This window comes from Squalius cephalus (genome assembly GCF_949319135.1).
Source record: "Squalius cephalus genome assembly, chromosome: 12".
Taxonomy (NCBI): Eukaryota; Metazoa; Chordata; class Actinopteri; order Cypriniformes; family Leuciscidae; genus Squalius; species Squalius cephalus.
Window position 1 is genome coordinate 3,742,349 of NC_137133.1, and position 144,179 is coordinate 3,886,527.

General features: G+C 37.5%; 7 protein-coding genes across 10 annotated transcripts; 3 read left to right on the forward strand and 4 right to left on the reverse strand.

Moving 5' to 3' along the window:
• Nucleotides 1-2,526: 2,526 nt before the first annotated feature.
• gpr63 (G protein-coupled receptor 63) lies at nt 2,527-10,714 on the reverse strand. The gene is made up of 2 exons (XM_079887611.1): nt 10,226-10,714; nt 2,527-5,599 (listed from the first exon to the last, which is right to left on the reverse strand). The coding sequence occupies exon 2, from the start codon at nt 5,511-5,513 to the stop codon at nt 4,278-4,280; it is 1,236 nt and encodes a 411-aa protein (XP_079743737.1). The 5' UTR covers nt 5,514-5,599; nt 10,226-10,714; the 3' UTR covers nt 2,527-4,277.
• A 1,314-nt stretch (nt 10,715-12,028) lies between these two features.
• Nucleotides 12,029-17,064, reverse strand: ndufaf4 (NADH:ubiquinone oxidoreductase complex assembly factor 4). Its single transcript, XM_079887631.1, has 3 exons — nt 16,830-17,064; nt 15,712-15,806; nt 12,029-12,682 (listed from the first exon to the last, which is right to left on the reverse strand). The coding sequence occupies exons 1-3, from the start codon at nt 16,963-16,965 to the stop codon at nt 12,365-12,367; spliced, it is 549 nt and encodes a 182-aa protein (XP_079743757.1). The 5' UTR covers nt 16,966-17,064; the 3' UTR covers nt 12,029-12,364.
• A 19,681-nt stretch (nt 17,065-36,745) lies between these two features.
• kcnf1a (potassium voltage-gated channel, subfamily F, member 1a) lies at nt 36,746-39,811 on the reverse strand. Of its 2 annotated transcripts, XM_079887239.1 has the most exons (3): nt 39,681-39,811; nt 39,233-39,428; nt 36,746-38,845 (listed from the first exon to the last, which is right to left on the reverse strand). In XM_079887239.1, exon 3 carries the CDS (start codon nt 38,838-38,840, stop codon nt 37,362-37,364), a length of 1,479 nt encoding a protein of 492 aa, XP_079743365.1. In that variant the 5' UTR covers nt 38,841-38,845; nt 39,233-39,428; nt 39,681-39,811; the 3' UTR covers nt 36,746-37,361. The 2 variants fall into 2 exon arrangements, with proteins under 2 accessions (XP_079743365.1, XP_079743366.1); XM_079887240.1 differs by lacking the exon at nt 39,233-39,428 and having other exon boundaries at nt 36,767-38,845; nt 39,681-39,807.
• Nucleotides 39,812-48,535: 8,724 nt separating this feature from the next.
• drc1 (dynein regulatory complex subunit 1 homolog (Chlamydomonas)) lies at nt 48,536-60,325 on the reverse strand. 2 transcript variants are annotated; one of them, XM_079887425.1, is made up of 17 exons: nt 60,297-60,325; nt 55,420-55,571; nt 55,209-55,293; nt 54,843-54,955; nt 54,530-54,713; nt 54,074-54,211; nt 53,822-53,908; nt 53,565-53,687; nt 53,284-53,423; nt 52,052-52,186; nt 51,655-51,973; nt 49,813-49,902; nt 49,468-49,563; nt 49,253-49,368; nt 49,016-49,168; nt 48,806-48,908; nt 48,536-48,724 (listed from the first exon to the last, which is right to left on the reverse strand). In XM_079887425.1, the coding sequence occupies exons 2-17, from the start codon at nt 55,548-55,550 to the stop codon at nt 48,668-48,670; spliced, it is 2,070 nt and encodes a 689-aa protein (XP_079743551.1). In that variant the 5' UTR covers nt 55,551-55,571; nt 60,297-60,325; the 3' UTR covers nt 48,536-48,667. The 2 variants fall into 2 exon arrangements, with proteins under 2 accessions (XP_079743551.1, XP_079743552.1); XM_079887426.1 differs by lacking the exon at nt 60,297-60,325 and having other exon boundaries at nt 48,648-48,719; nt 55,420-55,625.
• A 2,250-nt stretch (nt 60,326-62,575) lies between these two features.
• Nucleotides 62,576-73,789, forward strand: paplnb (papilin b, proteoglycan-like sulfated glycoprotein). 2 transcript variants are annotated; one of them, XM_079888993.1, is made up of 14 exons: nt 62,576-62,676; nt 62,749-62,802; nt 64,180-64,289; nt 64,372-64,432; nt 64,520-64,622; nt 66,389-66,519; nt 66,595-66,692; nt 68,013-68,214; nt 69,236-69,412; nt 69,493-69,643; nt 71,033-71,113; nt 71,239-71,380; nt 72,866-72,932; nt 73,050-73,789. In XM_079888993.1, exons 2-14 carry the CDS (start codon nt 62,749-62,751, stop codon nt 73,329-73,331), a joined length of 1,659 nt encoding a protein of 552 aa, XP_079745119.1. In that variant the 5' UTR covers nt 62,576-62,676; the 3' UTR covers nt 73,332-73,789. The 2 variants fall into 2 exon arrangements, with proteins under 2 accessions (XP_079745119.1, XP_079745120.1); XM_079888994.1 differs by having other exon boundaries at nt 62,592-62,660; nt 73,050-73,738.
• A 452-nt stretch (nt 73,790-74,241) lies between these two features.
• erh (ERH mRNA splicing and mitosis factor) lies at nt 74,242-75,964 on the forward strand. Its single transcript, XM_079889016.1, has 4 exons — nt 74,242-74,366; nt 74,974-75,061; nt 75,156-75,276; nt 75,372-75,964. The coding sequence occupies exons 1-4, from the start codon at nt 74,364-74,366 to the stop codon at nt 75,472-75,474; spliced, it is 315 nt and encodes a 104-aa protein (XP_079745142.1). The 5' UTR covers nt 74,242-74,363; the 3' UTR covers nt 75,475-75,964.
• Nucleotides 75,965-79,579: 3,615 nt separating this feature from the next.
• Nucleotides 79,580-96,269, forward strand: smek1 (SMEK homolog 1, suppressor of mek1 (Dictyostelium)). The gene is made up of 15 exons (XM_079888261.1): nt 79,580-80,618; nt 80,710-80,765; nt 82,004-82,102; nt 82,408-83,025; nt 88,606-88,683; nt 88,766-88,882; nt 89,112-89,228; nt 90,389-90,520; nt 90,627-90,729; nt 90,877-91,035; nt 92,462-92,631; nt 92,737-92,879; nt 93,496-93,686; nt 93,803-94,014; nt 94,105-96,269. The coding sequence occupies exons 1-15, from the start codon at nt 80,477-80,479 to the stop codon at nt 94,222-94,224; spliced, it is 2,457 nt and encodes an 818-aa protein (XP_079744387.1). The 5' UTR covers nt 79,580-80,476; the 3' UTR covers nt 94,225-96,269.
• The last annotated feature ends 47,910 nt before the right edge of the window (nt 96,270-144,179 follow it).

Consider the following 144,179-nt stretch of genomic DNA (forward strand, 5'->3'; position numbering starts at 1 on the left):
GATCTGTCTAAATTCATGTGCTATAACCCTGTTCAGGCCTGAGGCATGCTGGGACCATACTTAGGATATTCCAGGTATAGAAAATGGATTGATGGACAAACAAATTCACAGAAGGACTCATATTTCGGATTCTATAAATACAACAACAAACAGCGAGCCTCATAATTATGATTTCACACCCGCCCACATTCCTGCAACCTGATTAAAATGTGCCGTCGTGTAAATGGATATTTTCTCGCAGAATGGATTAACACTGCACTACATCTAATGGGTTTCAATTATGAATATACACTGATTATTCTGAAAGCACATCAAGTACTTTTACAGTGAAATATTACATTTGATTGTTTACTTGATAATTGTAACCAGAAATACATGTTTATGTCACTGATTTCAGACTGAAGAAAATTGGTTTACTCAAATAGGGTATGGTATATTTTGAGGTCTGATATGATCTGTGAAATGGATTTTCATATGCTGGGTTTGATACTGGGTCTGAAATTGTGTTACAGCAGCTTTGCAGGATTACTTGCACGGTTGGTCCAGATGGCTATTATTGTACACACTGTAAAAAGTGAACAATTGGATCAACTTAAAAACCTAAAGAACACCTAAAAAAATTAAGTTTTCTCAACTTAAATTATCACGTTTTTCATGATAAAACATGATAATTTAAGTTGAGAAAACTTAATTTCTTTAGGTGTTACCAATTGAAGTAATTTTTTTAAGTTGATCCAACTATTCACTTTTTACAGTGCATGTGCACAATTTGCACTCCTTTACATTTTTGTACTTTTGCCCTTTTCTTTGCAGTGTCCAGAGACCGGTTTCTTATACACTTTTGCTTCTTGTTGCCATGGGAATGGCAGGGAGATGATGTATAACTTAGTTTTTTGAGAACAACAACAGAAGTTGAGAGTGAGAGTGCGAACATAGTTAAATATACCTGATAAGAAAAATAATAAGACCCTCTCCCAATGAACACACAAATACACTTCTAAACCTATATTGTGCTCTTGCTGTGTGTGCATGTGTGTGCATGTTATAAATTGAGCTTTAGAGTGTTATATATAACACTCTAAAGCTCAATTTATAACATGCACACACATGCACACACAGCAAGAGCACAATATATGAAGAAGCATATTCATAAAATGTACTAGAATGAAAATGATATTATAAACTGGCCCAGTGAAATCCCTGTTCCAGAGACACTCGGAAATGAACGGATATTAACATTAATCACTTTGCCCTCTCAGGCAGAAATGTCAAAAGTTGATTAACTTCAAGACTTACAGAGATAAAAATGATATAGGTTAAGCTTATTAATCTATTGTTTTTCATATTCCCTTTTTCTTTTTCTGTTCTGCGCCTAACAACTACAGGCCCAATCACTCCCTGTGCCAATGCATTGAGGAAGTCAACAGTTGGATGTGCCAAAACCTTCTTCAGTTAAACAAAGACAAAACTGAGGTCATTGCGTTTGGAAACAAAGATGAAGTTCTCAATGTGAATGCATACCTTGAGTCTAGGGGTCAAACAACTAAAAAGTCAAGTCAGGAATCTTGGTGTGACCTTAGTTTCAGTAGTCATGTCAAAGCAATAACTAAATCAGCATACTATCATCTGAAAAATATTGCAAGAGTGAGATGCTTTGTTTCATACAAGGGTGGATTATTGTAATGGACTCATCACTGGCCTTCCCAAAAAGACCACACAGAACGCTGAGCAGAACCAGAACATATTAACACATCACACCAGTCCTCAAGTCTTTACACTGGCTCCCAGTTACATTTAGGATTGCTTTTAAAGTGTTATTACTTGTTTATAAATCACTCAGTGGCCTATAGGACCGCAGTACATTGCAGATATGATCACTGAATATAAAGAGCATTCATATTTTCGCATGAGATCAGGTTGGTATTTATTTTCATTATTAAGCAACTGCTTTATATTTTTGTTCTGTGTGATAAAGTGAAAAATGTGGTTTCAAAAAATTAAACTAAAATAAACAAAATATTAGCAAATATATTATGAGGTTCACAAATAGAAACAGGTGAACAACCTGGCCACGTCCGGCCACTACTCGCAGTTGTAAGTGGTTGACATTTCTTGAATTTGAAGTGAGTTGACAAAAAAAAAAAAAAAAAAAATACAGATTTGTTGTTCAAATTGACAAATTAAAATTTGATGCAACCCTGATGCAAATGTAGTTTTTAATAATTCATATAATTCTATAGTTGGAATTAACCATGTATGTTACTAACTATACTATTTCCAGAAACAGATGATTAAAACCAGAGATTTATAATATAATGACATAGACATATGAAGCATGGGAGATATTTCCTACTAAAATATATATTTTTTTCTAAATTCTTAAAGACAGGTATAAAAATATGGACAATAACCACTGTAATGTAATAATTTTCCCAATATTACATTTTGCAACAACTGCATATTTTTTTGCAACAAATTCTATTTTTTAAAATGTTTTGTCAACTATCATTTATAAATCGTTTAAATGTGTGTGTGAGATGGGGTGATCCTAATTATTTAATTATTATGTTACTGATATTTCAAGATCACAAAACACCCCTGAGAAACCATGTTAAATGCCAATGTTATAGTAGCTTCTCCAAAAAACAAAAACTCCCACGAGAGAGTGTGTCAACTCTAAGTAACACAAGCTGGTTGCCAAGTAATACATACTGTTGCTAAGTAATAGAGTTCCACACATTGGGTCTGATGAGCTTCTAAAGCCCACAGCATCCTCATTAGCGGTGGCTGGAGAAATAATCAACCCCACGAGGGACACTAGCGAAGGAACATTACCTTTCAGACTCACAAAGCTTCAGGGTTTACCCTTAGAAAGAAATCATCATCTGAATGAAGCGGCACACTACAAAGGCTCACACTGACCTTGTTCCAGTCTCAGCTGATAGAGGGATGAAACAGATCCTCAGACCCTGCCGTTTGACATTTTAAAAAGATATAATAAACATATCTGTGGTTGGTTGGTTGTTGTTGTTTTTGTTTATTGACTTTTAACGCCATGTCAACAACAAGCAGTTGGTCAGCTGTTGTTCATATGATATATACTGTACACAAATACTGACAGGGTTCTCCCACTTTTGACCAATAATCTTCTTGACATTTCCATTCATTCATGACACCAAGGGGGGAAAAAACCCTTCACGATTACACTCACAACAAGCAATAACTAGAATGGAATATCCATGAATTACAATTTGATTCATTTCCATGATTTTATTCACCTCCAGAAATGGAAATCACAATTTAAAAAAAAAAATCACATAAAAATCATGTACTGTATTTCCACAGAGTCTTATCAGATTGGAACACGCTGAATATAGTCACCTTTGTCAAATGCCTTTTTTCCACACTGAAATAAAATTAGGTATGCACGCTATATCGGCCACCATATCGGTATCAGACGATATATGTTCCTTTTTAATGTTATCGGTCCAATAAGAAAATTTGACATATCTTAAAGCTGATAAATAACTAATTATCTTATTTTATCCATGGCATATGCAATTTGATTCTTAATATGCAAGTATGTTGTCCAATGACTTGTTTGAATTATTTAGGCAGCTTATTTATTCTTAAGGCAATTTATTTATTTATTTTGTAAAGTTGGCCAATTTTAAAACTTTTAAACTGTACTGTATATGTTTGATTTATGTTAAAGTGCTTGGGACATGGCTTTTAATGGTGAGACTTTTGTTTTTTTTTGTAATCAGGCTCTCAAAAACTATAAAAATTTGGATTTGGATTTAGATTTATCGGCCAATATATCCGTTATCGGCTTTCAAATTTAAAGAACTGTCAGTTATCGTTATCGGCCAACATTTTCATAATCTGAGCATCCCTAAAAAAAAAAAAAAGAATAGCTGAACAATCAATAATAAAATTAAATATGTTAACGTGTAAACCGGATCACAAAGCCAGGAAAAAAACAAATACAGCACACAAAATATAACATTCAATGGCATTAAACAGAAGATTGCACATTTTCACCAAATATAGCAGCACCTGACTGATATGTACTGAACAAACTTCTAGTAAATTCTAAACCCTATAAAAAAAACATTGTGCAATTAAAGTAGTTTAACTGTACAGGCTTCTCATCAGTACAATCTTTTACAGCTAAAACATCCTGCAGTTTTAAGAAAGACCAAACAGATCACAGCTTGATAAGATTGTACCATACGAATTACAAAAGACGCTTCAGGGTTAAAAGAGGTCCTCCGCTACACCACGGAGCGGTGGTCCCCGCACACATACACGGCACTGGGGCGGATCCGTCTCCTCGTGTGGCCGGGCAACTGCGGCAGGAACTTGAAGTACTTGGGCATCAGGTCAAGGCAGGCGTCGCGAAACTTCTTGATACGCCAGTAGTAGATCAGAGGATTCAGAGCTGATTTGAGGTAGCAAATCCACAGCAGCCACGTGCTGATCTCAAAAAAGTTCTGCCTGTAGTAGAAGGGGCGACTGAATGTGGACAGCAGGCTGTAGGTGGCGAACGGAGCCCAGCATGCGGTGAACACCGAGAACAGGATGAGGATGGTGGTGAAGGCACGTGTTTTGAAGCTCATGTCGACGTTCATCTGAAAGGGTCTCTGGAGGCTCATCAGACCCAGTTTGCTGGCCTGGCTGAGGCACACCGAGTCCGGGTGGGAGTGGATGCGGAGCGCGTTGTGGCGGAGTGTGCTCAAGATGCCCATGAACGTGTACAGCATCACCAGGAACGGTACAAAGAAGAACACCAGCATTATCAGCATCATGTAGGCATGGTAGCCCCGGTCCGCCGTGTACCCGAAAACACACTGCGGTGCTCTGGGGGGAATGTCCAGGGCCGGATGGCCGACGGAAAGAGGGAACGAGAAGCAGAAAGACAGAGACCACGAGACTGCGATTAACACTTTGGCCCTGCGCGGACTTAGCTTGTCCTGCTTCTGCACGATGATTAGGAAACGGTCCACGCTGATGATCAGCAAAATCGCTACTCCCTCCATCACGAACATCCAGAAGAACATGGCTGACACGCGGCAGAACACCTCTCCGAAGATCCAGTGCGTGGTCACCATTGTGACCAGGGCAAAAGGCATGTTGAGGACCGCTAGCATCATGTCGGCAAAGGCGAGACTGGCCAGTAAGATGTTAATAGCGGAGCGCATGGCGGCTCTCTGGTAAACCATGGCGCAGACCACCATGTTTCCGAGGAAGGCCAGCAGCAGCACGCAGATGATGACCGACCCGAAGAACACCTGAAGGGGCAGGTTCAGGCCCTGAACGGGGTCCGGCCCGACAGCGGGAGGCGTCGTGTATCCCGATAGAGTCCGGAGCTCCAGCGAGCTGTTGGCTTTTGCAGAGGAGTTCTCCATGGCTCTTGTACCCGCTGGCTGGGTCAGCGCCCTCGGTGGGGGGGGCCGGGTGGCGCTGGGCGGCCCTGAAGCCACGAGCAGACTAGTGGAGGAATAAAGCATTCTTCTTTTTGCAGTTACATGGTAAAGAGAGCAAGCTCAGCCTATCGGACAGGTCGCTAGCACACATCTCAGCATGGAGGCAGAGCCTGGGGAAGCAGAGAAAAGGAGTTAGCTGTGCAAGGATTCACAACGTCACAAACATGTAACACAATATAGAGTCACAGTAAAGTGATGCTGCCAGCTGACTGCAGGCTTATTGTGAAATAGTTATACATCCTCACACTATCCACATGGCATCCAGTCGCTTAATGGCTGACACCAGTCTACACCAGATGTGAGCGTCGCGTTAAAAGCAAATAGAATTCATTATAATCACTGACGCTGTCTACACTGAAGTACACAGATGCGAGTTTAGTTTCTGAGTCTGTCAACAACAGGACAAACGGAAGAGTTTATGTAGCTTGTTTGAGACTGTACAGATTCCACAGCTTCAGGAACAAATGGATGGTTTATTTTTCATTTCATCGCAGATCGCATCAGAGGATTATATGCTTGTTCAAATCATTTGACTAAATTGTTTTGTAAACGATGAAGAGAGAGTTTTTCAACCTAGTTGAAAAATGAAGCAGCCAACTGTGTTGGATCTGACAGAAGCTACATCGCAAACAATTTCATAATTATATATGACGATTTGATATAAATCTTTTCAAAATACTTCATTTTAATAATAATAATTAAAAAAAAACTTGTCATGCCATGTCATCTACATTTATCATTATTAATCAGTATTTCATAATAAACCATTTCAGCAGTTTACCATTTTAGCAGTGCGTCAAAACAATGGAGCAACTGACACTATTATGCTTACTTTCACGAAAATACAGCAGAAAATTAGAATTTTACTATTTCTTATAAATATTATTACTATTAGGCTACTTTTATCTGTCATACGACTCCAACTGTACAATACAAATGACAGGAGGTCTTTTTCATCTACATTTAGCATTATCAATCAGCATTTCATAATAAACAATGTTATAATTGGGGAAATTATTTGTAGATGGAAAGACCACTAAAAGTTTGAAAGTACTAGTAATAGCTCATGATGATAGTGTTTGTTTTTATAAGATACTTGTTTTGAGCATAATATAAAAATGGTGCAGAGTTCATAAGGAAACCCTGAACCCTCATACCATATATTTTCTGTTGCATGACCTTCTGCCATAGATACTGTAGTTATCAAAATGTAATAATAATAATAATAATAATAATAATAATAATAATAATAATCTACTCGATCTATATTTTGATCTGATCTGGATGTAGTCTTGGACAAAAATGGTTAGGGTTAGAGCTTTTTGCTCAAAATGTTGCTTTTTTAATGAAACTTAACATTCAAGTGTTGATAAAAAAAAAAGAATGCATAACCCTACATGAGAATAAAACAGTTTTTTTTTTTTTTGTTTTTTTTTGGTTGTTAGTTTAAAAGCAGAGGCAATGTTCTTTCTTTTGATATAATGCATGTTCATTCAATACAACAACATATGTTGGGGGCTAATGTTCATCATTTATGTCCATCATTATGTCAAGTCACCTTCATTTATATATCGCTTTTAACAATATAAATCGTTTCAAAGCAGATTAACAGTGATAATAGGAAATTAAAGTAACAGAGATCTTGTCCAAAATTATTAACAAAATCAAATATTTGGATTGAAGAAGTTTCTAAAATTTGGTTGATCTGTATGGATTTGCTTATATATTTTTACCTCTTTCACTGAAGAATATAATACAATTATTGGTTTAGTTTTAACAGCTGTCCATCAGTCTAGCTAGATGTCATTTATTTGAGCCACTGAGCTTTAATAGCAGGTTCACAAAGGTATGACATTGACATCTGAAGAATAATCACAAACCTATAAACCCAGCTAACAGGGAACGTCCTAGCTTTGGCTAACGTTCTGACAGGGTTCTCTCAAAGTTCTTCCAGTAACATTAATAGAATGTTTGTACAATTTAATCGTGCTCTCAAAAGGTTACCACAAAAACATAATTTATGCATTGTTTGTAAGGTTTTTTAAATGTTCTCATAATATTGGGATAAAAAGTTCTTAGAACAACATTCTAGAAACATCCTTTAAATATTTAGAACTAACTTAAAATTAATGAGGTTGTGTGTGCCGTTATGTATGTTAAAAGAACATCCTTGGAACATGGGAAGGTTTTGTAGCCTGCCCCAGTTACAGTTCCCTTTTCTTTTCTCTTTAATTAATGTAAAGGTTATGCAAGTGTAAGAATTAAGTACTTTCAAAACAATGTTCATGAAATCACAATATAGGCTATTGTTATTTATTACATGGCTTGGCTGAATTCCAATGTAGAATGCGGTCTGTTATTTCTTTATAACAGACCGCTGCGGAGTATAACAGACCGTTGCCATGAAAAACAGCGCGTTGCTATGGACGCGGAACGGACTATTTTCTTTGGCGGAAGCAATACAATCGTTTTTAAATCAATAAACTCCTTTTTAAATCAATAATTCGTGTCAAATTATTTATTTATTTTGTAGGTAGCCATGTAATAAGCGGGATAATGTATAGAGAGGCGGTCGTTATAGCGAATAACAAGCCCTTCAGGCTGTCAAGACCCCTCCGCTTCGCGTCGGGGTCTCGTTCAGCCTGTCGGGCTTGTTATTCGCTATAACAACCGCCTCTCTATACATTATCCCTTACTTGATGAATGTTCTCATAATGTTGCTGAAATCATTCTTTGAACAGTCTTTTAAATATCAAGTATCACAAAATTGTTGGCTTGAAAATGTCTCACGGTTGGATATAAACAACAAAATCCCCTGTGTTTAACAGCGCTCATTGTGACCATTAGTGATGACACCTGATGTTAATGAGTAAATCACTGAAGGAAAGAGGAGCACCACTGTGGTGATCAGTGTTTCCTGTAGTTGAAACCATTATTCAAATGAGCTTTTTTTCCATTCTGCAGAAGTAAGTAAGTCTTGTTTGGAATATATGGAATAACGCAAACTGTGTTGTTTTAATTTATCAATAATATTTATTCAAAACTTACAGCCAAAACAATAAACGGGTTGTGTTTTTCATTGATTGTACCATGGATAATGCAGAACATAAAGTGGAGAGTGAGACAAAGAAAAAAAACACACAGCCTTGAGACTGAGCATCCTATTATTTTATAACAGCTGTAACATACTTTGGTATTTTATATTTCTAAAACTTAAAATGAAATGTATTAATAACCAGAATAAACAATCTTGCCAAGGATAGTTATTTAGCCTAACTAAAGGCTGATTTCAGTTACCAAGCAACATACCAACTGGGCACATTCATAACGAACTATATATGCCCAAAATATGTTTTTGTTAATGGAGTTGAAAAGTTAATTGGCTTAAAGTGTACATTTTCCACTACAGGACAAAGAGAGCATTTTATCTGGCAACCTGGCAAAAGGCTCCTCTACAAAGGCTAGGTTTAAAAGATTTTTCAAGGTGCCACTTTACCCAAATGCATTATGAAAACCAATGAGAGAATAAGACACTTTTATGCTAAATATACTCACCCACCCACATGCAAGCACCCATGCATACTCGCACACACATAATTATCTTCACACACACGTCTGGTTCCCTATCTTTGTGGAGACTTCCATAGATGTAATGGTTTTTATACTGTACAAACTGTAGGCTCACCTTACACTAACCCGACCCCTAAACCCACCCATCACACAAAACTTTCTGCATTTTTACATAAAAAAAAAAACTCATTCTGTATGATTTATAAGCTTGTTTCCACAGGTTGAAGTCCCCACCGGAATAGAAAACCAAGCACACACAGACACCGGCATATCAGGTGAAATCAGATCACTATTATTTCACCACGATCTTGCAATCGGCTTGTATCGACTCAAGAGTTTCCACCTTGACCTACATTCACAGGTCTTGGCTGATGATTCTCTACCAAAGTAAACAAGAAAGAACATGTTTTTGAGATATAACATGATATCAGACCAGTCTCAAATAAAAGGTTTCTGCATTGAAAGGTCTCTATGTTGTTTAAAAGCTCTAAGTCGTCAAACTCAATTCTCACAGCAGACTATCAGTGGTACAGTATAAGCTGAAACCATAGTGACAGCAGAGGAAACTCGGGAGCGAATGACAGTCGTGTATACTGAATAGTTGTGGATCCTAGCAACAGGAATAAAATGATTAAGTGTCTCTTCATGTATGCTTGGGAAATGTATCCCTCCATTATGAAGCACAATCACTTCAAGAGGCCTCAACAGTAGTCCAAGACTGTTCGATGTTGTGAACCTAGAACATTCCTCCATTTCTAAAAGCAGCAGTTTTGAGACAGAAAAGGCCTAGCCAGGGCCAGACCAGAAGAAGAAGATACAGAATGAAAAGCTCAATGAAATCCAGATACTTTCTGGATCAAAGGCTGCAGACTTTCATCTCAGATGAATAGGTGGGAAAACAATTGCAGAGACATGACTCTTATTACACTTTGACTCCTTACAAATGGACTCTTTTTTGCACTGATGTTATATTTACCCAGAGAAAATCTTACCATTTTTTTTTGTTTGTTTTTTAATAACACATTGCTTTCAATTTAGGATCTGAACGATTCACCTTGAAAGTGGATCAACTGATTTAAAATGGAGGAAAGAGTAACATCACAATCGTATTTCAATTGTTATATAGTGCTCTCTAAACACAATCATTAATAAAGTTGGTGTTTTACCTTGATTCTCCTCTTTGGCTTGTTTGAAATAAAGGATGCCGCATCATTCACATCATTATTCGCTGAGATTCAGATTCACATCCTTCTCTCGCCAGATGTTTGAAGCTCCGACAACACAACATTTCCACATAAAATATACTTATTTACAGATGTTAAAATCTCTATTTCTTCGCGTATTGGTGTAAAACCAGACTGACACGGATTCGGTTTAAAAAGATTAACGTTAAACGTTTTTTTAAAGCATTAAAACATTTGAATTCTGCCCGTTTTAGCGTGATGAATCAATCAGAAAACCCCGGTGTAAACAGATGTCTAATCTTAATAATCTAAACAGCCCTGAGAAAACTGCTTTAGACTGCCTCGCTGTTTTCCCGAATGCAAACGCTCGTTTTAAACGGAGAGAAATGCATGATACATTTTGTACCCGCGTCTCGTTTCTCATATGCATCCCAAACACACCGTGACGCTCGCGCTGTCCGCATTCACCGCACGCTGAGAGGAAGCCAATGACATTTCAGTGCCGGGTTTGATTGACACGCCGTTGACCAATGAGAACGCAGGAGTCACCCACTGGTGTTCTCACTGTGGCCAATGACCGCAGTCGGTGCAGCTGGGTTTGGTTGCGGCGGCGGCGGGACGGGTCGGGTATCAATGGGACGGGAATTTATCTCGTTCAGCTGAATTGAGTGGTTTCGAAATATTTAACTAAATGAAATGAACAACAGACACAGAAAAGCATATGGTTCTGATTTAGTGATGAGCGAAACGAAGCCATCTGAAACTTTAACTCGAAATGCGCACACGAAAAAAAATCTGCTGCTAACTAGACATACAAAAAACTATCTTTAAGGTGGGAGGATATATTTTAATAATATGTTATGCTATGGACTCAGTTGTTTAAAAAATAAAAAGACATCCCAGATAGCAACAAAGTGTCTGCCCAGATCCGCCCCACGTCTGGTACATGTGGATTCAACGATTCAAGTCTTGGATTTATAGGCAAAAACAATTTTTTTTTTCATTCACCAATCAATTTTTAGGTTTCTGGGTTTTTTTGGGGGGGGGTTTAACCAAAATTTGTAAAAAGATTATCCTCAACTATGTTATGAGAGATATAACAGAATTTATATACCATTTTACTTGATGCAATATGTGGGTAAAACGGCCATAAATGGGGTTTCCCATTCAATACACTGTATCTGTATAGCATATTAGCATATTAATGTGTTGGGGAAACATGTAATGAAAAAAGTAGTGCAGTAATGGGAGTAATAACTGGCAACATTTTCATAATATCTAATAGGAATGAATATTGATATATAATTTCTTTCCCTATTTACTTGTGTCTCCCAAAATGTCTGATAAACATGATGTAAGTCCTGGTCTACAGTGGACATGTATGAAATAATTGCCCTGTTTTGTAATAAAGTCATATTTTGATTAGAAACCCCATAACATTTTACTGAGATGTTGATTGACGACAAACAATTTGAAAATTAGTCAGATTGAAATGATAATTATGATCATATTTCCATAAGAGTGCTAAATTTGATTACTAAATTAATGTCAGGCATTTTTATCAAAGAGAAGTTAGTGTCATCATGGCGAATACTCCAAACATTTGGTACCTCTGAAAAGCCCTGAATGTGCTCTTTACAGGACATTCAGAAATTCACTAAAATATAATGTCCACCAGGAGTGCAAAAAGTCTTAAAATCAAATATTCAAGTATGGCAGAGAGTAACTTTATAGAATGTTTCACCTTGTACAACCTTGTTGAATTCAGTTCACTGGATCAAAATGCAAGGGCAGCTGATTTATTGTCTAACAGCAAACATAATATAGCATTTCTGAGCCAATTTCTTTATCGAGAAATATAATCTGTACTGTTCTGATGCTGATACTATGATATGACATAAGATTTCCCAAAACATTTACATTAATTTATATGAATTATCTTATAACTGAAATAACCATTGGGATATGCCATGCTTAAATAAGACATTAATAAATAGACAGGCCCTTCAAAAACAAACAATATACACAACAATCAAAACGTCAAAACACTTATATTGAGGCAATTATCCATTGTGCGTTTCAGCGACGACTCGAGTCTGTACAGAACGGTGCTCACGTGTGCTAAGAATCCTTAATCTGCTTCGTCTCCTCGGATTTTGGTGGAATGATTTTGACGTCAAAGGGAAAAAAGAAATCTGTCAGCGCTTTGGCATCTTTGGGATCCAGAGAGAACTCTAGTGCCAGCTTCTCTGGAGTCCATGTTTTAGGCATGCGTTTGTGGTTGTTCAGGCCGGTTAAAGCTTCCACAAGCGACAGTTTTCCTTTGGGAACATCAGTGACATCCGAGAAACCATAGGGGTCGCCGGGCAGACTGTACTTCAGCAGCCGGCGCTGGGTCTGAGTCTTGACCACCTTCACCGGAGCGGATGCTGCTTCACCCTACAGGAGCACAGAGCACAGAGTCAGTCACACCAGCAGAGGGCAGCGCACACCACCTGAAAACCACAACCTGAGCTGCTAACAAGTGGATATATGAGATTACAGAGGCGGACTGGCCTGGGACATCAGCCGAACAGGTAAACTCATCGACTCACTAGTGCACTTTCACAGCTTCACAGGGCCCTATCATACACCTGGCACAATGCAGCACCAAGTGCAATGCAAGTGTTTTTTGCTAACGCAAATTGCTTTTAGAAACTTCGCTTCGCACACCGTTATCGGTGTCTGAAACGTCTGTCAGCGGCAGCGCAGCGCGTTTTCTCACTCGAGTATGTGGATATAGACCTTATGCACCAGAGAAACGAGGGCGCCGCCATCTTTAGAATATTGTCTTTTAACTTCCGTTTTGCGGTCGCTCTGTATATTACTATGGCATTGCTGTCCAGGAGTAATTAGCTTTTGAAGTGGATTTAATGAATGTAAAGTTAACGAAAGTTATCATGAGGATTGTAATGTTTAAAGCAGATGACTTAACATATGTCAGTTGACCGGGAAGATTTTAAAACGAGCCGTTCATTAATAAACACACAGAATCGCTGTGAAAATACAGACCGGAAGTCAAAAGACAACGAGCGCAGCGCTGAAAAGGGGCGGGGCTACATAAGGTCTATAGAGCTGGTAAGTCCCGCCCCTTCCGCTAACCCCACTGGACCTCTAGGTTGAAAAATCGTCAATGCAAGTGAATGTGAGAAAATAATTATTTTCTGGTCCCGTTTGAATTTTGCCATGAATGTGAACATGTTGTCTGTGAATTTTTAATATAATTTTTCGTGTGAAGAATGCTACAATTTAGCGGGTAGAAGTTTGATACGGTTAGACTTTGTGTGAGAGCACTTTGTGGACTACAACTCTTCGCTGCTTTCAGACGGTAATCTGAAGAACGAACAGCCCGTTTGGTTTGAATGGTGACATTTGGGTACAAAACACACAGGCATCTCGATCTGTCTCCATAGATTATCGCAGCATTAGCACCGTGATTTGACAAGTGGAGGGAAAATGTGTTATGGGGTGACGTCACATAGGCGACATGTAGTCTTTCTCGTCATGTCTTTCCCACAACTGCTAGCCAAAGAATCATACAACATACTGTCAAACTCGTAACATGAAAAATTATATAAAAAATTCACAGACAACATATGTTCACATTCATGGCACAATTCAAACGGGACCAGAAAATAATTATTTTCTCACATTAACTTGCATTGACGATTTTTCAACCTAGAGGTCCAGTGGGGTTTTACGGATGGGCGGGACTTACCAGCTCTATAGGCTAATTGTTTTTCTCAACATGAACATGAAACAATATAAACACGATAACCATATGCTGACTGACTCGAGTGTGTGTATGTTCTGTATGATAATAGGCGCAGTCTGCTTTATTAGCGTTTTTTCCGTTAAGTTTAAAAAAACTAAACTTAAAAAAATAAGGTCTTTCTCATTAAACGTCATTTAAATAAACGAATATTCTATTTTTATGAGCCCGAATATTCGAATGCAATATTTTAGAAAAATGCCCATCCCTAGTTCAGGCGCATTGTTGGCATTTTTTTTGTTATTTAAAGAGCGTGTTAGTAATAGGCGCCTATAGGCGGGTCCACAACACGCGTACACTGATGGTCTGCTTGCACGTTTTAACCTCGCGCACAAGCAGATATGTTTCCTCACTAGAGAAGTGTTCAGTTTTCCTCCATGTAAAAAGCGAATCCGCCATGGCGCGAGCACAACAGGCTTTTAAAGGGAATGGGAGATGAGACTCTGATTGGTTTATTGCACGTTACACCCAAAACACACCCATTACTCGTTAAGAGAACAGGGACAACCCTTTTAGACCATGCGCACACGCCAGAAGTGTATTGTGTTTGTAACTTAAAATTTACCTCCAGTCTTTGTGCTAAGCTAGGCTAGGCTAGCGGTGGGTGCGTCAGACAGAGTTATGGAGATGAAAAAGGTATGTATGGACTTATCTAACTCTGGGGGATACGGTGAATAAGCTAAAGTCCCAAAAAGTCGGCGTGTTCATTTAACATTGAGTTTTATGGCCGAAATAAACACCCACGAAGCACCAAATGCAGGTACTTTTCTATTTGGTCTGTGAATTTCTCAGAACAAAGCATTAGAAAAACTGGCAGAGGCCACAGATCAAACTGAAGTGGGAAGAGTGCACAAACTCAGTTGTCTAAAGCATGAGAGCACTTTACATGAAACACTTCAAACCGCTCATAAGCTTGTGGGCGGTGGATGCGAAATATTGCTGGCCTCTTCCAAGTTAATAAACACATGCATTATTAATTTTTGCTGAAATTGAATAATAATAATATTTCATATAACTTAAAGGGTTAGTTCACCTGAAAATGAAAATTAATTATCTCACCCTCAAGCCATCCTAGGTGTGTATGACTTTCTTCTTTCACAATCAGAGTTGTATTTAAAAATATCCTGGCTCTTCCAAGCTTTATAATGGGAGTGAATGGTAACTTAGAAGCCCAAAAGTATCTAAGGTACCATTCACTCCCATTATAAAGCTTGGAAAAGCCAGGATCTTTTTTTAATATAACTCTGATTGTGTTTGGCTAAAATAACAAAGTCAAATACACCTAGGATGGCTTGAGGGTGAGATAATCATGGGATAATTATCATTGTTGGGTGAACTAACCCTTTAATGGCCTGGATTTCACAGACAGGGCTTAGATTAAGCCAGATTTAGGCCTTAGTACAATTAGGACATTTAAGTAGCTTTTATAAGCGTGCCTTTAAAAAATTACTAGTGTGCATCTTGAGTCAAAAAATGATGGCAGTGACATATTTTAAGTTGCTTTCAGTTAAAACAGCTCAAACATGCATTTTATTCTGGGACTAGATTAAGTTTAGTCTGTGAAACCGGACATAAGAATCTGAATCAATGTGATACTACAGTAATACAACTGATGACTATAATTGTACTGTTGGTGAAATTATCCCAAACTTCAAACCTGAGAAACCGGATCGTCAGACTCCACATAAACGTCCTTGAGCATTGACAGCAGTGGGTCATTCTTCTGGTGAATCTCTTCTGCAATGCTGGTCACTGGCACAGAAACACATACATCAGATCACACAGAAAAATGTGTAACTTGTATTGCCAAAATTATGTGAACACCCTCTTTTAACAGGTCTGGCTGTTTTGGCACAGCTACTCAATGGACATCTCCAGATCTAAAGCAACAGAGAACAAAGTGTTGAATCTGACCTAAACTAAATAACACACGATTAAAGCCGATGTCTACATGGTTATCCTCAATGCGATCAAAGAGCTTAAGTAGACAAACAACATGTAAAGACAAGAATGCAAACGAAACAACATAATGTGCTTATTTCTCTTAAAAGAAAACTTATGTTTGCAATGGTTATAGGCTAGTTTTAATGTGATCTTTAGCAGAATGTTTTATAGTTAAATGTTAAAGTGCAATCCAAAGGCCTTTCATGATCACCCTATTGTTTCAATATATAATATTCCTATTACAAATATGAAGACATTTTTTTTATTTTTTTGCCTTGATATCCAAGGACATGCATAAACAGATTGAAAAAATATGAATACAGGCTTACCATAGTAAAATGGGGTAAAGCACGTAATTCTGTGTATTTTTTTATTGCAATGTGACTCACATTTTTTTATTTTAAATACAACTGGATAAAACAACAACAAGTGTTCTAGTTTCTCCATGTTTCAGTAGTGAAAAGAGTGGAAATATGGATATAACCGCGTCCAGTCCACTCTATTAAGGGATTGTCTTTGTATGACAAGCAATAATATTTGTTGTCACTGAAAAATAAATAATAATAATAATAATCCCCTTATCGAAAGTGGGTGTCCACAAACTTTGGTGCAGTAAGCAGGCTATTAACACAATTACATAAATAGAGTTAAGCTCATTTTGACATTAAACAACAACACCTGTTTCGAGTGGTTATATTTAACTAATTTCGGTCACGGATGTGATTTATAAGTCATCTTCTAAGAGACATTGGGCATGGTCCTTCACCCCTAAAACAGTTCTTATGACACAGGTTATATGACTGTAAGTCACTCTCTAACACAATCTCTCACCCGCTGCTCCTTCTTGTGGGAAACTGCCTGATGTTGGATGTCGCGGTGCCGCCTGAGGTTTGGCTTTGCTTATTTCTCGGAAAGCGCGATTCTCTAAATTAAAGTTTCTAATCATGCGTGTTACTCTTGAGCCCATGCTGGAAGGATCTACACACAGAGGACATTCCTCTTCTTCATTTAGCCTAACTCTACTATCAGACACAGGCCGCTCATTACTGCCCTCGACTGGGTGATTCTGCAGTTGACTCGTATGGCAAGCCGTTTTAACCTTTATTCATTTCCAGGATATGAATTGTTTATATGTGTAATTATATTTTCACTAGTGAAATGTCACCATAGGCTGCCATTCAAAATCAATTGTTGATATCAAGAACTGATTTCTTACTAGTAGAAATATATTTTTTTATATCAATAATTACATTGTTACTAGTGAAAATGCAAATTACTGATATCAATAATTCAATTGTCACTAGTTGAAATGTCTATTCTTGATATCAACATTTGAATTGCTACTAGTAACATTTTTCATTTTTGATATCTGAAAATGTATTTCTGATATCAATATTAGGCTATTTCAGATATCTAAAATGGCTACTAGTAACAATCACATATCAGAAATTAACATTGTCACTAGTGAAAATTGAATTATTGATATCAAAAAGAAACATTGTTACTAGTAGCAATTCAATTGTTGATATCAAGAATAGACATTTCAACTAGTGACAGTTTAATTCTTGATATCAAAAATAAAGGTTTTTACTAGTAAGAATTGTATTTCTGATATGTGAAACTGGAATTTCAACTAGTAAGAAATCAATTCTTGATATCAACAATTGATTTTGAATGGCAGCCTATGGTGACGTTTCACTAGTGAAAATACAATTACAGATATCAAGAATTATAGTTTTTACTAGTTGAAATTAAATTGTTGATATCAAGAATTAGCATTTTAACTAGTGAAAATTTAATTGTGGATATCAAGAATTAGCATTGTTACTAGTGGAAATGTAATTTATGATATCAAAAATTGCCATTGTTACTAGTAGACATCTAATTCCTGATATCAATAACTATCATTTTAACTAGTGAAAATTTAATTGTGGATATCAAGAATTAGCATTGTTACTAGTGGAAATGTAATCTATGATATCAAAAATTGCCATTGTTACTAGTAGACATCTAATTCCTGATATCAATAACTATCATTTTAACTAGTAAAAATTGAATTGTTGATATCAAGAATTAGTATCCTGGAAATTAATAAAAGTTAAAACGGCTTGCCATATGGTTTTGTTTCTTAAAGGTGCTGTATGTAGTTTTCAGCGACCTCTAGCGGTGATGTTTCAGATTGCAACCAATAATTTTACAAGCGCGTGCTCGAATTTATGAGCGAGCACTGTGGGTACCTTCCAGACTGAGACGCAACACACCGAAGAAAGCATCACACAACATGCTGGAAACTAAGGTAAACTCCCACTGCAACATTACAATAATAGGCTACTTTTATCAGCTTGACGTTGAACTAATTCTCCATGCTCGTACCATGATAAGTATGGAACCCTATAGTATCAACCGTGCCGAATTTTGCCACTGCAAGCACCACTTCACGTTTTCTTCACGAAATGTACATTCTAGGTTTGTAGATAAGGTTTTTCCATGATTCAAATGCCCTGCCGATGTTGAGCCGTGTTTTTTCACCCGAAGTTCATCCCATTCACGTCTGGCCTTACCAGCTTCAGCAGCTTTTTTTTTGTTTGTTTTTTATCAATATGTGGAGTTTGTGTTGGAGTCTGTGTTGTGCTGGGAGCAGGTCGTTTCTTAGTGTTATCAGACATGTCATAACCCACTAAGCAAAATGATATCCGAAAGACGTCTTTTCAATGTCTTTGTTACAAAAATCGGACGTTGAAATGACGTCCACTGAGGAGCCAGAATGAAAGTTTTTATGACGTCTTTTTTTTTACGTGTTCTGCACGTCCGATATAGACGTTCATTGAACCTTCGTACAAGGTTAAAACTAGTTCAGATGTGGCCATTGTGGACATATTTCAACATCATTTATGGTCTCATTTAGACATAATTACTTTGACTATTGCAGATGATCTTAGTGAGAATTAACAGAGGTTTAGATGTTGATATTTGTTTAATTTGAAGTGTCACCATTGTGGTGATCATTGTTTGCTTTAGTTGGGCTCTTGGTCCCCTTTCTTTATACTTTAACTTTTCTTTGACTGCTGTAACAGTGTGTTTGTGTAACACAATTGTTGTGGCAGAGAAAGCCTAGTAAAAGTTTGAGGTGTTATCAGCTCAATGTTGATGATGATATAATCATCACAAAATGGGCCTTTAATATTGTGTTTAAAGTTTTGTGTTTATATTTGGCATTAATAACCACCAACCTCGTGGAACTGCATTATTGGTGCCAAAAGCATTAAAATGATCACTTATTTGAAGGTGTATAAAAAGCATGTGCACATGATGTTTTGAGCAAATGTATCATATAGTCACACACAGACATTAAAGGGGGGGTGAAATGCTCATTTTCACTCAATCTCCTGTTAATCTTGAGTACCTATAGAGTAATATTGCATCCTTCATATCTCCAAAAAGTCTTTTGTTTTATTATATTTATTAAAGAAAGATAGGGTGTACCGAGTCTTTCCGGAAAAAAACGAGCGGCTGGGGGCGGGCCGTGTGGGCGGAGCTTAGCTGTGCTAACGCGCTGAGCTAGTGACAACACACAGAGACATTATTTGTTCAACAGTTACTCACCGTCCGGTTCCAACGCACGACCGCGAACCTTTATCATTGTGACTGCTCGATCCTTAAGCATTAGACGATCTGCAAATCTGTCGATCTGGGCTTTGTTTATAAAACAATCATCGTCGAAATGCAGGGAACAAACAGTCTTACACAACTCCGTTTATGCTCAGGAAAACAAACTCCATCCACGGGTTCCTTAACGCTGGGTTCTTTGGGAATCTGTGCAGGGTTGTCTTGCCCTGGCAACCAAAAACACACTTCTTTGGTGACATTGACTTCCCAAAAGCCGGGCAGGGCGCTTTGATGGCGAACTGCTTTCGCTCTCTTGCTCTGGTCTACGAGTGCGCGCGCGCCCGCGATCTTACCGGAGAAGTGCCTTAGGACCCATATAAGGAAATTCCGTTACATCTGACGTCACACATACCCATACTCGAAAAAAACTTTCCGAAACTTGTGACAAACCGGAAGGAGTATTTTTGGAACAAAAATACTCCTTCAAACGTACAACTTAGTTTTTGAAACTTTGTCCATGTTTAGCATGGGAATCCAACTCTTTACCAGTGTAAAAAACTCAGTATGCATGAAATAGCATTTCACCCCCCCTTTAAGATTGTGCATATGATTCACAACAATGGTGACAAAAAGTAGTCGATTGTCGAGTTCACGCGCGTGATCATAGGTAACTAAACATATGCGCGTGAACTCGACAATCGACTACTTTGGACTTCAACCGAAAACAGGATGTAAATACAGGTATGTGCGCTGGCTTAAATAACAATTTTTATCCATTTCTTTCACATCTACTGCAGTCAGATTCACTCGTGTTCACTCTGAAGGAATCACTCACATGGCTGGGCACTTGTAATGACACATCAAGGATGTTAAGAGGCTAAAAGCAGGTTTAAAACTTGCCCCATTGAAGTCAACAGGGTGCAAATTTTAAAAAGAGAATAACACGGTGTAGGCAACACCGATTTTTGTCGTTGTTCTCTGTATGACAGCAGTACAAATTTACAAAAAAATGAGCTCAATGTTAAAATTGACCGGAGTTCTCCTTTAATGCAGCCCAGGATTGGGACTATTTTTAAAGAAAGAAACTGATTTTGGTCAGCAGAGGGCACTAAACTCTAATCAAAGTTATTTAGAGGCACATACTATGCAGTATGTCCTGTGGGAAATGTGGTTTTATAAAAAGTAATTTCAATTTTTAGATTATAGCTATTATTTTACACTTTTGACATATTCTCCAACAAAATGTGTGCACATGTCTCTTATAACAGTTCTGTCTGTTATTGCTTTTATTAAAACATTACAAAACTGTTATTTCACATTATCTGTCTCTCGTTCTTGATTTGTCTTTCAGATTTCCTTCCCATTTCTCTCTGTCTACATGTCTCTCTCAGTCTCTGATGTATATGTCCTCAGAAATCCATAGTTTATCTTAATAAAATGTGCCTTTGTGCATTAGAGATTTAATTCCTGTAAGCAAGGCCTGTCTCCAGGGGAGGGTATTATGAAAATGAAAGCTTTTCATGGAGGGTATAAAGAGGATAGAAATGATCAGAGCACGCGCTTGTTCCAACTTCTGCCCACAATACCTCTCATTTCTTTGTTTATTTTATATTTACAGTATATATATTTATAAATATTTTTACTCCTAATCACAAAAATTGAGGCATTGAGGCTTGAACCGTGGTTTTAAGTCACCATCATGATGATCAGTGTTTCTTTTAGTTGGGCTCTTGACCCTTAAATCATTGACTTTAGATTTTGTTTGGCTGCTGTACCTGAGTTATAACAGCCAGATGAACAAAGAGAAAAGGTGATCTGATGGTGTTGGTTGTGTTTTAACATAATCATTATTTCACAATCATTTGACCTGAATCTCTGAACTCATATAGATCCCAATTTACTTGAGAACCCAAGTTACCAATTTAGGTTTACTTTATTAATTTTAGCAGCACTGTTCTTGCATAGCATAATATTTTGAACTTTTACAATGTAATCCAAAGATTTCTTAAGCATGTCTCATATACTTAAAATATTTTTTTTTTGTTTTGATTTAGTTTTTAGACACACAGACATCAATAATCAGCCTGGGAATCTCAACAATGGTGACAATTATAAAGCATGTTGCAGTGCATTCTGGGTGCCACCAATCAAAACTCATTCATGGCTCCCATCATACATTGCTGCATGAATAAATAATGAGCTTATGATCAGAGGTGATCTGTTTGTCACCATTGCTGAGATTCATACGCTAATTCTTGATGTCTGTGTGTGCCTACATAAAACCTTTTTTTTTTAATTGATTTGGTCATATGGATTTCATTGAAAAGGCTAAAAATATTATGCTGTACAAGGACAGAGCTGCTATAATTAATAAAGCAAACCTAACTCAGAATTTTGGCTCTATATGAGTTCAGTGATTCAGGTTAAATGACTGTGAAATAATGATTATGTTAAAACACAAACAACACCATCAGATCACCTTTTCTCGTTGTTCATCTGGCTGTTATAACTCAGATACAGCAGCCAAACAAAATCTAAAGTCAATGATTTAAGGGTCAAGAGCCCAACTAAAACACTAATCACCATAATGGTGACTCAAAACTACGGTTTTCTCCTTCAGTGATTCTGCTTGTTAACATCAGGTGTCTTCAATGTTGGCAATGAAAAAAAAAAAGTTTTGTTTTTACTCATTTAAATGGTTAACTTTTAAGGAATTAATTTGATTAATTATTACTCAATTCTAATTTGTTAAATTTAATTAATAATATTGCTTGTAATCTGTTGCCACAATTTTATTGATTAGATATAGCGTATTCATTTTTACAGTGTACATTTGACTATGAAAAAATAGCTTTATTTTCTCAATAATGAGAGTATTTCCCAATCTCAGTATCTCTCTATATACTCTGCCTCTGTGTTTTGGGTATAAAATACGTATGAGTTCCTAATGAATTTGTAATCTATAAAACAAACCTCACTTTATTATAACAACATCCAACCCGGACGTCGAGGTCACTTCCGTTATTTGGGAAAAGCCCAAATTATAATTTTTTTCTGAAGTGTTGACAACTTGGTGACGTTAAGTAATAATATTTGCAAACTGGTACTACCAACAAAATATTAGTGCATTCCTGGAACTGGGCGTCGTTACACTACATCCTTATGCATCGCTTTCTGCCAGGACTTTTACGTGCTTTTCCCAAAACACTGAAGTGACGTCGACGTCCGTGTTAGCAGTAGCATGAGCCGTCAGGCAAGTGTTATTTAAATAAACTCCTGATGTATTTACAAACTTTCCAATGCCTCGTTTTATGAGTACAAAACCTATTGGTACGACTGTAGAAGTTTGGTACCATTCTGGGCATTATTACCATCTGGCTGATATCTCCAAATAAGCTCTAACTTTAATAATGTTCAACCAAGGGAAAAAAAGCTTGTGGGGGGTGTTTGACTCGAGGTCATGGTGCAAAGGACCCTAGGTTGATTTTACTCCGAACCATCCCTTTAAGGATCTGAAGATTGGTTCAGTGTTCAATGCGGCGTGATGATTTTTATAATTCCTCTGAGAGACTGACCATTACTTGAAAAATTCTTTTTCTCCAGGCCACAAATCCTGTGCTCTTTTATAGCCAGAATAAACCTTTTAGCAGCTTTAAGACTCGCAAAGACATTCTGTGACCTTGAAGATCTCTGAAGCTGACCAATAATATTGTGGGGCAATGATCATATAACATGGTTGTTACATTAAACAATTAACCATAAAAAAAAAAAAATTATATTGGCAGGTCTAATAATAATACATGATGAAGATATGATAATGATAAATGGTTTGAGTATACTTTTAGGAGAAAAGTATGGTAATTCATTCAAGGCTATCTCTCACTATACTTAAAGGAACACGCCGACTTTTTGGGACTTTAGCTTATTCACCGTATAGTCGTATATACACCGTATATACTCCCAAAAAGTCGGCGTGTAAACACCAACATTTTCCTATTTACATGTTGTGATTTATATAGTCAGCATGTACAAATAAAAATTACTACTGGTATTTATAAAATTTATTTATATGAAAGGTTTCAAACCTAAAATTATGCCACAGTATTTCGTTTTTAATTTTCTATCATTAAGACACCATTTTAAATAGTTTTCTTAGTCTGTTCATTTGTTCGGACAGTTGCACCACCTGACATTGGGGGTTTACAGTTACAGTTGTTGCTTACACACAATTTTTTATACTATGGCTCCATTTCTCGAAACTCTACACACAAAACATGCACACAACATGCAAAACATCAGACATCTGTTGCAAAATCAAACACTTCATTCAAAACTAATTGAAGTTTTCCAGAAATGGTGTTTTTGCATAGTAACTCTACACACAAACATCAAATGATTAGCCACATTCACGCCCCCCAAAAAAAACACTATTCTCTTGTGTCTTTTGCTTGATCCATGTGCAGTGGAGTGCAGGTGTTTGTCATAGCACTCACAGAAATTTATGTACACCAATACACTGTATATACAGTATGTATGTTCAGTATTCAGTATGTATGCACAGAAATGCAAGGGAGGAGTAAATATTTTATTCTCAAAACATTGTATTTTCAGTGGATTTGACCACTAAGGGATCAGCAGTAACAGACAAAACAAATAGGCTTGTTACTCTAATGTAAAGGAAAACATTTGTTTGCATCCTGTCTCCTGTTTGGGTCTGGCCACAAAACCTCATCAACATCACAAGCAATGTTCTCTCTGGATAAACAGCGGGGGGAAATAACTCTTCTATTGGGTTTAAAAATGAACAATATGGTGGCAGGTTGAGCATCAAAAGTTGTGGATGGTTATTGAACCAATTGTGGACCAGAGCAGTCCAGTGGAAAACTTACGTTGTCCCAAATGACAACAAACCATGACTGCTCTGGTCCATTCCTCTGGTCATTGGGAACGAGGATATTGTGCAGGGTATCAAGAAAAGTGATAATGTGGGCAGTATTACAGTTTTTACCAATTGCTTACACACGTTTTCAAAACTAAGTCTCCTTTTTTCAAAACTCTACACACAATTCTCAAAACTGCACACACAAAATGCAAAATGCCTCACATCTCCTTCAAAATGCAACACTGCATTCAAAATGCCATAAACACATGTCAGAATGAAGCATTTGCATCAAATGGCAAACACATCTTTCATAATAATACATTTTTGGATATACCATGTAAACACTGCTGTTCTAAATCTAAAGCTCTTTGGTCTTTCATAGGCTTATATCTACATTTCAATACAATGTTCTACAGTGAAAGTAATCTGATGTAACAAGTACACTGTAAACACCAATGCAATGTAGAAACAGAAAATATTTATTAGGCCTAACCTTATTGTTGTTTACAGTAGCATACAACAAAACCATAAACATATGTACTGTAAACCAAAAGTATATTCTTTATAGTTTTTCTCAATTGTTTACACACATTTTCTGAAAGCATGCCTCATATTCTCAGAACTCTACACACACAATGGGCAAAACCCCTCAATTCTCCTGCAAAATGAAACTTTATTCAAAACAATGTTATTTCTTCTCAAAATGGTATTTTGTTTTCAAATGACACACACAAACCATCATATGAATAGACATTTATAAGAACCAGTTGAACACTGGTGTGCTCAGTGTAAAACACTATGATGAATGGAAAACACTTCTTCTCCATTCATCATAATGACTTAGGCCTTTTTTTGGTTCAGTGTTACACTTACTACAGACAGTACATACATAAGTGTGTTGTAAAATATTTGAGAATATTGTTTTTATACTCAGAACACACAAATACACGGTAACAAATACATTTTATTTTTCCCACAAAAACAATGTACAGTGTACATCCCAACCAACACAAAGTTGTACATACAGTACAGTGGTCTACATACAAAACAACAGAAGAATTGACTGTATACAGTTACAGTAAAAAAAATAATAATCCAATGTTGTCATCCATTGCTCCACTGAAGAGCTCACCTGTTGACCTTTCATGCTAAAGCTCTGATTGCTAACTGTAAAACTGTGTGACGGGTGTTTGCCCATGTGATGAGTCAGTGTGCATATTTGAATGGCAGTGTGTTCCTTGTGAAAACAGGAGATTTTCTGCATGAAAATTGTGCCAAAAGCAGAGAATTGTGTGTAGTGAGGTGGGGGGTCCCGGGGGGTCCCAGGAAGCCATTGTTCAAAACAGATCTTCTGACCTTTGAACTATTTAGGCCTATACTACAGTAAAGCAGTGATTGGTTAGTGATCAGTTAAGCAATTAGTGTTTGCACATGTGAGGAGTGTGTCTGTGTGACCTGGTGAATAAGTGTAGCATTTTGATTGGTTGTGTTTGGAAAAGGAAAGCAAGTCACTTCCTGATAGATCTTTGTGTTTTAGGTAGAGAATTGTGTGTAGTGTTTTGCAAAAAGTGTTTTATGCAATTGAAAACTGAGTCAAAGGCTGAGAAATAGCTTATGGTTTTGAAGATTTGGCATGTAGTTTTGCACTTTGAGTGAGAGGTTTCAAAAATCGTGTGACATGAAAAGATTTTGTGTGTAAGCAGTTGGTAAAAACTGTAAGGACCAAGAGTGGCATGATGAAGGACACCATTGTGACTAATGGCTGCACACATTGTGATGTTGTCCAGGGACATTGACAATGGCGCGGTGCCCTATAAGGTTTCTTCCCCTGCGTCTTGGTTTGCATATAGGTTAAATCCAACTTCATCAACATAGATAACACATGAACAAACAGTATGAACACACATAGAGCAGTCAATAAGGACAATATAGCTTACTTTTACGTATTCATAACCAAGTTGTTTCACTCTGTCAGAATTTCATTCAAATGGTTCTCTGTAGAGCTGCTCCATTCGAATCTGATTGCGTTTCAGAAGATTGCTTGTTGTGGATAAACTCACCCTATTTATGTTACTGAATGTTGTGTTGTCAGTGATGATGTGTTGTTGCAGTTGTCGCGAAAACACTTTTGAAACACGAAAAGTTATATAAAAAATTCACAGACAACATATGTTCACATTCATGACAAAATTCTAACGGGACCAGAAAATAATTATTTTCTCACATTCACTTGCATTGACGATTTTTCAACCTAGAGGTCCAGTGGGGTTAGCGGAAGGGGCGGGACTTACCAGCTCTATTCACTATGTGTTGTTGTTCCTGCCCTGCTGTGAACATACGTCTTCTTCCTCTGATGCAGGGTCGCCTAGCAATTCTGCAAAAACATGAAGTGAATCGATGCAGTGGATTAGGGTGCAAGGTTTCTTTCACAATGCAATGAAAAGTTTCTGTAGTGCTGTAAGCACAGTAGCATGTTGAGGGTAGGTTTCCTTACCTATTCTCATTTCGAAATGTCTGGATGACACTGGCTATCGTGTAGTGGCTTACAGTAAGTTAGACTGGACCCTCTGCCCAGTCTTCCTGAAACTCAAACCATGTTTGACCACATGGTCAACCAAAGTAATTGTTCTCCTCTGTCCTCTTCCTTGTCCTCCTCCTCTTTGTCCTCCAGATCTCATTTGTAAAGGTTCTCCTCTGTCCTCTTCCTTGTTGGACTCCCCGTCCTCGTCCTCCTCTTTGTCCTCGTCCCCCTCTTACTCTCACTCCTCTTCCTCTAACTCTTTCTCCAAAATTGGCCTCCAATTTTGTCCAAATCAAGAAAGCCATCCTAAAGCCTAAATATAGTGCTCAGGCTCTGATTTCTAAGTGAACAAATTAGCTTTAAGTGTTTTCATTTGATTCATTTCATTTGATCATTTGGTGTAGGTAATCAGTAAATGACTGAACACAAGAGCTGTTAGTTTTGAATGATGTGTCTAATGAAGAGAACTGTGTTTTTGAACTGTTAGAGTTTTGCAAAAAGTTTGTTTTTCAATTGCAAACTGAGTGTAAAGTGTAAAATGTGCAGTTTTGCAGACTTGATCTGAAGATTAGGTACATGGGTGAATAGTTTCACAGAGTGGGCCTCAAGTTCCACTTTTAGTGTGTAAGCAATTAGAAAAAACTGTAAGATAACATAAAATAATATGCATTATTTTAAATGTACTAAAATGTACTCAAACTAAATAGGTTTTATAGAATAAAGTGATATATGTCATGAATTTATCAAATTAATTTAAAAGGAAATAGTGCACTTGGACACAAAAATATGCACATCATGTCATTGACCAATATTATGATGTGTGTGTGTGTGTGTGTGTGTGTGTGTGTGTGTGTGTGTGTGTGTGTGTGTGTGTGTGTGTGTGTGTGATTGTGATTTATGAGGACAGAAATTTGTATAATGACATGGGTATTACACTGGTATTACAACGTGAACGTGGTTTATGTGGACAAGTCTAAACGTACTAGACAGTGTTTTATTAAAAATGTAAAAATGCATAAAGTTTATATATATATATATAGATAGATAGATAGATAGATAGATAGATAGATAGATAGATAGATAGATAGATAGATAGATAGATAGATAGATAGATATAGATATAGTCAAGGATGGATGGGGACAAAAATAGAATTCCGTCTGAAACACTAATCCATTAGTAAAAAAAAAAAAAAAAAAAACACCTTTAAAAGGTCACACTCACTCTTTAAGACCTCTGTGCCAAAATCTATGTGCCCATATCCTGAGAGAAATATGATCATAATTCTGCTTTATACCAGTAATTAATTATACAGAGTAATGGACCTGCTCAGCTCTGGACCCGGCTTGCTCTGCCACTCATGGCCAATTTCCTTAATTAGTCGTCCGCTGAAAATGTAAGCACAGTGTGTGAAATATATCTTCAATAAAATTGTGTCTTTTGTAGGGTCTTGCTCTGAAGGGCGGGAATGTTGTAGACAGAGTGTGCCGCCATAAGATTTAAGAGCAGGGATTTACTAGGCTTTTCAATCTCAGCTTGTCTGTGCTGTTCTAGGAATGACCTTCTGCTGTGAGTAGACTATAGTGTGACTGTCACTTCCTTTACTTTGGAGTGAGTTCTACCGGATTGAAATTCCTCACAGCAGCTGAGATGACATGGGGTGGTGAAGAATGGCTCCCTGAGAGCCACGTGTCTCATATTTTCATGCACTTAGGAGATACTGACAGCTAAACATTGCACATATTTAGTGGCCGCATTTATAAATGACCTGATGTCTTCTGTCAACAGGAAGTTGAGTATTCACCATCCAGTTTATTTATGTTCACCTTCACGCTCTAATTTTCATCTTTATTTAGCACGAGTTAGGAATATTTTAGTATAACATTATGTCTATGGTGTGACGTTAAAATCTGTTGGAGAAATGACACACAAGGTAGTATGTCACACCTGGCTGTTGTGCTGATCAGGACTAGGGTTGCAAAATTCTGGGAATTTTCAAAGATGGAAACTTTCCATGGAAATTAATGGGAATTTAAGGGAATTAACAGGAATTTATGGGAATAAACGGGAATAAACTGGGAATTTTCAAAGTTGAAGTTTGGCTCTTCATAGGGAACTTAAATATAGTTGAGGAAAGTATATTTTAGCATAATCTTGACTAAAACAAACAGATGCCATTCAAATACACTTAGATATCCATGCCATTCCTCAATCACATGCACATAGCACACTGCTTACTGCATGGCTATTGAGACCACACCCCCTACTGGCACTGTGCATGCCTCCATCACATGTACAGAAGCCCAAAGACTATTGAAGGCACACATTTGAGCATGTGGACTAAACAAAGTGAAGTAAGTTTTGATGATATTATGGGGAAATATATTTATTAAATGTTTAAATTGCAAATATCACATACAAATGTATTCATCTAGTACAGGGGTCTCCAACCTTTTTTCATTTGATAGCTACTTTTTAAAAATGAAAGTGGACGAGAGCTACTCATGTAATACAATACTTAAATCTCTTAAATAATGTCTCATAACTCTCATATTAACAACTATCCAAATTGTTTTAGACCTAAAATAGTTTTTGTAGGCCTATATGTCACCCTTAAATGTCAGAGAAAAGAACAGAATTAGAGATAAAAAAAAATAAAGAAAATTGTACTTTGCCTATTATACTATAAAAACACATAACTAGGCCTATAGTTGATTTTATAGTGCATGAAAATTTCATTTCATGATTATAGTGACCAAAATGATCACGGTTATCACAGAATCCTGTTCAAAAAGTACTAATACTACACAATAAAACCAATTCACCAAGTTTTATGTCGAAATAATCTTAGCATCAATATGCACTTTTTGTTTACATAAACATTAAAATAATAACATTAAAAATGATGGCCAGATTTTAAAGGAGTGTCTTGCAACGTTATCTACTAACAGTTCAGTTTTTTTTTTTTTATAAAAAGAATAAGTAAAAAAAAAAAGATAAATTACTGACATTTACAATATACATTAGCTTATCTTTTATTATTAATAGTAAAATTCGGTCCGATTTTCCGTGGCGTCTGTCGTTGCTATGCAACCATGCACTGCGCTCTCCACAACGACAAAGAAGTTTTAATAGCTAATGGATTTCCACCACCAAAAAACGCTTGCTGTAGCTCTGCTACAAGATTTATTTACGGAGAAGAAAAAACACCCGTAGTTTGTGTGCACCCCCATCCTTCATGTTGACTCGCTGCGCCTGGAAAAAATGAGCGCGTCGCTTCAATTATTTGAAATAACGAACTTGAGCGCGCAAAAGACGTGATATGTGAACGGCCCTTGGCGAGCTACCTCCAATCAGGCCACGAGCTACTGGTAGCTCGCGAGCGACGTGTTGGAGACCCCTGATCTAGTAAATAGCAAGCTGATAAGTTAGATGCTAAATAAGCTAGCATAACTTTATTTACCACATAAGGCAGATGCTAGCTACTAGAGATGCACCGATTACAATTTTCTTGGCCGATTCCAATTTCCGATTTTTCATTGAGTTTGACCTGCCGATACCGATTTTACCCGATTCCGATTTCATTTTTTCTAACCACTTTACAGCACCTCAAATATTTATTTTCTATCTTGTCTTTAATAGAACATTTTGCATAGAACATAGAATTTCTTTTGAACAGATAATCGCTATAAAATGGAACTATATAAATTACTCCAGGTGTGGGAAATTAAAAGTTAACTAAAATTAAACTAAAAGAAAGCTTATACTGTATATTCTGACTAGTTTACTCATTTTTTTATTTTTTTTTATAAACCATGTAGTACTTTTACCCAAACTGAATAATAAAAACAAGTTTAAATGGGTACATTTTTTCAAAGTCTCCAAAATTCCCCAGCTTAACTTCCCATGGAAATTTACCGGAAACTTTCCCCGTAAATTTTCCGCCCCTTCGCAACCCTAATCAGGACCTGGATTCAAAGCTGGTCTGGGCCAATAATTGTATTATGTATAAGTGATGAAATGAATACCTCGCTAAGAAGACATCTAGAAATATGAGCTTTTGATGCCAAGGGCCCCTCTTATCGATCCTCTAGTGAGAGACCCCATTCCTATATATGTTACATCTACATCTACAGCTCAACTTTGAAAAGATTGAGCTCCTTGTAATAATCAGTTGACCATAACATCACTGTGCAACTGGGGTCCACAACACTAACGCCAACCAGGACAGAAAGCAACTTGGGGGTTATGTTTGATGATCAATTTAGTTTGTCCACCCAACGGCCAGGTCGTGCAGGTTTGCTCTTTTCAAAATCAGGAAAATCAGACCCTTTCAGTCAGAGTATGCAACACAACTTTTTGTCCAAGTTCTTGTTATCTCAAGACTGGACTACAGCAACGCTCTACTGGCAAGTCTTCCAGTCAGCGTGACTAAGTCCTTACAGATGATCCAGAAAGCAAGTCTGCTCTTCAACCAGCCTAAGAGAATCCATGTCACACCCGTCCTGGTCTCACTCCACTGGCTCCTTGTTACGTCCAGAATCAAATTTAAGGCTTTATTGCTCGCTTTAGTGAATGTGATTTCACCAGGTACAACATTACAATCAATCAATCAATCAGATTTGAGGGACAAGTTTACAATCTATTATGTCAAGTTGGTAGTTATATTCACAAATTATTTTCCTCTGACTAGGGATAGGGTTAGGTCTAAATTTTCGGACAGTAATGTTGTTCCAGGATCAACAAAATAGGTTGAAGCAGGAACATGTCTTTGCGGTGACCCACTGGCTTTCAGAACTACCACTGGAACAGCACCTCCCTATACCTCAATTCTCTCCTACAAGTTTTGACTTCCTCCATCCAGCTAAGGTCACTGAATTAGCGACGTCTTGTTGTTCCTTTACAACAAGGCAAAATAATGTTTTCTAGTGGAATGTCCTGCCAACCTCCATCCAAACTTCTGCGGCCATCACATCTTTCAAGAAGTAGCTGAAGACACACCTCTTTCACAAGCACTTAACTCAACACCCTTAAACCAATGCACTGTACACACACACACACACACGTTGGGATTTTAAATGTTTTATGGGGGCATTCTGTTGACATAATGATTTTTATACTGTACAAACTGTATTTTATATCCCCTTAACCCTACCCTAACCCTATACCCTCCCCACAAGAACAAGGATTTGGGATATTGCCATTTTGCAATGACATTTTGTCCCTATAATGTAGGGTTTACCTGAACCACACTCTCTCACTCACACTCTCTCTCTCTCTCTCACACACACACACCCAAACCCCCCCAAAAAATGTATCTGCATTTCTTCTCTGCTCTTGCTTACTAATCTACTTGTCAAATCAACCTGGCACTATATATTACGAATATTATTGGCTCCTTGACGAATTGCTTTGTTCCTCTCTTGTAGATTGCATTCCATAAAAGCATCTGCTAAATGCATAAATGTAAATGTAATTATTTTCATGCATAAAAACACACTTATACTGTGGTAAGAATGTTTTTATATATTATAAAAGCAACATGTTGGTTTTAAACTGAAATAATTCACTTTTATATTGTCAATGTGATTATTAAAATATTATATGAAAACATAGCCTACTATTAATTAATTTGACAGTGTATATTTTTATATCCAGTTTAAGTGTGTTAGATGTATAAACCCCAAGTGAAACATTGTCAATTCAAATTTATTCCTAAAGCACTTTTCACATTAAATATTGTTCCAGTGCTGTAAGTAGCATTAACCTGCTCTAAAACACTTTATGTAAAACCTTTATTCTTTTTTTCTCAAATTTTCTGCTGACATCCTAGCACCATTTTGCAGCCCCTCGGTTGTTTAACCCTCATAAGGTCTTCGTTTCCAGTTTACAAATCTGGTCTTTGGGGTCTATATGACCCCAACAATTGATAGAGAAATTGGACAAAAAATATACATTTTTAATTATACAAATAATATATGTTTTTTTTTGTTTACTTCTCATCTATTCATTAATGCTGTGTTTTGGGGGATATGAAGTACTTTTTTACCTATTTACTGCAAAATTCCTCAACTACACCATTAGCATACATATGAAATATAGTTTTTTTATGAAAAAAAACACATTAATGATGATCAAATTTAACTATGAGCTGTTTCTGGATATTGATCTAGGCGTTAGATGCAGAATTCTGCCATCTGCTGGTTAGATGTTTTTTTGTAGCTAATATAGTTTTAGCCACAAAGTGTAATTACCATATACTTCCAGCAGAGGCCCCATTGAGATCCATTCATTTTTCTGGATGTGACTTAATGCTCTTATAATAGCTTTTTTATGAATTACATATTTAAACATTGACAAAATACTGATTTAATGTATTTTAAAAAGTTTAGAATTTTTGTTGTTGTTGTTTGAGGTCTTTTGAAGTGTCTTATTATTGCAATAATGCTATATAAATTTGCAATAATATCTTTATTGTTTGTCTCTCTGTGTGTATTTGATCTGTGTGTAGTCATGTTCTTTCCACGTTGCATTTGTGCTCTCATACCATACCTTCATTTATGTGTGAAATTTTTTAGATTTATGCAGAAATTATTGATTTTATTTCACAATTTCAGTAAAAATGCTCTCTATTGCAGTCACACCCTTTCTCTGTCTATGTGTGTATTTGTGTCTGTGTGTGTGTGGGCGCATATGTGTCTGTGATAATGTTCATTCCACATTACATTAGTGCTCTAGTACCAGGCCTTCATTTATGTGTGAGAATTTTCAGATTTATGCTGGAATTATTGATTTTATTTGTCAATTTCTATAAAAATGCTTTCTTTTGGAGTCAGACCTGTGTGTGTGTTTGTGTGCGCGAACATGTGTGTGTGCAAGTGGTCATGTTTGTTCCACATTTCATTTGTGCTCTAGTACCAGGACTTCATTGTGGTATTGAAATTTTCAGATTTATTCTGGATGTATATCTTTTTTTTGACAAATGAAAAATAAAAAACATTTTTTCATCGATTTTCCCATTCATTTCAATGTGGGGTCATATTGACCCCAAGGGACAGATTTGTGACTTTTTTTTTTACATACCTTTAGAACGACCGAATCAAGCCCAGTTTTTTTCTGTGTGTATAGATAGATAATGTAGGAAAAGTCACCAAATTTTATTCCACTGAGATGAAGGGAACCATTTTTTTTTATTAAAGAAAAGTCGCTTGGGGTCATATAGACCCCAAGGACCAATTGAGGGTTAAACCCATGAAAGGATAGTACATCTTCCTCCCCTTTTTCTTTGCTTTTCAGAGTTTCTCTCTCATCTTCCCACCATCAGTAAAGGTCAGTTTTAATCACTGTGATTATTTTACTCTAGATTTAACCACAGTCCGGAAGTCCAAAGTATGGTGAGTACTTGTAAAAGTTCCTTTTGTGAAGAAATAGCTTTATTCTAAAAGAAAATACTACAGTACTTTTTAATATCATTTTGAAATGTATTCTATTTAAATTGTTGCTATGGTGTGAAGGAAGGTAGACTCCATTTTTCCACTTATCCACTTTAAATCACAGCATGTGTTTTGGTACATTTACCCTAGGTGGATCTGAAAATTTAAACAGTCATATTTATTTTTTCATTAGATTCCAGTTATGTACATTCCATCCTCCTCAGGGAGGGGCTGCGCATAAACTACGAATAATGATTAGCTCACACCTGTTTGTCTTTTAAAAATAAACACTTGTACTTCCATAAACTTTCTAAAGGTCAAGCTCAAGCACAATGACCTTTGAAAAATAGATGTTTGGTAGGAAATTGACAATGCAATTTATTTTTTTTACTTTTTGTGTAAGTTGTAGTAGTTTGTGTGTAATGGTTGATTTTTACCTCCTAGAACTTCTAAAAGGGAAACTTATTTTTAGAAGCTGACAAGTGGTGGGCTTTAAGATTCCAAAATGTGCCTGATGTGGGCTGACTATGTGCTCGGGTTACTATATAGTGTGTAACTCAATACTGATCCATGTGCAATTGAGATTTTGGATGCCGTCAGCTGCATGGAACATATTCTTCCTTCTTAGCTGTGCTCAACGGGACAACAACACAAGTGTTTGAGAATTATAGAGGTGCATTTCGCTGTTATTTACATTGTAGACACTGATATGCGGCCTGTATTCCTCATTTTAGCAATACCGTGTTGTGTGAAGCTGATTTAGTTGTGCTGGTGGGGTCTGTGATTACTGTCTATTAGGACCGGCTGCTCTTTTTTTCTCCACCCACGTGCCAGATCTAAGCCATATCTCAGTGTCCAGCCATCAGTAGGCCTACACACACAAACACAAAAGCTTTTTCATGTTGGCAAAAACACATTCAATGCATTATTCACTCAGACAGAATGAATAACACCCACACACTAACACAGAACACACCCACATCTGTGTCCGTCCATCTCTTCCAGGGGCCAACAAATGAGTGGCTAACACCCCGAGGCAAAATTCAAACCCTCTGGTGACACATCATTCAAACTCCCACTGAGAGAGGGATGGTGGTTCACACTATTGTTTAATGGGCAAACATCTAGGGAGAGAAAAAGTACAGGTAAGTTCATAGATGTATACCTGTACAGGACAGGATCAGAGTGAACTATTTAAAGGGGTGGTTTAATGCCCATTTTTACAATATGTAAAATAAGTTTCTGTTGTCCCCAGAGTGTGTATGTGAAGTTAAAGCTCAAAATACCCCACAGATAATTTTTACAGAATGTTAAAATTGTCCCTTTTTGAAGGGTCTGTAAAAATGCATCGTTTTGTGTGTGTGTCCCTTTAAATGCAAATGAGCTGCTGCTCCCGGCACAGAAGGCGGAGCTTCAAACCCTTGTGTGTGTTAGCAGCTCTGATTACCTCACGCAGACATGCACTAAAATGTCAGAAACTGTTCTGCCTTTTATGTTTAAACTGGAGTCGGACAATGATGGAGAGACTCAAGAAGAAGTGACAACATGTAGAATGCAACAGGACATTTCTGAATGGTTAGTTTATGAATTTATATTGCTGATGTGGAGTTAACTATCTTCAATTAGCATATTCTGTCATGATAATATATAAAATCGCATGTGTGGGAACTGTTGTAAGAAGCCTATGCTATTGCATTTGTGTTACGTACTGTTTTTGCACGTGAAAAGACGGCTTGAGCAGACTCACGAATGTGCTCAACTCCAACAACTTTTCCTCTTCTCAAAATGGACTATGTGTTCCAAGGGGCGGGGTTTATGTAAATGTTAGGGTTAGTGATGTCACTAACCCGGGAGGAAGCTTGTGTAGTCCCTATGTTTGTTGTAGTCCTTAAAAACTATTTCTTTAAAAGCAAATATCTCCCGTTGCTTTGAACTTTGAGCGATGTAACTTTGCAGATGTTGTTTATGCTCAAACAGCAACATTACACACTAACTAAAGTTAGAAAAGTCAAATCATAATCAACCACCCCTTTAAAAAAGTTGATGTATTTGAAACATCAAATTGTAATAGCTACTACAAGGTTTTAGACATAGCATAGTAGCATACACATTCAGTCACCACAGTAAAAACACATATATCGTTTGCTGGTTTTGCTTAGTTTTAGTTTAGTTTGCTTAGTTTTGAACTATTGCCATTGGTCAAGCTAAGTAATAATAGTAATAATAATTTAAACAATCAGTTGATGTTGTTTAATGCCAACTGGCATTAAGTACAAATAAGTACAACCTCGCTGAGGTGAATGGTTTGATGTGGAAAGAAAAGTAAATCAGATAATCATTTTATTTTGAAGACCATTAAAACGTGTGATGTTTATGATGTTACAAAAATGTAAACAAATGTGATTGTTTTTTAATGCCTCAGAGTACACTAATTGCATTTTATTTGCGTTTACATTCATTTAATTGCATTTTTCTTCCTTCAGGCTTGTTCAGTTAAAAGACCAGTCAGATATTACTGTAATATATTGTCAGAGACAAAGAGTCTTTAATCTTTTGATGTTAATAAGATTGAAATTATTGATGATTTTTGCTCTTTTTTGGCAAATCGTTTTAGTTTGAATTATATGTTATTTACAATTATGTTCAATCCTTTTCATTTACTTCTGCATTGTTTTACTTTAATGTTCCTTTAATGTCATTGAATTAATAAAAAAGTTGTATTTACCATTAGTAACTAATCATTTAATTGATTATTTTCTGAACAGAGACTTGGAGTTGGAGGTTATAGCCTACAGGATAGATAGATAGATAGATAGATAGATAGATAGATAGATAGATAGATAGATAGATAGATAGATAGATAGATAGATAGATAGATAGATAGATATCGAGCTTAGTCCGTTCACTGTTCACATTGATTGATCTACTTTTTCTTGCGTTTGTGGGCAGGTTGGACTTTGGACACAGTTGCTGTTTCACCAAGTAAGGGGATATATGTGTCACTTTGTGAGGCGCTCATAGCAGCACTGTTACACACCGAGCTGTTGTCAGTCGAAGCCATTTTTCCAGCCTCCGAGTCCGAACACTCCTGCGCTTCCTCCTTCGCGCGTAACGCCATGAGCTCGATCTCATGTTTGGCAGCGGTTTCAAGTACGCGCTGCTTACTGTAAACAATGACGAAGTTGTTAATAATTGGGTGGATTGGCAACGCGATGGCTATTACGCCACACAGAAAACTGACAGCGGCGTTACACCTGCCCAGAGTGGTTTTAGGGTAGATGTCTCCATACCCCACAGTAGTCATAGTAATGATGGCCCACCAGAAGGATTGTGGGATGCTGGTGAACATGGTCTCTGGGTGGCTCTGCTCCATTGTGTATCCCAGAGCCGAGAACAGGAAAACCCCCACGCTCATGTACATGAGCAGCAGACCCAGCTCTTTCAAGCTGCTTTTGAGCGCGAAGGTGAGAGTTTGCAGACCGGATGAATGGCGCGCAAGTTTGAAGATGCGCGCAATGCGCATGATGCGCAACGCCTGCACTGCCTGCTGGACGTTGGCAAGCTCCATCATAGCAGTGCCCAAATGCGTAAGAATCAAAACTACGTAAAAAGGCATGATAGCTAGAATATCTACTATATTCATGAAGGAAAACACAAACTGCAATTTGTTCGAAGAGGACACAAGGCGCAAAATATATTCCACGGTGAACCAGATGATGCAAGCCGTCTCGATGGACTCAAAGGTCGGGTTTTCCACGAGGTTTCCCTCGACATCTTGCACTTGCAGCTCCGGGATGGTGCTAACACACATGACCACCGAGGAGAGCAGGATGAATGCGAACGACACAACAGCGATTACGCGCGCTGCTAAAGATGACTCTGGTTTCTCCATGAGCTTCCACAGGAACGCTTGGCACCTCTGGCCTCTAGTGACCGTTGCATCACCATCCAGGTCGTCCAGGATAGTCTTGACCTTCTCTGCTATTTCCGCCAGCTCAGTCTCCACCTCATTTAAACTACTTCTGCAGCATTCATCCAGATACTCCGTGTCGATCACCCAATAGTCCATCTCTCTCATGAAGCACATGGGACAGATTCCTCGCTTCATGTGAATCTCTCCGTAGTAGTACAGCTCTAGGATGCATTTAAAAGCCTCTGGGTCTCTATCGAAGTAAAACTCTCGCTTTAAGTCGTCGTAGTCATCGCAGAGAGCAGAAAGATCTTCTCGTGTGGAATCCGCGACTCGGTTCACCAGCTGAGCCAAACGCGTCTCGGGATATCGGTTCAGCACGTCTCCGTAGAGAAAGTGCTTGACACCACCGATGTTCACAGCAATCTCCGTCTCCTCGCTCGCCTCAGAGCCGTTACAGTCCGCGTAACGAGTCCTTGAGAACTCCCACATGTCATCTACAATCCCGTTTTAAACAAAACAAAAAAGAACCATTTTTAATGTAGAGGACCATAAGTTATAAAAAGTAACATGTCCATTAGCAACATATTCTATTAGAGACCGGTGCTAGACACTGCCACATACTTTTTTAAGCTGTGTGAATTTGTGAAAATCAGTTTCCACCGTTATTTACATTTTTATGACATTAAAACTTATAAGACAACAAAACAAAAAGGAAACTTAAATATCAAATAATTGTATGGGTAAAACATACACACACACACACACACACACACACATATATATATATATATATATATATTGTAAATCATATGTTGTATAAATGTATAACATTTAAAATGCAAATGACAACTTGCCCCGATCTGACAAGTATTATAGCCTACCCGAGAGAAGTTGCTTTCACTTGAAAATAGGGGTGTATTTCAGGTTGACTGGGACACTTTCCAGGTCATCTCATTGGCAAGAAGTATCCCACTCACCCTGAATAATTCACCCTATTCCTTGATTATCCAGTCAAAAATACGATTAGCAGTAGCGACAACTTCCACATGTGAGTGACTAGTCCCGGTTTCCCCGTACCTAAATGTAAATAGCCAAGAAAGAGGACAGAAACTAATTTTGCACACTTTAAGATGAAATAGTTTTTATTTAAAAATGTTGTAAAATGGATGTTTTATAAAATAATGCAACATATTATTCAAATATATTTAAATCATTAGCCTGTAATGATTGAGCCTGAAAAAAATCGTGTTTTTCGCATTAATAAGGTCTAGCGCGCTCCACTTTATAAATTATGTTCTAACGTAAAGGTTCGGTTGTTATTAAACTTACTTATATTTGGGGCAAAAGCTGTGAAGAAAGTCTCAAAAAGCTTCTGACTTCAACTGCATGTCCGTGAGTAGAGCTGAATAAATCCGAAAGAGCGCAACATGATTTGTGAGAGGAGCAAAAGGTGTGTGTGTGTGTGTGTGTGTGTGTGTGTGCAGAGCAGGCGTGATGGGAGGGGTGGAGAGAGTCATAATTTATGTTTTCTGATTGAAGGACCTGAAAAGCCTGCTACTCATGCAGTCATAAGGCATACACTCTCTTAAAGTGGTTAGGCTATAACTAGAGCTGTAACGATATGCGATATGAAAACGAAATCGCGACACTCAGATCCACGAACCTGTGTCGCGGTGTGAGAAGGCACACACACGACAACACACCTTCCAACTCCCAGAGTTATCCTTCCCGTCCAGATCCAATGCTACCACATCTTTAAATTACTATTGGGCAATTCCAGCGTAATGGACGTGACTTTTGCAGTCAAAACTTGAAATATAAATTATCAGAAAATTTAATAGGCCTACCAATATATTGAAACGTCTATCTATTTATCCATACTCCATCAATAAAGGAGTCCAGACATTAGAAAAATATCAGTCTACACATGCGTTTTATATTTAATATGAGGGAAATACACATGTACAATACACCGTAATGGACGTGACACAAAAATATTTCACTTTTAGGTGGCAAAATATTTTTTAGTAATTCTGTGAATTACACTGAACAAATCAAAAGTAATACTAGGCTCAATTCAATTCAATTCAATTCAATCAACTTTATTGATCCCACAAGGGGCAATTAGTTAGGAGCAGCATGTATACAACAGTACATAACATGAATCACACACCATGTTCACAACATACAACCGTCAATCAATGTGCACTTGCAAAAAAACCCAAAGAGCCCTACACAGAATTTAAAAGTTTGATCGCAGAAGGAATGAAAGATTTGGAATGGCGGTTCGTCTTACATGCAGGAAGCGCATAACGACGCCCAGAAGGCAACAGAGAAAATTCACCTGCCAAAGCATGTCCCGGAAAGGCAAGGATACTCCCTGCCTTCCGAACTATTTGTTGGTTACAGAAGACATTAAGGTCTCTCTGTTTCACACCGATAATTTTTTAACAGATTTTTACAATGTTGTTCAAGCTATTCCTGTCTTTAACTGTCAAGTTGTGGAACCAGCAGATAGAAGAAAAACTTAAAAGACTCTTTTAAGGTAGAATCTACACAAAATGACCGGCGTGACAGAAAAATAATTTAGTTTACGGAGAAGGTAAATTCTCTGTTGCCCCTGCTTCACGATGGCAGCGCTGTTTATATCAAACTTAAGATGGTCATCAAAAACAGTGCCCAAATATTTATATGATGAAACAATTTCCACCTTTACGTTATGTATGATGCTCTCGGAAACAGTATCTCTATTTCGCCCAAAGTCAATAATTAATTCTTTGGTTTTAGATACATTTAAATCAAGGCAATGGTTATCACACCATGAGATAAAGTCAGTCAGAGCATTCCCATGGTCAGATACTGGACCTTGGAATAGTGATAACAACGCAGTATCATCGGAAAATTTCACCAAATAGCTGTTCTCCTGGGCGCTTCTGCAGCCATTTGTGTACATGATAAAAAAAAGGGGTGAAAGAACACACCCTTGAGGTAATCCTAGAGAGCAATAGGGGATCTGATAAATGGCCATTTACAAATACCCTCTGCTCTCTAACAGTTAAAAAATCTAAACACCATAAGACAAGTTGGTGAGGCAAGTTAAAATCACACAGCAGCTTATCTATTAAAATATATGGTTGCACTGTATTAAAAGCTGAAGAAAAGTCTGCAAACAGAAGCCTAGCATGGGATTTTGGTTTGTCTAAATGCTTATACTATTCAAGATAAAAAGCTTTGCATCCTCTACTCCCCTCCCCGATCGATAAGCAAATTGCAGGGGGTCAAGTCTACCCTCTATAGATGATAGCACCACATTCTTAACGATTTTTTTCAAATACCTTCATAATTAGTGATGTTTAGGCGACAGGCCTAAATCGTTTAATTGCCCTGGTTTGCTAATCTTTTTAGGAACTGGGATCACTTTGGAAGATTTCCAAAGAGTGGGAACCACACTGCTCTCCAGTGACATCTGAAAGATGTGCTGGAGGACACTGCTCAGCTGGTCGGCACAATAACGCAGTGTCCGCCTACAGATAAGATCAGGTCCAGGGGCTTTCCTAATATTAACCTTATTCAGATGGTCCCTGACACACTCTTGACTGATGGTGACATCATTTTGAGACATTAAAGATTCTCCCAGACAAGAAATATTTTTAGGAAGGTCAAATTTTTCAAAACAAGAATAGAAATTATTAAAAGCATTCGGGAGATCAGCGTCATTTATCCCCTTAATTGTTATAGGTTTCCTGCTGTCTCCGCTTCCCTGAGTAACTGAGGACATTGCTTTGATCCCCCTCCAAGCTGCACGAAGGTCCCCACTACTATACTTGTGCTCCATCTTATAGTACCCACCGGATGAAGAAGGGTTGGCTCTCCACAGAACATAAAATATTTATTTTATTTTATTTTTCGTGTTCGCATTTACGAGGAAAAAACAATGTTACGGACTTGAAAGTTCTGAAAGCGGCACTAAAAGACTGCTTTAAAACTTTCACAGAGACCTCAAACAGGCATTTACAGGCAAACACCTCTCCCCCCACACGCTCACTGGTAAGACGGCGTTCACTCAGTCCCGCTGTAGGCCAGGTGTTGTAGCCTAATCATTAAAGAAAACGATTTAGTTTCATATTTAGGCTTTAGAAAGCCTTTCTTTAAAGTGAATTTCGTTTTGTATTAATTGTATCTTACTTTTAATCAATGTTTAATCAACCAATTACCTGGATTTAATAAATAAGAAAAATATAGCAGGCAATATAATCAGGACATGGAGGTGCCGGCGCGTGAACTGGAACTCGTCTCATAAATGAACCGATCGAAACTCAGCGTATAAGCTACTTGCCTCACAGACCTGAGAAATATATATAGAAAGCTTGAAATGTGTACTTTTAAACAAAATGAAAGCTCAACAAACTAAACAAAACAAAACTCTCTGCTTACGTATGTAATCCGTATGAAATGTGCATTTCTCTGGAGCGTTCATACTGCGAAGATCGCAAGTCAGCATCGTCAACTTTATCTTTGCAGCCGACACTGACACAGAAAACACTTTTTTAAAAATTAATAAACAATTGAAATGTCTCCTTGCTATATTTGACATTTTCAGAATCATTACTTTTGCCGTTTTTTTTTGTGACAGCTTTTAGGTGCGTTATTGGCAGCGCCACCCTTACATGTTACATGAACGCGTCACCACCGCATCAGCACCGAAAACATAGAGTATTTTTAGATAATAATTGCACAACCAATTCGATATTCTATAATTAAATACTCAGTGACTCATCAACCAAATATTAAAATCTGTGATTGAAATTATCTCCACAATGGAGTTTAGTTCTGTTTAATTTTCAACAGTATTTTGTTACACAGAAAACAGAAGTGTTATTGCTTTGGCTGTTTATACTTAGGTACATTGTTAATAATTTGCATAGTTGATATTGTTCTTTGGTGTTCAGTTTATACACACTGTAAAAAAGCCAACTTACTGAAAGTTCTCCAAATAAACATAAAACAGTAAAATGAACTAAGATATTTTTATTGGAAGTGTTCATGCATCATACTAAGTTGATTCAACAAATTCGTGACTTAAATGATGAAAACGTACAATGTTTTGTTGTTCAAACTAAATCGTTTTAGTTTTCATTGAAGTCCGCGTTTTTTGTTAGCGCGTGCGCAGTTTGAACCCTGAACGCATGCGCAGTGTGAGACTCGGCGGTTAGCTCTCTGTCTGCAGCTGGTGAGAAGCATAGACGGATGAGAAGTCGGTAGCAAAGTGCTGCCTTCAATTCAGCGTTTCTGCACAATCACTGGTATGTATTAATCATTTTTATAATCGACTGTATGTTATTTGTCATATATGATGTTTTGTGCTCTTCCCAAACTGATGGCCTGATGTAATTCACCATCACTGTTACAGGCCGCTGTTACATCACTACCAACTCTGACCAACTAATACTGGAAGAGGCCAATGCTGATGTTATCCTGCCTATTCAATCCAGCGTTTCCAAAGAGTCACAGGTATGTATTAACGACACACTGACGGGAATATTGCTCTTTGTGTTGTTTACTGTTACCACCGGCGCTCTCTGGAAGACTACATTACCCATCATTGCCTAGAACTACAGCAAACTACGGCAGCTCAAATAGCTCAAAATACACAGCACGTTTAGGTTTTTTTTTTTTTTTTTTTTTTCTCTCGTGGTGACTCTCCCTGCATTCAGAATGGCATAATGTTATGTATTTTAAAAATAATATTTTTTTATTGTGAATAAAATTTTTATTTTAAAGTAATTCATTATTTTTTTAAGTAATAATTGATGTGCTATGTTAGACATTTTTGAAGTAGAAATCCGTTTTGAAAGTTTAAAACACTGTTAATTACAATTACTAGGTTAGCTGAAAGAAATATTGTTAAAAAAAGGTACAAACTAAGACTTGATTTGGCCTTTAGGGACTTGAACATGTCTGGTATTTATCATTTTTATAATCAACTGTATGTTTTGTCATATCAAATGAGATGTTTACTCATTATGTATTTACACTAGTTGAGGAGTTCAGAGAGAGATGGCCTGCCACCTGCACTTTTTCTAAAGGATGAGGTAAACCATTTAATAGCAACTGTTAATATTATTATTATTTTAATTATTATTTCTAAAGATTATTATTAATTATTATTTCTTTAGAACATTTTAGGAATACTTATAGTAGTAAAACTTTGTGGTGATTCCAACTGACTTGTTTTTTACAGATCTCCATGGAGTTTTCGTGTATCTATAACGTCGACCATGAGAATTTACTTTGAATGAACACATATAGAGAGGAAAATAGTAAGTAAATAACTTTATAATATCAGTTATCAATATCATAAACTTAATTATGACATCAGTCTGTTTTTCATGCAGTTGTCAATTGGGAAACTGTACATGATTTATTGACAAATTTTATGATTTTACTTTTTTGATTCCACTGTATGTAAAAGAGCAATCTGTACATTCTTTAAAAAAAATCTTTGTTATGGACCAAGTCATATGGATTTGGAATTACATGAGGAAGAGTAAAATATGACAGAATTATCATTTTGGGTGTGCTGTATACATTTAACTCCCAAAGCAGATCCCTATGTTAAATTATTAAGAGTTAAGGTCATAGTGCATCTGCAGATTAAAATAATATATATATTTTTTTCCTTTCTTTTTAGGTGAGTGACATTACCACACGTCAGAAAACAGATCTTGAGGGATTGCCACTTTTCCAGCATGAAAACTCTACAAGTTTACCCAGGAAAATTACCATTTTCATTTTCATTTCTGGTAAATTACCATTTTCATTTTCATTTCTTGGTCATTTTTTAATCTATTTATGTTTTACATGTATTCAGGTTATTTACACAACAACATAAATAATAATAATGTTGTTGTTGTTATTATTTTTAAATGTACACTTCAATTAATACCCTTATCTCATGAATTATTCTCCCAGGATACTGATCCTTTAGACCACGGCATCAAAGATGTAGAGATCGGAATCCTTACTGTGGCCGAAGATGCCGCTGTTACATCACTACCAACTCCGACCAACTAATACTGGAACAGGCCATTGTTCTTGAGGACATTACAGATCTACCAGCAGTATATGCTTGTTCGGACTCATGAATGCACTGAATATGGATTGATGATGACTGACTTTTCATTTTTGGGTGAACTGAAACTTCAGGCTAATGTTCTTTAACATGCATTGGTAAGTACCATGCACTGAGTTAACAAATTCAAGACTTGCTACGATAATGTCATTGTTGTGCATCAGACACAAACTGTTTAAATAAAAAAGTTATCTGACTCGTGTTATGGTCTGTCTCTTATTTAATTAAACTATTTAAATAATATATAATAAATCAATATAGGCCTATAAGATAATAGGCCCATTTGTGTTCAGCCAACTAAAAATACTTTGTTCTGTTATTCATTAGCTAAACATGACTATTTATGTTGAAGCAACTTATGATTTTAACGTAATCTTTTTAGTTGCGTGGACTTCAGTCCCTGTTTGTGGAGTTTACTCAAAAAAGAGCTTGCGATAAGTTGCCTTATTTTTTTAAGTTGACCCAACTTTTTTTTTTTTACAGTGCAGGTTTTTCAAATGTTATTTAATAAAAATAAAAATAACAGCCCAAGTTAACTGATAGAAGTACATTTCAAAATACTAGGTCTTCGACATCTTATGGCATTTACACTTTGTTAAACTTTTTGCACTTATAAATTTGTTTTATATACTATTTTGATTTGAGAGAAATGTTAATTCCCCAACAAGTAATATTTTCTAAAACACTGCTTTCTCCACTCAATACAAATAAGTGCACGCTAGAAAATATTTTAGAAATTTCTGCGTGTCCTTTGTGTCAACAGCATTCCCCCAGTTGTATACGCACACTTCACCTCGATCTTATGTTAAAATATCTCCCTCTAGTTTCGAAAAGTTGACACTGCAAGGCAGCAAGTTGTGCCACGTGATAAAATTGGGAAAAGACTGACTATAGCTTTTGCAGTCCATACGCCGCTCACATGTCCAGTGTTAAAATGTTTTATTTCATCCCAAAACGTCAACATAAAATCTGAACTGCAGTGTTGAGAATATATAATTTCAGTATGGATAACAAATAGGATAGGTTTTAAGTTATTACAGTAAACCCTGCGTCATGTTCTTCAACTGGAGAAAAATATGCACTTGTTTTCAAAGTGATTTCAAACAAAAGATGGATCACTTTAGCCACTGAAAAATTTGGAAGATAGACAGATACATTGTATGTACATACATATATGGATCAGGCTGAACTCACAGTGAACTGTCTATATTGATCGATTTTATTTCCTAAGTAGTTTATTATTTTGAAGTTGATAAAGAATCACTCTCTAGTTGTTCTTGCATTTTTAGATTGGTCTTTGGACACGGTTGCTGTATCACCGAGTAACAAGGATACATCTGTTACTTCGTTTCGTGGTCACACCAGCTCTATCTCACACCGAATGGTTGCTAGAAGACTGTGGTGTCATTTCTCCAGCCTCCTGACACCCTGCGCTTCATCCTCCGCACGTAACGCGGAGTTCGATCTCTTGCTTGGCAATGATTTCAAGTCCATGCTGATTTATAGCGCCGAAAGTCTTAATGATCATTTGAAGTGACAACATAATAGCTAAGATGCCAAACATAACACTAACAGCGGCGATACACTTGCCTTGTGTGGTTTTAGGGTAAATGTCTCCATAACCCACTGTGGACATGGAATTTACCGCCCACCAGAAGGAAAGTGGGATGCTGGTGAACATAGATTCCGGGTGGCTCTATTGTGTATCCCAACGCCGAGAACAGGAAAACCACGTTCATGTATACGAGAAGCAGATTCATCTCTATCAGGCTGCCTTTAAGCGCTATTGCGAGAGTTCGCAGACCAGATGAATGAAGCGCAAGTTTGAAGACGCGCACAATACGCATGACGCGCAACACCCGCGCTGCTGCTGAACATTGCCCAGCTCCATCATGGCAGTGTCCAGAATCAACACTAAGTAAAAAGGCATGATGGTTAGAACGTCTATTATATTCATGAAGGAAATCATAAAACGCAATTTGTTCGAAGAGGACACGAATCGCAAAATATATTTCACCGTAAACCAGCTGATGCAAGCCGTCTCGATGGAGTGAAGGATCGGGTGTTCCACCAGGTTACCCTCGGCATCGTGCACTTGAAGCTCGTGCACGTCCGCAGGGACGCTTGCCTTGGCACCACCGATGTTCACAGCAATCTCCGTCTCCTCGTTACAGTCCGCGTAACGAGTCCTCGGGAACTTAAACATTTCAACTGATAATCCAGAGTTAAAACAAAATGACAGAACTGTAGGTTATGAAAAGCAACATGCCAGTGACTAGTAAAAATTAGTGGATAATTTTCAGCGTAACGTTAGGTGTAATTTTGATTTTACCTCTTTTAATTAAAGGCTTTTCAGCTAAATTTAAACCATGAAACGATTATGAAGTACAAAATTATTTAGGCAAAAATGTAAAAAAATAAATAAATAAAAAACTTAAAAAAAAATATCACAGCTATTGTTTAGGCAAACAAAAAACCTTTAAAATGTATAGGCTAATGTTTCAAACCCACGTGAACCTGTCATTAATGAACACCAGGCTACTTTTGACTAATGTCAACTTGACATTAATGAACAATACTGAAGGCAATCATTTCAGATAAAATTTTGATATCTGGTCTGAATGTGAATGTTCAAATATAAAGGCAGTTTTGATAAAACTTACATATGTTATCTGTTAAGAAAGCCTCGAAAAGTGTCAACGAAGTCGATTATGTGCTGCTTTTCAACAGTTCTACAGCGCTCGCGTCTTTTGAAATCCAAGTTTCATATAAAACATATAGGGTAATGTGTAGAAAGATGTGTGAAGATGACCCCCTCAAGAACAATGTTCGTTTACTTTGAAATTGTAAAATATTTAGATAAATTTAGCAAGCACAGGATGATGATACATCAGCCAATGTGTTATTAAAGAAATAAAAACAAAATAAAACGAACATTTGCACATTTAGTTGCTATAACACAAAATGTAAAATTATACAAATTATTCCACTGGAATCACAGAAAAATTAATGTAATCAATTCATGTCTCAAAATAAACATCTCCAGATTCTTGTGTTGAAAATGATTTATTTCTTACTCATACCTTGGGGAAAAAAAATCAGTGTTTAAAAAAAACACACAAAAAAAACCCTATGCATCTGATGGAAAATATGCATTTCAGCACTACAATTTACATGTTCAAGCTCAAGTCATGGGGAACTGCCTCATTCTGGTGGTCTGGGTCTCTGTCTCAGCACTAGCCTATCAGGAGAAATCAAGTTAGATGATTTGAAGCTAACAGCCAAACTGAAACTTAACATCATGTAACACACACTCAGTCACCTTGGAGGATGTATAAAGATGCAGGAGCTGTCTGAGCTCAGTATTCTGTTGTTGTACATCCTGTGTTTCCACCAGAAGCTCAGCCCTTTCAGTCAGTGCAGTGCTGAGGATAAAACATCCTTATTATTACTAATACAGGTTTAAGTCAAATTCAAGGTTTTGATTTGGGTGCTATATGCTGTAATGATTGACTATGAAATGCACACTTACTGGTGCTTGTTGAGAGCTGTATCTATAGCACTCCAGAGCTTGAGTTTGGACTCTGGCATGACATTAGCTATGCTTTCCCAGTATGCTTCATCCTCTGAGTCATCTCTCATTTCCAACCCCAAAAAACTGCTCTTCTGCGAGGCCTGGACATCACTGGACACATAATAGCATACAGCAGATTTCAGGGAACATGTGTGATGACAGAAACTTTTAGGTTTGAAATGCAAGTGCACTGACTATGGCCTGCAGTATTGGGCAGTAAAGTCTTTCAGAGCCACTAGTAGGTCATTAGGATGGATGAGGTCAGAGGGTTCTTCAACTGATTCTCCCTGCGCACTGGTTGTCTCCTCTTCCTAACAAAAAGACAAAGGAGAAGTGGAACATGTTTAGGTCTGTTTCCAGAGTGGAAACACAGTGAGAGGTTGAACTCAGGTGATGGGATCCACTTTTACCTCCATCTGTTCCCTCTGCTCTCCGCCATGTTGTTTGTAATTCATAAAGAACTCAGCCATTTTATACACATCCACTTCACTCTCAATCCCTATTGCCTGTGTGCAGAAAAGACAGAAGAAATCAACTCAGACTGTTTTTTGTCTAACTGAGTGGTTCTCTACTTTTTTGACTCCAAGGCCTCCATACGAAGGCCCTCCTATCTAAGATGTACCTCTGGTGCTTCTGCTGCTCACAAATATAGTGTTAGTTTGATTTTGTGATTATTATTATTTTTAGCATTTTAAATAAGATTACGTTAATATAGCTAAATTAAAATAATTTATTACAGGTATAATTGTACTTACCGAGAAAATGGCATCTAGCTTTATAAGGGACTGTTCATTCTTCTCCAGATGAGACAACAGCTTTAGCAGTTTACTCTCTACGAGAAACCCCTGAGAGAAAAAGAGAAATGATAAGATATCGCAATAGTTTATACATAAAAACGCATACATACAATGGTGATTTTTGAAATAGAGGATTTTGAAAAGAAAAACATGTTTGTTGTAGTTTTAAAGGATATATTATAATCACTTTAAATCATTTATGATGTCTCCTTACTTATTTTTCTTAACTTTTAAGAGTTGAAAAGTTAAATCAACAAGAATTTCTCTATTATGGGCCTGTTCCTTACCAGAATATTTTATTTCCCTTCTATTATAGATTTATAGTGTTTTTAATTGTTAAAATTAGGAGTTTCTACTTTTAAAGGGATATTCACCCAAAACTGAAAATTAGCCCATGATTTACTCACCCTGAAGTCATCTTAGGTGTGTATGACATTCTTCTTTCAGACGAATACAATCGGAGTTATATTAAAAATTGTCCTGGCTCTTCCAAGCTTTATAATGGGAGTGAATGGGTTTATGTCTTTGGAAGTCCATCAAAGCGCATCCATCCCTGATTAAAGTGCTCCACTCGGCCCAGGGGGGTTAATAAAGGCCTTCTGAAGTGAAGCGATGCGTTCTTATGAAAAATATCCATATTTAAAACTTTATCGACTAAAATAACTAGCTTCCGGCAGACGGCCTACGCAAGTCGTCTTACGCCAAAAGAGTAACACTTGACGATGTATGACGTAGGATGTAGGAGTAGCGTAAGCTTTGGCGCCTCTCGTGGTTCAAACAAACAGGGCTGGGCAACCGCGTCCGTCATTACGTTGTGCGTCAAGTTCAAGGGTTACTCTTTTGGCGTAAACGTACGGCCGTTTGCCGGAAACTAGTTATATTAGTTGATAAAGTTTTAAATATGGATATTTTTCTTACACAAGCACTTTTATCATGAATGGATGTACTTTGATGGACTTCCAAAGACATATACCCATTCACTCCCATTATAAAGCTTGGAAGAGCCAGGACATTTTTTAATATAACTCTGATTGTCTTCGTCTGAAAGAAGAATGTCATATACACTTAGGATGGCTTCAGGATGAGTAAATCATGGGCTAATTTTCATTTTTGGGTGAACTATCCCTTTAAGAACTAAAACCTTTTGTACACGAGTCTTAAACAACATTGGAACCGATTGACTTCACAATATGGACAAGACATAATAAATATTATAACATTATGTTTAAACATAAAATATCTTCTTTTGTGTTCCATACAAGAATGAAAGTCATTCAGGTTTGGAATTACACATGAGGGTGACCAAATCAAAATCACCATGAAATTAAAATGGATCATTCTTATTTCGTTATGGAATATTGCAGTATTTATTATGAATGAACAACATTATTTCTTATTTAATTCATATGCGCATAATCTTTAATCAAAAATAACTTCCCCTCCCTCTTGCAACAACATCTTCTCTTATCGGATAACGTGTTTACTGGTGCGAGGGCGGGACAACCTGTCACTCACATGACATCACAGCAATAGCAAACCACAACCATCCAACGATCCAATCAACTCCCCATGGACAAAATCAAGTCCCGCCCTACATTTGTTCTTGCTCAAGAAGCCGTTTCACTCTGATATATAGGGAAGACAAGACTGTCGCAACTTGTGCTTCATGCCAACTTTGAGGCCATGATAAGACCCTGTATTGTAGGATATCCAATATGTGTTTTAACACAGACATTTTTCAAGATTTCAAGACAGCCAAAAGTGTCTTAACTAAGGAATCAGCCACAAACACACACTCACCATTTCATCACATAGCAGCTCCAGAATTCTCTTCACTGTTCTTCTGTTAACTCCAGTGTTCTCCAGGCCCTCAGATTGTCCTCTTGTTTCACCTTGCAGGATATCTGCAGCGGTCTGTGAGTCCGTCCTGAAGGTCTGCTGTTTGATCGGGCCGGAGCGCTCCATGAAGGGGGCCAGAGGAGACACCCAAGCCAGACCCAACTGCTGCTCGTGAATAATTCGGTCAGTCTCTAGTGCCCTGTGTGCCAGGGCCTTAACCTCATCTTCATACATCAACCACAGCTTCTCAAAATGCTCGGCATCGAGCGCTGCAAAGTGCCTGTCCACACACACAAACACAAGGAACGTCCAGGGACTGTCCGAACGTGTTTCTAGATTATGATGTAAGTTTGCTCACCTTGCTTTCTTCTGCATGTCTCTGTACTGCTGTTTCATGTGGGCGTAGTCATTGCTCACTGATTGGTTTTCTGCTTTTGACTGCTTCTCCTGATTGCCGCATTTAGTCTTTAGGTTGTTAAGAACATCCTGCATTCTGAAAAATTCAGATAAGTTCTAAATACAAGTCAAGAATACTACTCATCAGTATTCTCGACTGTTTTCCTGCAATAGGGTGAGATTACCAGAATCACAGTTATTATGGACCTAATTTTTCATTCTATCAAAAAGTGTTTTGAAGTAACCTATGCTTTGGGTGGTATGTTTTATTCAAGTCAAAACTAAAATAAAATTTGACTGAATCTACCTTACTACATAAGGAAAGTCATTTTTAAAGGGTTAGATCAGGGTTTCACTTTTTACAGTGTCGCTTTATCTTTAAGTATTTGGTAATGATTCTTGCTGAGCTCATTTATTTATTGCACAAGAATGTAAGGCATTACAGTGAAACCTAAATGGGCAGATAATGGGGTTTTGCTGTATTAAAAAAAATATTAGGGCTGTCAAACGATTAATCGCGATTAATCGCATCCAAAATAAAAGTTTGTGTTTACATAATATATGTGTGTGTACGGTGTATAATTATTTTCTATATATAAATACACACACATGCACATATATTTAAGAAAAATGTGCTATTTATATATAAAATATTTATATATAATATAAATTATATATAATATAAATATATATACACAGTATATACATGCAAATATTTCTTAAATATATACATGCATGTGTGTGTATTTATATATAGAAAATAATTATACACCGTACACACACATATATTATGTAAAAACAAACTTTTATTTTGGATGCGATTAATCGTTTGACAACCCTAAAAAATATACATTTATTTGATGAAAAATACAGTGAAATCAGTAATATTTTGACATTTGATTTCAATTTAAAATGAAAAGACAGACTGTTCCGGTGTTCAGCGTCACATGATCCTTCAGAAATCACTCTAATATGCTGATTTGGTGCTCAAGAAACATTTCTTATTATTATCAATGTTGAAAACAGTTGTGCTGCTTAAACTATGATACTTTTTAAGATTCTTTGAAAAATAGAACAGCATTTATTTGGCATATTTTTTTGCAATGATGTAAATGTCTTTACTGTCACTAAAGTGAACAGTGACGTCACTTTAAAAAAAAGTGTACTAAGATTAACCTGTAAAACTTTCAATACCTAATGATTTTCCTCTTCAATAGGGATTTTAAAATGGTGTTCTCTTCCTCTCTTTTCTTTAGCGTCTCAAATTTGTAATGAAGCGTTTCTTCTTTCATATGGCAGATGAACTTCACCTCTTGTACATTCTTCCTTATATTCTGCACACACACAGATACACACATAATCAGTGTTTTATTTGTACCTATAGCATTACTGTATCTAGTATAGTTACATCTAAGCAGTATATACAGTAACATTCTTATTCTCGTAGTTATTCTTGTCATTAAATCCATATTCACCTGTACTTCTGTATCCCAACTGATTTTGTTTATGTTGTATTCTTCAGCTGTCTGAACCCTTAGTTTCTGCAGCAAGTCCTCATACTCCTCAAGGAGACTTAAACCTTTCATCATGTTCCTCAGCTGCAGAAAAATATGCATCTGTTGTCTAAAAGGTTTCAATCAAAGGTATTTACATTCATATTGGTTTCAATCAATAGAACGGATCCCTGATTTACTCCCTTGTGCATGTGTGTGTTACATGTTACATGCTGTACCTCTTTCTCACTACGTTCCTTCATCTGATGCTCCCATTTCTGCCTGTGTTTGGTTAGCAACGTTCTCCTCTCCTCATCAAACGAGTTCTTTAATGTTCACAGAAAAGAAATGGTATATGACTGAAAATAGTATGCATTCATATTTATTCCATTATGCATATTGCTCGACATATCAGAAGAAAATTATGAAGGATGGAATAAAGATTTGTATCTGCAAAAATGGCCTCCAGCCTGCAGGGGGCAGTACTACACCTCAATCAGCTGCAGGTCCTCCCGGTTTGACTTTTTTAGACTTGAGGCCTGTTCTTCTATCCTCTCGGTCAGCAGGTCTATGTCATTAGCCTGTCTTTTCAGGTCCTTCACATAGCGATCATCACTTGCCTTCAGCTCCTACACACAAACACTCTTAATTTTGAGTCTATATGAAGAGTTCAGATGCAAAAGCCTCTAAGTGCCATCTGAAATTTTCTTCTAGAATGATCATTTTTATAAAGCTCGTATATTTAAGTTCAGTAATTTCACTTAAATGACAATTAGTAGGAAATTTGCATTGCCATTTAATTGAAATTATTGACCTTAAATATACAAGCTTGATAAAAATGATCATTCTAGAAGAAAATTTCAGATGGCACTTAGAGGCTTTTGCATCTTAACTCTTCATATGTTTCTTGATGCATTTGTTGCATGTTGAAGTGTGTGTGTGTTCACCTGCTGTAGCTCACTGATCAGTTTATTCTTGTCCGCTACAATCTGCTCACAGAGTTGTTGCTGGTTGTTCAGAGCATCTCTCAGATCTAGCGGGGTCTGTTTCATTTTAGCATCTGTCCATTTGCGAGTGATCTCCTCAAACTTTTCCTGACTTGATTTGGCCTCGTTTTCCAAAATTTCTCTCCTTCACAAAATCAAATGATTTTTATTGTGAATACAAATGGCTTATTGTCATATTGTTTGTTTCTCCCAGTGTAAAACATTTTAGTAATATTGTCTATGGAAACAAAAAAAAGTGTTTAATTGCATGTACCTCAGTCGACATGCCTCCTCTTGTTCTTTTCTCCTGTCGGACTCTCTGGCGTCTGCTGCTACCTGAATGTTGGTCACCATTTCTATACCATCACTTGTTAATTTTGCCGTGTGCTGCAAAAAGAGGAGAGGACAGTATCCTGAAAACTGATCTAACTTACCTCTTACATTATGTGCAATATGCAGTACAGTACAGTAATTCAAATCTACAATACTCTTAATTATTAAGATATTTCTTAATTATCATCCCAGTTAGGCTATTGCATTTTTGTATGATAATGCTAATTATCTGAACAGACCATCATTAAACAGAATATTGCAATATATATAATACTATTTTGTCCTTATATTAAATATATATATTGACCCTTTCCCTTTGCTCCACTTCCTTCTGACTTTTCCGTGTTTCTTTAATATCCAACTTTCCATGGGAATCTTCACCAAGCTGTTGGCTGCAAAAAAATAATAATACAATGTGTCATTAAACCAGAATAAGTGACTTAAATGTCTGAGAAGTATATGTTTATTACTAACTATTGAAAATAGTTGAGCAACTGAATAATGAGATGAATGTCTACCGTGTTTCGGCCTCATATCGTGCGGCTATGCGGAGGCGACGGGCTGTTATTCTCTCCTCTTGGTTTGTTGACTCAACAGATGGCCCAGGTTCGTCTGCCTCATCCCCTGCGAAAAGTTCGGATTGGTGCATGTTCACCTGTTTTAATAACCACTAGAAAGGAAAATTAAACCATGAAGAGAGGGTGAAAGAGAGAAGACGAATGGTGAATGGTGCCAGCATTGTTTACAGTAGCGTTGCTATGATACAGCGGAAGTGGCTGCAACACATTTATTGTCCGCACATGTTAAACCATTTTATTTTCTCATTGCACTAAAACAAAATCAAGTGCAGTTGAGTAAAAATTAACATGTTCTATTCCAAAAATATGGGAGAAATATATCTGGGAGAATATATATACATTTCTACACCCCTACACCCTACGCCTACTTTTTGATATTTTTTCATCATTTAGGAATATTTATTTTATTATTGTGAATATTTATAATTTATAATATTTTTATTAATTATTTTTGTTGTATATATAGTTATTTGTATTTTAACCCTTTCACGCATAGTGGTCACTACAGTGGACAGCTATTAAAAAAGCATTTTCTTGAATTTGCACGGGTTTTTATGGCAAAGTTGCACATCAGCCTCTTCATTGGACCCTGGTGCATCATCCTATAAATTGCAACCAAGTGGCAAGCCTTTGTGTTTCGATTTTTTCCCCCTCCAAACCAAGATGGCCAAGGGTCAGTCAGACATGCCAAGTTGCTCCGGAATATCCACCGATTCCTTCTATCCTAGGAGACTCTTGTAGGTAAAAAAATATTGCAGCATCAAGCAATATCTAATGAGTCATATCACAGTAAAATTTTCCAAGTTTTGATTTTAGATTGAGAGAAAACTCTGATTAATCACATGTCCACTGTAGTGGACGTCATGCATCAATTGCTATATTTCAGCTACAATTCATAATTATAATGTGAATATTGTTTTTGAAACTTAAAACTTAAAAACTTAATCTGCAGTGACTTTTTTTACTGTAAATAAATGTATTTGTATTATTAGAATGTAATTTTCATTGACATTGAAAAAAGTCATGTGATTACATAATGTATGACACTTGTAATGCGTTTCTTTACTCGTTACATCAAAAAGTAATCTGATTGGGTAATGCATGTTACTTGTAGTTAATTACTTGTTAGATCAAAAAGTAATCTGATTAGGTAATGCATGTTACTTGTAACACATTACTTTACTTGTAACATCAAAAAAGTAATCTGAATGTGTTATGCATGTTACTTGTAATGCGTTACCCCCAACACTGATCATTTCAGATGAGAAAAAACGTATCACTAGGTTTTCTCAGAGGAGGGCTATGATAGAAATGTGCATGTCCATCTTGAACATAATCAGAATGATGAGCTAATAAGGGTAAATCTCCATACTCTGGTACACTGGAGGGAGCATCTGAGTGGTTTCCACAGTTGTACTTTGACAGGCTGTAGAAAACTCTGATGGAATCACGTCCTCATGTTCTGATATCAAAGATATGCGAAGTGCAACTTGTATGAAGTTGTATGAAGCCTTTGCAATATTTTGCATTTATATTTTTTGTATATATTTTATAATTTTCACATGATTTGATATAATTGCATTGATTAGTTTGTTAAATTCACATACTTTATCTGTTTGATTATTGTCTTATATTTAATACAGTATATCTTCAGTTTAAACCATAACCGCATGCTGTCCACTCAAGTGGACATCTGAAGATCTCTTTGAAAAATTTGTAAAAAAATAAAATAAAAATCAATTCTTGTTTTTCATGCCCTAAGAGCAATAAAAACACATAGGAAAAAAAATCCTGACTGAGGTTATCATAATTCATGCATGAAAGGGTTAAATATATTCTATATTTTTTACTGATCTTTTTTTTTTTTTGGTGTGCCATTTGTGTATTTTAAAAATTATTTTATATAATCAAATTTGTGAAATACGAAAGAAATACCAAACTGTTACTTTCTGGTTAACGGTGAGTATATAAACGATTCAAAAAGAGCAGAATGCACGATTGAAGATACTGTTAATGAACTCAGGAGAAATGAACACTACACAGCCAACATAACTTCAATGCAAGACAAAGAACGGAGGAGAGCTCGGGGTTTAAATACACTAATTTATTTCTAATAAGCTAATTCACTTAAACAGAACAGGTGTGTACTTAATAAGAAACCATGGAAACAGGCAAACAGGAACAGGGAAAACCAAGTATGTTTACATGACAAAAACGATGTACTAAAACAGAAAAGTTTTATCTTTGTACAGATGACAGTATCAAAATGATCCCCATTCACATGAACTATTTAAAAGGGTGTATTTTCATTCCATTCCAGTAGTTGGCAATGTCACTTTGTAAAGAAACATAGGCTATATAATAGACTAAACCAGAGAATGTCTAATAGGAAGTGCATGCTGTCACCATTTTCACAGATTCACGTTTTTGTAGTTTACACGGAGACACAATCCCCGTTTTCAGGAACCGTTAATTGTCATAACGTTATTGTCATGTAAATGAATGGTCTAAATGCATAAAGTTTTCAGTTTTTAGTGGAAAACGGTGTCATGCACTCTAAAAAATGCTGGGTTGTTTTAACCCAATTTTGGGTCAAATATGGACAAACCCAGCCGTTGGGTTACATTTTTATAATGCATTTTTAATCCAACGTATGGGTTTGTCCATATTTGACCCAAAATTGGGTTAAAACAACCCAGCATTTTTTAGAGTGTGTAAACAGCCCCTAAAACACAAGGAAACTAAAGACAGAAATAACCCTGATACATTACATTGTGTTGTACATTGTTCTGTTGTATTTTATCGCCCCGCAATAATATTTTGTAATATTTCTTCAAAGTTTGAATATACTAGTTTGAATATTTGTTATTGTATTTTTAATATGTGGGCCTATAAAATATTTTGGATAAAAAAAAAATATTTATGCTAAACTTTTTCTTCTTCTTCTTTTTGCCAAACAGAAAGAACAACAGAAAGAATTGCAGGGTCATAACTCATGACAAAAGTACTACATGTCAGAAGCACTTTTTTAGCAGCAGTGATGATTGTGTAACAAGTTGAATGTGGCGATAATTTAGGAAAGCTCTCTTGGTGGCTTTCTCTCTCTCTGTCGCTTCTTCCTCACCGCAATCTCTGATGCCTGATATCTTTTGACATGGCTGGACTAGCTAGCTTTATTTGTGCACCTGACTATAGACCTTATTCAGAGCAGCGCCATGACACACAGGTACGAAAGTGAGACTGTGAGGGATAGTTTTGATGTGTTTTCAATGGCATTCCCTACAAAAAGCTGTATGTAAAAGCTTGTCTGGGGTTTTTGTCTACTAAAATTTCTTAGAAAGATATTTTTGTAGTGTTTCATGAGGAGAACAATCCAAAAACGCATTAAATGACAGTACAACACACTAAAGAGATGTATCCCTCACATTAAAATAAAGCGCTGCTGTGAATAAGGTCAGTGCCATCAGATTAAAAGACTATGGCAACAGACTTAATCTAATGTGACCTCTCTTTTTATAGCGGCACACTGCACAGTTCTCTCACTCTACAAATGTGCATTTTGCACATTCATTAGAATAGAAATGTCTTATATTAGAGTAGATCTATATATATAGTGTCTATTCTGAGAGGACCATATACTGACAGCGCACTGGATAAGCAGCCACATCGTCTAGAGTTAAAGTATTGGCATGGTAATCACCTTGGTGATTACGATGGCTTAGCGAGACTTCTGCCTTTGCTTGACTGATCGCATTAAGAGTTTTATGAGCAGACATCATTCAACTTGATGATGCACATGGACCAAAGTTCATCTGTCTTTACAGTGTAATGCGAATTTATGTGTGTGCATCGATGCATTAACGTCTTAGAAAGGGGATTACACACACACACACACACACACACACACACACACAAACAAACACAAAAAGCAGAATGTCCTTTAGATCTCACAACCCCAAAATGTGTCTGGTCTGTCACAGACAACAGGAATAAAACATAACTCAATGCATATAATAAAATGCAGCTATTCATATAGTTTGGGTACCAAAATAAAGGGAGGAGAAAACACTTTCCATAACTGATGTTCTTGATGATATTAAAGGAAGTTAATTTATCCAATCAAACTCTATATTTTTGTCACATAAGGCTAACATATTAGTACAATATTATGTGTAATTACGTGTAAAGTTTTTGTCTAGTAAATCACATTTCTGCTGTTATTGGACAGTGCTATTTTGGTGTTATTCATATACTATGTATTAATATTTTGAATTAGCTAATAATAATATAATTATTAGTTTATATTTTCACTTTAGTTTTAGTCATGTTAATGTGCTTTTGTCATTTTTACTAAGTTTTACTAGTGATTTCTATTACACTTATTTATTTTTATTTAGTTGTAGCTTTTAGTACCACAACTTCAACTTATTTTATTTAAATTACCATCAACAACTGTAATTTCCATGTTTTCATTTTTCAAGTTTTTCATCTAACATTTAGATTTTATGTAAGCTTTAATTCACTTGACGAAAATGATTTTTAAACCAAAACGAGTTTTAGTAGTTAACAATAACAGCACTAATATTGCATCTGTTATGATGGTGCAAGGAGATGAACCCAAATGCAGACAGTATGCAAGTGAACTACGTTTATTACAGAAAAACAGGGAAAACAAAACCCACGAGGGGGCAAAACAAGACAGGACCGACTATATAAGACTAACAAGACTGGACTAAGACTCAGACAGAAAACTGAACAATAAACTAACAGCTAAGACAGGATCAAACTCTTCACAAGACTTTCAACAGGTTACTCACGATTGGTTTCACATAAAGAATGACAATGAACCAGCACAGGACAGCAAACACAAGGGGATTAAATAGGGAGAAACTAATGATAACAACAGGTGACACAGATTAATTAATAATGACTAAACAAGGGTAACAAGGGGGCGGGGTTACGTGACGAGACAACGCAAGCACACAGCCCAAACAAATGGCCATGTGCTTACACATAAAACATGGGTCTGTCATGATCCTGCCTCAAGACCAGGGAAAATTAAAGACTAGATGGCAGGATCATGACAGCATCACCACTTGCTGTCCGATGTAGATGTATATAGAAGAAGAAACGGGAGAGTAGCAGGCAGAAAAAGAAAGAGCTTAAACAAGGAGGGGATTAAACAAACTGGATTTAACAAATCAGTCAGGGAGACACGTGAGAGAGGATTGCAGTCTGTGTTGGTCCGTGTTTCTGGATCAATTTTCCTCTCATTAGTTTTATGAATTTTGTTTGGGACTGAAGCAAGACAGCAGTATGACACAACAGCAGGAGAAGTTGGAGACTCTGATGAGGAGTATGGAGGTCCTGCTTAGAGAGGTGGAGCAGCTCCGTGAGCACTGCGGTCATTACAACCTGGAGCTGAGTCGCCACATCACGGAGCTCCGCTTGGAGAACCGGACACTGACTGAGAAGTACAACGCCCTTGACGAGGAGCTGCAGGAGGCCTTGGAGACCGTCAAGGACCTCCAGGACACCAAATACGCTTTGGATGCCAAAGAAAGGCAGGCAGAGAAGCTCAACCGACAGCTCTGATGGAACAGTAGACATGCAGTGTCATGCATTTTTTAATATGGTTTTCAGGGTAATCAACATGGCTTGCTTAGTTGTCTCTGCATTTTAAAATTGAGATGCAAGAAAAGATTTTAACATCCACAAAAATTACTTTTACAGATCTTCAAATGTTATAGGCACCTAAGCAATGCAGCTTTGTTGATTCAAGTATCCAAGGGTTTTCTTCTAAGTAGTTTACGTGGTCTCTGGATCTTACTGTAGCTGTTGGGGTGTAAGTGAAGCAATTGTGTAGGTAAATGACTCCTTCACAGTGACAACCACCATCTGTCATTTTGGTTGCTGAAAAGTGAAATGGACTAAAATAGCACCTTTGATGATAGCGTGTCACAGACCGCTTCCACCCCTATGATTTCATACTATACGTTTAGTGGCACCATTCACCACCATCACCATAAAGCTCCTCCCTCCCGCACGCAATGGGTTGTGGGCAATATTAGCCGTTAGAGTGTGCATTGATCTGCACGGAAATAGTAGACCATCCGGGTATCTTTGGAATACTCATTTCAACATACTACGATTTGGGACGTACTAATTTTCGCATACTATCCGTCCTAAATAAATCGCATTATAAGGCAAAACTAATCACACATGCATATAGGAATGTACATATATTAAAAAGGATATTTCTATCCTAGATTACACCCAAAGGATGTTTGTGTGTGTGTGTGTGTGTGTGTGTGTGTGATGTCTCGTAGCAGGAGAAAGTTTTCGTTATCTCTTTGGTGCATCTCTTTGGAGCACACCACAGGGGAAAACAAGCACGTTAGTTTTAGGTCCTGGAATGTCTCTGAGAGGATCGCAGGGTTGTAAATGATGTCAAAAGGCAACCTAAACCCAGACCTGGTGAATCCATGCCGGTAATTTAGATGCTCAAGATGTTAAAGGAGGAGGTTAAAAGCTTTAGTAAGCTTAGCAAAGAATGTTTTTAGAAGAAATGTGCTTAGACAACACAGAGAGTCCGAATTTGTTAATTCAGACCAAACGAACAAATGATTCAATAGCCCAGTCGCTACAGTTAGAACATTGAAAAAAGCCTGACTGTGAGATCTGTCACACATCACACAATTATGCTTTCATAATCATGCTGTCTCTTGCTTTCATAATAATTTTTTGGGGCTCTGGTCCCATTATAGACAGTGGCAGTTCTTGCAAGTCTAGTATCTTTCTGTAAAGCTGATTTGAAACATGTATTGTGAAAATGTACACTTGACCTCTGACCTTTCTTCCAAAGCACTGCAAAATTATAAAATGATAATGGAACTAGTTTAAATAAACATATATTGTGTAGAACTCAAACTGTGTTTTTCATCTTTACCAAACAGTTATGAATGATGAAGTGTGATCACGATCTCAGACTAAATCAGATTTGTGTAGTAGTCAGGCATGATATTGTCTCCCAATTAGGGGTTAATTGTAACTTGATATGAGTAGTGTGTATTGGTACGTTTATGTACGTGTGCACAAAGGAAGAGATGTTCAGTCTTGAGTGAATGGACATCAGTGTCACGACTGTCTCGCTGTGACTGGGTGAACTTGCCATTTTCGAAGTAAGACAGTGAGAAGGTAAGTGACTATTCATTAAAGATGTTTCAGTGTTTTGTGAATTTGTGGTCAACAAAAATTCTTATGTTGAAGATGATGGTCCACTCTCTTCTCGGGATCTTGTGCTTGACCTCTGCAGTTTTCTGTGTGAGTAAAACAACATTAACATGAAACACATGCGCTCAAGAATTAATATGATTGCAGAAATGACTGTCCAGTCAGAGTTTAGCTCTTAAGTAAATGTTTTCCCAGCTAACAAAAGTTCATGGATTTGTAATATTTCTAAATTTTTAATATATCGTTATTTAAAATGTTATGCTAATTTTGGTACATTCTCCTACTAAACATATATCATTCTTTGAATGCTTATTTGTAATATTCCAAGAAATGTAATGTCAACATTTATCAAGTAAATACTTTTTTTTTTTTTTTCTGAAAATGTTTCAGGTAAAAACAACATCATAAAGACATTTCAAGAACATTTCTCTCAACAACATGAGAACGCATATCAAATATTAGTAATATGTTATTAATAAATGTTATTTAAAGAACGTTTTATCTTAACATTTACATTACAAAACATTAGTGAAAGTTGTGGGAATGTTCCCTGTTGGCTGGAATGTCAGAGGAGAGAATCAGATCAAGTAAATTTATGTTCTTTTCACCTAGAATGTGTAAGGGATCCATATAAAATGGTTTTGTCTATATGCATTGTAAACCCAAATAAGTTGGCAAAACTCAAAAAATTTAAGGCAGTCAGTTGCCTCAAATTTTTTAAGTTAAGAAATTCAAAGTTTAAGTAAGCAGAACTGGCAGATTTTTATTTTATACTTATACATTTTAATTGTTATTAACTTGAAATGTTTGAGGACACTAATTCATACATTTAACTTAAAACCTCCATGTAATCTCAATGTGAACACTTTTATTAGTATAAACTTAACTAGCTTTAACAAGCTAGTTTGCTATACTAATTTGTTAACATGTTAACAATAGTATATTATAAAGTAGCACTTGCTGTATGAGTGCAGTATATAAAGGTTTTATTTGCTCTCAAATCAAACTGCATGCACTTCATATCCTAAAACCAACATTAACAGAAATTCTTCTAAATTAGCATAACAAAACATTAATCACTACTAAATCTCCCACTTAACATTAATCTTGCACAAAAAAACAAACAAACATTATAATACACTTAATTTTAGCATTTACTCTCCCTTTTGAGTGCCATCGGCAAAGCATGCTGGGAAATAGACATCCCAGCCGTTTCAGTTAAACTTAAGTTCATCTAAATTAAAAGAAATTATTTTATACAACTCAAAACAACGAAACAGCGCAGTTTACTTAAAATATATCAGTTCTGTGAACTTGAAAGAAAAAGAAAGAGCTAAATACTCATAAAAGTTTGACTAAACTAATTAGTTTAATTTAAGTTTGCCCTACTCAAACCAATTAATTATTTTGAGCGTTAGGGTTTACAGTGATTTGTCCCCACCATGACAGATAGTGTGTTTGCTGTAGGTGAGGCAGCCGTCTGATGATTACTGGGATCAGTATGGTCCGTACGGAGCCTGCAGCCGCACATGTGGCACCGGAGTAGCTGTGAGAACCAGGGTCTGCAACACCATGAGGTGGGTGAACACCTGTGTGTTTAGTACATTTGAAACCCTTTTCTTTAGAGCTTTCATAACCCATCTATCTTTTATTATTAAGGACGGATGGTGGACACAATTGCGTGGGACCATCCAAGTCCTACAAACTCTGTAACACACAGGTAAACAACTTAACACACAATCAAATGCACACACACTATGTTTAATACAACTGTTTTAGAGCGCTATAACGTTTGTCCTCTGTAAAGGAATGCCCTGTTGGAGCTCGAGATTTCCGTGAAGAACAGTGTTCTCATTTTGACCGAATGGAGTTCCAGGGAAAACGTTACACCTGGCAGCCATATTATGGAGGTATAAGACACAAGGCGAAATGTAAAATTTCATTTTATTGATTATACAGTTTTTTGTATGAGGACGTTCCGTTAGGAAGTTTATTTGTATATTTGAGCTCTAACAGCTAATGTTTTTAAGGTAGGTAGCTGAATTAAATATATAAAATTAAATAAAGTTATGGTTAATTTACTAAAAACATACATTTTCTCATCCAAATGACTTTTTTTTTTCTCATTTTGAGCATAAACCTCTGTCAATTTGGTTAAATTTACACTTAAAACAAGAAAAAAATTGTTGTTGATTCAACAACTGTTTGACTGTTAAATGTAGTATTAGCTATTACATTTAGATCTCTTTTTATGAAAAATAAGCCTAAATAAGAAAATGATTTGTTGTCTAATATGTTATTTTCACATAGACTTAAAGGTGCTCTACGCGTTTTTTTAGGCCAAAACATTTTTTGTCACATACAGCAAACATCTCCTCACTATCCGCTAGCTGCCTGTCTCCTGAATACACTGTAAAAAACGTGGTCTCTGTAGACAGCCCAGGCTCCACAAACGGCAACAAAAACAAACTGGCCCAGCCTGGACCACGAAACATAACAAACTGTTCCAGCCAATAACCGGCAAGAATGATTTGGGGGTGGGGTTTGGGGGGTTAGTGTGCGGATGAGGAGGAGGGAGGGTCGAGCTAGCCTCCGTTTTGTTCGACAATACTTTGAACGTCAACAAGAAGTGACGTCACCCAACATCACTTAGAGCACCTTTAAATTGGAGCTTTCATTTGTTAAAGGGTACATAACATGCACAGTTTCACCTAATCTCATGTTAATCTTGAGTACCTATAGAGTAGTAGTGCATCCTTAATATCTCAAAAAAGTGTTTCGTTTTATTATATTTATAAATAAAAAATTCAGCTTTCCGATTCTCTCCGGAAAAAGCCGAGATCCTGGAGGCGGAGCTATAGAGTCAAGCGGTAGTACTTGATTTCCAGCAAAAGACAGAAATCTGATCCAGTTGTACTTACATGAATGGGGTCTTTTATCACTGGGATCGCTCCACGTTTTAATAGCAAACGATTTGCAAATCCAGCGTCGACCTGAGCCTTGTTAATAAAACATTCGTCACTGAAATGGCCAGAACACACAACCGCACTTCCTACACTCCGTTGCTGCCCCGGAAAAACAAATGGCATCCACTGTTCCTGTAACACTGAGTTCTTTGGAAAGCTGGTGGACACGGTAAGCTTTCCCTCACATCCAAAAACACACTATTTTGGAGACATTCTTGAACAAATCCTATGCAGCGCTGCCGATGATTTCCTGTTGAAGCGCGTTGATGTGCGCGGTCTCGCTCTCCTCTGGTCGACGTGCGCGCGGGCGAGCTTTTCCGAGAGAAATGCTCATATAAGGAGTTCCACTTTGATCTACGTCATTAGATCCACGTTCGAAAAGAACCCAGCCGAAACTTGTACCAACCCGGAAGTAAGATTTTAGGCACAGAAATTCTCCGTTATTCGTCCAAAATATTTTTTTAAAACTTTGCCCATGTTTAACATGAGAATCCATCTCTTTAACACTGTAAACAACTCTGAATACATGAAACACCATGGTACCCCCCCTTTAAATGACAGTGAGGGAAATACTTTTACACACAAAGTAAGTCTTAAAAATATAATTAGATGTAATGTATGGTTGAGTCAGAAAGTTCTGGATGCTTTCATATTTTGTTATGGTGTAATAAGATGTGGCTAGTCACATGACCTGTTGTGTTTTGGTCTAGCTTCAAACCCATGTGAGCTGGTGTGTGTGCCCAGTGGAGAGAGCTTCTACTACCGTCACAGACCTACTGTGGTGGACGGCACACCGTGCTACGTGGGCCGCAGAGACGTCTGTGTGGAGGGTGTCTGCAGAGTACGTGTACACTGACTACAGCTCAAAACCACACACACAAACACTTCATCCTAACACTCTTATCTCTGCTGAAAGGCGGTGAGCCATGGGGAGATTGTGGCTTTTGAGGATGACTCTCGTCCTGTCACCTCTAGACATCGCCCTGGGGCCGCTACCCATCTGGACACCTACAAGTAATTTGTGTTTTTTTTTGTGTGTGTGTATGTGTGATTTGTTTGTGCATCTATAATGAAATGTATACAGGGGTTGGACAATGAAACTGCAGCACTGACCAATATAGTGTTGGAGGTTTCACTCCTATGCGCGGCCTGGTGGCCAATCTTCACTGATTATCCATCAGTAAGAGCAGAGTGTGAAGGTTTAATTCAGGCAATAGGTCAAACACAGGCAGGCAGTCCGTACGTACAAACAAACAAACAAACAAAACAAAACAGGCAGGGGTCAGAGGCAAAAGAGTAGTGATGAGTCGTTCATGAACAATCCGTTCATTGCGTCTGTCACGTGAAAAATGAACGAAAGACTCGGAAGGTAAAGTAATTATTTATGTTCCCTGTAAATTATTTTTGACTGCATTATAATGATTTCTTAATTCAGAATATGATCAAGATTGCGTAGGTGGATGTGTTCGGGGAATTTGCCTGTTAAAAGTATAACATTTAAAGCCCCTTAAATGAACGAAAAGACTCAAAAAAAGATTCGTTCATTTTGATGAACGAGATCGAACGAGAGAGTCAGTAAAATGAGCCGAACTTCCCATCACTACAAAAGAGTAATCCAGGTAACAGGGCAAGAACTCCAAAAAACCAAGAGACATGAAACCAGGGAGAATGCTCAGAAATGCAGTGTGACACAAACAAAACTTTGCAGTGAGTGAACATGGTATAAATAGGCTGAAACTAGCAGGGTAATGAGACACAGGTGAAAGCAATCAGTGATGATGAGTCCGGGCAGTGAGTTCTGGGAAATGTAGTTTGTGAGAGTGAAAATAGTCTGGTGTGGAGTGCCCTCTGGTGGCTCTCAAGGGCACTCCAGCTGGTGACCGTTATAGCTATGGTATCTTCAGCACATTACCTCATACGAACCACATCCAACAGGAATAACTCGGATTGTATCCAAAAAACACAAAACCACAGCTACCCAACTCACTCCAGAATTAAATGCGCATCTTGACTCTTCTGTTGCCACCAAAACTGTTCTGCACAGTCACCAGATCGAAATATTTTTGAGCCACTGTGATATATTTTGGAGGAAAAGCCAGTCAGAAAGCCTTTGCCTCCACCAGCATCACATATAGTGACCTGACCTGGCCACTATTTTGGAAGAGGAATGGCTCAGAATTCCCCCTGGCCACTGTGCAGGACTTTTATATGTCATTTTCATTGTTTGTATCATGTGTGTTCCAGTCTGTGAATTAGTGGTGAGGATTTTTCAGCGAGTCTCTCGGATAGGTAGGGTATCTTTATAGTCACTATCTTTATATATTGTGTTTGTAGGTACACATACGACACCTATTCAGAGTGTTCTCTTCCCTGTGGTGGGGGCACGCAGACCCGTACTGTGTACTGTATTAATGAGAGAACATCAGCAATGGTGGATGAATCTCACTGCAGTGCACAAGGCCTAAGGAAACCAACCTCCCAGGTGGCCTGCAACCAGCACGCTTGTGCCGAGTACAGTGTTGGTCCTTTTGGTGATGTATGTAATTATTCCATTAATATTTATGTATACAGTACAGGTCAAAAGTTTGGACACATTACTATTTTTAATGTTTTTGAAAGAAGTTTCTTCTGCTCATCAAGCCTGCATTTATTTGATCAAAAATACAGAAAAAAAATGTAATATTGTGATATATTATTACAATTTAAAATAATTGGTTTTCAATTTATTATACTTTAAATTGTCATTTATTTCTGTGATGCAAAGCTGAATTTTCAGGATCATTACTCCAGTCTATCACATGATCCTTTAGAAATCACTCTAATATGATGATTCATTATCAAAGTTGGAAACAGTTCTGATGCTTAATATTTTTTCATAACCTGTGATACTTTTTTAGGATACTTTGATGAATAAAAAGTAAACAAATTAAAAAAAGAAGCAAATGTTTTAAAAATAGAAATCTTTTGTAACAACAATATACACTACTGGTCAGTAATTTTTTTCTTTCTTTTTTTTGAAATAAATCAATACTTTTATTCAGCAAGGATGTGTTAAATTGATAAAAAGTGATAGTAAAGAAGATTTATATTATTAGAAAATATATATTTTTTTTTTTTTGAATAAATGCAGTTCTTTTTAACCTTTTATTCATCAAATATATTAGGCAGCAGAACTGTTTCCAACACTCATAATAAATCAGAATATTAGAATGATTTCTAAAGGATCATGTGATAGACTGGATGCCACATGTGACACTGAAGACTGGAGTAATGATCCTGAAAATTCAGCTTTGCATCACAGGAATAAATTATTTTTTAAAGCATATTCAAATAGAAAACTATTATTTTAAGTTGTAATAATATTTCACAATATTACTGCTTTTTTTCTGTATTTTTGATCAAATAAACGCAGCCTTGATAAGCATTAGAGACTTCTTTCAAAAATATAAAAAAAAACCGTAATGTTTTTGACCTGTACATGCTCAGAAGATTTTTTTGCAGGTGTTGCTCTTTTATTTTTAACATTGATGAAAGTGCTTTTCTGTTGTTTCTTCCAGTGTTCAGTGACGTGTGGTGAGGGCCAGCAGACGCGGGAGCTGTTCTGCGTCGGTGGCAGAGGAGAGCGTCTCCCTGAGCACCACTGCAGGGGTTTGACACGTCCACATGACACCAGATCCTGTCAGAGACCAGCTTGTCACCAAGTTTTTAGATACTACACCAATGATTTTAGCTTGGTGAGAAAAGGAAGGAGAGGAAGGAAATAAAGGAGAAAGCCAAACAGATCTAAGTATGTTCCTCTCTCTGTCTCCTTCAGTGCACTCGTAGCTGTGGAACCGGTACTCGCGAGCGCAGAGTGGTATGCATGGATTTGGATCAGAATCAATATGCAGATGATAGATGTGCTTCTCTCAGCAGACCTCATGCTTTGGAGAATTGCAACATACAGGCCTGCCCTGGAGCACAACGTGAGTTCATTCATGGTCATTGACGGTGTGTTATGTGCTATGAAAGATTTAGTATTTTCAGTCATCAGATTCATCTACATTGTGACTTAGATTTAATCAACTGAAAACAGTGTCTGTAAAGGTGTGAACCAAATGGCCCATACAGACATATGGCCCATAGAAACTGATGGGTGTGATTGGGTAGACAAGTGTAGATCGATCTCCTGTGAGAGGTCCTAACAGTTCTCCTGTGTTTGTAGCCCTTTTGTCTTCATGCATAAAGTTCAGTCACACAGACAGAACTTTGGGTTAAAGGGTTAGTTCACCCAAAAATGAAAATTCTGTCAGTAATTACTCACCCTCATGTTGTTCCAACCCCGTAAGACTTTCGTTCATCTTCGGAACACAAATTAAGATATTTTTGATGAAATCTGAGTGCTGGATCACTCCTCCTGCAGGCTTATGGACACTATAACTTGCTGGCCCAGAAAATGTATTAAAGACATCGTTAATATAGTCCAAGTGACTCCAGTGGCTCAATCTTAAGTTTATAAAGCGACGAGAATACTTTTTGTGCACAAAAACAAACAAAAATAACGACTTTATTCCACTTTTCATTTCCTTCTCTCTGGACCTCGAGTTTTTTTTACGTAGTGTAATAGCGTAGCGCGTCTGTGTTTCACGTCACCACGTATCACACATGACCAGAGTCGGCCAATAGTGAGCCTACGTGTATATATACATATATGGGACCGTACCACTCACCACGTAGGCTCACTATTGGCCGACGCTGGTCATGTGTGTTATGTGGTGACGTGCAACACAGACGCGCTACGCTTAAACACTACCTGAAAAGACTCGAGGTCCAGAGAGAAGGAAATGAAAAGTGGAATAAAGTCGTTATTTTTGTTAGTTTTTGCGCACAAAAAGTATTCTCGTCGCTTTATAAACTTAAGATCGAGCCACTGGAGTCACTTGGACTATATTAACGATCTCTTTAATACATTTTCTGGGCCAGCAAGTTATAGTGTCCATAAGCCTGCAGGAGGAGTGATCCAGCACTCAGATTTCATCAAAAATATCTTAATTTGTGTTCCGAAGATGAACGAAAGTCTTACGGGGTTGGAACAACATGAGGGTGCGTAATTACTGACAGAATTTTCATTTTTGGGTGAACTAACCCTTTAAGATTGTTGAAGGGCGACATGCTAACATCACGGCTGAAGGACTGCTACACTACAAACCTTCAATAAATTCTTCTCCCCACAAGAACTCTGGTCAAGCTTACTTATTTTATGTATTGGAGAAATCTAATGCATTGGCGAGCCACCCAAACCACTGCTCAGCCAAATACACCAAAATCTAACAGCTATGAGGCACTCATTCTGCACTTGTGTTGCTTTGGTTCAGTGGTGCCCAGCGTGCAGGACCCTGGTGCTTACGAGAGCTCCTTGCATGGATTTGTGCCGTACACCCATGATGCAACCTCAGGTTAAAAAGCTGTCACAAATATGTTGATGATTCAAAAGCAGTTTTAAATTCCTGTTTCCATTACTCATGTGTTTATTTCTATTGTGTATGTGCTGATTCTTGCTCTACATTTGCTTTGTGGACAGTTCGCAGACCAAGCGATCCATACCCTTCTGTGACTGGTCCCCATTGTGCCCAGTCGTATTACGGCTGCTGTCCTGATGGTCACACTGCTGCCTCTGGGCCTCGTGGAGAAGGCTGTGCCCACGATGACTGTCACAGGTCCAGGTACATACAGTAATACATAACTAAATAGTCATATAATCTGCCCACACATCAATACACTTGCATAACTGATATTTTATAGTATTATTTTAAAAACAGTAATAGTTTAAAAATCTTGTTTCCACTAAGATCACTATAATATATACAGTACAGGTCAAAAGTTTGGACACATTACTATTTTTAATGTTTTTGAAAGAAGTTTCTTCTGCTCATCAAGCCTGCATTTATTTGATCAAAAATACATAAAAAAATGTAATATTGTGATATATTATTACAATTTTAAATAATTGGTTTTCAATTTATTATACTTTAAATTATCATTTATTTCTGTGATGCAAAGCTGAATTTTCAGGATCATTACTCCAGTCTATCACATGATCCTTTAGAAATCACTCTAATATGATGATTCATTATCAAAGTTGGAAACAGTTCTGATGCTTAATATTTTTTCATAACCTGTGATACTTTTTTAGGATACTTTGATGAATAAAAAGTAAAAAAATAAAAATAAAAAAAAAGAAGCAAATTTTTTAAAAATAGAAATCTTTTGTAACAACAATATACACTACTGGTCAGTAATTTTTTTCTTTCTTTTTTTGAAATAAATCAATACTTTTATTCAGCAAGGATGTGTTAAATTGATAAACAGTGATAGTAAAGAAGATTTATATTATTAGAAAATATGTTTTTATTTTGAATAAATGCAGTTCTTTTTAACCTTTTATTCATCAAATATATCAGGCAGCAGAACTGTTTCCAACACTCATAATAAATCAGAATTTTAGAATGATTTCTAAAGGATCATGTGAATAGACTGGATGTCACATGTGACACTGAAGACTGGAGTAATGATCCTGAAAATTCAGCTTTGCATCACAGGAATAAATTATTCTTTAAAGTATATTCAAATAGAAAACTATTATTTTAAGTTGTAATAATATTTCACAATATTACTGTTTTTTTCTGTATTTTGATCAAATAAACGCAGCCTTGATAAGCATTAGAGACTTCTTTCAAAAATATAAAATTATATTAAAATTAAAAAAAGTATTTTTTTTTTTTTTTTTTAATAATAGTACTAGTTACTATAAAATAAATCACTGACAGTCTATTTTAAAAGGATAGTCCCTTAAAAAAATGATGGTTCTGTCATAGTTTACTCACTCTCATGCCATTCCAAACCTGTATGAGTTTCTTTCTTCCGTGAAGCAGAAGATTGAGAAGAACCAAACCGTTTTGGTTCCCATTGACATCTATTGAATTTGTCAATGGGAACCAAAACGGTTGGGTAACAAATATTCTTCAAAATATCTTCTATTATGTTCCACAGAAGAAGAAAAAAACAGTCATGCATGTTTGAAATGTAAATGATGAAAGAATCATTTTAATAAGGTCCATTCAATATAATGAAGACATTAAAACCTAAACTGACTATTTATATCCTATTTCACAGCATTATCTATGTTATGTTTGTCTGTGTGATAATAGATATGGCTGCTGTCTGGATGGAGTAACAGCGGCTCATGGTTTTGGAAGAGCAGGATGTCCTGATAGGGTATAATAGCTCATTTCATTTTCACACTCAATTTTCCTTTATGCTTCATCTATCATCATATCATTTTATTTAATTGTATGAACTATCTTTCCAACACATTATCTCCTTTGTTTTTAGGACTACAGTTCAGTCCGTCAACCCTCTGCGAGTGAGTGCTCTTTGGGACGAGATGTTGGGTCCTGTTATGAATGGACATCTCGTTTCTACTTTGATCATTCCTCTGGCTCTTGCTCGCATTTCTGGTTTGGGGGTTGCCGAGGAAATGGCAATAACTTTGTAACCAAAGAGGAATGTGAGCGGACATGTAATGGTTCAGGCAGAGGCCTTGCCCCGAGAGAACCAACATCCAGGAGAGGGATCAGCGGGGTCAGAGGCTATAGAATGAGATCCCGTGCATAAAGGGTTAAAAGAAGGGTCATTGCAATCCCCCAACAAACAAATCCAACTTAGAAACATGTAGACAAAACAACAGTTTATTCAAATGTGCACACAGCATTTTTGCGCTGGCTAATTTGAAAGGCATCTTGGGTTTATATTGACATTTATTGACATTAAATATTGAGTGCCCCTTCAAGCTTTTTATTGTAGTTTAAGATAAACACATTCTCTTTAAAGTTTTAAGCATCAAAAACAGCATGTCATTTTTTTATACATATTTCATACTCAACTGTTTAATCAATTTCATGAAAATAAATGTGCTGTTTAGAATTAAGCTAAAATCATTTTCCTTTTCTTTATGTTTCTATATACTTTGTACTTCAATTGTATACTCTTGCTAAGCCATTAAAGTGCTAACACAAACTGAGAACACTGATTGTTTATGATTCCACTCAAGAACTTTGAATCTCTTGTAGCCTACAGCATTTGAGACGATCTTGCATGCAGATTTCTGTTTTTATTTTATTCGTTTATTGAACAGGGACAGTGCACATTACAGTAATATGCCAGGGTTAGCCTATTTGTTTTAGCTATTTTTTCATCTGTAGTTCCTGGACAGAATGATACAAAGTCGCCATGAAAACAAATATCAAATGTAAAGTCAAAATGAAGAAAATGGTGGTATAAATATACACAAAAAACAAATAAACAAATAAAAAACAGACATAAAAAGGATGAACATTATATTAGGCTACATCTAACACAAAACAATACGATATTGTTGCAAAAAAAAAACAAAGCCATTATTTGCTGATGATTACAATACAATTTTAAACCCTCATAACCATCGAATTTGAACATTTTGGAGTTAAAATAAATTCTCTTTTGTGTAATCGTGATACACGCTTTTATTTTGAAAAGCCAAATCTTCACCGCCACAACCGGAAGTGAACGTTCGTTGCACATTTATGCTCTTTCTGTTGCTGCTCTCAGTGAATAACCATCAGTGGTTAGCACATCATTCATCGCGACGTTTAGATACCAGGAGCAGATATGGTATGTATTTCAGTTCTATATTTTGTATTATGGTATAGATTGTTGTCGTTTGTCTTGTTAGAAAACCGTGTTTTATCGCGTGCCTTGACACGCTAAAGATGAACGCGGGCTGCTAGCAGCGGTGTAGCAAGGCAACGTCGAATATTCAGGAAACTGGATATTCCACTGGAATATTTCTACATTCTCTAAGCACTTTGTTTAAAGTGTGAATTTAAACAAACTAATTTTTAAGTTCACCCGTGGTAGTATCTTTCTTAGTAAGACGCATCTAGACTGTTTTGTTTTGGGGGAGGGTTGGAGTCCAACAGCTGGTGTTTTCAGAGTCTTATTCCAGAGTTTCCGTGTGAATATTTGAGCGAGTTATATTTAATGTTACTCAGTTCATATGCCAAACGAGAATATCAGATTAAGATGTCATCCTTTCAATATAAATGTGATATATTAATCTCATTGTCAGATGTAGAATAGTACTAGCAAGTTATTAGCAGTAGAGGGCTCCACATAATTAGGATAATTTTACGGTCTTTCTAATTAACTTTTTATGCATTTTTATGATTTAACATGTATAATTTATTTAAACTTGTTTATGTTTCTTCCTGATGTTCAGTCTCACACTATTCTGCTGGTGCAGCCCACCAAGAGACCAGAAGGCAGAACATATGCAGACTATGAGTCTGTCAACGAATGCATGGAGGGTAGGATGTTTAGTCATTTTAATTGGACTAGAAATTGTCATGAACTATTCTAATGCATTTAATTCATAATATTTACCCTCCTCCAAAAAAAAAGGAGTCTGTAAGATGTATGAAGAGCATCTGAAGAGGATGAATCCCAACAGTCCCTCCATCACGTATGACATAAGCCAGTTATTCGACTTTGTTGATGATCTTGCTGACCTCAGCTGTCTTGTGTAAGTAATCACACTTTTTACACAATAATGCATAACTAACACATGAGCTCTCACCAATCATGTCCATTTCTCTCACTCTCTGGTCGTTTAAACAGGTACAGGGCAGACACACAAACCTACCAGCCCTACAACAAAGACTGGATCAAAGAAAAGATCTACGTGCTGCTGAGGCGTCAAGCCCAGCAGGCGGGAAAATAAGGAGTGTAAAAGGCCGAATTATTTCTAAAGCTAGTCCCCAACTGTATCAGAACTACGCTACATCACAATAGAAACATAGGGGAACCAAGTGGTGAAGTGATGCCGCTTAGTTCAGATTTTGTTGAATGCATGTCTATTCAGTCAGTATGTCAAAAAATAGATTGAAAATATTTTGCATTTTAAATCGAATTTTTGTAACCGGAGTTAGGGACTTGGGATATTTATCAAGACTAGAGGGTAAAATCAGGGGGGGAGGAAACAATCCCTCTCAATTGATGTATTTTCTTGTGTTTTTTATTGTGTTTTTTTTTTTTTTTAATTCAGTAAAGTATAAAACTTACACATTTCAGATTTTTGAGATAGTTCTGAGTCATCTTGTATCCAAACTTGTCCTCAGTACTGTTAAAGGTTTTGTTGACCCTCTCTGTTTTGTGTATGGATCCAGTATAGTCACCACTGGAACATAATAAAAAATTTCTCACAAAAACTTAATGTCATTACTGTTGTTTTTTTCCATTTCTGAAGAATCATGTGACAAAAGACTGGAAAAATTCAGCTTTTATTTTAAATCGTAATAAAAGAATCACAATATTGCTGTTTTACTGCATTTTGAACAAATGAATGTCAAAGGAGAACTCTGGTCAATTTTAACATTGAGCTCATTTTTTTGTAAATTTGGAGTGCTGTCAGTACAGAGAATGACAAAAATCGGTGTTGCCTACACCATGTTATCCTCTTTTTAAAATTTGCACCCTGTTGACTTCAATGGGGCAAGTTTTAAACCTGCTTTTAGCCTCTTAACATCCTTGATGTGTCATTACAAGTGCCCAGCCATGTGAGTGATTCCTTCAGAGTGAACACGAGTGAATCTGACTGCAGTAGATGTGAAAGATATGAATAAAAATGATGTTATTTCAGCCAGCGCTCATACCTGTATTTACATCCTGTTTTCGGTCGAAGTCCAAAGTAGTCGATTGCCGAGTTCACGCGCGTGATCATAGGTAACTAAACCTATGCGTGTGAACTCGACAATCGATTACTGTGGACTTCGACCGAAAACAGGATGTAAATACAGGTATGAGCGCTGGCTGAAATAACATCATTTTTATTAATATCTTTCACATCTACTGCAGTCAGATTCACTCGTGTTCACTCTGAAGGAATCACTCACATGGCTGGGCACTTGTAATGACACATCAAGGATGTTAAGAGGCTAAAAGCTGGTTTAAAACTTGCCCCATTGAAGTCAACAGGGTGCAAATTTTAAAAAGAGGATAACACGGTGTAGGCAACACCGATTTTTGTCATTGTTCTCTGTACTGACAGCACTCCAAATGTACAAAAAAATGAGCTCAATGTTAAAATTGACCGGAGTTCTCCTTTAAGGGTAAAGCGACTGCTCATCTTTATATAGCTATCTTCTGGAACAAAAGCATGACCGTCCATCCTGTTTTTATTTTTACTCACTGTTATACTGGGATAATTGTTCAAATAAGAAATTGCTTAACAAGTTCCTCTGTGAAATACGCAAGTTCTGCTACAATTCCCGCACATCTGCCCCGCTTTACATGTACAAAAGCTTTTATGAGTTCTTTGCGGTCTATAAGCAACCTTTTCTATTGATCTATTTTGCCTTAATTTAATGTTTCAAGAATCTAAACAACCTTTGTAAAGAAGCGTTACAGTTAGTTGCCAATACCTATTGGAGTGACATTTGTGATCATGCTTGGTGCTGTATTGAAAACCCCACATGGTTTCATTCTGTTCTGTTGGTTACATGATCCACTGTGTATTTGCATTGTTCTTGGAAAGTTAGCAAAGTAACTTTTGAGGAAGCACATACATTTTGTTTATGGCAGTTACTGGTTAACCAAGGAAACAGCTGAGTACAAGACTTCAAAGTAGTATAGGAACACAGTAATGCTAGATACAAGTATAAGATAAAGCTGCAACAGTTTCTATTTTGCTACAGATTTGCAATCTGGACAGTCCGGCTTGATCTTTGTGATGATAGTAATGATGTGCTCTGGTTTCAGGCCAACTCTTGCATTGGGAAAATGTAGATTAACTGTAGTGTTATCATATATTACTATAGCTGGCAATTCTGGCCCTTATGTGCTTTTATATTTACATTAATTTGATAAAAAAAAAAAAAAAAAAGTTTCTTAAGCAGTATTCAATAAAATAAAATAAATTGTCATATACTTAGGGGTCAGAAAAAATAAACGTTTTCCTTACCTTGGCCCATAGTCCTGTTTGTAGCCTACTATACTATTGATATAAAGGTCTCATCAAGTTTATGCTTTCAAACATTTTTGAGTTCATTCAGATTAGAGAGACACCACAACAGTGGTTTCTGAGTGAATGTTGAATTGTTTACTTCCGAAACCATCCAACCTGATCTCATGAGAAAATGTATCTATTTTATGAGGTGGACATTTTGTATGAATTAGTATGATGTGTGATTAACATGTAAACATAACATTTTTCGAAGAAAAAAAAGGGAAGTATGAAGGTCCACACCCCTAATATTAACCATCAGTTGTTGATTGGGTGAGGCAGATATGAATGTGAAGTTGTGAATTGTGAGAAAGGGGCAGGAGAAGTCTGTCGTTTCACTGGCTGATCGAGTTATGACATTTAGATTAAAAAAATAAACAAAACTAAAAAAGTAAAAATGAAACATGCATGGATGAATTGTTAACAATAAGATAATAAAAATAAGATGCATTTATAAAACAGGGCGAATTTTAATTTAATGCTGACTGTAACCGGGTCAATGACGTGACGGGTCATGTTTTTTGTCCAAAGGCCTTAATAATAATAATAAAAAAAACAAATATATAACATCCAAAGTATGTAAGGTAGTACAGCTTGATCTCTTTTACTGAATCCAAAAGGTTTTAATTATATTTTACTACATATAAAGGTATTTTAAAGATTTTGAAGTGTCAAAAGGTCATTTGGTAAAACCGTAAATATTTAAATGGAATAATATTGTTTTTAATAACTAAAGGAACTACAATAATACAAATATAAAGCAGATAAGGCTCTTTTTTTGTACATTTCCCCTTTTCTCCTTTCCCTGTGCGATGTTTTACTTGAATATGTTGGAGTGTTTAGAGTAGTCCAATAAATGATTACATTTATGAGATCAGTGATAATGTTTTTTAATATTTCTTCTGTGGTACACACTATATACTATCTCAACATCAATGTCAAATCAGTTTTTAACTTTCAAATCAGTGGTTAAACCGAATGACTTTTTTGGTGACATTTTTTCCATCTTGTAAAAAATGACAAAAAACAGTGTTAATTGATTGTACAAACCACAAAATCTTAAACTAAAAAAAACTAAGTAAACTAAAAAAATGGTTTCAAATATAGTTATATCTCCATTATATTTTTTTTACACTTTTAAAAACCTTATTCGTCAATGACCCAACCTTTTCTGGTCATTTTCCAAATGCTAACACCTAGTTAATCACCTAGCAACCACCCACAACACCCTAGCAACCAGTCTGACCTATTATCAACAACTTAGCAATGTCCTGGCAGCTTGAGACACCATAGCATTGTTAGTGAGTTTTTTTAGCAACACTAAACATATAGTTTGTAATTCATTTTACAGTTATATAATCTACAAGCTGGTGGAGCAACCTAGTTATGGCAGTAAGAACACATTTGCTATGATAGGGAGTTGGCCATACTCCAAAGCATAGCTTGGACTTTAATGCCAGCATGGGATGGCCTGTTTTTCCAACAGAGGCTTCTCTTGTTACTTATAATGGCTGTAAATGAAACTACAATGTATTTCGGTCTCAGAGACAACTGTAAGCATCTGCATTTAATTTTACTGTATGAATGACAAAACATATGAAGTTCATTATCTTTACGCGCGCTCCAGCAGTCATTCGCTCAAGGAGCTGCGCATGTTCGCGCTTACTTTCACTCTCATTCACATTCCTCTCCATGTCCCTTCTTCCCTTTCACCAGCAGCGAGTGTTTGATGTTACGAAACACCCGTGTGTCTGCGCTGGTCATTTTGGCGTACTGTGTCTTTAAACTGTGGCGGCGGCCCTGCGCCTGCAGCACAGGAAACCCCGTAGCGACTTTCTGAGGGGACCCAAGATGGCCGAATCTTCACAGTGGGGCTAATAATTACTTTTCGTCACGTCGCTGCTATTTCACGGTGCTCGACGGTCGCGCTGGCCATTCGCCATCCCGGAAAGCGAAACGCACGAGTCTATTCGATTAGTTGCATTGGGGAATGTTTATCTCTGTGTGAAAAGAGACTGGCTGGTCCATCCGCGGCCCTTAGCCAGAATATGGCGGAATACTTGGAGAAAATATAGCTTAGCTTATTATGAACGCGCCGCTTTACACACGACTCTTCCCGCATTTTCACCTATCGCGCGCGAGTATAATTATCAAATAGCGTAATCGGTACGTCTTTGGAGTTAATTCGCGCACGCTTCGAACGTTTATGTGTCAAAAATGACTCGCGCGAGGAGATAGCCTGCTAGCTGAGGCGCTAGCTACGCTAACCCCGTTTGACTGAATTAGTCGCAGCGTTAGCCTAGCTAGCTTAAAGTAAGGGGGCACGGAGAAAAATAAACACATTCTGCATTCGTGCTCCGGCTGCATACTTTTAAAACAAACCTCTCACCGTTTCATCCCCTTTTAGAAACGGAAGTGCTTTTTGTTGTTACGTTTATAAAGATTTCAAAATATTGAGTATGTTGTGGAGAGTCTCGGCTGCACACAGCAGCTAGCTGACCATTGCTAGACTGGTCAGAATCATTTTTCTGGAAAGCACAAGTTTAACGTTACTGTTGTAGACCCCACAACAACATACTGCATCAGCTTCGAGACAGCTTGCCATTGACAGCCATACATTTCAGCTTGAAGTTGACAGCAGATTCTGTTGCATCTTGCAAGGCAAGGACGTTGAGATTTATTGAATTAAAGGCGAAAGCCTGTTTGAGAATTGCTTGCAAGGATGACTGACACTCGTAGACGAGTAAAAGTGTACACTCTGAATGAGGATCGCCAGTGGGATGATCGGGGGACGGGACATGTGTCATCCGCCTACGTGGAGAGACTGAAAGGCATGTCTCTCCTGGTGCGCGCCGAAAGTGATGGTAGGTTTCAAAACACTAACGTTACAAAAATGATGTACATGGTCACTTTTGATTGAGACTGCAATTAAGATGTGCCCGTTCTTTAAAACAGGATCACTGCTGCTGGAGTCAAAAATAAACCCTAACACCGCCTATCAGAAACAGCAGGTGCGTTTGAAATGACATGATCTTATTGACAACATAATTCATGAATATGTGCTGTAAATGTCTTGGTTAAAACTAGTCAAGTTTACATTTGTCTTATAAAGATGCGAGACAGCACAGGTGAATAAAATTAATAAATATCACATGCCATACTTCCCCAGTTGAGGATTCACAGTACAACAACCCTGTTAAGCATATGATATAAAAAGTCAGACATAGGAAATAATAGTCAGAAACAATGTCAGAACAGAAATCTAGTAAGAAAAGTTTATTGAAATATTAGACAATTAAAAAAAAAAAAAAGTGTTTTTTGTGTTGTACATCATATTTAATGCATCAGGCTTTTTATGGCCCAAATAAAAAATGGAGCTCACACCCGAGAAAGAAAATAATAATTTTATTCAGGTGTCCAAACTGACCATAATCATGCAATAATAGTTCTTAGTAAGAAGAAAATAAAATGAAATGCTTCGTTTTATGACCCAAGCTCTGTACTTTTAATTGTATGGGGGCAAAACATGTAATGCAGTGCAATACAACAAAGTAATGATTGAGAGATGTACAAACAAATGTTCCTCAAAAGCCTGTTGTATCATACATAGATGGATAATAAAGTAAACCTGAGTAGCTTTTAGAGGCCTTAGAAATCCATGTATCAACTATGATGGTTTAAATGTTATTTTGTTAATTACTCATTCACATGTACTAATTTGCATGAACTTCCAAAACTTTTCTTTGACAAGAGTTAAAGGTTTTCACAGAGGGTTTTTTTTTTATCACTCCATGAATAAAAAAAGTCAACAGACAGAATTTTTTTAATGCATAAAATATTAAATAAATCAGGCGACTGATATATAAAGCCCTCTGTAAAAACCTCCAGAATATAGACCTGTTAAGTTGTATGTAAGTGATTACTGAAGTTGGGATTTCTGACTCGGCGCATTTACTCATTTTGAGAAAACATTAAAATCTACAGACACAAATCCATAACGTGTAACAAAATAAATATTTAAAAATATACTTTGGATGTTTTCTATCTACTAGTCAGAAAGAAGACATGTTGTGGAAGCAAAATAGCTCAAAATTGACAAGTGTCGTGAAAAAAAAAGTGCTTTAGCCTGTAGTGTCTTGCCTTAAACTGTAGATCCCTGTATGTAAGTACTTGCAGAATATCACTTCCTTGTGTCAGTAACCTGTTTTTGGGGGCTTTTGTTGATAGTATTTGCATTTTTCTTTTGAAGGACACGTTAATAGTGTGGTCTGAGGCTGAAAACTATGACCTGGCCCTCAGCTTCCAGGAAAAGGCTGGCTGTGATGAGATCTGGGAGAAAATATGTCAGGTGATTATGCTTATCATAATTATGTACATTAATAATATTTTCTCTAAGTCAGGGTTCCTCAAACTCGGTCCTGGAGGGCCGCTGTCCTGCACAGTTTAGCTCCAACACTGATCAAACACACCTGAGCAAGCTAATCAATGTCTTCAAGATCACTAGAAACTCACAGCTAAGTGTGTTTGATCAGGGTTGGAGCTAAACTGTGCAAGACAGCGGCCCTTCAGGACCGAGTTTGAGGAACCCTGCTCTAAGTACTGCATTTTGGTGTAGTGCTCTATTCTGAAAGCCTTTTTTGTGTGTGTTTACAGGTCCAGGGAAAGGACCCCTCAGTAGACATCACCCAGGAGCTAATAGATGAGTCTGAAGAGGAGCGCTTTGATGACATGTCTTCTCCTGGCCTTGAACTTCCACCGTGTGAGCTCTCCCGGCTAGAGGAGGTGGCCGAGCTGGTGGCCTCATCCTTACCTTCTCCGTTACGGCGGGAAAAACTGGCCCTGGCGCTAGAGAACGAGGGCTACATCCGCAAGCTGCTGGAGCTGTTTCGCGTGTGCGAGGACTTGGAGAACCGTGAAGGCTTGCACCACCTCTATGATATCATCAAAGGCATTTTCCTCCTCAACCGCACGGCGCTCTTCGAAGTTATGTTCTCCGAAGAATGCATCATGGATGTGATCGGGTGTCTGGAGTTCGATCCGTCGCTACCCCAACCGCGGAGGCATCGAGAGTTCCTGACCACCACGGCGAGGTTTAAAGAGGTCATTCCCATTTCAGACCCGGAGCTGCGGCAGAAGATTCACCAGACGTACCGGGTGCAGTATATTCAGGACATGGTGCTGCCCACCCCCTCTGTCTTTGAAGAAAACATGCTCTCCACGCTGCACTCCTTCATCTTCTTCAACAAAGTGGAGATTGTTGGCATGCTGCAGGTGGGTTCTCCTACTCAGCCGAGTGTACGTGATCAGTAGTGTGCTTTGTGCCATTAGTGGTTGAATGATAGTTTCCCACCGTTTCATCGACGTGTGACAATACCGGTATCATCGTCGGGGCGCTAATTTTTAATTTTAGTTTTAATTATCGAAACTAAAATGCCCACGTCCGCATTAGGGCTGTCAAAATTGCTCAAAAATGACGTACGAATATTCGAACTATTCGAACATCTGATTGTGCATTTTGTCAATGTAGCATTACGTCAGTAACAGGACAAATTAATACAAAGAGACATAACTACTTTTATAGGTAGTTTATTTAAGTTTAAACATATTTGACCAGGTATTACCTACACAAAAACAAGTAAATCACCTAATGGCCAAGACCGCAGACCTCACTCACTCTCGCTCGCTCGCATTCGCAGGCACTCTCTCTCTCCCTCACGCTCATGCTGCGTTCACACCAAACGCGAATAGAGCGTCTGGCGCGAGTGATTTCAATGTTAAGTCAATGTAAAGACGCGTTTACGCGCGTCTGGGGGTCTTGCGGCGCGAATGAGGCGTCACGCTCTCCGGGCGTCAATTTCGCTTCAGACTGTTGCTTTTGACGCGCGAATGGATTCAAAATGTTCAAGAGTCCAACTAGACGCGGTAGACACGAATCCGACATTGAACGCTCTGAGCGAGCTGTGCTGTGGTAAACATAGAACTTTTCCTTGACATGAAACGGTAAATAATCAAACCAGTGGAAGCCTGCAGTGCATGAAACTGCTGTATCTAACCTACCTTATTCATGCAATATCTATTCAGTCAGTACAGTAGTCTACACTTTAGTAATGTTTCTGTTTAACGTTAACGCCTTTCTGTGACCTGTCCCCACTCGCAAAGCAGACAGCCGCGCCTCTGCCACCGCGGGCGTTTTTCCACATTCGAATATTAATTTTCACATTCGAAATATATATTCGAATTTAGAATATTCGTTGACAATTCATTCCTATAGAGCTGGTAAGTCCCGCCCATCCGTAAAACCCCACTGGACCTCTAGATTGAAAAATCGTCAATGCAAGTGAATGTGAGAAAATAATTATTTTCTGGTCCCGTTTGAATTGTGCCATGAATGTGAACATATGTTGTCTGTGAATTTTTTCTATAATTTTTTATGTTACGAGTTTGACAGTATATTGTATGATTCTTTGGCTAGCAGTTGTGGAAAAGACATAACGAGAAAGACTACATGTCGCCTATGTGACGTCACCCCATAACACATTTCCCTCCACTTGTCAAATCACGGTGCTAATGCTGCGATAATCTATGGAGACAGATCGAGATGCCTGTGTGTTTTGTACCCAAATGTCACCATTCAAACCAAATGGGCTGTTCTTTCTTCAGATTCCCGTCTGAAAGCAGCGAAGAGTTGTAGTCCACAAAGTGCTCTCACACAAAGTCTAACCGTATCAAACTTCTACCCGCTAAATTGTAGCATTCTTCACACGAAAAATTATATTAAAAATTCACAGACAACATATGTTCACATTCATGGCAAAATTCAAACGGGACCAGAAAATAATTATTTTCTCACATTCACTTGCATTGACGATTTTTCAACCTAGAGGTCCAGTGGGGTTAGCGGAAGGGGCGGGACTTACCAGCTCTATAGACCTTATGTAGCCACGCCCCTTTTCAGCGCTGCGCTCGTTGTCCGGTCAGTATTTTCACAGCGATTCTGCGTGTTTATTAATGAACGGCTCGTTTTAAAATCTTCCCGGTCGACTGACATTTAAGTCATCTGCTTTAAACATTACAGTCCTCATGATAACTTTCGTTAACTTTACGTTAAGTAAATCCACTTCAAAAGCTAATTACTCCTGGACAGCAGCGCCATAGAAATATACAGAGCGACCGCAAAACGAAAGTTAAAAGACAATATTCTAAAGATGGCGGCGCCCTCGTTTCTCTGGTGCGTAAGGTCTATAGGAATGAACTGAAAACTCTCGCTCTGTTCTGCTTGCTCCGGCCGTGGACATTATGAATGCCCGTGCGGACGTGTGCATTTTAGTTTCGCTCTCTTATTTGCGCCAATTCGATTGCGGATTGCTTGAATGTTGAGTTCACTAGCCTATTATTCTTAATGAAAAACACAACAACTAAACAGTACAATGACAAATTCGCTTAAATAGGTGCTTTGACACCATCCGCCATCACCTTGTTAGTCAGATCCTCACTCTCATGAAAAATGAAATCTGACTCCTGCTGCTGATCTGTGCTGCGACTCACAATTTATTAAGCAGACAAGTTCAGTTTTTAATTGTAGTGTCTGTTCTCTTACTGAACTAAATTATTGTATAAAAAGAAAATATGTATTTTTTTGCCCACTTGCTTCTGAACACTGTCAACACCGACCATCATAGCAAGCCTATGGTTGAGTTAACTCTACTGAGCAAAACAAACTATAGATTAACTCTCCATTTAGGCCTCTAGCATCATATCTCACACGTACATTGTCAGGCTTGCTATGTGTCGTCGTGCATTCTCACCACGATTTTCACGAACTTCCGTCTCAAATTCATTGCATCCTCAGCAAAACGCCTTGCTTGCAGAGGCTTCAGTGAATAAGTTTACATGTTTGTGTTGCTGCTGCTACATCTCAATTGAGCCATGGTGGGTTGCACTGTGGTTCTTTGCTGTAAAGGTCATCAGATGTTCTCCACACCAAAAGGTCTACAGATTAAGGATAACAGCACTAACTGTTTTTTCAGATGCATGTATTCATATTTAGTAGAAAACCGGCAGTATTTAGTAGATTTCAAGAGTAAAGTGGGAGTGATTTGTTATTTAAAATGTTTTCATCATTCAGTTGTAGCTAAAGTGAGTTAAAGATATATATTTTATGAAAATAGTTTGATATACATGCTTCTCACCTAAGCCTTACAGTGGAGTTGTTTGATGTTGGTTGGAGTTAGGGGAGGGGGCTTGTTTCCATGGGAACAGCACCATCATGTTCTTTAGAGCCATATCATGTGATGTCACAAACGCTTGGCAGGCGTGTTGGATGATCATTTTCTCCAACCCCCAGTCAGCTGCTTCAGTACAGTATGGTGGTTTCATACATCTTTGCAGATAAGGGTGCATATTATATGGCACACTATTGTCTTAATATTACCATATCCCATTACTACCTGAGTGTAATCTAGTAGATGTTAAATAAACTGGTCATAGATACTAAAAGCTATTTCTTATGATTGTCTGAGCAATTAGATGTACTTTCCCATGACAGTTTTTTCGTTCACTTGATTTGTTCCTCTTTTTTTGAGGTGTAATCTTTTATGTCCATGACAAGGTGATACAGTAAAATACAGTATCAGTCACGTCTAACCTTGGTGTCGACGTGCATTGATCTAATATACGTCATGAGTCACCCTCATTCAGCTAGAGGTCAAGTAATGTTGCAAAACGGATTTGTGATTTACAACTTTATATTGAGCTCAAATGACATTAGGATTATGTATATAAACAATTAACATTTATCAAAAAACAGGTTTAATGCGGCAAATCTGGCTAAACAAAATGATTAATGGTTGTATTTCACACAATACGGAAGGAAAGGGGTTGAAAATCAAAAAAATTTAATGTTGTGAATACAGGCTATTTCAGTAAAAATTGCATCCAAATATTTACTCATTCTAGGAGTGGGAATCTTGAAGCGCCTCACCATAGGATTCTGGGAGTCACGATCCGATTTCAAAATGATTATTGATCTACCTTTTTTATTAACTAATTAGTGTACTTTAAATCTTACATTTATTTGTACTTTAAGGAAAAAAAAAAGGGGCTCAACACTAAGGATTTTTTCTATTTTTTCTAAAATCTAATTGCGATTTTTCTGGTTTAAAAATTGTGATCGCAATTTAAAATGTAAATGCAATGCCCAAAATTTAGTTTTTATACAGAAATATTTATAATAATAATATTTATAATAATAAGTATTATTATTGCTAAACAAAATTATTAAAATGATAAATATTACTTTTATAATAACAATATTACACTGCAAGAGGGCTATTACTATAAATCATTAGAAAGGTCTGATCTATTATAAAATATAACCATCACAGATTTTTTTTTCATAATGTAATATTTTAAAGGGTTTGTTCACCCCAAAATGAAAATTGTCACCCTTATGTTTTCCCAAACCTCTGAGTTTTTTTCTTCTGTTAATGTTTTCCTGTAGCTCAAAAAGTAGAGCGTTGGCGATTGCAACGCCAAGGTCATGGGTTCATTTCCCAGGGAAAGCAAGAACTGATAAGAATGTAAATGTGTATCTTGAAATGCAATGTGTAAGTCACTTTGGATAAAAGCATCTGCCAAATGCATAAATTTAAATGAACACAAAAGAAGATATTTTGAAGAATGTTGGTAACCAGACAGCTGACTGTAATAGTATTTTAATAGTACATTCTTTAAAATATCATATTTTGTGTTCAATAGAAGAAAGAAACTCATACAGGTTTGGAACCACTTAAGGGTGAATAAATAATGACAGAATTTTCATTTTTGGCTGAACTAACCCTGTATTTTTTTGTCAGGAAATCGTATGCGTCCACTGAGAGAACTGCGTCCACTCTATCGCTACTCTGAAGAAAAACTTGTGGATTCACATGTTTACTTAAAATTTCTTTAGAGAGAACTTAGAAAATTATTTTTCCTTTTTTTGCACAAAATAGGGTGTGGACAGCATGCGTGTCTCTGGTTCCTTCCACTGTAGGAAAATGAAGCCAAAATATCCCAGAAATGATCTTTGCCAACTATCGCTGTTGCAGAATAAAATGCAGATAGAGACGTTTTGACTGATGAAACAAAGACAATAAACATATTTATAATGCAAGCAATTCTAATCACATATCCTTGAACACAATAAAATATAATTTCTACCTTATTCTGTGATATGAAGCCACGTCAGATCACAAAAGGAAGTTATTTCAATCTCTCAACTGTGATTATATAGTAAAAACAACATTAAATGTTCTCTTTTGTTGGGCAACAGATGTGTAAATGCTAAGTCTTTTGAAAGATGTTGCTTTTTCTAATGCACATTAAAAGTGACACGACCTCATAGCGCTTGCAGTGATGGAGTAGCATTTACTGCGTACGGATCAATCCACTTTGATCACGCTTCACCATGAAATTTAATTTAGGTCTTAACCCGCGTATCTAACAGTAGTTCCGCATTACATTAATTTGCACGTGAGTTTTATTTATTTTTATACCATGTATTCTCTGTGTAAATTTATGCACCGAACCGTGACGCCCGTACCGCTTCGGTTCAATACGAATACATGTACCGTTCCACCCCTAATAGACAGCGGGAGATCTAATAAGCTGCATTCACACTAATGCACAGATCTGTTTGGAAACATCATGTGTTTTGTTCTGTCAGTCTAATCCCTTAAGGCATAATTGACTGTTTACATTAATTTCATGTCATAAAAGCATAACGACTTAACCTTTCAAATATATATATATAAAGGTTATTGTAATAACCAGAGCTCTGTTTCTTATGTGTGTGTTTTTTTTTCTTTTCAGGATGATGAGAAATTTTTGACTGAGCTCTTTGCACAGCTAACTGATGAAGCCACGGATGACGACAAGCGACATGAACTGGTATGATAGCAGCATTACTAATGGATGCCTCCTCCTCAACATAATGGATACGTACAAAACTCATAATGTGTGTCACATCCAGGTAAATTTCCTGAAGGAGTTTTGTGCATTTTCGCAAACGTTACAACCACAGAACAGAGATGCATTCTTCAAAACCCTTTCCAACATGGGAATCCTGCCAGCGCTGGAAGTTATTCTTGTAAGATGTCCTTGCTATTTTAAAGAACAGATTTATTGTCAGGTGTCAGTTTGGTGTGTTTTTTTAATGTTAACATCTTTACTAACGAGTAATGACCTTTTGTATTGTATGTTATCGAGACCTTATGCAACTAAAACGGTCTCTGACTTGCTTGACCTTTTCTATCAATGAAAACCATAAACTTCTGCTTCCCTTGCTGTATTTACCAACGTGTGTGTGCTTTTTAAAGGGCATGGATGATGTGCAGGTGCGTGGAGCAGCCACTGATATCTTCTCCTACCTGGTGGAGTACAACCCCTCCATGGTGCGAGAGTTTGTTATGCAGGAGTCTCAACAGAACGATGATGTAAGTCAGACACTGACCCATGTGATCATTATCTACAGTACAGGTCAAAAGTTTTTGATTACTATTTTTAATGTTTTTGAAAGAACTTCTGCTCATCAAGCCTGCATTTATTTGATCAAAAATACAGAAAAAAAAATGTAATATTGTGAAATATTATTACAATTTAAAATAATTGGTTTTCAATTTATTATATTATATTATATTATATTATATTATATTATATTATATTATATTATATTATATTATATTATATTTTATTTATTTATTTATTTATTTATTTATTTATATTTTATTATATTATTATATTTATTTATATATATTTATTTATATTATATTTATTTATTTATATTATTTATTAATGATCATTTATACTTTAAATGATCATTTATTTCTGTGATGCAAAGCTGAATTTTCAGGATCATTACTCCAGTCTATCACATGATCCTTTAGAAATCATTCTAATATGATGATTCATTATCAAAGTTGGAAACAGTTCTGCTGCTTAATATTTTTTCATAACCTGTGATACTTTTTTAGGATACTTTGATGAATAAAAAGTAAAAAAAAAAAAGATTAAAAAAAGAAGCAAATTAAAAAAAAATAGAAATCTTTTGTAACAACAATATACACGACTGGTCAGTAATTTGGGGTCAGTAATTTTTTTTCTTTTTTGAAATAAATCAATACTTTTATTCAGCAAGGATGTGTTAAATTGATAAAAAGTGATAGTAAAGAAGATTTATATTATTAGAAAATGTTTTTATTTTGAATAAATGCAGTTCTTTTTAACCTTTTATTCATCAAATATATTAGGCAGCAGAACTGTGTCCAACACTCATAATAAATCAGAATATTAGAATGATTTCTAAAGGATCATGTGATAGACTGGATGTCACTGAAGACTGGAGTAATGATGCTGAAAATTCAGCTTTGCATCACAGGAATAAATTATTTTTTAAAGTATATTCAAATAGAAAACTATTATTTTAAGTTGTAATAATATTTCACAATATTACTGTTTTTTTCTGTATTTTTGATCAAATAAACGCAGCCTTGATAAGCATTAGAGGCTTCTTTCAAAAATATAAAAAAATCATAATGTTTCTAAACTTTTGACCTGTACTGTACATGTCATCTTCACTAATTGTCTCTTTTTACAGGACATTCTGTTGATAAATCTGATCATTGAGCATATGATCTGTGACACGGATCCAGAGTTGGGTGGAGCCGTACAGTTAATGGGGTTGCTCAGGACGCTAGTGGACCCAGAGAACATGCTGGCTACTGCTAATGTGAGACCTGTTTTAATATAAATATAGTACAATGTATCAAATATACACTTTCATTGTCAGGAAAAACATACTCCTTTAATTTCATTAACTGTCTGGGTCCCTGCAGAAAACAGAGAAGACCGAATTCTTGAGTTTCTTCTATAAGCATTGCATGCATGTGCTCTCAGCTCCTCTTCTTGCCAACACCACAGAAGAAAAACCCAGCAAAGGTAATAATTAGGGTTTTATGTGCATATGGATTCATGCAGACTGGATGCGTTTGCAGCCTTTTTTAATCATTGCTCAATTGAAATTTGCATACCTATTTAAAGATGTAACATCTGCAGATTTCTCACTCCGTGTGTTTGTCTTGTCAGATGATTTCCAGACGTGTCAGCTGCTGGCTCTGATCGTAGAGCTGCTCACTTTCTGTGTGGAGCATCACACGTATCACATAAAGAACTACATCATCAACAAAGACATCCTCCGCAGAGTACTGGTGCTCACTGCTTCTCAACACGCTTTCTTAGCCTTATGTGAGTATTTGCACTCACACACATACATATAACAATCATAATGTCACAAGAGTGGGGTCGGTTGTTTTTGAAGTGCTATCAGAATGACAGTAAGGATTTTTGCTTGCTTGGTAGTCCAGTAGCTCAAATTTCGAATTGTCATGCCACCATTCTTGCCTTAAAGCAACACTAAGTAGGATTTTTTTACCTTCAAATAATGTTTCCAAAATCGTTTCAGTGGTTCAAGTCGTGACAGGGTGAAAGGCACTTATGCCACCGCTTTGCGGTCCTTTATCTGGTATATCCACGCTATGTAAGATTGCCAGATCGGGTCGCGGTTCTGTAGTTCTAATGAGACATAAGAAAACTACAAATTTGACTTGCTTTACGGCCATTGTTGATTCCAAAGCCGGTGCTGGATAAACAGCGAGCGTGCGCGTGTGACAGTAGGATGCGGTAGGCTAAATTATTTACGACAGCGGTAATGGACAATTCCACTTCCAACCTGTAGGGCGACCACAGAGGAAAAGTTCCTTGGTGTTGCTTTAATACCAACAATATATATTTTTTTATGTATTTTAAATGTTTAATTTGACATTTTTAGGCTTGCATTGAAGTGTACATTTAGTATTTACTTGAAAATTATTTATATATTTTCCTTATAAGTAATGTTTTTTTTTCCATCAAATTTTTTTTAAAACAAATTTATAAAGATTGATTTGTTTGCAATTTTCATACTATTCTTATTAGTCTTAGTCTCTGTGACATTCAAAGCATTTGTGCTCAGATCAAATCCTCTGCTTATCAACAGTGTTTTTTTAGTGTTATTTATATTATTACAGTTTTTATTTTTTTATATAGTTTTTTTAATGATTTTATCAGCTTTTTGTTATTTTTAATTTGATTTAAATATTAAAATTTTATTTCAGTTTTAGTTTTCAGTTAGTAATTTTAGCACTTTAATTTAGTGCAATTAATTGCCATGGCAACATTTTTAATTTTCGTTTTTTCGTCCCAATATTTCAGTTAAGAACAATGTTTTTTAATAGTTTTAGTTAATGATCACTGGTTTGATGAATATAGTGGGGTTTGATACTGAAAGTATTATTATTTTTTTAATTTTTTTTTTTTAAAGACTGAACTAGACTCAAAATGATAAGTAGTACTAGACAGATGACATGGGGCATAATCAGTCATGCCACTAACCATGGGAAGATTCAAACCACATAATAACACTAATGATGCTGATCCATTTTAACTATGAAAGGCTCCTGTTGATAATGACTACCCTTACATTATTACAACACATACTGGGCCAGCTGCATTAACAAGCACTCATTTATTTATACCAATACCAAACGCTCAATGCTAACCCACTGACAGGCATCAGGTATAACTAAGGCTGTTAAATCTCTCTATACCTTTCTCAATCATTCCTCTTATTCAGGTGCTTTGCGTTTCATGAGGAAAATCATTGGCCTGAAGGATGAGTTTTATAACAGATACATTATGAGGAACTTCCTGTTTGAGCCAGTGGTCAAAGCTTTCCTCAACAATGGATCGAGATACAACCTCATCAACTCAGCCATTATAGAGATGTTTGAGTATGTCAGAGTGGTGAGTACATTTATCCAAACATAACACCTCTTGATGCTTCTTAACATACCGTTAGACTGATATATTTTTAATTTTGTTCATAATTGCCGTGTTCTGTGTGTGTAGGAGGATGTGAAGTCCCTGACGGCTCATATCATAGAGAACTACTGGAAAGCCCTGGAGGATGTAGACTATGTACAGACGTTTAAGGGACTGAAGCTTCGATATGAACAGCAGAGAGAAAGACAGGACAACCCTAAACTTGACAGGTCTATGGTCATTTCAAACCATTGTCATATGGATCCTCAAATTTAGTGAATCACTAATCAGGGATGTAGTTCCTAAATTTGTTTTGAGAATCGTTTATAAATCTGTTTTCAACTAAAGAGACTCTTTAAAGTCTCTCTGTGGTTTTCAGACAAAATAAAAGTGAAATTTGAAAGCAATGAAGACGGCCATAGTATTAGAATGTTGTTTTGTAAAATAAATTTGTAACTTTACAGTACAAAAGTGTAAATACTATAGTCGTATATTTCTTTATTGCTATTTTTTATTTAATAAAATAAAATATTTAGCAGTAACAACAATAATAATAATAACTATTATTATTCTTTGGCCTTGTTGAATGGGTTCCATAAAACAAACAGTATGAATGTGGCCTGAGACAACTGAAATGGAGAGAGTTCATTTAGATTTTTTTTTTTTAAAAGCTATGTCAAGTGTGATTTCCCCGAGGTGGACCGTAAATCCACATTTTTAAGCCGAAATTTAAAAAATAAAAATAGTGCATGTAATAGTTACTTGGTGCATTGTGCATGTAATAGCTACTTTCAAGTGGATGTACCTTTTAACGAATGTCATTTGTGTCTGCATGCTTGTCTTCAGTATGCGGTCGATTCTGAGAAATCACCGTTTTCGCCGGGATGCGCGGACGCTGGAAGACGAGGAGGAGATGTGGTTTAACACGGACGAGGAAGACTTGGAGGACGGTGAAGCTGTTGTGCCGCCCTCAGATAAGATGAAGAGTGACGAGGACCTGATGGATCCCATCAGCAAGTTCATGGAGAGGAAGAAACGTACGTTACTGCTATGATGTTGATGACCAACTACGATTCCATATCTGACTGCATGATGCTTTAATATCACTTGGTGTTTTTTAATTGATTCATTTTTTATCCTGTTTTTCCTCAAGTGAAAGATTCAGAAGAGAAGGAGGTGTTGACAGGTAAGGCGAGCCTCTCAGGACGGCAGAGCCCCAGTTTTAAACTCTCCTTTTCCAGCTCTCCAAAGCCTAGTCTGTCCTCTCCTCCAACCGCATCCCTCCACCCCGGTTCACCTGGTTCTCCAAGCTCTCCTGGGACAGGAGCCCGGAGCTCCCCACCTACGGCAGCTGTCACCACCAAGGTGATTATGCAGGCTGAACACTGAAATGATGCCCTAAAATTGTATTTCTCACTGCTTGCTTGTTTCTGATGGCATCTTCTCCCATTCCAGGGAGGTCTAGTGGGGTTGGTGGACTATCCCGATGATGATGAAGAGGATGAGGATGAGGAAGATGCAGACAGTAAAGAAGAAAGTCCTCCGCTGTCCAAGAAGTCCAAGCTGAGCTCCTAAAGCACTCCCTCGTCAATCAGCACAGTCATGCTCGAAGGGAGCTTCATCCAGAGACTATTGCAGCGCTCAGCCTAGAACTCAAAACTGAAACTCAATGAATGAATACATAAATGAATGGATAAATGAACGAATGCAGCCCCCCGCAGGTGTCCATGGGGCGCCATGTGAGGAACGGAGAAATGGAGAGCAAGAGAGGGAGAAGATTCGGTCACAGAGCGAAAAGGTGAATGTCTCCACATGGAGTTTGTCCAAGTGCCAATCTGCAAGAGAGAGAGAGAGAGAGAGACTCGTGAAACGGACGGAGAGATCGAAGAGAATATTAAACTGTGGTCTGGACAAAGAATTATAAAATGGATTTAATAAGAGATGAATTTCGACAAACCTAAAAGTACTGGGGGGTGAAAATGACCCCACACACAGTCAGTCAGTTACTCACAGACACTGTTGCCCCACAGAGCGTCCCAGGCTTGGACCAGGACACACTGCCCCCCCTCTCAGGGAAGGACCTCACATGACCCGAACTGGGCCAGCCAATTCACAACCACCACTCACCTTTGCTGACTTCATCTCCATTTCTTTCTCTCCTTCCTCTCGCCCTTTTTTCTGTTGGCCTTTTCTCCTCTTATTTTTTTTTTTTTTTTTTGTGAGTTTCTAGGGCCAGACGGGACACTAGGGAGCAAAGAAGTCTGGGTCGTCATTGTTTATGATGTCACCGTTGTTCTCGTGGCTCAGCGGAAGTTCTTCCTCTTTCAAAGCCAGCAGTTTCCCTCCTTTTCTTATTCTGTTGTTCTCCTCTCTCATTTTTTTAAATGACATAAAAGAGACCTGCCTTTAAATGTTCAGGACGTTTTCAGCCGCACTTGAACAGGTTTTTAAAACCTCAGTGGGGGGAGATAGTTTTACCCTTTTTTTGCCCTTCAAAACTGCAGATTTTTTGGAAAATTTGTAAGCCCGTCTTGATTAAAGATTGAGTGGAACTCTAGATGTGATCGATTTTTGTCATATCTTCATTTTCTTTTCTTTTACATGAGTGTACTCTTAGTTGTTCAGTATATTTGGGACCATTAAAAAGATCTTTGCTGTAGTAGATCTCTCACGGTTGTGCTGGTTCCCTGTATCATGTCAACTGTGCTGATGTTTTGTCTTTTGAAATGGGGATTTGGTCACTGAAATGATCCTCCTGTGTCTGCTCATCTGAATACGTCAGTGGAAAGTCCTGCCTCCGCTGACGGAAGCTTTCTAAACAACCTGCACACGATTAAAGATAACAGTTTTTATTTTCTGAATATCACTTGTTTTCCCTTTGTGCTTGAAAACCCTGAGAATAGTGTGAGCGTGCACTAGAGGGCGTACTTCACCTTCATTCATGTGTTTATGCAAGAATAAGAGCAACAAGCCGGAGCCAGATAGTCACTTTTGCAAGAAGTCTGCAAAAAAATACATTTATCATTTGTTGATAATATATATAATTTTAATGTACTGTTTTCACTTTTATTATATTATAAAATGCAGTTTATTCCTGTGATGGCAAATCTGAATATCCAGCATCTTCAGTGTCACATGATCCTTCAGAAATCAGTCTAATATGCTGATTTGGTGCTTTATTATTACTGGTGCTAAATTATTAATAATTGCTTTTATGATCAATGTTGGAAACTTTACATTTTTGTGAAAACTGTGATATGTTTTCCACAGGATTTTTTGATGAATAAAAAGTAAAAAATACAAGTATTTTATGTAATCAGAATGATTTCTGAAGGATCATGTGACTGGAGTAAGAATTAAGCTTTATCATCAGAGGAAATATTTCACATTATTACTGTTAATACTGTATTTGAGAAATGCTCACCAAGGCTGCTAAGAGACTTACTTCAAAAACATTTGACCGGTGGTGAATTTGATGAAAAGTACACCGTTTTTTTTTAAATGAAAGAAAAATATGGGTCTATGGAAATCCAGATGCCATGCTGTAAAAGTTTTAAGACATGTATTCTGATTTAAATCTCATTTGCACAAAAGAAAACAATTCCCAGCTTGTACAGATCAATCCTGGTCGGTTCTCTGTTATTTGATTTAGCCCTTCTCCATTAATGATTTTTACCATATGTTGTTCCACTTCATCTCTTCTCATCATTGCCGAATGCAATATGTCTCATCTTTGGGGGAGATAATGCTCACATACACCTGCCAGTGTGCTGGCACTAACATGCCTTTTAATTAGAAATTTAACCATGACAAATCAAGCCACACAAACAGACTGAGTTCAGCTCATCCCCATCCGACGCCAGTCAAATCCAAGAGCTTCTGGCCGTTCCTCAAAGGAGACGCGCCGTGCCAACATCACCGCACGAGCTGAAGTGTCTCCCTCTTCGTGTGTGGCGGTCTGTGTATATTGAAGCTGCGTTTTATTTATTTGTTGAGGATTATTGGTCCTTTCCATTGGCATGTGGCAGTGCCAGTGTGCATTCGGATGCCAGTGGAGAGTTTCTACAGATGTGGCCTTTGATGTGAAGCCACCCAGCGACTGAGTGATTCAGATCAGGAGCTTTAGAAATAGCATTCAGCGAATCAAGAAAGGGCTGATGGTTTATCTGATTTGTTTTCAACTATCCCTGCTGGAAAACCAGCTTAGACCAGTATAGTGCTGTCCAGTAAAACCAGCATGGTCTCTCTTTTGAAATCTGGCTGACCTGGTTAAGTAATCTGCTCTTGTTGGTTAAGAACGGCTGAGTAAGTCAATTGTGTTGTTAAACAAATTCCATTCTTGAGTTTAGAGCATAGTTTAAACACTGGACAATATACCTAAAATGAAATGCTCTTTATGAAACATGTAGCCACACTACCATGCACAAGTTAGGGGGTCTGTATTTTTATATTAAAAACAGAAAAAGAAATGAATAGGCCTACTTTAAAGTTCAAAAGTAACAATAAAAACAGTGTTACAAAACATTTCTATTTCAAATAACTGCTGTTCTTTTAAACTTTGTTCATCAAAGAATCCAGATTTTATTTATTTTTTAAATTTATAATGGTTTCCACAAAAATTTTACGCCTGTTTTCAACATTGATAATAATAAGACATGTATCTTGACAGCATATTAGAATCATGTGACTGAAGATTGGATGTAATGGCTGCTGAAAATTCACAAATAAATTACATTTTAAAATATATGGAAAAAAAAACAAAAACGTGTTTTAAATTGTAATAGTATTTTGTACTATTAGTGTTTTATTTGATAAAATCATCGCAGCCTAGTTAGTAAAGAAATTGAGTTACTGTTAATCTTTGCCTCAACCTACAATGCAGCTCTTTTTTTCTTTTTTGCACTTACAAAACTTTATTGTAACTAGAGTGAAATATTTGACAAGAAATCTGTGCTTCAAAAACGATATGTGCACTTTTTTCGTATGAAAAATTGTGCACAACGATATGTGCTTTTTTTTAATGAGGCTGCTCACTGCAGAATAAATGGGTGGAGCTTACGTGTAGCTCCTCCTCGCTTGACGTCCAGCTGGAGGAGAGAAAGTAATTTGGGATTAATGGGTCTAGAATTTCCAAGCACACCCTAACCCTACTCACATCTCTGACTCTATCCCTACACTCCATTAGACGTCCAGGGCTGGACGTGACTCTGCAGTGAGTACCACTTCTTCAAGTCACGTGCGCTACCTCTAATCCACCAGTAGATGGCGGGCGAAGTCCACATCACCGCTTCCCCAAGAGAGGCTTTTGTGACAGATTGTATAATCGTTTAGGGGCAGTAAAGTCTGCCGAACAGGAAATCCTCAGCGTCTCTCGTCGAGGTTGTCAAAACAGCCGCACAATGTGCACTTTCATGTGCACAACTGGACCCTGTCGCCCCTACCAACAATCGCTTGTGTTCGCTGCACAAAGTGGCCTCTGTGTCGGCCGGGCCGCCTCCTTATGGCCCGGCGGCCGCTGTGGAGGTGATCGGGGGGCATGTTCAGCATAGCGTGTCTGTTTGTGTGATTAATCACCGTGTAAAACTGCGGCGTATCCGTTTCGGTGGGAGCGCGGAGCCACGGGCGCCTCTCCGTTTATGCGTCATTGTGTCTAACGGTGCCCGGTAGCTGAGAGCAGAGGGCAAAAGTTTGAGCATATGGTTGAGATTAAGGCGCTAAAGAAACTGGCTGATTCACATGATTGGGATTTGTTTTATTTTGAGTTTGGCTGATTACTGAATAAACGTCTTAAAAGTGATTGATCTTTGGGAATACTCACTAAAGCCTTTTGTTCAGTGTAGCATGATCATAAACATCTATTCCAAATCCAAAGTGTTGGTTGCTTCCTATAGGCCTATATGTGTTTACATCTGTTCGGTTTTAGGCTATTTGCATGCTGTCATCATGAACCTTGGTTGATTATCTCTTTTAACATACTGGAAATCATACTGCTTGGAATTAACATATCGCCATATAACATATCGCCATACCATTTCTGCAGTAGGCATGTGGTGTAGAGTAGGCTGCACATTTTCTGTTTGTGCAAAACATGCAAATGGCCTTCAAAATGTGCAGTATTTAACTTTTACAATCTGGATTCCCATCATGGGATAGCAAAGTGTCCACTGGTTGCCCACTTCAGAATCTCAGTAGCCTAGACAGTTGGGTATTGTTTGCCTACTGTTTCGCAAATACTTCATATTCTAATATAACCTACTTTTGGCACACTTACTGCTTTTTTGTTTCCAGTTTTGCTAATGACTTACCAAGTTAGCAGTTTTGAGCTTTAGGTTCCATTGTCCCAAAGTCAGTGGATATTGGTTGAATGCCTGATATAAGGTCTGAGGTTGACACAAGCTCAAGATATTATTTATTTTATTCTACAATATAAATGAAACTGCAAATACCCCATTCAGGGTTATTTAAAAAGCTTTTATGTGTCTTGCTCACAATGGATTAAATTGGACTGAATACAGAAGGCTGTAAGAAATGTCATCAAATAGGATTACTCATATATGATCTAATATTATATTAGTATATAATACTCACTGTTTACAGCCTTGTTGTGTTTATACTCAAACTCAAACTTTTCAACTTGTAGATTTTAAATTAAAAGTATTTGGAACTTCTTTTGAATAAGTTATTACTTTGCATGTGAATATGTGTAACGTCATCCGGATGTTCTACATTCGTCATGTTGTTACTGTCATGTTATTCACAAATCCTCTCCTGTGGCCTCATTAGAATAGTGTCCATTGGAAGTGCTCTTTAAGAAGTCTGGGATGTTTTTGCCTAATGTTTTATGAATACGATGAATTCGGATGTACTGCTTATTTTACATACGTTTTTTTCGCCTATACGGTATAAGTATGCGATTTCTAGCCTATATCATCCATACAGCACTCTATTACCAGTGTCACTATCTGTGTCTTAAAAAACTTATGTAAAATAAGTAGTACAACCGAATTCAGTGTCTATCACCACATATGATTTGATTTACCAAAAAATTGGATTATAAAAAGAAAGATATTACTAAAATATTGACTTCAAAGAAGATAACTGAATAAAACATGGTGAGGTCATATGAATCTACCCTAATGTTCTTCAGAATCAGGCCAATTTGAAGATATTTCTGGCACATGGAAAACTCTGCTCTGAAATTTAGTTTGCTCTGTGAATGTGAGCGCAGCTTTTTGCATTCTGTTCAATGAATGATTTCATGAGTCATGTTTTCTTCAGTGAACGTTAGCCAAGACTGAACCGGGACCCTATAGCCTCAGCCTCATGATCCGCCCACAGTCTTCACCGGCTTGCATAGAGACAAAACCAACTCTGATTAGACAAAACAATTTTGAACAAGTTTTATTAAATTCACATATTGGTCTCTGTGGGCTAAACAGTGTGGTCTATAGCAGGACAACCTACCATGTTAAATTTACCCTATATAATGTTACATAAATGGACTAGTGGGTGTTTTCATTCTCAATCAATAAACGCATTTGAGCAGGCGTGAAGAGGGAAGGGCTTTACCATGTGGAAACGCACACACACACACACACACACACACACATTTGTAGTTCTTGTTAGAGGGTGAATATAATACAGCTGTGGATCTGTGCTGTTCTTGGCAGCGCCATTGGATTGTTAATGTTAAAACATCACTATTAAACTTTTACAGACTTTACTATTAATATATTTAAATTGGGGGTCTTTACAACTTCCTCTTAGATCTGGATGGTGTACGGCGTTCAGCTGTTGGCCGTCGTGACGGTCTGTGTAACTGTGTAAAGGGTCACGACTGTTGCCGTCTCTCTCTGAGTCGCCTGGGCGAGAGATAAGAGAAGCACATGTCAGTCTCTGCTGATGATCAGCATCTTTCCTTCTCTCTCCGCTGTCAATAGCCTGGGGGTCTCGGTTAGCCTGGGCATGAGATAAGAGAAGTGTGTCAAACTGTACTGCTGTTTAGCACTGTGATACTCTGTTTCATGCTCTCTCTCTCTCTCTCTCTCCCACCGCTTTAAACGGTTTCAGGGTTGAAAGTGGGTGGATTGTCTGGTGACAAGTCCCAGACCAGCGCTCTCTCTCGTCTCATTAGCACATGTGGCGTGCCATCACATGGTACAATGCTTCTACATCAGAGGCCACTGTCAAACCGACATGTTAAAGTCCCTCAACTGAGGTGTCAGAGCCCACGTGTTTGATTTATACTCACAGATGTGCACAAATTGCCACATGCTCCTGGGCATGGATGAATTTTTTTTTTTATTATTAAATTTAATTAATTACATAAAATAAATGTTTTTTTAAGACTGGTATGTAATGTCATCAACATCTGTTAAAGAGCTATAAATGTGTTTTTGCTGCTGTGTGTGAAGCACGGATCTATTCTCTCTCTCTCCCTCTGTTAATGTTAAGAGCTCCTTTGAGTGCATCATAAAAACAACAGCATGAAAGACCAGTGTTGCTCTCAGCGCTCTCATATCTGTCTCATAACCCTTAACACACACACACACACACACACACCATGATGCTTAAAACAGGCTCTTAACATTGCTCAAGTCTTCCACCATCATTGATTGCATTGGGAAATTTTTAATGCAATTTATTAAATATTTTTGGCACTTTTTATTGTATGCTGTAAAATTGTATGCTGTCATATATTTATGACAGGAATTTTGACAGGAATAAATAATTTGTCATTCACATTAATACAAATTGCCAATGCTCTTTTCTTCATAATAACAAATCATTTCTTTCACATTCAAATGTTATCTTGAAATGAGTTTTTACAGAAAAAGTATAATAAAAAAAGTCTATATGTTATTATAAAAGTATAATAACATATAGACTCCTCAATAGTATAACAATAGGAAAATTCTTTTCAAATTTCCATAAACGTTTGTGTATGATTTTTATTTGAAATGCAAAATGTGTAGGGCAACAGCCAGGCCTCTCAGCATTTTCTTATAGAATTCCAATAAAATTTCCTCTGAAAATGTTTCTTTTTTGTCTTTGTTAGTGCATCTATATCTTTGTTAGTGCATCTTTATTGAAATATTTAGAGCCCGTTGCTAAATTTGGAACTACATACTAACATACTACTTTTACTATATTTGCCATAGAAAGATATGAGAAAAATAGTAAGAGTAGAATATGCGGTTCCGCAAAGTCATCGCTTCTTTGTTTGATGACAGTGTGAATTTTTATTCTGTTAAAAATTGTTTAATCATGTCATTCCTAACATGTTTGACTTTCTTTCTTCTTTGGAACACAAAAGATGATATTTAGATTTTTTCGTTTTTCTTTTTTTTTTCATAAAATGAAAGTCAGTGGGGTCCAGTGTTGTTTTGGACCCTATATTTACTTAGATTATGTGGGCAAAAACAGGCTTTAAATGCTCTTCTTTTGTGTTCCACAGAGGAAAGAAAGTATAATACAGGTTTGAAACGGCATATGAGTGAGTAGTAGATGATGCCAGAGTTTTTTGGGTGTACTATCCTTTTAAAATGGACTATGGTACAATGCAGACTATTCTCTCTCATCTGCATATGGGTTAAATATGTCTTCTTTTAAAGTTCGGAAACACGGTTAATATGTGTCGATTTATGTGTTGAGGGAGAGAACAGAGTCATCTCTGTTAAAGTACATCAGGGGCATTGAGATCTCTCTCCTGCTGTCCATAAAGCCCACCGCTCAGATTGTAAAATGGCCTTTCACGAGATGACACAGGAAGCACTCCCTAGCTGAGGCTCAGCCGTTCCCCACCGACCACAAATCACTGCGCACCACTCCTCTGACAAACCCTCTCTGGGTCAGAACTGGTACAGTAACAGCTGGTTTTGAATTTAAAGGTGCAGTAATATATTCACAGATTTTATGGCTGGTTGAAGATCAGTGATTTGTTGAAATGTAATTGTCTACTGTCTCCGCCGGTGGTCACGGGCTAACAGGTCAGCGCTGGTCTCAGAGGAAGAGCACTGCTAACAATCAGATCCATTGTGCACGTCTGCTTCAGTTCATGTGTCTCACTCTGTTAGGACTTCACGCTAATCAAAAACATGTTTAATCGCAGTCCCTTCTATGACCTGAGGCAAAGGGCCACAGCATGAAAGACCTTTTCTTGTGCCTTTTACCTTCCTCTGTGGAAGTGACAGTTGCAGCAAAAATTGGGAAGTTGGGATTGTTTCTAAGTGAACATCTTTTGACTTTTTGAATTTATATAAGAGGCTGTTGTTGAGAGAACATTATATTGGTTCTATATATCTCATTAGCCATTTTAAAGTATTTTCTGTTTTGCTTAGCAAATGCATTTAGAATTTTCTGGAATCTATCCGATCCCAGGTTTTTAGAATCAACAGATTCGATTACACTCTAGTTTTCTTGATTCTAAAAGTCACAATGAAATGGATCAAAATTCAAATTTTTTTATGGAATACTGCAATATTTATTATGAATAATTTATCTGTGCACATCATCATCATCTTATTTTTCGTAAATAAGAGTGATTGATTCATAGACTCACATAAAGGCAACCACTTTTCGCCACCTACTGGTGCAATCAAAGGTGCAAAGCTGTAACCTTCAGACAGACTGAATTAATTGCGAACCAGCTGTGCGAATCTTTTTGGTGAAACAAAAGATTCGATTCAATGGGATGAATCAAAATAATGGTATTGGACACAGTTCCCCTTCAGTCAGTTCACTCGGTTCTACACAATGGACACAGTCATTCAACCTCGTTTCCTATGTTGTCGTGAATCGGTATATTATGAGTTCAGACACTGGCAATGGACTTTGGAGCCTATTGATGAATCAATTTAACTGCGACACGGCAAAGTTACGTGCCACGCATTACAACCACGGTAAGTTAGCCTTTTCATCAACACTATTGATGTAGCTATAACGCGTCAGAATTGATATCGTTTGAATATGCGTTTTCTACAAGACTGAAAGAACATAACGCCACCGGTGAGTTACTGACGCTCGTTGTTTTTAAACGGTTCTTTTGGCAATGGGACCGTTTTAGAAAAATAGCAAATTCTCTGGCCAGTGCACTGACTAGTGCGCCATCCAGTTCCCTGACTAGTGAGCTATCCAGTTGCCTGACTAGTGAGCCATCCAGTTCCCTGACTAGTGAGCCATCCAGTTCCCTGACTAGTGAGCTATCCAGTTCCCTGACTAGTGAGCTATCCAGTTCCCTGACTAGTGAGCCATCCAGTTCCCTGACTAGTGAGCCATCCAGTTCCCTGACTAGTGAGCCATCCAGTTCCCTGACTAGTGAGCCATCCAGTTCCCTGACTAGTGAGCCATCCAGTTCCCTGACTAGTGAGCCATCCAGTTCCCTGACTAGTGAGCCATCCAGTTCCCTGACTAGTGAGCCATCCAGTTCCCTGACTAGTGAGCCATCCAGTTCCCTGACTAGTGAGCCATCCAGTTCCCTGACTAGTGAGCCATCCAGTTCCCTGACTAGTGAGCCATCCAGTTCCCTGACTAGTGAGCTATCCAGTTCCCTGACTAGTGAGCTATCCAGTTCCCTGACTAGTGAGCCATCCAGTTCCCTGACTAGTGAGCCATCCAGTTCCCTGACTAGTGAGCCATCCAGTTCCCTGACTAGTGAGCCATCCAGTTCCCTGACTAGTGAGCCATCCAGTTCCCTGACTAGTGAGCCATCCAGTTCCCTGACTAGTGAGCTATCCAGTTCCCTGACTAGTGAGCCATCCAGTTCCCTGACTAGTGAGCCATCCAGTTCCCTGACTAGTGAGCCATCCAGTTCCCTGACTAGTGAGCCATCCAGTTCCCTGACTAGTGAGCCATCCAGTTCCCTGACTAGTGAGCCATCCAGTTCCCTGACTAGTGAACCATCCAGTTCTCTGACTAGTGAGCTACAGTATCCAGTTCCCTATTCGTGTGGTGTACCGTGGGGTTTCGGTCAGGGCCTTCAGTAATGATCTCACAAAATAACCATATTCTTTTTGGAAATCTAATCGTAACATAGTGAAATAGACACGTTCAGACATACATTAATTTAATTTAATTATGAAAAAATATATATTTTTGATTATGACAGGGCCAGCAGAGAAGGCCCTGATGGCCCATCACACATGTCAGGCCCTTCAGAAGAGTTGATGCCCCTGAGTGGAACCGACTCTAAAGTTAAATAGGCTACACAAAGGTTTCAACTAGCAGTCTCTATTTAGGCTACTGTGTGAGAAGTCGATGTTTGTGTTTTTTTGGTCGACTTTGCCCATTTTTATATGGCTTGTGATTGTTAACAGATTCGTGACAAAGGGCACAAGGGTCAGCGCTGTACTATAAAATACCTAGGCCTACATGGCAGATCATTTCTGTGCATGAGAGAATGTGAACATTTTCTGCCTGCACTAAATCTCATACCAGCTGATTTTGTCAGTTTTCAGATGATGCTGCACAAAGCTTGCGCACAACATTGACAAAATGGATTTTGATGGCTGTATGTTTGTGTTTGGAAGTTCATCTCTATATTTCTAGATATTTCATTTATGTAGCCTACAGTGTGAAAATATAATTTGCACTGTCAAACCAAGTGTTCATAAAATCTGTCAAACATCAGTCCCATGCTGTGCCCATAAATCACTGCACTATTTCAGGGACAGCCATTTGAGATGGTGTCAGAAACTGTAGTGGACATTAAGGAGTGCACTCATTTAATCCCACAATGCACTGCAAGAAAGATTGTACAACCGATGTACACTTAACGAATATGCATTCTGCACTGTGAGGGTCGGGGTGAATTAATTCCTGAGTCTCAACCTTTACAGTCTATGGTCTCAACAGTAAATGCCATTCACAGTGAATCATAAAGGTTTTAATTGATTTTTAATTGTTAATTAGGTTTATACAAGCTATTTTCTATGATGTTTTATAAGATAAATCGTTTCATTAGTCCGGGAACTTGCTAGTTACCGAAGTGTCAAATGATTATTAAATAGAAAGCATGGCCTGTCTCAAAAGTGGCAACCCTTCCATTGTATTAGGTGTCCAGATTTGCTCACTTGATTTTATCCATTCCTTTTAGAGGACTAGGCAATATAGTGGTCTAATGTAGGGATTAGTAAATGAGTGTATAGGGACCAATTTCGGAATAGTCTTTGTTTTCAGTGGACTATTTCTGCACTGCTTACTGTAAACTGCACTGTAATAAATAATGCAGCTTACTGTTCTTTAACGATTCTGGAAGGAATTTCCCGAAAGCATCATAGAATCATAGAAACCAGAGGCACTAATTTGCTTATAGAATGTCTTATAATGCTTTTGTGAAACACAATCTGTGCTGTGTGCTGTCACACAATGTCTTTAAGTTGTATGTTTGAAGTGAAATGAAGTTATCTCAAAAAGTATAATTTTTTATTTTATATTTATGTTTAAAAAGTCTTAACTTTTAGTAGTCTGAACAAATCCACCTTATTTTTCAGTGTGGCAGTTAGCTAGGCTATTTCTTATGAATGTTTGAGAGTCATGATTTCTTAGCCACTGTAGGTAAAGGTAAATTACTAGAATAACAACAAATTGCAGGACACAGTAAAACTATTTGCACAACAAACCTGTGTGATTATGATTACAATAAGTCAGAAATATCAGTTGATATTGCTTCTGGGTCATTTATCACAGTGAAAATGAGCCGTTAGGATGAGCGCATTGCATTTTGGGATACAGCATTACAAAATCTTTTGTATAATGTACATTTTTGCCAAATGTAGAATGTTTGGGTGTTCCATGATACAAAAAAAGCAGGAAATATGCCATTTTAACTGATGAAGTGTAGGGATGTTAACCGATGACCGTTTGACCGATGGTTGACCATATCAACATTAACCGATCAAAGTTGTCGGTAGTCGGTAAAAAAAAAAAAAAAGTGATCTCTAAATTAGGCTATTATAGACAGTGGACTAACGCTACTACAGCTAGCCATCTCATTCCAAGATCTTTTTGTGTGAAGTTAACAAATCCCTCACACTCAATTTTTCATAACTCGCCTGTTTGTACTTAATAAACCAATAAAAACATTTGGCGCGAGGTCACAGCGTTTGGGTTCGCGCGCTCACAAGGTTTGCGAAAAGTAAAGGCTACAGGCTAAAACACTCGAGGTTAGAGCCAGGGCAGACGACAGGATGAAGCGTGCAAAGAAAAGTAGTGTGTGGGACCATTTCACCAAAAAGAATGACACAGATGTAAGTTGCAACTTGTGTGATACAGTGCTTAAATACACTAGTAGCACATCATCTATGTATCCTCTGTAAGCCTCTTCGGGTGAGAAAGGTAGCCAAAGCCAACATACCATGTCATCTATGCTAGCTGGTAGGAAATGTGACAAACAGCGCTCAGAGACTATTACCCAAAAGATATGCGGAATGATTGAAAAAGACATGCTGCCCCTTGACTTGACGGTGATGTTGCCCTTAACAGAAGTTGACGCTTGTCTTTTTGAAAAATAAAAAAATATTATTAATTATACAAAAGAGTTGTTCTGTCCGTTATTAGACGGCACACAGTGAGTTAGACCTGCCTTGGCCGGTGCGTCTTTTACGCATTCTGAAGGTGCCTGTTAATGCAGGCGCGGCTCGAAATGCCTGTTATTTCAAATAGCGTAGCATATTTTAAACTAATCGGTTAACCGGTTTCAACCGGCTAATGAGGCTTTTCTTGGTCGGTCAAGAAAATTTTTAGTTTTCGCCATCCCTAATGAAGTGTTGATGAACATCAATGATGAGTGAAGAGCTGTTTTCTCATAAGCGCCACTGACTCTTGTCATCTGATGCACAGTCCACTGACTGGATTAACCCAAACTCCATGCCCATTCCTGAAGGTGAGAGGTCATTGGTATTATTGGACCTCTCTGCATTATTTTGGAACAGGAATGTCAGTGACCACAAAAGACTGCTTTGGCCAGATGATCAATGAAGTCCAAACGCAATCCGTTAAGGTCAGGGTTGAAATCCAGAAAATGATGCTGTGGTGGACCCAGGTCAGAGGTGATCGTGAGGCCACATGCTGTCTGCTCAGTCATGTGTGAAGTTTTCAGAGTCATGTTTCATTCTGTTTAGTCACATTACAAAGAGATATGCTGGCTTGTGTCACACACGGAAAACAAAAACCCTGACAAGGTGATGCAAGAAGAATGACCCTGTCAAATAGGCCTGTTTGTTTTGTTTTTTTTGCAATAATGTCTGGCTGACTGTCCATTGTGCATTATACACTCACCTAAAGGATTATTAGGAACACCATACTAATACTGTGTTTGACCCCTTTCGCCTTCAGAACTGCCTTAATTCTATGTGGCATTGATTCAACAAGGTGCTGAAAGCATTCTTTAGAAATGTTGGCCCATATTGATAGGATAGCATCTTGCAGTTGATGGAGATTTGTGGGATGCACATCCAGGGCACGAAGCTCCCGTTCCACCACATCCCAAAGATGCTCTATTGGGTTGAGATTTGGTGACTGTGGGGGCCATTTTAGTACAGTGAACTCATTGTCATGTTCAAGAAACCAATTTGAAATGATTCGAGCTTTGTGACATGGTGCATTATCCTGCTGGAAGTAGCCATCAGAGGATGGGTACATGGTGGTCATAAAGGGATGGACATGGTCAGAAACAATGCTCAGGTAGGCCGTGGCATTTAAACGATGCCCAATTGGCACTAAGGGGCCTAAAGTGTGCCAAGAAAACATCCCCCACACCATTACACCACCAACACCAGCCTGCACAGTGCTAACAAGGCATGATGGATCCATGTTCTCATTCTGTTAACGCCAAATTCTGACTCTACCATCTGAATGTCTCAACAGAAATCGAGACTCATCAGACCAGGCAACATTTTTCCAGTCTTCAACTGTCCAATTTTGGTGAGCTCGTGCAAATTGTAGCCTCTTTTTCCTATTTGTAGTGGAGATGAGTGGTACCCGGTGGGGTCTTCTGCTGTTGTAGCCCATCCGCCTCAAGGTTGTGCGTGTTGTGGCTTCACAAATGCTTTGCTGCATACCTCGGTTGTAACGAGTGGTTATTTCAGTCAAAGTTGCTCTTCTATCAGCTTGAATCAGTCGGCCCATTCTCCTCTGACCTCTAGCATCAACAAGGCATTTTCGCCCACAGGACTGCCGCATACTGGATGTTTTTCCCTTTTCACACCATTCTTTGTAAACCCTAGAAATGATTGTGCGTGAAAATCCCAGTAACTGAGCAGATTGTGAAATACTCAGACCGGCCCGTCTGGCACCAACAACCATGCCACGCTCAAAATTGCTTACATCACCTTTCTTTCCCATTCTGACATTCAGTTTGGAGTTCAGGAGATTGTCTTGACCAGGACCACACCCCTAAATGCATTGAAGCAACTGCCATGTGATTGGTTGATTAGATAATTGCATTAATGAGAAATTGAACAGGTGTTCCTAATAATCCTTTAGGTGAGTGTATTTAACTCAACTGCCATTTGACTATTGTTAAATTCTTCTCATTTACTTGATGCTCTATGTCGATCCAATCACGTATGACTCCCGTTCTTCAGTCGAACACAAAAGAAAACATTTTGGAAAATGCCTCCATACAAAAACAATCAATAGGATCCAATCTCAATGTAGTTTTTGACCCATTGACTTTCACTGTATGGACAAAAACAGTTTTGGGAAGACAAAATATCTTCTTTTGTGTTCCACAGAATAAAGAAAGTGCATGTTTGGAATGAGATGATGACATTTAAATGTTTTGGGTGAACTATCCCTTTTAAAAGAGTGCACTTTAGGATTAGTGAAGTGTTTGAATGTGTGTGTGTGTGTGTGAGTTTTGCAGAGGCAGAACTGTAGCAGGTGGTCATCAGTCAGGTCGAACAGATGTCCTCTGGCTTGTGGAGGTCAGAGAGAACAGACTGAGCTCCGACCTCCGGTGTGCTGAGAAGGCGAAACCCTAGCGCAGTCTCTATCCTCATTGATCGGCCACACTTGAGCACGCATTAGGTTGCATCCACACACAACAGCATGCTCTAATGAAATCAATCTGCTGTGGATATGCCTCGACGTGTACCAGAGACAGAAGTACTGTACCATCAACATCTATCCGTTGGGCTTTTCATTGTTATATACTGAGCGTAAATAAATGTGTATGTGAATGTGATTTATATGTGAGGAAGAGAGTTCACATCCTACAGGCAAAAAGCATTAAGAGTAGAGTGGGAGTGCATGGTAATGTTAAGAATAGCTTACTACTCATACTATCCCCCTCCCTTCCCCCTCGAGAATGTAGTAGGCCTATGTACATTATTTCAGATTTTTTCTTTATATGTAATGTCCAGATGACCTTCTACAATTATAACGAAGTGCACTGCATGAGATCTTGACCTTCCATTTTAAGTGATGAAAGAACAGAAAAATATGGTTTTCTTTAACTACTACTAGGGGTGTAACAGTTCACAAAATCCACGGTTCGGTTTGATACGATACACTGGTGTCACGGTTCGGTACGTTTTTGATACAGCAAAAAGAAAGAAATGCCAGAGAAATTTCCTTGATTTAATTTTTTTTTTATTAAAGCTAACATCATAAAGTATGATAATTTTTTACTTTGAGCAATTATGGAGCTATACTTGACTCTTCTTAGGAGCATATAAAACAAATACAGCTCCTTATAAAAAAAATGAAATGTAATATTGTAGTATATTGTATTTTATTTCAGATTAACATTTGAGGGCAGCAATTTTATTCATGATTTCGAAATAAAACCGACGTTACTCGAAAGCACAATGTTTGTTCCTGGTTTCCACGTCAGCGCTGTTTGATCCATTAATAACGGAGAAAGTGAATGCTTCTCACTAGATCTCACAGCGATATTAGCCTACTTCAGTGGCGAATTCAAATGCTTTTCTTTACTTCTCTTAGCGCTGTGTAGTAACAGAGTCGCTTGATCAAGATCGGCTCGCGCTGCATTGGTCCAAAATAAGGAGTAGCGCAGTTTCTTTCAGCTTTCATTACGTTTGCCATTTGATGTTAGGCAATATTGTGGTCACGCCAGCGTCTCTTACATTATGAGCGCGCTTGCACGTGCCTACATTTGAAATAACGTAATTTTGGTCGGCAGGAAAAATGGTCCAACGAACCGTTCGGTTTGTGATGCGTACCGAACCGAAAGCCTCGTACCGAACGGTTCAATACGAATACGTGTATCGTTACACCCCTAACTACTACTACTACTACTACTACAATTGAAAGAAAATATTTTTAACCAGCTTTGTATTGTTACAATGACGACAATAATTGTAAATGAACAATATGTATGTACTCTTTCTCCATGTTAACTGCACACAGATTTCAGTTTGTCAGTTTATAGCTGCAGTCTGCAGTTTTTCCTCTTTGTTTCCATCTCTGTTCGAAATCTGCAATTGCAGTTATTCTCGGAATTATCAACTTTACGTGCGTTGTGCCTCGGCATGGCACAGCGCGGATAAATCCAATGTTTTGAGGAGAATGTGCAGCTGTCAGTCACTGCACCGGTGTGGATACTGTCATTCGCAATCACAGATTCTACTTTTTGGAAGTATGACCAAAATAAGAATTTTCACCGGAAAATGTCGTCTGAACAAGTAAGTAACATCCACTTTTGTTCTGAGTCTGAACACTGGCTGGTTATGTACTTGCTCAAAGTTATTTTGGATCATTTTTAACCCAAAAAAGCTACGTCTTTAAGTCCTTTTAACAAATCTGACTTTTGTTAAAACTTAAGTTCGTACTTCAGAGTTTTCGTATTCACGCCCATGGACAGTTGGGTTGAGCCCAGAGCATTATGGGTGTTGAAGTGTCCCTACATCTTTGGAAAAAGTGAATGCCACATCCCTTTTTCTCTGTCAGCACTTTCTTTTGCCTTTCTATTGCATAGAAGCCACGTTTTATTAAAAGCCCATCTTTTCAGCTGTGAATTACCCCCTTTCCCCTTAAGATCTGCCACTGTTGCTAAACTTTACAGAATATCTCATAGAAATAAACTAAAAATTTCTATGAAAAGTGTTTTTTGAATGAATTGTAAAATCATCAATCATTTTTATCTAAAGAAATTGTTAAATCATGATTTGTTGATTTATCACACATGCTTAGTGAATTTAAACTCTTTGATTGTTGCATACTGTTTCTCAAACATTTATGAGAATGTTAGTGTTTTATTCTGACAATATCCCATGTCTATTTTACCCCACAGCACAGCTCAGTGACACACAATCTCCGCTCTAGACAAAGTAATATCTCATCTGTGAGATAAAGGGAGAGTGTATGAGATGATTACCCTCAGATGTGCCATATGTGTGAGTTTACCCACAGTACACGCAGAGCCGAGAGGATGGAGGGAGTGGAACCTCCCCACACTTGTTCTTTTCATCCCTTTATTCTTGCAGGAAGAGGCACATGTATATTTTTTTGGGGGGGCTGTGAGTGGTGTGTTTTCTCTCAGTAGGGATAATGCTAGTCATTAATCATCGTGTCTCGTGCTGAAACGGCCTCCCGCTTGAAATGTCACTGGGATCCGCTGTGCCCAGCGCCCGCTACCGTTCATCTGCTCCGTTAACCGTTCCTGGGAGCCTCCCGCTGTTTCACACACCTGGAGTTGAGCCAGCCGACCAGGATATTTTTAATTCCGCTTCCCCTTTACCTCAATGCTCTGGAATGCTCTCCCACCTACATGGCGTCTGCTCGCCATTACTTTTATTTGAAATTCAGATCTATATTTGCTCATCAGAAACACATGTTACGGCGGGTAAAATGCACACAGAGCGCTCACAATGAGGAACATCTTGGAGCCCATAGCTTTTAAGCTCTCTGTTAAATTGCCCCGAACCATGTGAATATGTGTATATGTGTTACAGGAACACAGGAAATACCATCCTGTTATCCAGGTTTTTGATTTATATGTCTGTACACAACCTCTCGTATATCGCGCTATGAAGTATACGTTCAGACTTTCATTTACAGTGTGTTACAGACACTCTTGTGTGACTTTGAAGTGGATCCTTTATGTTGGAATGATGATGTGTGGCATCTGTGCACTTCATGCTCACGGGGGTCATGTTATTGTTGTAGTTGGAAGTTCTTCACATCATAAAAATGCCCCAGGGAAGCAACATTTTGAGGAACTGAAACATGCTTTCTAGGTAACGCGTAATTTCCACACCAAACTTCCCCTGGGGCAGATGCTTCGCTGACTGGCTGAAGGAGCAAATTGTGGACATAATGGCCGCAGGCTTGCTGTCTTTTCCCCCCTTTTTGTTTAAAACCGGAATTGGAATCGCATAAATAGGACAAATCTGCCCGGTTTTCCTCCTGGACCCCATCTTGGTAAGTTTGGGGGAAGTTTCTGTGATCAAAAGCACTGAAAAACGGTTCCAGGGCAGGATATTTTCTCGCCGTGTTCTCAGGTTTAGACGGAGAAAGAAGGAAACTTTCTGTGAACTTTCGAGGGGAGACCCCAAAGGTGTTTTTTTTTTTTGGTAACGCTACATTCCACTGCAGCCATGACAGTTGGGGTGGTCTCATGCATGTTTGCATGTCTTCATGCTGTCTCTCCCTCACAGACCCAATGAAACGTCTTCAACGAAAAGTTCAACCCTCATGCTTTGTTGAGATTAACTTTACTGTGAGTCTTTGGGGTTCCAGACATTTGTAAAATGTCAAATCAAAACATAAATGATAATCGTAGCCAAACTGATTAATGAACTGATGAGTAAAGCTACACTGTGATATTTTCCCCCATCTAGCTGTAAAATTTTATGACTACCCCGTGAATATTAGTTTCTGTTCCTTTCAATTCCGAGGGCGTTTTAACTCCTACGGTGGCCGTATTATTCCAAGATTAACAGTTCGACTTTGAATCACCTGAATTCATCTATTTATCTAGCGACTATTCATCACCTGTGATCCGTCGCAGCACAGATTTATGTTACAAGGTAAACAATACTTTTTCACCATTGACGTGAGGAAAAGTAACGCAAGTTAGAGGTCGTTCTGGCGTTATGCACAACCATGCTATGGTTAGACAAGCAACTATAAAACTTTGAATTTACACAAATAGGCTGAATTACCTGTCGAGAGGAAAGCAGACTACTTCGGCATCCGTTTTAAAATCTTTGCTCCTCATGAGCTCTTTCCATCTGGGAAAAGTTACTCCAATATTGACTTTGGTCTTGCTGATTTGCCTGTCGCGTTGACCTTTTAATTCTCTCTCGCTTCCTTGGCGGCTCTGCTACATGTCCTCGAAAATAGGCGTGATCCTCCATCTTCAGCAATCTTTCAAATCTGCCGGCAGTCGCGAGTAATCTCCCCCTCGCATTCGTCACGGTGTCATTGAGTGTATAACACGAAAGGCGAAGCTTGAATTTCCAGGTATGTCCCTCTTTGGCACATGTATTTTCAAGATGGAGGCGCAACATTGCTGCCGCCATTCGAGGGACTCGCTCGTATGTATTCTAAATGGCTGATTCTACGCTTACGAGAATATTTGATTAGTTGGTGGAAGTAATTACACATGAATGAGCACATATACTTTTGATAGAACAAAGTGTTTTTTGCTAAGAATCAACTTAAAAAGTTACACAGTGTAGCTTTAAAGCCAAACTGGTAAATGAACGTTCAAAAGAACAGCATTCATTTTAAATAGAAATCTTTTTGTAACAATGTAAAAGTCTTTCCTGTCACTTTTAATCAGTTTGATGTGCCCATGCTAAATACAAGTATTAACATTTGTTTTACTTACAACAAAACATTTTAACAGTAGAGTAAATTACTGAAACCAGACTTCTGACATGGATTGACCCAATAGTAATTTCAAAATGTAAGTATTTTTTCCACCCTCTAAATTATTTTAATATCAGAATCACTTTATTCGCCAAATGCATCAGCAGACACACAGGAATTTGATATGGCGATCAGTAACACAGAAGCTCGACAAACAAACCGTATAGTTGCATAAAGCATGCTTAAAAACTGATGTTCATCTGAATTAAGTAGCTTTAATCATTTGTTAGCCATGTTTTTTATCAGGGGTCTCAGAGACCCTAAAAATCATTTTAGATATATCATAGCTTGATGTATGTTTTCAAATTTAGTTTATAGTCAGTCCTTTTGGAAAAGTCATGAAGTATCAACCTGATTCAACATTTTCTGAGATGTTTAAAGGGCACTTTTCTATCCATTTTAAGCATAATCATTTATAGATAGATAGATAGATAGATAGATAGATAGATACTTTTATTCATCCCGAAGGAAATTTAAGGCATCAACTAGCTTAGACCGCACATATCCACATATATCACACACATAAAGATAAAAGTAATAATAATAAAACATATATATAAATATATTAAAAAATATTAACTATGACTATGAATAGAACAATACATGACAGAGAATAAATTATAAAATAAAGATGTTCATTTAATTGACAGACAGCTGAGAGACACAGACTCTTGCTTAAAAGTCCATCTCTCCCCTCCCCTGTATAATTTATAGTTAACATGATCAATAATATGTAACTCTGAAACGCTTCTTGATTTCTGTGGTGCAACACCAATCAGTCATTGAGAATATAAGTCGGCCTTTGATTGGCTGACGGCTCTCTTGCACTAATTAGGATTGCTTTAACAGAGTGCCCACTCCTCCCCCTGTTTTACATATGTACTCTTCATTTAAATTGGCCCTGTCATATGCAGATAAGCGGCCGCATTGTTGTGCGAGGGTCGGCGAGTTTCACACTCATGTTGAAGCAGATGAGGCTTCCCTTCCTCTGACTGCACAAAAACAAAGCGTGTTAAGCAAAGGGAGGAGGAAGCTGCCAATTAGAATCTACAGGCCTTTGGAGCTTTGGCTGCTGATTGGCTAATTGGGTGTCTGAACAGAGAGCTCTCTCAAGCAGTGACGCAGATCTCATGCCTCAAACATTAGTCTCACACTCTCGAGGCGTCTTTTGTCGCTTGATTTATGGATTGTTGTTTGTTTCTCTTTATCTTTATTTAGATCATGTCCTGTGATGCCAGTGAGGAGATGCTGTTCATCATGATGTCGGCTGGTGTGATTTGTCTTATGTCTGGCAAAAACGACTATACTTTCAGAACTATATTAGTTCTCTTTCTGTTTTTGTGAATCGGATGATCTTCAGGCGCGTTTTTAATACTTTTTGACAAAATAATAGCTTAATAATTAGAGAACAACAATTAGAAAAGAATTTGCATTATGAATATTTGGTAACGCTTTAGATTACAGCCCGGAAAGTACTGCGTAATTAAAGCGATTTTACAGTGTAACTTTCTGTAATTATAGTGTACCTATAAAGTACTTACATGTAAGTATAAGGGAACAACATGTAATGTTTGGGGAATAAAGGGGTAACAACCAGGAGAAATATCTTTTTTTAATTTTTTTATACTGTAAGTATTGTAGATCTAAGGGGTACTTATTCTACTATTATGATACAACAATCACATTTGTGACCAGTTTATAAAGGTTTTTATAAAGGTTTCCAAGTCAGTATTATAAGATTGTCTGTATGTATTTTTTATTGTACTTACCCTGTAACTATATTGAACAAGAGGGTAACAGGCACCACTTTAATTTACGGCCCGCAATGTCACACTTACCCTGTAACTACTTGGAACGAGTATATTTCCCAGTATTAAAAAATAAAATGCAATAGTTTTAGCTTTACTTGCCTTGAAGCATGTAAGCTCAAACTTAAAGCTACTGCACTTTTGCTATAAAAAAACAAACAAAAAAACCCTGCATCCATAGATATGTACCCTGTAATTTTTAAAAAGCCTATACAGTTTGTATTGGTACACAATTTTTACAAAAAGGTGCACAGTGTATTTTCTCGCTAAGTTGCTCCCAATTGTAAGATTGTTGTATCATAATAGTAGAATAAGTACCCCTTAGTTCTATAATACTTACAGTATAAATATATATTTTTAATTCTCCTGGTTGTTACCCCTTTATTCCCCAAATTTTGCATATTGTTCCCTTATACTTTCATGGAAGTACTTCATAGGTACACTATGATTACCGAAAGTTACTTAGGTAGTACTTTGCGGGCTGTAATCTAAAGCGTTACCGAATATTTTAATAAAAACTACAGTTAAACAATATTCTTACTATTTGTTTTGATATATAAATGGAAATATAGATTTTTTTTATCATCGGGCTAGGCTATGTGACTTTTTTTTCTCTTTAGATTTTAATACATTTTAATATTAATTTGTTGTTATTTTACAGGGGTAGCAATAACAATGACTGGAATTATGATGGGAACTATGGTTGGGAAATCTATGGTAAATGTTATATAACATGTTTGTATCAAATTGTATCAGAATATGTGAACTCTACTTCCTTGTAATTATTCACCTTCTACATGCATATTATTTTATGTAATCAAATAATAGTAACTCTGCTGTAAAATGTGGATTATTGCAGGTGGAATATGATTATGGGATTGACGAAACACTAGGATAATCATTATTATTATTAGAGCAGGTCAGTGATACTGGTGGATTATATAAGCTTTATGATTTCATCATTCATCATTGAGAGGGAGTTAGGATGATCTGTCAATAGCTAACAGTGACAGTGGCTTCTCTCCGTCAGCATGCACTCACTCACCCCTGATATACATAATGCACACTGTTTTTATTCTGATGCATTATGTATGTCATCGTCTGTGACGTTCTGGGGAATGGTGAAAGCATTTGCTCATTTAGCTGTGATGGAGAGAGACTGAGGTTGCGTCTCTGTCTGGTTTTGTCATCTTGTATCTTCCCTGTTCTTTGCCTGCTCTGAATATTTTTAAGTGTCAGTTCACCCAGAAATTTAATTTGCATCATAATTTGCTTATCCTCATGTCGTTTAAAAACTGTATGACTTTTTTTATCGATAAAATTAAAATGATGATGACCATCAATCTCCAAAATGACAAAAAAATAAAAATGTGTATACTAGACTGAACTCTAGTCCAAGTCTTCTGAATCAATAAAATAGCTTTGTATGAGGAACAATCCAAAATATAAGTCATTATTGACTGATAAACTTTCACTCCGGTGAGCTGTTAACCATTTCAACCTGATCATTCAATATGTTTACATGGACTAATTTTCATCAATCTGAATGAATTCCAGGGCTCCAGACTAACTTTTTTTCCTAGGAGCGCTGTAGCCCCTGATTGGAAATTTTAGGCGCGCAAGCAGAACATTTAGGGGCACACCTTAAAATCAGCTTGCAATGCAAATATTCAAATTTCCCCCAAAATAACTAATACTGACAAATTATTAGGGGTGTAACAATATATCGTGTCACAATATATCGCAATACAAAAATGCAACATGTATCGTGGATAGTGACAATATGTATTGTGGATAGTTCACCCAAAATAAAAATTACCCTGTGAGAAAAAATTGAAGTTTTCAGAGTCAGTACTACATTAAACTACAATATATTATGTTGAATATAATGGGGGAATATTAGTGGGTCCTGATAATGCTCATGTTATAAGCCTTATGTTACCAGTAAAAAGTGGCCTACATTATTTTAACTATATCTAGCCAGTGACAGAGTGCAAGCATATTCGTCTAAAATAATTCTGTATTTTCAGGTTCAGAATCATGAATATATTTATTCTGGTGTCACCATTGTCCAAGCCTATTCATTTACACCCACAATGTTATATCAAATTTAGCATTTAATCAACAGTAAAAAAAAATTCTTAACCTTTTATTATATGTCTTGGAGTATCGTAATAATATCGTATCGTGAGTTCAGTATCGTGATATGTATCGAATCGTGAAATTAGGGTATCGTTACACCCCTACAAATTATGTAATAATAATAGACGTAACGTACAGATATTACAATGTGCAGTTTTATTTTAAGTTTACAGGGCTCTAGACTAACATTTGAGGGCAGCGGCACCGGAGCCACTGAGTTCTACAGAAAATCTCTGGTAACACTGGGGCGGACAATAAAGCACTAAGCTTAATTTAGGGTGTAGATGATATTAACTTTAATTATTATTTATAAGTCATTCATGTTATTCTGGTTATTAGCCGTTTAAATTATTTGGGTGCGTATAGGGTTGCACGATTTGGCAAAGGCTGCGATTATTTAATGCGCAGATTGTCAGTGCAGCACGGCTGATCGGTAGTAAATGCTGCTCCATGTTATTAAATGTTGTCTTTTGTTGGACAAGAGGTTCATAAATGCATTGGAAATATGTTTGACTCGTGTTGCTTTTTCAAATGCACGTTATAAGTGAATCAAACTCACAGTGCTTTCAGATGAAGCAGCGTTTACAGAGCCGTGTGCTTAAGATGCACATAAAAAATAATTGCAGCCTTTGTGATTTCATAATCGCGATAAGCCAAATCGGTTTAAGTGCGATTACATGTAAATTGCGATTAATCGTGCATCCCTAGTGCGTATGAAGAGATTCATGATCATTCCCATGAATAAATCATTTAGACCGTTGTTGTGAACTGGATCAAGTGATTCATTGAAAAGATCCAGCGCAAAAGAATGATTTGTTCATGATTTGTAAAGCACTACTTCTCTTAGACACAGTTGCCCTTGTATGACTTCAGAAGACTTTAGTTATATCAGCCAGTTTTATGATACTTTTATGGTTCTTTTTTGACATTGTAGAGCTTGACAGCCCCAATTCTCATTTACTTGCATTATAAAAAGGATGACCAAATATTCTACAATTTTTTATTATTATTTTGTGTCATTTGCTTTTGAAATAATATGAGAGTGAATTATTCCTTTCAAACCTGAGCCATGCCTTATCCAATTCAGGCCAGTGGAAAGTATAAAAGTGTGAGGGGGAAAAGAAGGAAGGACCAAAAGAAAACACCATTGAAGGAAAAATGAAAAGATGAAAAAAGAGGGTAAAATGGTGGAAAAATGCCGCTCTGAAGGATTTCGCTTGAGTTCTGTGCTTTATATTGAGATCTGATGGCTTTTGACAATAGTGAGCCCCCTCCTCCCCCTATCCAGATGCCTCTACCCCTGAGGGGGATCTCGGGGGCCCATGGCGCTCCGCTCCTGGGAACTACCGTGGGTGATTGGCCCCCCGCCTCACCCACCTACGACGCTCGCCTGAACAGAGCGCCGTGTGTAGGACCGAGCGAGCGGGTCGACCTCAGGGCCTCCTAATAAGCAACAGCAGCCATGGAGCCGCACTGCTGAAGAGATCTAACAACAATGATTGTGTAATGATATGGAAATGACAGCAAAACTTGAGCTGGGCTACCGGCAGTGCCGTGATGGGAGACTTGTCCAAACCCATTAGGGTTTCTGTATGTGTCTCTATTCTTTATTTTTTGCGGGCATGCCCACTTCTGATGGGTTTTTCTTTTAACACGTGTGCATGCAGTGGTTCAGACCCGGTGGGCTCAGATGTGCGATTGGACGGTGAAACCACCCGAGCTTGGCTGGGCCCCTTATCATGTACAGGACACAAATTACGCAAAAGCAGCATCCATCTGCCGCACAAATAGAGCTCCAACTCGAACCGGCGCTCTGCCATTGTTCTGGCCGTTCGCCGCCCCACCCGGGGTAATTCATGTGCCCCGCTACTCTGCTCACCCGTCACTGGCTATTCACTTAAACCTGAAACATTTCCATGGGCACAAAGGCTTCAAACATGGCAGTGACAAAGGAAAGGATTTTTGCGTTTCTATTCTTTTCCTCCTCTCTGTCTTTCTCCTTTCTTCAAGACATTGTGTTGTTTAATTGGTTGTGCTTGGTAATTTTGTCTCTTGTCTTCTCCCATACTGAGTGATTGTGCGGGGACGGACGTTTGCTTTGACTGGATCGGACAGGAGTGGGCTTCCCTCCCGTATGCTGCGAGCCGTCTACCTTTGTTAGGTACGCGGAGTTCGGTTCGGGCTCCGTGTGTGGTAAGGTTAGGGAATCCTGCACGGATGTCGTGGGAATGCTAAGGAAACATCCCTCCTCATGCCGCTGAATGACTGTGATGACCCCACCGTGACGTGCTCAATGAATTCATATCTCCGGTCTTGCTGGTGATTAATGATTCTTGGCACTTTCGTGCCGGATCCATTGAAAAGCCCAGCAGTGAGCCTGTACAGTATATTTACTTTGTTGCAGTGACTGTGTGTGTCCTAACATGCTTTTTTTTTTTTTCTTTTGGTGAATTCCATACTGTAGTGCTGGCTGAAAGAGTGTCAAGGTTAATGAAGAGAGTGGAAAAGCAGGAGAGGGCGAAAGAGAATAAGGGAAAATGAATTTGGCTTTGTCTGTACACAAGAAAAGGTGTGTGTGTATGTGTGCTTAAATGCATGCGTGTACATTGAGAGAGAGAGAGAGCTCGCCAAAAAAAAAAAAAAAAAAAAAGAGGGTTCAACGGGTTTATTACCTGGAGTCAGACATAGCTCATCTCAGCCAATCCTGCAGCGTCTCTTTATTGTACAGCATGTGGTTGTGTAATACACTTTTCAGCCAGAGCTGGGATTCTTTGTTCACGGCACCTATCCTGCAGGCTTTGTTCTACACATACAGTATGTCCTAGAACCTGTAAAACACAGAATTAAAATAATATATTTCTTTAAAAAAAATCCAAAAATACATTTATTAATGTATATATAGCTTTATAATACTGCACAATTTGTGTGTTTGAATATCAATTTGTGGGCAGCCTGGCCATTTAAATGTGTGTTTTTGTTTTTTTTAATCTTGGTATCTTGTGTTAAAGATTAGATAAACTGGAGAGATAAAACTAGTGAAAATAGTGAGTTAATATGTTAATAACTATTTGTTATGGTTTGCGTCAGCTTGACAACTGGATTCTTAAATGTGCAAATTGATTTTCATTCAATAAAATAATTAATAATAATTAATATATAAAATTAAGGTATAGGGTATAATCATTTTATTTAATCATTTTTAATAATTGTTTCTGGAATATATGTACTTATAAAACAATTACTGTGACAATGTGTTTTTTTTTATACAATAAATAAAATAAAAATTTGTGAAATTTTAAAACGTACATTTATATATAATTTTGGTCAGTCTTTGTTTCATGGAGCCATTGTCTGTAACTTGAGCAGACTGCACGAGTGCTAGGAAAATCAATATTTATTTATATAGCATGAGCTGAAAGTGCATGTATAAGTGTGAGAGCATATGAAGCATTCCAGACGGTGTTTCATGTGTCCTTGTAAAGCCCTGCAGTTCCCTGTCCCCCCCCCCCCCCCCCCCCCCCCTCGTCTGTCTCTCGCTTGCATAATGGCGCGCGAGCGTGTGTGCGAGGCTGGATGTATAGTGAAAAGGGATGATCTCATGTACGGTTCGTTGCTGAAAAGCAGCCAGGATTTCATCATCCCTCTCTCCTCTCTTTCTTTCTCTCCATCCCTATAGGATCTGTAATACCACAGTCTGCCTCACTGGGGTGCCATAGACCTATGATCAAACCAGGGGACCGCACACACAGACATAAACACGCGATACTCACACTCTTGCTTTCTTGCAACCCACTAAGCCTTAAGCTCTGGTGCATACGGCGTGATTCCCCCCACAATTGACACATTTTTGGTATCATAAAATATTTATATCACTTAGTTTGGAATGCTCACGGATAACTGATTAAATGGATGATTTGCAGTAAATATTAGCCTTCAAACTGGTTTTGACAGCATCAGCTGTTGTGTGAAAGAATCTATGATGCCTATCTAATGAAGAACACTTCTTATTATTTAGCATTTATGTTCCTTTCATGTAATGACTGTACATACTTTTACCAAAGATATCACCATGCTAAAATTTAAAGGACAATCTTAAAGGACAGAAACAATTCAGGTAAAAGACCGAGACCAAGGCACTGTCAGAGAGTAAGAGACCGCAGATGTAGAGGAATGATGACGGACCGCTAGAGACTGCAGAGAAGGGACGTGAGAAAGAGAAAGACTGAGAGACGGAGAGAAAGAGGTGTGGTTAGGTGGACTGCATTGTTAGAAGCAGAATAAATCAGTCTGGTCAGTGTCTGCAGGGCTTTATCAGTGTGAATCTGCGCATAGATGTGTGTCTATTTCTGCTTTGTTTCAAGGTCATACTGCTCCCACAGCTTAAAGAGTCAATTATGTAACCCAGATATTAATGCCTTGAGTGGATCTCTCCCTTCATTTGTGGATTGTTGGGATACCATGATTGATAGTCATCTATGAGACGTTAACAGTGTTGTCGTCATTAACGGAAAAATAAAAACATTTTGTTTATTGAAATAAAATATAGGATGAATTGGAAAAACTAAATAGTTTTAAAATGTTGGTTTGGAAACTAAGTTAAAGTTGCTGTTCTAAAATTACTAACAACTTAAATTTTAAATAAAAAAAAATCAGAAATGTAAAGGAAAACTGAAAAGATAGATAGATAGATAGATAGATAGATAGATAGATAGATAGATAGATAGATAGATAGATAGATAGATAGATAGATAGATAGACTATCAGATAGATAGATAGATAGACTATCAGATAGATAGATAGATAGATAGATAGATAGACTATCAGATAGATAGATAGACTATCAGATAGATAGATAGACTATCAGATAGATAGATAGATAGACTATCAGATAGATAGATAGACTATCAGATAGATAGATAGATAGATAGATAGACTATCAGATAGATAGATAGATAGATAGATAGATAGATAGATAGATAGATAGATAGATAGATAGATAGATAGATAGACTATCAGATAGATAGATAGATAGACTATCAGATAGATAGATAGATAGATAGATAGATAGATAGACTATCAGATAGATAGATAGACTATCAGATAGATAGACTATCAGATAGATAGATAGATAGACTATCAGATAGATAGATAGATAGATAGATAGATAGATAGACTATCAGATAGATAGATAGATAGATAGACTATCAGATAGATAGATAGACTATCAGATAGATATAGACTATCAGATAGATAGATAGATAGACTATCAGATAGATAGATAGATAGATAGATAGATAGATAGATAGATAGACTATCAGATAGATAGATAGATAGATAGATAGACTATCAGATAGATAGATAGATAGACTATCAGATAGATAGACTATCAGATAGATAGATAGATAGATAGATAGACTATCAGATAGATAGATAGATAGATAGATAGATAGATAGATAGACTATCAGATAGATAGATAGATAGACTATCAGATAGATAGACTATCAGATAGATAGATAGATAGATAGACTATCAGATAGATAGATAGATAGATAGATAGATAGATAGATAGATAGATAGATAGAACTGTGTTGTGTTTTCGCCCCTTAAATCTGTTGCGATGTGGGAGTCTGTTGGTTCTGAAGGTGTGTGTCCTTTAAAACATGTGTCGTTTCCGCACCGATCTGAGGTTTTCTCCTCTTGACCTGGGTGTGCAGCATTCTGACCTGTCAAAGTGTCTGGCAGGGGTGGCCCATAAACCAGCGGGGTGTCCGAGAAACCCTCATGTCTCTGCACACTCCAAGCCTTTATTAGAGGAACAGGAAAGTAACGAGGGATCAAGAGAGGAAAAGGGGAACCTTCGCTCTTTAGGAGGCCACAGATCCATTTTCAAGAATAAACGTCACACGCCTCAAAACCTAGTAAAGAAATCACAAAGGCTCTTAGTTGAACCCTGTGCTCTGCAATTACCTCCACACGTTCTCTCCGGCTCTCACACACACACCTGGTTCAGTGAGTGCAAACCTGGCTAATCTGTCTGCCAAACACTCCCCCGCCTCTTCCTCCTCACCCAGCAAACATCTCATCATCTCGACTGAAGTGTCATTGTGAAATCCCTGAAGTCATTAACAAATAATTAATTAGCAGCCCCCTGAGGGAATGGATTAAGACCTCTGCAATGATGTTTTGTTGCACTCTTGGGAAGAGAAAAGGGGGAAGTGGAGGAAGAGCTTTACAAATCAGGTTCATGATTCAAGTCATCACCTCACACATCAACCCGACTCAAGCTGAAATCTCATGCTATGATTTATCTGAGATCCTTTAACTGTGTGTGTGTGTGTGTGTGTGTGTGTGTATATATTGTGTGTACACACACACATTAACAAACACACATGACTATGAGATGTGATGCATTTTTATAGTTTATTAACAGTCCATACTGAATATATATAATTTGTTACATTTATATAGCGCTGTTTCTGGGTACTCAACGCGCTGGAAGGGGGAATCTCTTCAACCACCACTAATGTGTGTGTGTGTGTATATATGTATATGTATATGTATATGTATGTATACATATATTCACACACACACACACACACACACACACACACACACACACACACACACACACACACACACACACACACACACACACACACACACACACATATATATTTATGTATATATATATAATGTGTATATATATGTGTGTGTCTTTATATATATATATATATATAATATATATGTGTGTGTTTTTTATATATGTATATATATTTTCTATATATATGTATGTGTGTGTGTATGTATGTGTATGTGTATATATATATATATATATATATATATATATATATATATATATATATATATATATATATATATATATATATATATATATATATATATATATATACACATACATACATACATACATACATACATACATACATACATACATACATACATACATACATACATACATATACATATCAATGCTTTGGGTTTCTGAGGGTTGAAGGACATAAATGTCTGTTGAGAAATATCTGTGGGTTAATATTTAAACAAATCCCTAATTAGACACATTATTGAAATGAGGCAGAAAAGCAGCAGTAAAGGATCATTAAAGTTTACAAGAGGACTTTTAGACGTCGTAAACGCACAGACACGCCGACAGGCTTGGCTTCAGGTTCACCCTTGACCTCAAGAAAACTCACATGTTGATGAAGCCGTTAGCTCCAGGGCCCATCCCTCTGTCTCCTCTCTCTCTCTCTCAGACAGCTGAAGAAACGGCCCTCGTCTGCCCCGTCTCGCACAGATGACCTTGTCCTGCGCGACCTTGACACTTCCCTCTCGTCTTGCCAGTGTGACTGACATCATCACATGGTTGGATTACAAAGTTTCAGCAGCTGTCGCTCTTAAATCCTTTTAACCTCCTGTCATCCCTCTCTTCCTCTTCTTTCTTCCTCCTCTCTTCCTTCTAGTGCTTTTGTTGGATTTTGATGGTGGAGATGAGGATGGATGAATGACGGCCTCCCTAACTAGCCTATAAATCTTTTGTTTCTGTTGGGATGAGTTTGAAACACACACACACACACATACACAAACTTTCTCCGTTCAGATACAGGTGTGTGTGTGTCCTGTGGTGTGTCAGTCTCTCAGCTGTGATTACAATGAGGACTGACCCTGGTGTGGAGGTGATAGTAGAGCTCTAATGAACACTAATGAATCAGATGGCTGACAGTGTGAGCACCAGGAATCTTTTGTGTTCATGTCACCTCAGTCATGATGAAGAGGTGTGTATGTGTGTGTAGCCTAAAGCTATTCGGCCAAATCAATCTATCAGAAGATAAAAGAATTAACGGCACACAGGAGTCCAGGAATAGATGGAGATTTAGACGATAATTCGCTTGGCTTTGCTAATGCTAATTCTCCGCACAGTAATTGCTCTGATGATCAGTTGGGTTTTGTCTTTCATCTCTTTGTATGTGGCTCTGTTCTGCAATAGTGTTCTTTTGAGTATTTTGGTACTCCTTTGTTCAGCCTCAACATTCAGCATATGTCTCCATTAGTAATAGCACAGATTTGTACCTTATCGAAAGCAGCTTTTCAAATTAGCTACAGGAACAATGCCTTTTTTTGGACTTTCTTATGTACAGTGTGTGAAAACTGAGGATTATTTTCATGTTATGGTTAATAACTGATAAAAAGACAGACATTAAGATTCTATTCTATTTTGTCTAAATAATTTTGTCTAAATAACATTGAATATTAAAAAAAATTGTTAACACAACATAATTACAGAATGAACAATTGGATATTAATTTTGGAATCTGCTAAAGATTACATCTTACAGTGTTTTTTAAGATTAAGTTAAATGATGGCAAATGTATAATACATATGTTGAAATGGGAAGTGAGCATCCACAATTAAATACCAATATTGAGTGATATATGTTCAGTGTCGACTGAGAACAACTGTAAGGTGAATATGATATGATAAACCTGAATGATAATTTGGTAATTTGAACCCTAGAACTGATATGGTACCAACAAATTAATATAATAAATAACAAATAAAAGTTTAAAAACTAATATCAGTCATGGTAAATGCTATAGTGAATTTAAGCAACACAATATAATGAGAAGAGGGTAGGTATTTAAAATTTAAATATGAAAATGGCCTTTGTTTTTTACTTTTAAATATCGAATATCGTCCGATAGTGATAAATAAATAAAATCTGTTATATATATATGCTGAAAAAAACAATATAGTACCAATATATGCTGCATAAAATCATACCAATTGTGAAAAGACTTTTCTGTTTTGAAAGTAATAAAATGTGTCATCTGTGATATTTACTTTAGTCACTGTGGGCTATTTATAGCCGTGCAGGAATAGAAAAAGGGCTTGACTTGAGTTCTTCATTCATACAGACAGTAATCGAGCTGCTCCTGTCAGCTGTTGTGTGAACAGAACACAAATTGAGTGATTATAGTAAATGTTGTCAAACACGAGCTGAGCAGGAAATGGAGAAGTGTGTGTTTAAATAAAACCCTCATTTGAGTTGTGTAGAGATGTTCAAGGTTCGTGAAGCACATGAGGCCCGGAGGTTGACCTCGTTATGGTAAATGGATTCATTATTGCTAATGATGAGAGTGGCTTCATTTGCATCTTTGAGCCGTTTTGACAGGAGCTGGTTAGTTCCTCTGGGTTCTTATGGAAACACTTCGGTAATTGTTGCAGTGTCAGATTTGGCGTACAATAATCTGATCTGGTTATTGTATCTACGGGACAGATTTTGGGAATATGTGCTTTTTTATTATGTAACCTGTAGCACAATGTTGTGTGAGTAATTTCTGTATGGCTTGTAGCTTAAATCCAACACACACACACACACACACACACACACACACACACACAAACTAATTATGTCAGTGCACACCCCACACACTCCCCTCACAGTATGACTTTCACATCTGATGCGCGCACCGTGACTCAACTGAGAAACAAAGAAATTAATAAACAAAGCATAAAGTAAATACTTTGTGTTTGTGTGAGTCTATGTAATTGTTTATTTAATGAGGGCAGAGTTATGTCAATGAAGGACATGTTCCTTTTGGATGGAAGGAAATTCGAACCACCAACATACATTTTCTTTAAATTTTGACACTTATTTTATTTTTTTTGTAGTAAATCCCACACAAATTATAGAAAATTAGGGATGCAGTTTATTAGTACCAAGTTTATTTGTTGTGCACAAAAAAATCAGTGTGTTATAAATGTTACAAACATATTATATATTTTTTTACTATCAATGTATCAATGAAAATATTAATTTCTTAAACTTAATTCCCATATTTTACATCATCTAATGCTCATCTTTAATATAATATAATCATATAATATCCATTTTTCACACTGCACATTATAATGTTAGTGTTTTATTTTGTATTTATATGACAACTTGTATTGTATATCGACTGCTGGCGGTAGATCCTTTTCCTATTTAGCACCAAAACTTTGGAACAATCTTCCTAACATTGTCCGGGAAGCAGACACACTCTGTCAGTTCAAAGCTAGACTAAAAACACATCTCTTTGATCTAGCATTCACATAATACATTATAGACTTCTATAATCCAATGTTAGGCTGCATAGATTAGGTCAGCTGGAACCGGGAACACTTCCCATAAATACTGATGTACTTGTTACATCATAAGAAGAATGGCATCTACGCTAATTTTAGTGTCTGTGTTTATCCCGAGGTCTTCCCGCAGCCTGCCAGATCCAGGCCGTATCCAGATCTGACGAAGGACCTTCGCCTGGACCCGATGTCAACACAGTGCTGAAGTGCCAACTAGTCTCTCCCTATGGAGGATCCCTTTACCACTCTACAGATAAAGCGTCATCGGGAAAACTCAATTTGCGTATCTACCCCGAATTGATAAAATAAAATAAAATTCTGAGTCAAAACTATAAGGAAACACCAGTAATTTGTTTAGGCTTGGTTTGTAGGGAATAACAAACCTGCACACATATATTCAAACGCACATAACTATAGAACCAATTCTTAATGCGCATGTGAACGCCATCAGCGTTTCTCACAGGATAGTGTTTAAAGTCTGTGTAGAGGGAATGGTGTCGTCTTAGTGGCCCCTAATTTAATAACAAATGATCGTTGCGACGGAAGCGAATCAATCAAAACTAACTTTAGCTGGAAAATAACTTTATTAAAGAACCGCTATAAAGCCAAAACATTCTCTGTTACCTTAAATTATACGCTTATCACTGTAAAGATGCTTTGAAACAATCTACATTGTTAAAAGCGCTATATAAATGAAGATGACTTGACTTGACTTGACAAAATAGAATAGAATTTTAATATCTGCATTTAAAGGTTATTGGCCATAACATAAACATAAACAAATAGTGATTAACTTATCAGTAATGATCTGAATTTTAATATCGGGGTATCCATACTTGCATTTGTGCGGTTGTGATGACTTTTAGCATGGCTGTGATTGCGCTCTTGTTTGAATGGATGCTGTTGCGGTGCGGTCTGTTGGCACTCGAGGTGGCAAACGCACTGGAGGCAAGCTGTGTTTTAAGAGTTCTGTCAGTGTCACCTTGTACTTTAAGTGCCCCTCTGTGCTTTATACAGCAGCTGTTCCTTATAGATCTCCCTCCTTGCTTTACACACACACACACACACACACACACACACACACACACACACATCAATGAAACTGATCTGCCACCCTGGGCAATTGGCCAACACCATCCCCCCCCAGTACCACCTCAGAAAACACACACACACACACACACACACACACACACACACACACACACACACACACACACACACACACACACACACACACACACACACACACACACACACACACACACACACACACACTCAGACATCACAGCCCAAACCAACAGAACATTCCTCTGGGCCAATGTTTAGCTTTAATCCCATAATAAGACCCTCAGCTGTCCAGGAAAAGAAAGAGGACTTTCCGCTGTTGAAGTCAGACACTTCACTCTTCTCCTCTCTTACGCTCTTCCTTTTCATTCTACCTTTGTTCTCCTCTCTTTGTTTTAATTTGGAGCATTTGGCTCTCTCGAGTTGGCTATTGTCCTGTTTTGGTTGAAGTCTCTTTCTTTCTTTGTTTCTTGCTCTTTCCTTTACTTCTCGTTTGCAGTGACTTATAGATAATCATGAATTTGTGCAAGACCACACACAGACATGGATGATAATATAAGCAAAGGCAGTCTTGCGTCCCACATTAGCATTTAACATATAACCCTGGTCCCTGGCTCTCTGAATAGTCTTTATGCTGCTTGCACTGAGGACGCAGCGTACTGGGCGGCACAGCTCTGAGCCTATGGTGTTCTGTGCGCTGTTCGTCTTCGGGTCACTGTTTCATGACCTTTTTAAACTCAGGGCACTAATACACCAGCGTGAACTACTGAAGAGCTGAACTAACAGTGCCATTTTATATGTGCAATCTTTACAGTTTTTCTCAATTGTTTACACACAAATACTGGTACTTGAGACACAATGACCACAACATGTAACTCATGCACCAACCCCCTGAACCAATTCTGCTAAACTACAAGCACAATTCCTGCTTTACACTCAAATTGCAGTTCTAAAACACACTTTTTTTCAAAACACTACACACAATTCTCTGCTTTTGGCACAATTTTCATGCAGAAAATCTCTTTTCACAAGGAACACACTGCCATTCAAATATGCTTACTGACTCATCACATGGGCAAACACCCGTCACACAGTTTTACAATCAGCAATCAGAGCTTTAGCATAAAAGGGCCACAGGTCAGCTCTTCAATGGAGCAATGGATGCCAACATTGGATTTATTTATTTTTTTATACTGTAACTGTATACAGTAAATTCTTCTGTTGTTTTGTATGTAGACCACTGTACTGTATGTACAACTTTGTGTTGGTTGGGATGTACACTGTGTACATTGTTTTTGTGGGAAAAATGAAATATATTTGATACCGTATTTGTGTGTTCTGAGTATAAAAACAATATTCTCAAATATTGTACAACACACTTATGTATGTACTGTCTGTAGTAAGTGTAACACTGAACCTAAGTCATTATGATGAATGGAGAAGAAGTGTTTTCCATTCATCATAGTGTTTTACACTGAGCACACCAGTGTTCAACTGGTTCTTATAAATGTCTATTCATATGATGGTTTGTGTGTGTCATTTGAAAACAAAATACCATTTTGAGAAGAAATAACATTGTTTTGAATGTAAAGTTTCATTTTGCAGGAGAATTTAGGGGTTTTGCCCATTGTGTGTGTGTGTTTTTATTTGTGTGAAGAGTTCTGAGAATATGAGGTATGCTTTCAGAAAATGTGTGTAAACAATCGAGAAAAACTGTAATAGGATTACAATCTGCAAAGCTTCATGACTATATTTTCCTTAAATTAGTAGCTCTAACTGTTGTAACTGTGACCGTTTTGGAGAAATGTAGCTAAATAACACATACAAAACATAATGATGTGGCACTTTGGTACAGTGATGCTTTCCGATTACTTTAACTTGCTTGCAGATTCCTTACTTTTGCATTACTTTTTCTTACCTGGGCTAGGCTTGCTTGCTTGCTTGTTTTTTTAATAATTATAACAATTTAAAAAAACAAAAGTAATATTTTTGGCAAATGTAATAAATGTGAAAGCCTCGGGCTGAAGGAAATGCAAATTTACACCTGTACAGTAGAGGGCTAAGCCAGAGCCCGTCTACGTAGAGCCTGGCCACTCCCTATTAAGTCCTATTGTACTGAATTTTGGTTGTAGTTCCACCAGAGCTCCACTGGGGGCGATCGCCCATGAGTGCAGAATGAATGGGAGTCTATGGCGCTAGACGGCTAAATTTGTCTCTTTCACCCGATTGCCGTTGAGAAATCTCAGATTTGATTGTAGGTTTTGCAACATGGGTTATAGGTCGAAAGTTGAATGAACGAGTACTTATGTCCTTTAGATTTCTTACAGGTTGAGTTGTTGTTGCCCATAACACGCTAGCATTCTGCTAATGAACACTGATTGGTCAGTGAAGGACTGATTACGACCAGAGATACCGCTTGATGCCATCGTGTGTGTGTGTATTTTCAGCGTGGTCTTTTAAAACAACAAAACAAAAACTCTTCTAGCGCATGTATTTATCTGTGTCGGCTGTGTTGTCGATGCCTCGAGAGAAAAGAAAGTGCAGAGCGTGAAAGCACCAAAGCGACTGAAGGATTGCCGTAAAGCAGTATCTCTGGTCGTACGATGTGTATGACGTCATTGACATTTTAAAAGACTTTTTAAAGCAAATAAGTGACTCTAAAAAATCTAACACCCAGCAATGTGTAATTTCTTTGCATCTCCTTTCGAATACAACATTCAAATTTCTAGACAAAAAATGATATCCTGAGAAAAGTGGATTTTGAGGGGTATAGCGCCATAGACCTCCATTCATTCTGCACTCGTCCTGTGAGCGCCCTCATATGGAGCCAGAGTGGAACTGCAACCAGTTCAGAAGCCGGAAGTTCACTGAGAGTGGAAGTTCTCCCCTTATTAGACATTCTCTGGCAAAGCTCAAACAAAATGATCAGCTGTGCTGCCACTCTGGATTGTAGAAGAATAGGATGCAGTAAGAAAGAACAACGGCTAAGCAAAACACTATTGGCTATTTTGAAAAAGGGGGAGGAGCTGCTCGATATGTCCCGCCCTGTCTTCCTGTTTCAGTGGAAATGACGTCAACACATTGAAAAACGCTGCGCATTTCAAGTTTGCCATCACAGGAATAAATTACATTTTAAAATATATTAAAATAGAAATCATTTTAAATTGTAATAATATTTCACAATATTACTGTTTTTACTGTATTTTTTTTAATAAATGAAATGCCTTGCTGAGCATATACTTGCATTAAAACATAAAAAAAGTAAACATTAAAAAAAATCTCACCAACCCCAAACTTAGTAGTCTAACTATAAAACTATAGTTAATTGTATTTACATTTTTAAGGGTAATAGCGCATGTATTTGCCAAAGTCCACTTGTGTTATCTCATCTATGTCATTATAGTGTTTGCAGTGCGGCGTATGAATGAGCAGTAGTGCTGAGTGAGAGAGCGAAGAGAGAGCGAGAGAGCCTCACTGTCAAGACTTCCTCTGCCTGAAGATATGATTCCATCAATAGTGAGATCACATCTGGAGATTAACCACAACACACCTGTGCAGTTAACACACACGCATAGTAGCTCACAGTTAATTGTTATACCCTAATGTGTGTGCTTTAAAACTGTTGTCCATTGTGTTGTGTATTGGTCCAGGTGGTGATGGAGGGATTTAACAGGTTGGAGAATAACACAACACCAGATGGACCCGTCTACTGTCTGTAACCTAGATTCTACTTTGCTAATCCACAGTCGCACACAGTCTCCGAAGGAATGTTGAACCGAAACATCGGAAATGCATAAAGTGCGACGGGACATTTTCCAGTGTCACTGCGTGCTGTTATCTTTTTGATTAAAATCATTGCATTAGCGCAGGGGTGGTTGGAGATTAAAGGAGTTTGATCATGTTTAGAACAGTGGAAATCCAATCGTGAGAGCTTTGTGTTGGTAACATGGCGAGTGTGAAAGCAGGTTATAGCTTGTGCTGTGCCTTGCCCATGAAAGGAGTTGATGGGTTTGGTGAGGAATCAGCCTTTCAGAAATTAGTTAATAGGAAATCCCCTCGTTACACAGTGCAAATATTCCTCTAAAAGAGAGAGAGAGAGATTAAATTTGCAGGTCAAGGCATTGCTGATTTCAAGTTTCGTGTTTAGCAATTAATTAAAGCTGAAATGTGGGATTTCTACTCCTCTAGTGGCGCTAAACAGATTTACAATATTAATGACTTTTCAAACAGGTTTCTCCAACACTCCACTTATCTTACATTGGCCGACCGAACAGATAGCCCTGCCTAACACATGGCAACACAGGTAACACATGCCATTTGTTGGAATGTTAAAGTGTTTACACAAGCAGGGGCGTAATTTGTGGGGGGGTTGGGGGGTTAAATATATTTAATATTTAAATCTATGCATTACAACCCCCCCCAATGTTCAAACCAAATCTACGCCCTTGTACACAAGTGTTATTTTAGCATTATTTATATATTATTATTATTATTATTATCATCATTATCATCTAATCAAACTTAATTACAGACTTTAGGTCCAAATTAAAAACAGACAATACATTAAATAAACAAAATACACCCCCCCCCCCCACACACACACACATGATACAAGTCAATGTGTTAAAAAAATACAATGATACCAGTGTCTCCACAACTTGGATATTATTAAAGTTTTTATAAATATTTTGAATTGGCCTTTATTTTTTATATTTTCAGTTCTCATTTTAAATTTAGTTTACTTTTTTTTTTGTAATTTTTGAATGTGCTTTTGTGAAATTTATTAGAATTGTTTAATTTAAAAAATACAATTTAGGTTTAATTTATTTATATTTATATTTCAGTTTTAGTTTTCATTTATTTCCTGCTATTTTTAATTTTTTTTTTGCTTCAACTTGTCTTAGTTAGTTGCCAAGGCAACATTTCTAAGTTTCATTTAGTTTAAGTTTTTCATATTATCTTTATATTGTATCTTTATTTTAATTAATAAAAATGTAATAAAGATAATAACCCTAGTTAACTCTTATTGTTCTCTCCTTTTTTTGTATTTAACTTCTGCTCTAGTTTGTGTACTAATCTAGCAAATACTTTAACTTGGTCATCTGTATTAGAAATATTATTATTACTTATGACAAATTGCTTTATTACTCATTTGTAAGTCACTTTGGATAAAAAGTAAATACATGTAAGTATAAATGTTGGGAAAATCAGCCGAATGACTTTATACTATAGTTTACTATAGACTTTAATTATAGTTGCTGATTACATAACAGGGATATAGGAGAGTATTTAACAGTTTATTTAAAAACAAAATTGTACTTCCAAAATTAAAACAAATTTTAACAGTATAAAATTAAGTTTAAGTGTAAATAAAATCTTGCATCATAATCAATTGATTTCAGTTCATTTTAATTGAGGAGACTCTTAAGAGTCATTAGGAGGCTCATATTATAATTAGTGAAATGACATGCTCCCTGTTATTTGTAATGTGTTATTCCTGTTTATAGTGCTCCTTTGAGTTGAACATAACTTTACTTTTCACTGTATATTGTTCATCTCTCTCTGTGATCTGGTGAGAATATGTTTCCAGCACACGGGAAATAAACAAGCAATAATTTCTCCTCTATTTAGCAAACTGTTGTCTGTCATGCGTTAATGGTTTGCTTCCCACCAAACTTAACTGACCGTGTTAATGGATTACTAGGCATTGAGAATTAGACTGAGTCAGTCAGACAGGCTTTGGGGGTCCAGAAGGTCAACCAGGACACCTCCGTCTATCGTACCGTGTGAGACCAAGAGGTCGTAACCTTGTCTCTTTCCCTTTGAACGTTAAAATATTCTCCATATTGAATCTGATGGCTTGAGAATGCAAGTTACCAGTATGCAAAAGTAGCTAAATTTGCATGTTTGCTCATTGTTTGCTCTTAGATGTGTATAGGTAGGGTTTGTCCTCTACAGTAAGGCGGTGCGATTATTCAATCAAATTCATTATTTTTTAAATCAATTTTGGCATCCAGTGATTATAAAAACAACATAATCGAGTTAAAACTATTGTATTGTCCTTTTGTCTGTAATTCATTTTTTTTTTCATCTTATTGTAATCTTATTGTCTTCAATAATTTTTTTTTTTTTTTTTTTTTACTTGCATTAGTTAACTTAGTATTAAATTTTGCTGAACTATATTTCCCACCAATAATCACATGAAATAATATGATTTGCCATTTTAATGGCGCAGCTGTACTCCACAGAGAGCCAGTAGATGTATAAACACTCTTATTCCAGTGAATCAACCTGTAATTGTCTCTTTATTAGATAATCTGATGTGAGTTTTGTGATGGGGAAACCCGTGCTAGGTAAATCAATAAGTGTGGTTGGAGAAGACCCTGGAGCAGAGCTATTAGAAGATCTTCAAAGCACACAGCTAATAAGAGCTTAGGAAAAGATAACCAGGGCGACACACAGACCGCTCTATTTCTGTAATCTAACACCCTCAGCTCCACACAGCGATTCATGGATCTGTGTTTGGAGGTCACACAGCCTGCCATCTATTGCCACACACTGTATTCCTATGCTTTATCAGTCTCTGTTTACTTCTTATCATTAAAGTAATCACACACACACACGTCAATTTTTCTGATGCAGTCGAGGTGAAAAGGGGTTGAAACTTCTCTTGTCTTTGTTTTGCGATGTGTCTGATTTTGACATTTGAAGGTCAAAGGTCACTCAGCCCCTCCTGTGCTCCGTGTCGCACTGATTCTGAGAGCGCATACACACATACATGCCTGTCGTAACACACTTTTGTAGCTGTCAGTTTCTCACGCAGTAGGACACACTTACCCATTCACACAAAATACAAGGACATTTGCATAGAAGGATTTGTTAGGATTGTAATGATACAATTACAAGTTATTTCCAATGTAGGACTGGGCATCGATAACCAATTCATCAGGGTGTATTTAAGATTTGTCCATTTTGCTTGCATATACTGTAAAATAAATGATCTAGGTTAATGCTGTAATATATGCAGAGCAGCGTTTTAGATTGATTCAAATCTGTAATGACTATTCGTTTAAAGAACTGGGTCATTTAAGTCATTTGTTTGACTTGTTGAATTGAACAAAATTTTATATTTTCACTAATTTTCTGAAACTGTGTTTTGTGGACTACAATGGCCATGCTGTCTATTTTTGATTTACTAATAGAACCAAAAGAGTAATTTGTTTAGGAAATGAACTACTTTGGTCATGCTGTATATTGTCCGCGCTGTATGTTTTTGATTCACTTAAAAGAGTTGACTCATAAGAGCTATTTGTTTTTTATTCAGAAAAGTTTGAAATGGATTAGGCCTAGTACTACACCTATTGTGCTGTATGTTTTCACTAGAAAGAACCGGTTTATAAGGGTGCTTTCACATCTGTAGTTCGGTTCATTTGGTCCGGACCAAGGGTGAAAAATGATACTTTGTAGCATTTGTCAGGCGTTTTGGTTCCTTTTCACACCACACTTGCTTTGGTCCGAATCAGTTCATGAGTTGATGAAACGAACCAAAATGCAGTCACGTGACAACATCCACATCACTCATTGGCCAGATGTGTCTTAAACGTATTTCCATAACCGTATTTCCAATAGAACACCCGGAAGTAAACAAAGATGAGGAAAATCCAGGGGGCTAATGTTTCGGAAAACACTGAAGCTTCCCCGGGCGCCGCCATTGATTAGCAGATCACCTGCTGTTAGCATCCATTGACTCCCATTCATTTTGGCGTCACTTTGACAGCGAATAACTTTACATCTGAGGCGTTTAAAGACTCCATTTGTCCATTATTTATTTCTAAAGAAACATGAAAATGTACAAAAGGCTCCATTACCTTGTATCTTACGTTATGGCCCCGTGGAAGCAGTTTTTGTAAAAATAGGCTAACGATTGCGTCATAACCACGCGACTCTCTGTCGCACAGTAGAGAGATTACCGTATGGACAGGAGGAGAAGCTCGCGGGCGATCGGGGGGACGTGGAGGCAAAATGACAAAATAATTAATCAGAATACTTAGCAAAAGTTGCTCCTGCTCCTAGCTCATGGACACCTCCTACTCACACTCTCCGTCTCTGCAAGATTCGGAAGGGAATGATTCAGATTTCTCTCGGCACAGCTACTAGAAGACAGACGGGTTGCTCACGTCACATCTACGTCGTCAAACTCAGTTTGAGTCTGCGCAGTCGCTCAGCCATCAGGAAGTGAGTGCTTCTAATTGACTTCACTTTTCTCCGTTGAATCCAATGGGGTCGCTGTGTCCATTTCTTTTACTGTCTATGGGAAAATCCAGCAGACAGATAACATGTCGCTTTTACTATGGAGAGACGACTGCGTGGACTCATCTTGTGAGTTTTTGAAAGTTGGGACCTAATATGGTCATCAGACCAAATTTCTATGAGGCTCCACACCTCCTCACAACTCGTTTGTCCGTGAGCTGCCATGCTAAAAGTGCAATCTGTCAACAAACATTAGTCCTCATCCCATAATGCACAGCGCAGCTGACTACGGCGGCTGGTTTAGTCCAGAAATGCACAGTTATTTGGCAGTTGGGTCTGTTCGAGGTTGGATCACGTTCTCACCACAAACGAACCGCTCCAGAGTTCGTTGGTACGCTTGTTTGGTCCGCTTTTGGTGCGCACCGAGTGCGATTGCTGCATTCACACCTGCCCAAACGAACCGCACCAAGGGGGACAACGAACTCTAGTGCGATTCAACCGAACTAAATGAGGCAGGTGTGAAAGCACCCTAAGAGTCTATAATTGTGATTTTAAAGGAGAATTCCGGTCAATTTTAACATTGAGCTCATTTTTTTGTACATTTGGAGTGCTGTCAATACAGAGAACAACGACAAAAATCGGTGTTGCCTACACCGTGTTATCCTCTTTTTAAAATTTGCACTCTGTTGACTTAAATGGGGCAAGTTTTAAACCTGCTTTTAGCCTCTTAACATCCTTGATGTGTCATTACAAGAGCACAGGTCATGTGAGTGATTCCTTTAGAGTGAACATGGGTGAATCTGACTGCAGTAGATGTGAAAGATATGAATAAAAATTATATTTATTTAGCCAGCGCTCATACCAGTATTTACATCCTGTTTTCGGTCAAAGTCCATAGTAATCAATTGTTGAGTTCACGCGCATTGGTTTAGTACCTATGATCATGCGCGTGAACTCGACAATCGACTACTGTGGACTTTGACCGAAAACAGGAAGTAAATACAGGTATGTGCGCTGGCTAAATAAATATCATTTTTATTCATATCTTTCACATCTACTGCAGTCAGATTCACCCATGTTCACTCTAAAGGAATCACTCACATGACCTGTGCTCTTGTAATGACACATCAAGGATGTTAAGAGGCTAAAAGCAGGTTTAAAACTTGCCCCATTGAAGTCAACAGGGTGCACATTTTAAAAAGAGGATAACACGGTGTAGGCAACACCGATTTTTGTCATTGTTCTCTGTATTGACAGCACTCCAAATGTACAAAAAAATGAGCTCAATGTTAAAATTGACCGGAGTTCTCCTTTAAGAATCAGTATTGGGATTGCCAGGTGAATATTTGTGATAAATCAGAAAATCGATATACTTTATTTATTCAGTCCTAACTGTTAAAGGTGTAGTATGTAATATTGGTTGAAATGAGAACTGCAGTCCAAATTCAGAATATTGCAGAGAGTTGTTTGCTCCACCCTCTCCTCCTGAGACTGGATACTCAAGCGGGTTGCCAGATCGAGGACACACAGGAACGAGTGCAGTTGATGTGTTGATTTATCCGTGTTTTAATATGCCTCTGGTCATTGAGCTTTTTAGATGGATGCCGAGGCTTTTTAGGTCAGGTAGAAGCTGTGACCTCTCTGACCCAGTTTGTTTGTTGGCTTCCATGGCTGCAAGATGCAGTGTTTTCTGCCGACTGGCTAACGTTACTCGGGGTGTCGAAATACTATTGGTAAATTGGCAGTGGGCAGGATCACACGGACCAAAACAATTCCGGATAACATGCAGTAGAATAACTGGCTGTAGAATTGATTTTCGGTGAATCAAGAATGTGAATTAGCAAGATAACTGCAAACATATTGTGGTATTTTTTTTTTAATACTTTTTTAGTCATAAAGCTCCTTTAAGATCGTTACAGAAATGTTAAAGTGTTGGAAAAATAAGAAAAAAGATGTATGTTTTATGTTTCTATTCCTCTTCTTTTGCTAAATATGTGCTAGAGACTTGAAAGACATGCATTAGTAGATCACCAGAATGCCCAGTAGCAGAGACCCAGTTAAAACTGGGACATACATCCAACATGTAATCTCTATGGGAAAGCTCACATGTATCAAAAATGGTCAGCGGTGGCTATATTTAGGACTGTGTGGTAAGTAGGTCTCACAGTCTTATCTCACTTTCTCTCTCCCTCTGTTTTTCTCTTTCGCAGTCGGGAGGGTCAATCGGTGCACGTGGTTTCTATGGTAATCATTAGGTGAATAAACGTCAGGGAACATGGCCTGCCATCAGAGGTTCCAGTGGATTGTGTGAAGGCCTGCAGGTGTGATCGCTCAAATCGCCCCAGGACCGGTCAGGTGATTCCACACATAATTAAACGGCTGTAATGTTGCCGATTCCAAATTTGAAGCAATTTCAGTTATTAGTAATTTTCATAACTATAATATAACTCCATTATGTTGCTATAATTGCAGACATCTATTTTCCTCAGTAGATTAAAGACTGAATGTGGCCCTACCTTGCTGACGTACTCTCAGAAAGTCATTTTGTTGTTTTATTGGGTTAAGAAGAGCAATATGACTTTTTTTGGACATTTTCTATGCAGACTTTTGACACTTATTGAAATCCAACAGCTTTATTTAAAAGAATATCATTTTCTTTTTTTATACAATGAAAGAAAAACAAAGTTGCAGGAATGAATGTGTTGAACTTTGTCAACAACAGGCATTCAAATTCTGTGGAAATCTCTGCAGTTTTCTGTGGGCCTGGAAGTCAGACAGGTTTTAATTCCTCTGAATTTCACAAAGGACATTTAATTGTGTAAGACAGTGTTGGGCTCATTTACTGGGTATTTGTTAGAGTTATAGTTTTTTAATATGACTCAAATATCCTTTAAGTTTAGTCAGTATTTCAACATGTAATTTTCATTAATTTGAGTAAATTTTACTTTGACTGAAATGCGATCTACAGTGGAGAAAATAATTATTTGATCCCCTGATGACTTAGTAAGTTTGCCCACTTATATAGAAATGAAGGCTCTATAATTTTTTATGGTAGGTTTATTTTAACGGATAGAGACAGAATATCAACCAAAAAATCTAGCAAAAACACATTATATAAAGGTTATAAATTGATTAGCAATTGATCGAGTGAAGTAAGTATTTGATCCCCTATCAACCAGCAAGAACTCTGCTTCCCACAGATTATGTGCCCATGTGAAACACAGATTAGTCCTGTCACTTTAGGAGAGTACTCCTAATGTCAGCTTGTTATGTGTATAAAAGACACTTGGCCACAGAATCTGTATCTTCCATTCCAACCTCTCCACCACCATGGTCAAGACCAAAGAGCTGTCAAAGGACATCAGGGAAAGATTGTAGACCTGCACAAGGCTGGAATGGGAGACCATCAGCAAGAAGCTTGGTGAGAAGGAGACAACCATTGGTGCCATTATTCGGAAGAAATACAAAATAACCATCAATCACCCTCGGTCTGGAGCTCCATGCAAGATCTCGGATGATCATGAGAAAGGTGAGGGATAAGCCCAGAAATACATGGGTGGAGCTTGCTCAATGCAGTTGGGACCACAGTCACCAAGCAAACCATTGTTTACACACTACGCCGTAATGGATTGAAATCCTGCAGCGCCCGCAAGGTCCCTCTGCTCAAGAAGGCACATGTACAGGCCTGTCTGACATTTGCCAATGAACACCTAAATGATTCTGAGAAGGGTTGGGAGAAAGTGCTGTGGTCAGATTAGACCAAAATTTAGCTCTTTGGCATCAACTCAACTCGTCGTGTTTGGAGGAAGAGAAATGACTATGACCCCAAGAGTCATGATCCCTACGTCAAGCACGGAGGTGGGAACATCACGCTCTGGGTTTGTTTCTCTGCTAAGGGTACAGGACGACTTCACCGTATTTAGGGGCCAATGGACCCAAATTATTACTTTCTCCACTGTAAATGTTGACCAAAATAACAGTTTAGTTGAAGAGAGAGTGCAACATTTTTATATATTTATCAAACACTATATGTGAAAACATTTCATTTATTATAATTGACAATTATAATGACGTCACTATTCTAATAGTGCTGTGAATTCCTTAGGCTTTAGTTATTCATGTCTGTATTTAAGTGCTTTATTATGGGAAGTGTGTATTCATAATGCATTGTATATATCAGACTAATCTCATAGTGTATGTATTGTGAGCAAAATGTTTCAGTTTACCAGTGTTCACTGTTCAGCTCGCGAGGTTCAATGCCCAAAATTACTATTAGATTATTTGAAACTATAATATTCATTGTTAGTGCATTAATATTTCGCGATAATCTTTTTTTAATGGATGTGTTATAGTTTTTGTATGGTTTAATTAAAATTAATGAATTATTGTCATGATGCACTTTTCCCGTTTTGTCTTCATTATCATTGTTGCCTAAAAAAAAAACAAAAAAAAAAAACACTTAATTAACAAACATTTTTATCAGTAATCTTTGTTGATAAATGTAACGCTGCATCTACGAATCACAGCTTTGTTCAGCAGCTAGGCTAAAATGATAATGAGAACAGTTGGGTTCTGTACATTGAAAGTGGCAGGCATGTTTGCAAATGTGTCTTGGTCTCTTGAGTAAAGAGATCCCCAGGCTGGAAAGCAGAAATAGGATGATAAAAGAAGAAAATAATGAGAAACAATTTCGAGACTGATAAAGAGCACTGGGTATTCCTAGATTGAATGAAGACAAAGATAGTAGCTAAACATATCAACTGAACATCCATCTTCCTGAACCTGCCTAATAACAGTAACACTGGCAGAAGTGATTGAAGTGTTTCCACACTGATTGACATGTGTAGTTAGATAATTCCTCTGGGATGTGCAGATCAAAGCTGAAAGGATAAAAGCAAGGCAGTTTCCTTGAGTCATGTCAGTAATGTGAATGAGTTCCTCTAGGGGAAATTCACTAAAAGCTATAGATGGTAAAATCTTTTGGTGTAAGATTTATATGAGCGTCGTTGAGCACAGATGTTAAGTTACCTGAAGCCATTTACACTCACTGATGTTGGTGAACGAACACGTGTCAGTCACTGAGCCGTTTCTTTGAAAAGTGGTATTACCGAAAATCAAAATAACGCAAAACCAAAGTGATGTTTTAGAGCTAATGGACTAGTCTAATGCTGAGAGAAGTGAGAAAGAAAACTTCCCTTTTGAACAAGTTTATATAGTTTAATATACACTTACCTAAAGGATTATTAGGAACACCATACTAATTCTGTGTTTGACCCCCTTTCGCCTTCAGAACTGCCTTAATTCCATGTGGCATTGATTCAACAAGGTGCTGAAAGCATTCTTTAGAAATGTTGGCCCATATTGATAGGATAACATCTTGCAGTTGATGAAGATTTGTGGGATGCACATCCAGGGCACGAAGCTCCCGTTCCACCACATCCCAAAGATGCTCTGGGTTGAGATCTGGTGACTGTGGGGGCCATTTTAGTACAGTGAACTCATTGTCATGTTCAAGAAACCAATTTGAAATGATTCGAGCTTTGTGACATGGTGCATTATCCTGCTGGAAGTAGCCATCAGAGGATGGGTACATGGTGGTCATAAAGGGATGGACATGGTCAGAAACAATGCTCAGGTAGGCCGTGGCATTTAAACGATGCCCAATTGGCACTAAGGGGCCTAAAGTGTGCCAAGAAAACATCCCCCACACCATTACACCACCACCACCAGCCTGCACAGTGGTAACAAGGCATGATGGATCCATGTTCTCATTCTGTTAACGCCAAATTCTGACTCTACCATCTGAATGTCTCAACAGAAATCGAGACTCATCAGACCAGGCAACATTTTTCCAGTCTTCAACTGTCCAATTTTGGTGAGCTCGTGCAAATTGTAGCCTCTTTTTCCTATTTGTAGTGGAGATGAGTGGTACCCGGTGGGGTCTTCTGCTGTTGTAGCCCATCCGCCTCAAGGTTGTGCGTGTTGTGGCTTCACAAATGCTTTGCTGCATACCTCGGTTGTAACGAGTGGTTATTTCAGTCAAAGTTGCTCTTCTATCAGCTTGAATCAGTCGGCCCATTCTCCTCTGACCTCTAGCATCAACAAGGCATTTTCGCCCACAGGACTGCCACATACTGGATGTTTTTCCCTTTTCACACCATTCTTTGTAAACCCTAGAAATGGTTGTGCGTGAAAATCCCAGTAACTGAGCAGATTGTGAAATACTCAGACCGGCCCGTCTGGCACCAACAACCATGCCACACTTAAAATTGCTTAAATCACCT

Bases quoted from the DNA above. Each gene is read 5' to 3' on its own strand.
- paplnb (XM_079888993.1), top strand. From the start codon at position 62,749: ATGATGGTCCACTCTCTTCTCGGGATCTTGTGCTTGACCTCTGCAGTT. The intron at 69,644-71,032 runs GTGAGTTCATTC...GCTTTGGTTCAG, and splicing joins GGCCTGCCCTGGAGCACAAC to TGGTGCCCAGCGTGCAGGAC. The intron at 71,114-71,238 runs GTTAAAAAGCTG...CTTTGTGGACAG, and splicing joins CACCCATGATGCAACCTCAG to TTCGCAGACCAAGCGATCCA.
- drc1 (XM_079887425.1), bottom strand. From the start codon at position 55,550: ATGCACCAATCCGAACTTTTCGCAGGGGATGAGGCAGACGAACCTGGG. The intron at 55,294-55,419 runs GTAGACATTCAT...ATTTTTTTGCAG, and splicing joins CGATATGAGGCCGAAACACG to CCAACAGCTTGGTGAAGATT. The intron at 54,212-54,529 runs GTGAACACACAC...GTTTGTGTGTAG, and splicing joins TGATCAGTGAGCTACAGCAG to GAGCTGAAGGCAAGTGATGA.
- ndufaf4 (XM_079887631.1), bottom strand. From the start codon at position 16,965: ATGGGCTCAAGAGTAACACGCATGATTAGAAACTTTAATTTAGAGAAT. The intron at 15,807-16,829 runs GTGAGAGATTGT...TTTCTGTGCCAG, and splicing joins CCCACAAGAAGGAGCAGCGG to TGACCAGCATTGCAGAAGAG. The intron at 12,683-15,711 runs GTTTGAAGTTTG...GTGCTCCTGTAG, and splicing joins CTGACGATCCGGTTTCTCAG to GGTGAAGCAGCATCCGCTCC.
- smek1 (XM_079888261.1), top strand. From the start codon at position 80,477: ATGACTGACACTCGTAGACGAGTAAAAGTGTACACTCTGAATGAGGAT. The intron at 88,684-88,765 runs GTATGATAGCAG...TGTCACATCCAG, and splicing joins ACGACAAGCGACATGAACTG to GTAAATTTCCTGAAGGAGTT. The intron at 91,036-92,461 runs GTGAGTATTTGC...CCTCTTATTCAG, and splicing joins ACACGCTTTCTTAGCCTTAT to GTGCTTTGCGTTTCATGAGG.
- erh (XM_079889016.1), top strand. The intron at 75,062-75,155 runs GTAGGATGTTTA...CCAAAAAAAAAG, and splicing joins TGTCAACGAATGCATGGAGG to GAGTCTGTAAGATGTATGAA. The intron at 75,277-75,371 runs GTAAGTAATCAC...TCGTTTAAACAG, and splicing joins GCTGACCTCAGCTGTCTTGT to GTACAGGGCAGACACACAAA.
- kcnf1a (XM_079887239.1), bottom strand. From the start codon at position 38,840: ATGTGGGAGTTCTCAAGGACTCGTTACGCGGACTGTAACGGCTCTGAG.
- gpr63 (XM_079887611.1), bottom strand. From the start codon at position 5,513: ATGCTTTATTCCTCCACTAGTCTGCTCGTGGCTTCAGGGCCGCCCAGC.